This window comes from Perissodus microlepis, chromosome 13 (genome assembly GCF_051167445.1).
Source record: "Perissodus microlepis isolate ML-2025 ecotype Zambia chromosome 13, ASM5116744v1, whole genome shotgun sequence".
Classification (NCBI taxonomy): Eukaryota; Metazoa; Chordata; class Actinopteri; order Cichliformes; family Cichlidae; genus Perissodus; species Perissodus microlepis.
The window spans coordinates 22,303,423-22,406,547 of NC_140473.1; the positions used below are offsets into that span (position 1 = coordinate 22,303,423).

General features: G+C 40.9%; 5 protein-coding genes across 7 annotated transcripts; 2 read left to right on the forward strand and 3 right to left on the reverse strand.

Annotated features, from left to right (window-relative positions):
- Positions 1–251: 251 nt before the first annotated feature.
- abcg5 (ATP-binding cassette, sub-family G (WHITE), member 5) lies at positions 252–13,941 on the reverse strand. Its single transcript, XM_084948050.1, has 14 exons — positions 13,674–13,941; positions 13,339–13,460; positions 13,060–13,196; positions 10,732–10,830; positions 9,707–9,839; positions 8,338–8,477; positions 5,897–6,026; positions 5,550–5,763; positions 5,125–5,330; positions 1,457–1,595; positions 1,255–1,328; positions 1,010–1,121; positions 775–887; positions 252–436 (listed from the first exon to the last, which is right to left on the reverse strand). Exons 1-14 carry the CDS (start codon positions 13,838–13,840, stop codon positions 252–254), a joined length of 1,971 nt encoding a protein of 656 aa, XP_084804176.1. The 5' UTR covers positions 13,841–13,941.
- A 150-nt stretch (positions 13,942–14,091) lies between these two features.
- On the forward strand, positions 14,092–22,234 carry abcg8 (ATP-binding cassette, sub-family G (WHITE), member 8). Its single transcript, XM_084948749.1, has 13 exons — positions 14,092–14,366; positions 16,252–16,353; positions 16,465–16,612; positions 16,857–17,095; positions 17,354–17,486; positions 17,985–18,254; positions 18,534–18,687; positions 18,995–19,099; positions 19,179–19,378; positions 20,273–20,349; positions 20,498–20,765; positions 20,872–20,999; positions 21,235–22,234. The coding sequence occupies exons 1-13, from the start codon at positions 14,322–14,324 to the stop codon at positions 21,370–21,372; spliced, it is 2,007 nt and encodes a 668-aa protein (XP_084804875.1). The 5' UTR covers positions 14,092–14,321; the 3' UTR covers positions 21,373–22,234.
- Positions 22,235–23,872: 1,638 nt separating this feature from the next.
- lrpprc (leucine-rich pentatricopeptide repeat containing) lies at positions 23,873–81,958 on the reverse strand. The gene is made up of 38 exons (XM_084947914.1): positions 81,738–81,958; positions 80,679–80,881; positions 80,420–80,542; positions 80,168–80,289; positions 79,970–80,028; positions 79,094–79,180; positions 78,843–78,969; positions 77,820–77,964; positions 77,519–77,673; positions 77,062–77,167; positions 76,773–76,880; positions 69,194–69,312; positions 68,962–69,052; positions 67,473–67,542; positions 65,469–65,496; positions 65,008–65,065; positions 64,106–64,212; positions 63,094–63,171; positions 62,824–62,895; positions 62,482–62,595; positions 62,228–62,358; positions 61,812–61,897; positions 56,803–57,010; positions 52,011–52,135; positions 48,262–48,368; positions 43,200–43,268; positions 42,984–43,074; positions 42,272–42,414; positions 40,111–40,234; positions 38,596–38,722; positions 35,094–35,182; positions 34,808–35,012; positions 32,796–32,923; positions 32,581–32,696; positions 28,227–28,301; positions 27,466–27,550; positions 26,289–26,431; positions 23,873–24,150 (listed from the first exon to the last, which is right to left on the reverse strand). Exons 1-38 carry the CDS (start codon positions 81,941–81,943, stop codon positions 24,085–24,087), a joined length of 4,296 nt encoding a protein of 1,431 aa, XP_084804040.1. The 5' UTR covers positions 81,944–81,958; the 3' UTR covers positions 23,873–24,084.
- Positions 81,959–81,985: 27 nt separating this feature from the next.
- On the forward strand, positions 81,986–100,647 carry LOC146375148 (uncharacterized). Of its 3 annotated transcripts, XM_084947917.1 has the most exons (6): positions 81,986–82,106; positions 88,229–88,451; positions 92,666–95,441; positions 97,362–98,763; positions 98,888–99,170; positions 99,304–100,647. In XM_084947917.1, exons 4-6 carry the CDS (start codon positions 98,432–98,434, stop codon positions 99,916–99,918), a joined length of 1,230 nt encoding a protein of 409 aa, XP_084804043.1. In that variant the 5' UTR covers positions 81,986–82,106; positions 88,229–88,451; positions 92,666–95,441; positions 97,362–98,431; the 3' UTR covers positions 99,919–100,647. The 3 variants fall into 3 exon arrangements, with proteins under 3 accessions (XP_084804043.1, XP_084804042.1, XP_084804044.1); XM_084947916.1 differs by having other exon boundaries at positions 92,666–98,763; XM_084947918.1 differs by having other exon boundaries at positions 95,240–98,763.
- znhit2 (zinc finger, HIT-type containing 2) lies at positions 83,647–85,817 on the reverse strand. Its single transcript, XM_084949632.1, has 2 exons — positions 85,729–85,817; positions 83,647–85,547 (listed from the first exon to the last, which is right to left on the reverse strand). The coding sequence occupies exon 2, from the start codon at positions 85,478–85,480 to the stop codon at positions 83,759–83,761; it is 1,722 nt and encodes a 573-aa protein (XP_084805758.1). The 5' UTR covers positions 85,481–85,547; positions 85,729–85,817; the 3' UTR covers positions 83,647–83,758.
- Positions 100,648–103,125: the final 2,478 nt, after the last annotated feature.

Sequence of the window (103,125 nt, forward strand, 5' to 3'; positions counted from 1 at the left end):
AATTTGTTGTTGGTGGTGTAATTTATTTTCCTAGCACACTTTGGGCTGCTACCAGGTGGCCATCATTTAAACAGTCTGTTGAGTATTGCTGAAAATGTCCATCCCTTTATTATCAAGAAAGCAAAAAGGGTACGGTGTACCTAATACAGTGGTGGGTGTAGGTCCTCTCTGAATAGTGAATTTCATAACATAAATGCTTTATAAGCTTAACTTAAAAAGGAGATTTTACCCACAAAGCCGTGTTTGTGGGCTTAGTGACGCACAACCTTGTCCCTGATCTTAAAGCTAATTATGCCCAGCAGCAGCAGAGCAGGCAGGAAAGCGTAGAGGAGAACAAAGTCTAGTGTGTATCGGGACAATGCGCCAGGATAACCCTCCTCAATGATCTGATTGCCATGGGTGACCACACAAGCTCCCGGCAAAGATGTGGAATTATCTATAATCACAAAAACACAAAAAAGTGTTAAGATATTTCATCTTCTGAAAGTGCCTTTTAGTCTAAATGACTGTAAGTGCTGCTGAGTGACTTTGACCACTGATCCTGAACCCATCCTTTATAAATCAGTCTTAAAAGGACCAATAGCAGAAAGATCAAATGTAAGACAGATAATTGAAATCATTTATTTCTATTGATCTTTCCTGCTTTATTCTCTACACTACTCGCAGAATCACTGATGATATTGGCCAATGCCAGTGTTCTTAGTAATACAATGTAAATTAACAAAATAGCATTCCCTCTAGAATAGGATGATCCCATGTTAAAAATGAACTTACTGCATGTGAACTGGAGACCATGAAACTCCGTGACTATGAGCAGCTCACAGCTGTACTTCTGGAAAGTCAGGTAACTGAGCCACTGAAAGACCTGTGGCATCTGCTGGGTGCCCCTGTTGCAAAGAAGAGGAGAGGAAAGTGAGCATATGTCCTGAGAGTTAGCATTATACCCTCATTTTCAATAAATTCTAAATCAGTTTTCTAATCATAAAGTTAAGCATATTTGGGATTTTACCTTAGAAAGCCAGATCCCACCACTATCCCTGCAATATTGAGTAGAGCCACTCCAGTGTTGACCATGTTAGGGTCTTGGACCACACCTAGTAGCACCACAGTCAGCAACTCACCTGATGAGAGTGGAAAAAAAACAAACAAACTTATGAATATGTGCAGCTAAAAGATAATGAAAGTGGAAACGTGGCTATTAAATGCATTTAACCCATTTGTGCCCCCCAAAATTGCACTTTACCCTTGGCTCACCTATAACATGCGGCACCAGAACTACAGCAGTGAAACACAGGAAGCGCAAACCTTCCGGATACATCCCCACTGTCCTGAGAGCAAAGCAAGGCAGAGACAAACACACAGGAGAGACATTGATGACTATGAAACCAAAATCCTTGAGTGGATAAATGTGCTTCTTCCACCACCAACACAAAAACACATCAAGTTTATGACCAACCAGTAAAGGAAGGAGGTGAAGATGAAGACACTCAGGATGCTGAGGGGCAGGATGTGGAAGATGTAGGCCAAGAACATTTGCCATTTAGTGTAGAGTCCATCCTGACTCTCCTGATCACCGATGGCTCGCAATGCTGGGACTGTGAGTATAAAAACAGAAAGGGTGCAAAAAAAGATAAAAGTGACTTCTGGTCCACTCCATATAAAATCAACCAAATCTGAAAAAAACAAACCCTGACCCTATTCCTTTATTTTTTAAAGAATAACTTTATTATATTTAATAGATATAAATAAGATAAATGAATACTGTCAAATATTGATGCCTGCCAATTATTCAAGGAATATGATAATGCTGAGCGATTGTGCACATGCACATGTATGTATAAAAGGCTTAATGTTGTTTTGCTTGCAGTTTTTAAATCTGCATTAAACTTGGAAAAATATGATGATTTCAAGAGTGCAAAACCCAGAAAAATTTCTTAAGTGGAGTTTTACCTTTTTCATATTTCATTCACTTCCAGTACTTTAAAATCTGCATATTATAATAAACAGTTCATTCTGTTCTATTGTCTCATAACGGAAAGCATGCATATGAAAACAAAATGTATCAAAAGGGCTTTCCTTTAATTTCCCCCGTAACAGGATGATGGCGATTATGGAGTTTTGCGATCGCTCCATATTTCAGGTGTTCTTGGTTTTATGCCAAGAATTTACCAAGACAACTTGATGGGCCTGTTTCTTTAAAAAAAAAAAAAAGCTTTTCATTGAATCCTATCAGTTGTTATCTCTGAGACTGAAGGTCACAATGATATCCCCAAGCACAATCTCTGATTGTTTGGGTGTTTACAGAGGCTGACTTCAGCTCAGCCCAATCGTTTATCACATCTATTCTCCTCAGTGTCTGTGAGGGCTGGAGACCGGAAGCTAAGATTTTAGACTATGTTGATACAGTCATAGGAAAGAGAAAGTATACTCTCTTTCAGTTCTAAGGTTTTATATATCAAGACATAATAAAAATCATCTGGTCCTAAAATACAAGCGCAGATTAAAAACAACAGATGACATATTGCACCATGTTATTATTAATTAAACCAAAATGCAGAAGCAGTACATGAAAAACTAAGTACATCTTTACTACTGCCAAAGGAATTAAGGAGGTAAGTAGCAGGTAGGTGCTGATAATCAAATGCACAAAGTTAATTAAACATCAGCATGTCCAATCATCCCTATCTATGCCAAACAATAAAGATGTTAGATAGAATCTTTAAGAAGTAATTATTATAGGCTTGTAAAGACATCATTCTACAGTGAGAAAGAGTTCAAAACAGTTGGCAGCCTTCCCAGGAGTGGACGTTGGAGCAAATTTACTTTCTATGCTCATGGAAACTGCAAAAAAACCCACAGCTGCAATTCAGACTCTACTGAGCCCGGTTAACATAAAATAGTTAAAAGTTTACATTCAAGACAGCACACACACACACACAAAGAAAAGTAGACTGATCAAGCATGGCTTGTTTAAAAAGGGTTTCCAGGGGAAAATATCTTCTCTCTACATGGCAGCACAGTGTACTGTAGGTTTTAAAGTTGCAGCTGAAGACACCACGAGACATCTGGAACAATGTCCTTTGTGGAGATGTTTGGCTGTTTGGCACAGTGTCACATTCTGAGAAATCCAAACACAACATATCCACACAAACACCCATTAACTGTCAGCTGTGGGAGTGGAGGGCATTTGATTTGGTTTGAGTCAGACTGACAGTCTTACAGCTACAGCTTGGCTAACAGGATAACAGGACAATGATCCCAAAGCTCAGCAGCAAATCTCCAACAGAATGGCTCTCTAGAGACAAATGCCTGCAAACCTCAATGAACTGAAGCAATGCTGTAAAGAAGAGTGTTCAAAAATCTTTCCATGTGAGAGACTGATGTAGTAAGACTGCTAAAGGTGGTTTTACAAGCTACTGAATCATGGTGTACTCAATTTTTCACAAAGTGCTTCTGCTTTCTGGCCTATATGATGACACTGTGTGATAGGTCAAGTGTTGTTTTTCATCTGAGGTTTATCTCTACCCGTCAGATCTGGCAAGAACTGTAACATTTTTTTATGTTTTGATAAAGCCTTGTAAATGACAAAGGGTGTGACCGACAGTAAGGAAATACAGCCAAGATGATTCATTCATCCATTCCTATCACTGAAACACACATTCCAATAGAGCCTTTTTGGAAATAGTTGTATTTTATTTTGTCTATTGATTGTTGTCCTTTTCTTAACCTTACTTTTTCACTCATTAAATAAGTCTCCCAGATATTGAACAAAGCCACTAACTACCAAATTATTTGTTAAACCACAAATAAAAATCATAAATCTCTCTGACATTAAAAATAAAGTGGGTTAAAGGGCGGTCACAAGTCCTCTATGAAAGACACTGTTGTGGTTGTAGTTTATAAAATGCTGACAGGAGACTTAGTGCAGATTTCTCTCCCCCTGTATTTGATGTTATCTTAAGTCAAAGCACGCATTATAAAAAACCCCATAAAACTGTTAATCATGGAAATCTATGTGCACACAATATTGTACTGTATTGTATGTTCTCTAGGTTTGTAGGTAAAAGGGCACTCGGGTTCATTGAGCTCTGAACAGATTAAAGGTCATGAACACCCAATGATCATTTCAAATATGTAAACTGAAGGATCTCCTCAGCAACTAAAGTATGACTTCATGCACGGTCTTCTAATAGACATTTTTTCTTTCATGTATTCTTATCTCCAATAGTCTACATACCTTTAACATCCAAGATTAAGCGAGACTTTACACAGTTTTGCCAAAGGTGACAAAAGTAAGTAAGAAATTAAAATGATTTTACAACTGAATCAGGGGGAAGTGGCCTCACACACAGCTGTGATAAACATGCTTCATATCCATTTCTCAGAACTAACAAGTATCCACCTCATGTGGATTAAGCGTTGTTAGAAACATGCACAGAGATGTGCTGTAACGTCACATAGTTTAAGTGAATGTATGGACAACAAAGTCGACATTCATATTTTGTCTTTTGTCTTGTCTAATTGTTCTTTTCAGCATTTTATACAGTTAAGTCCATACATTTTCAAACAGTGATGCATTTTTTGTGATTTTGTTTCGGTACACCACCACAGTGGTCAAACAGTGCAATTCAGTCAAGATGTCATTGAAGTGCAGATATTCAGCTTTAATTTAAGGGTTTGAACAAGAGTATTGCATTAGCTGATTAGGAATTAAAGTCAATTTGAGATATTTTCAGAAGTTCAAAATTAATTGATACCTAATCCCTCTATGTGTGTGTGTGTTTTTTCCATAAGCAGATAAAGGAATCTGGAGTTGATTCCAAGTGTTGAAACTGCTTTTATTAGCTCTTCATTGGATCTGTCTGTCCAAGAGAAGGAAGCCATCATTGTCCTGAAACGAGAGTCAGTACTACCACTGAGCAAAGCTGCTTCTGACTTATGTTTTAATTTAGTCTTTGAATAAGAAAAAATCATGTTTTCAAGTTACTGACTCAAAGTTTTTATCCAGCTTCCTCTTTTTTTTTTAAATAAAACTGTCAGGCAGCATCCTGCTGTTTGGGACGTGCAAATGTAAATGTACTAATTCATCCTGGTGAGCAGATGTTTGGTGTTGGCGGAACTCACAGAGAGCGACGGCATTCAGCATGCCCGTGTATGGTGAAGCACCGATGCTCTGATAGATTATGCCGATGCGGTCCTGCACAGCACCCTTAGTGACGTCGATGTCTAAATGTATGACGAAGAAGGCCACAAACAGACCATAAATCAGGTTCTGGGATAGACGCATCAGAACACCCATCCTGTCTCTGGACAGGTTTCTTACTGTGCGCCTGCACACAGAACACAGAAAGGCAAAATGAATGAGCAAATGTTTTACCTACTGATACCCTACAAAAAAATCATCATGATGCATGGAAGTAATCTGTATATGTTACATGTCTTTTATAAAGCAGCACACTAAGTGAGATTTGTAATTTGTACCTGGAATATTGTGATCATATTTCAGTTTTAAATAGTGATTTATGGGTGGTGTGTACAAGCACACTGACCTGAGGAGAACTTCGAGTTTGGCAGCACCGCTGGGTGACTCTTTGCTCTTAAAGGGTATGGCGGGCTTGTCTGATCTCTGCAAGCTCTGCTCCATTTTTTCCAGCATGCTCTGGTAGATGGTAGACCTCTGATAGGCTGAAGTGATTTCATGCATGCGAGTGAATGTGGCTGCCTCCCTCTCGCTGCTGCGTGTGTCCACTGAGGTGAAGTCAACTGTTTGACACCAAATTGAACTTTTAATGTTCAAGCTATGGAAAAATCATCTTTTTTAAAAAAAAAAAGAAAAAAAAAGACTTATAATAAAAACACAACACCGTGCAGTGTGCTGGGTCATATCATACTGTACCATAGATGTCAAAGGGGTTGCAGTACTCTGGACACTCATATCCACGTTGGCTGAAAAAATCCACCATCTCTTCTGTTTGTCCACAAAATACTAGCTCCCCACGACTCATTATAGCTATCCTGTTGAACACCTTGGAGGTAGACACACACAAAGAAACAATATTATTCCATCAGCATGTCTGTGAAGGTTCTCAGTCATCCAGGTCATCGTAGTCAAAGGAGCTCGCAAAGAAAAGCGTCTGGACTTCTTTAAGTTGCTTGAAGACGTTTCACCTCTCATCCGAGAAGCTTCTTCAGTTCTAAGGTCAAATGGTGGAGAGTCCCAGATTTAAACCCAGTGGGAGTATCCCCCCCCCCCCCCAAAAAAAAGAGGGACAAAAGGATCCCCTGATGATCCTCTAATCATCTGAGCCAAGGTGTGAAAATGGGTGTGGGTCCCAATCAGCCAGGGTTTCGGGTGAGCTCATTGTGAAACCTGGCCCCTGACCTCCACAAGGAAGGTGTCCCACTCAGACCCATAGTCAGTAGCATAAACTCAGCCACTTATAACATTGCAAAACACCTTGCTACCATCCTTGCTCCTCTCGTGGGGAACACCCCACACCACATCAAGAACTTCACCGACTTCACCGACAAGGTTCAGAAACTTACCCTGGATCCAGATGAAACCATGGTGTCCTTTGATGTAGTCTCTCTCTTCACTTGCATACCCACCACAGCGGCCGTGTCAGAAAACGACTACAAGAAGACAGCTCCTTAGAAGACAGGACCAACTTCACACCCGATCAGATCTGCACACTGTTAGACCTCTGCCTTACCACAACATACTTCAAATACAATGAACGCTTCTAAAGACAAAAACATGGCTGTGCCATGGGCTACCCCGTGTCACCTATTGTAGCCAACCTTTACATGGAGGAAGTGGAAGGGAAGGCTCTTGGCTCTTTCAAAGGAAGAGTACCCAGCCACTGGTACAGATATGTAGACGACACCTGGGTCAAAATCAAGACACAAGAAGTGGAATCCTTCACTGCGCACATTAACGCCGTGGATAAAAACATCAAGTTCACCAGGGAAGACACAAAGGACAACTGTTTGCCTTTCCTGGACTGCGCTGTGCACATTGAAGAGAATGGCAACCTCAACATCGAAGTTTACCGGAAGCCCACACACACGGACCAGTACCTCCTCTTTGACTCCCATCACCCTCTGGAACACAAACTTGGAGTGATTAGGACCCTACACCACCGGGCAGAACATGTTCCCTCTAAGCCTGAAGGGAAAAAAGAAGGAACACATGTAAAGGAAGCACTCAAAACATGCGGTTATCCTAAATGGGCGTTCATAAAGTCAGCAAAGAGGCACAGAAAAGAAGATCAGACACCAGCGAGGGAGGATAAGAAAGACAGACGCAACAACATTGTCATCCCCTATGTAGCCGGTGTATCAGAAAAACTCAGGAGAGTTTTCTCCAAGCATTTCAGACCCAGCAACACGCTCAGACAAAAACTGGTTCACCCGAAAGACAAAACTCCAAAACACAGATTTAACAATGTGGTATATGCTGTACAGTGTAGCGAGGAATGCCCAGACCTCTACACTGGAGAGACCAAACAGCCACTTCACAAGCGTATGGCACAACATAGAAGAGCCACCTCCACAGGACAAGACTCAGCAGTCCATCTGCATCTTAAGGATAAAGGACACTCTTTCGAGGATGCCAATGTTCACATTTTGGACAGAGAGGACAGATGGTTTGAAAGAGGAGTGAAGGAAGCCATCTATGTCCACTGTGAGCGACCATCTTTGAACAGAGGCGGTGGTTTACGACACCAACTGTCTGCCATCTGTAATCCAGTTTTGAGATCCCTCCCCAGACGCCTTAATGCCCACTCACATCCTGGGCCATCTGACCTCAGGAAATCGTATGATAAGGTGGGGCCAGGGTTCACAATGAGCTCACCTGAAACTCTGGCTGATTGGGATCCACACCCATTTTCACACCTTGGCTCAGATGATTAGAGGATCATCAGGGGGTCCTTTTGTCCCTCTTTGGGGGGACACTCCCACTAGGTTTAAATCTGGGACTCTCCGCCATTTAACCTTAGAACTGAAGAAGCTTCTCGGATGAGAGGTGAAACATCTTCAAGAAACTTAAAGAAGTCCAGACGCTTTTCTTTGCAAGCTCCTTTGATTCCATCAGCATGCAACTTTTCACAAAACATTCACTATCAAAGGATCAAAGACTCATGTGTACAGTGTAACCAAAATGTTTTCTTAATATGTGTCTAATATATGGAGTGGTGTAATTCTGATAAAATACAAACAAACAAATTCTTTAGCTGTGAGTTAGATAAATGTAGCTGATGTTGGCACATAGGTGTGAGTTTGACTCTACAAGCCATTCATTTTCTTTTTCACCAGTTCTTCTCAAAAACCCACCCTGAAGAGCTCAGAGCGTGGTTGGTGGATAGTTACTATGACGATACGGTCTCTCCTGGCCAGCTCTGCCAACAGCACTACAATCTGATTGGCGGTCATGCTGTCCAGACCAGTGGTCGGCTCATCCAATAGGATCACCCCTGCAACGACAGCATCCCAATGACATCACTGCTGTCACTGCAGGTTTGTCACGCAGTGAAACACTGAGAATAAGTGAAAGGCAGGACAATAACTTTTTCCTTCTAAGTAAAAACTCTCAGATGTACTTTTTATTAAGTGGCACATTGCAGGACTCTCTGTGGGGCCGACTTAACTTGCGGAGATAAGTGAGTTCTCTTTTTTTTTAGTTAATTACTCTAATTAGGACAATTAAAAGATTGGCTCTTCGCATTATGAAAGCAGAGTGGAATTAGCAGATACTTTAATTGTGAGATTAATTCATTTCCTGGTTGATTGGAGAGTCACCGAATGGGAACTCCTCATTACTCTGTGTGTGACTCTCTGTGTGTGTGAGTGTGTTCATGGGCATTTTAATCCTGAATGAGGACTGAGACCCTCCATCCTCCCCAGAGGACTGAAGTCCTGATAAACTACACCTGGGATACACACACACACACACACACACACACACACACACACACACACACACACACACACACACACACACAATGAAGTGGGCTTCTGCTCATTCCCCTTGCGGTGTGATAACCCAGTCCTTTATTACTCTTCTCCATCTCTCCCTCTGTCCCTTTTCTCTGTCTCTTCTTACTCCTGTCTCACTTAGATCCTTTTGTTTTTCTCCAGTGTGGACTTCAAAACTCTTCTGGGGAGAGACAGGTTATGTGGTGAACTTTCCACTGTTCTCATGCGTCTGATCCTTCTGCCTCCCTCTGCTGCATTCTCCCACAGTCGTGGGAAAAAAGAAAGTTTTCACGGGACTATATGCAGTCCTGTTTTGGCAGTTTGCTAGTCTGACAAACAAGCAGGAGCAAATCTACAACAGAATGACTGAAAAAGAAAATAATCAAGGTGGTGCAATAGCCCAGTCAAAGTTCAGACACAACCTCATTGAAACTTTCTTTTTCACGACTCCACCAAAGACATATTTTGAAACATTTTATGAAAGCATGTTATATATAATCCTTTTCTTTTATCTGCCAAAGTCTTTGAAAATCACTTCTAATCCCTCTTATTATCTATTTTACATCTATTAAAAGTGAAGATTTGAGTGATTAATGACTTTTACTCTGCATCACCTCATTATTTTGATTTAAACCGACAACAAATGTTTGCTTTGGAGGAAACAGGTTGGTCACAGATGAACTTGTGTAAATCTCCTCAGGTGTATCTGAGGTGCACTGGTACTCACTTGGGTCCTGAAGTAACTGACTGGCAATGGAGACCCTTCGGCGCTCACCTCCGGAAATCCCAGGGAAAACCTGACCTCCAATAACACTGTGGGCCACGTGACTAAGGCTCAGCTCAGCCATCACTGCTGACACCTACATGGGAGCCAGAGGTCAAGGTTCAGGCGAGACAAGAGTTACAACTATTAGCAAATCTACTAAAAAAGGGCCTGCAGGAGATATCATACATTGATCAGCTAAAACGTTGGAATAAAATCCCCTCATTATTATGAAAAGATTTGCTGTGAACTCTTCAGATAATCACCCTGCTCATGGGAACAATACTCAGAAATTTGCTCAGGGGTTTGAGTCTGACCCCAGCAACAATCTACACAGTCTAAAAAAATAATGTTCAAAAGAACAAGAAAGAAAAAACTAGAAGTAACCAGCACCAGAAAAAAACTCATCTTGTTTCCACTTTAAACTTACAGGATCCAAAGGACCCACTGCTGGTGCCAAGCACCACATGAGCTTCATTAGACCCTGATGAGTTTGATAGCTCCACAAGATTAGGAGAAGCAATATTTTCCTGTTTTTACAGTTTGGAAATATTTCAGAGTGAGGGACTCAAACAAAATATTAGGCTGAGAACAACTGACCTGCCGTTCTTAAATGTCAGGTCAGGTACTCTTTTTAAAAAAAATGGGCATTTACAGCATTTATGTGCTGTAAGCAAAGAGATCTGTAACAAATTGTAACACATTCTCAGTCATCTTGATGCTGCACATGACTCTCTGTGAAGCAATAACTCAGCCATACTTAACTAACCTAAAATATAAAACAACACAGCAATGCACCTTCTAAGATTAAGCTGATCATCCAAATAAGCACTGAAACTGTTTGTGTGCTGACATCTTAGTGGATACTGATATCCATCAGCCTGTAATTTATTTATTTTTTTATTTTTTGGGATATGTTCTGTAGCAGGCAGAGATGCCAGGTTTAAGAAAATAATGAAAGAAATGCCCAGACGCAGCTCTAAAGTCACCTTTTTCTTGATAGCTTCAGCCGAGCGTTTCCGCAGGGCCAGCTGAGCTGTGTAGGTCAGAGTCTCCTCCACTGTCAGATAACTCAGCAAGTTATCGCTCTGGAAAAGAATGGCAGAAAGAGAAAACAGGGCATTAACAGAAAAGAAACTAGACACAAAAAAACCCCCACTGTAAATTGTGATTTGGTAGCCTTAAAACTAGAAACTACCACCTCTATTCCTCAAGGAGATGGATTAAGAAAACATTTCAGTATTTCTCTTGAGTGGTCATCAGTAAACAAATGGAAGTATATGTTTGGACTGGATACTTTTATGTCACACTCTCTCCATCTATAGCATCTTTGTAGCACATCCTCGTACAGTGAGCATATATCCTCACAAACGTCTATGTTCATATATGCCAGTGCGACCCATCTGTAATATACCTTTGCCTCAGATGTGTGCACACACACAGGCACAGGCGCATGACTTAAACCAGCTGAACCTGCTGCCTGCTTCAATTAACACATGGCGCCTCCCAATCCCACTTCTCCTTATTCTCTCATCTGAATGACTTTAATATGAGGAGCTCATATCACCTCCTCATCTACAGCTTAGCAGCGGAAGTTAATGACGAGGCTTAGAGAGCAGAAGGGGGAGCTATCAGCTAGAGGGGAGAGATGATTTGAAAAGAAGCAAGGCTGGTTTTAAACCAGTGTTTTTAATTCAGGCTTTGGATACACTTGAGCACCTCTCATTGCGAGATTACATATATGAGGAGGCTATCAGGGGTCTTAAGTTAATTTCATATGGAGGCCAGGGCAGCTTTTCAGGAGTTACTGCAGAATGTTCATTGAGTTTGTGGCGGTTTGTACAACCACAGGCAAAACTAAATACATACAGGCTATGTGCTTGAGGCCAGCTGCATTTGAAACTGTAGTGGAAAGTTTAATGAGTGTTTGTGTGAACTACAGGAAAGTGAAATGTGCATGAACTTATTTGCTAATTACTTTAAACTCTGTTCAGTCTCCTATTAATCATTTGTCTAACAGGTCCACTGCTGGGTTTCAACTTCTGTTAAGTGACAATTGTGACAATTATGAATTGGGAATAATTTTTCCTTTATTAGAAGTCATGTAATTTCAACTGCTTTGACTTTTTGTTAGTTATCCATCTGATTGTTAGCAGGATTGCTCAAAATTTAAAAGATGGGATTGGGCCCATCTTTTAAATTTCATTTGGGTTTCAATCCATGAATTCTTTACCATTGTGAAGGTATGTCTTACTACTATGCACACACTGACACTCTAATGGATGCACTGGAGTCAGTTTGGGGTTCAGTATCTGTAATGTTTGGTGAATGCCTGTGGACCCTCTTTTGACTTGTGTAGATGTAGCTGGAAATTATTGTATTTATTTTTTTGTGAAAAAAAAAAATGTTTAGAGGCTTTTTGGACGTTACTAAGGATTCAGTTTGTCAAACTGATATTTTATTTTAGCCTTACCCTTTGATTAATGCCATCCACTCGTGTGAAGCGGTCACTAGCTAGCATGCACATCTGAGGGTGTGCGAGAGTATGCAACTTAATAAATGTAATAATAATTAATAATAAACTTGAACAGTAATAGAGGAAGTTTTTTGTTGAACCGTTGATCATTCAGGTGTGCAGTGATTTTAAACCAGGGTTCAGTATTTACACAATGACACTTTGGCCAAATATTGAACGTGAGGCTCCGGTGATCGAACCACTCGAACTCCTGACCCCCAAAAAACTGATGTTGTGAAAGGATTAGAATCCGAAATTTGAACAAAGTATGGAGGTCATGCAGTCTTAGACCACTTTTCTTTTGTTTCTGTGTATATTATTACCATTTAAATGTGCTTTTTATGCAGCTGTTTAAAATTACACAGTAAATTGTTTATAAATGTACATGTTTTTTGTAATAAAGCAAAAGAAAAGCGTATGACGAGTTTAAAAATGTCAAAATTGATATGGTAGTTAAGGATATTAAGCAACCCAAGGCTTTTATTAACTTAAACAGAGAAACAATTTTCTTATAAGTGTAAATAAAAGTCTGTTAATTTAACTTAAACACAATTGTTGTGTTATTTTAACATTTATTGTACATATGTAATACCTATATGTAACCTAATAGTTATTAACACATAATATTTTATATGTTTATAATATTAACACATATAACACTATGTAATATTAACATTAATATTACTTTTAATTATTTATGAATGCTTATTATATCAATATTGTATCAATAGAAATGCAATACTGGGATAATAAGTAAAAGCTATGAGTTAAATCTTGATGTGTGGACGTTTCTTTGTCTTACCTGCAGCACATAGGAGAAGCAGTCCTGATACTGCTCTTGCTTCAGTTTTCTACCATTAACGAAGACTTCTCCCAGCAGCGTGCCCTGGTTCCCAATCCGCCCTGAGATGGCATCCAGCAATGTGGTTTTTCCTGAGCCTTTATAATGAAAAGTGCAGATAAAGACACATATGTATAAAACACTCATGATTTAACTGATTTTTAACGCTTCCTGATAAAAAATGTTGTATTTCTTTTTCACTTTAAACATTTGGCTCTTGGATTGAACTGAACCTCGAACCTGAGTTGCCCAGTATGCCCATGATCTGCCCACTGTCAACATGAAAGGAGACATCATTCAGGATCTGACGAGTCCATCGTTTCCTGTAGGAGGGTAAGTCCCACCACGGACCCACACGTTCACTGTGAAACACATGTATATATGCACACATGCTTAAGGACAAGGACAGTATTTTATTTTTTTCAACACGATGTCTATCTCGGCTGTGGGAAAAATCAGCTCTTTATGAACAATCAGATAATCAGACAATCACAGTCAAGTAATAATGAGTAAATTAAGTTAAATTCTCTGAGTCTGTTTTTGAGTTACTTGTGTTGGTTGTCAGCAGCACTTACCTGACTGTGTAGGAGATCTTTCTGACACTTAGAGAACAGGTGGGCTCTGATTGCTCCTCTCTGCTGTCTCTCCACACATCTTTCTTCACCTCCGCCACAAACCTGAAGGACTCTTTTACTTTCCCGTTCTGTGGCTCCTCCATCTGCATTGAATAAAATCTGTTCATGTCTCCTCCAGGTCTGTGTCAAATCTGTTTCACATCAGATTGTTCATATTGTTTCAGTCCCAGACTTTGTCTTCTGCGCCTGTTGCCTGCACACAGCAGAAATGCGAGATCAGTAGTGACTCTCTGGAAGTGTGAGCGCAGCAAATGTCATGTTATCTCAGAGAACTTTGATCAAAGGTTGTATAATGAAGACAAAAAGCACACATGCTAAGTCAGTTCACAGCCCGTCAGTCTGGACTCAGTCCTCGTATTGTCGGCTGCGTCCCAAAAAAGCTGTGACTGACAGGATAAAGCAGAGGGCGAACTGACATGACATGAACTCGGCTGCTTCAAGAAGAAAGAATTGTGAACTAGAAGGGGGAAGATCTTCAGGAGGACGTGAACAACTGGAGACACAAAGCAGCAGACAGAGAGGAAAATAAAGACCCTAACAGAAGAGGAAAAGAGGAGTATTGACCTCTCTAACCTGCAAATTTTAACCATGGACAATGGCAGTGACCTTATACACACAAACGACTACTCACAGGTTTGTCAGGTCAAAATATGCAAATCTTAGCTCTCCTAAAGAAAATGACCAATCCAGGTCTTAACTTTGTGCTGTTTTACTTTATTTATAGCCCTACCAATCATTAAAATCCTCTCTTTGACTGAGTATAACATGGGATTTTATTAACTAATCTGAAGTAACCTAAATCAATTTATGATCACTAGTGTGCTCAACCAGTACTAGAAACTTTACTTTATGTGGGTTTTTTGTTTTTTCTTAAAAAAAACCAACTTATTTATAATCTTGAAGAAAAGAATTCGATTGATTTCCTAATATATCATTTTAACATTTTGCTGAAAAACTGGAATTTTTCCCTGAATGCGCTTAAGTGCAAATTAATTTAGAAAAAAAACTGTAATTTCAAATACGAAATGTTGAATTGGATAATTGGTTGGAAAAATACATGGATGGATAGATGGTTTAGCAAGCTCTGTTTTTCTCCTATGTCAGTTTCTGCATCTGGCATGTTCTGGTTGCAACAGCAGGATCAGCAGTGACAACATTTCCAAACTCTATGATGCATTTTGTCGAGATAAATATCCTTAAAAATGCGACCAGAATGCTCTGAAATCTGGATGTTTATGCAATGAGAACCCAAATGAACCATTTAACGTTATTTGTAAAATTAAACTATTTAACTCATTAAGTCCAGAGTAGACTGCTTCAGTACATGAAGTCTGGTAGGCACTAAGGTCACGATCACACCTGGTACCTTTTGCCTTTCCTGGTGTCATTACACTGGCTTCCTGTTCAGTTATTATTGCTTAGCTATAACATGTCCACTGCTGGGTTTCGTTTACTCAAGCATAAAAAAATGTTTTCTATCAAATGGCCAGAAATGCATAAACTTCTGTTAAGTAACGCAACGCAGACTCACTGCTTAAATATGCTAACCCCAGCAAACCCAAGTTGTTTGCTTGCCAGCAGCTTTTACCAGTTTCAGACCAAGCTTTCCCAGTTACAGCACTGAAATCCAGGTCCTTTTTCCATCCAGTGTTCAAATCAGGATTTGTAACATATTTTTGTCTCATTGTAATTTTCAGATCGTGCCCGGTTAAGTGTCTCATTAATTAATACATTCAGTAAAATATCGAATTATTTTTCACTCATTTGTTTAATGGCTTAATTTGGTTGTAAATGTATTAATTGCGTTCTTTGTTTTATTACGTTCACGACTCACATTTTCACATCTATCTGATGTCCGACTGCGTTTTGCTATACAATGAAAAAAAAATCAGTAAAAAAAAACAAATATGTATTTGTTCTTTTCAGCCAGTACATTATTATTTTATAGAAGCTTCCATGAGTGATAAATGATCAAATTTGATGTGTGGCTAAAAAAGTCGTTAATTTTAAAACAGAACTGTATGTTATAATCTACAGCATGTAAACTAGATTAAGTGGCAGCATGCTGTTAATCTCAATTTGAACATTTGTATTTTTTTTCTTCTGCAACTGAACTATTGGGTTTATTTTAAATTGGACTCTGGTCACACAGGCAGATATTTGCACATACAGTACAAACAGACACGCAGGTAGACAATCAAAAACAAAAGTTAATGTGTGTAACAATTTTTTTCCATAAAAGACTAAATGACAAAAGACAAAATCACATTTTCTAATCACATCCAACTAATGTGTGGCCACAGGTTTATTATCTACTGTACTGTTTGTTGTTACTAACTAAACCCAATTTTGTGGTGTAAAATCAGCAAATCTGTAATTCTGATTTGAAACTTTGAAATAAGAACATCTTGTTTCTCATAGTTTTTAAGGTATATATAGGTCAATATATATAAAAACATTTAGTACATGTATCCTGGTCTGTATGAAACTTATTGACTTGCTTGCTTCGCATTAACAGCATCAAGACAGAGAGTTATTCTCATCTGAGGAGGACAGCAGTCTCTACTTCACCTACAGCGGAGGCTGCAATGTGCTGGAGGTCAAAAACCTTTGCTATGAGGTAACTATAGGTCGCCTGCTCTTATCTTACATGAGTTTTCTCAACCTCCTGACTGGTTCATGTGTATACATGCTGCAGGTGTATATCGTGTACATGTGTTTATGTTCACAGGTGGATACAGCAGCTCAGATCCCGTGGTACGAGAGGCTGTCAGAGTTCAAAATGCCGTGGGAAATTAAAGGAAATAAGCAGACAGCCATCAACAAGCTGAGCCTCACTGTCCACAGCGGACAGATGCTGGCCCTTATTGGCAGCTCAGGTGACGCACAAAGATTTGAAGTATTGCTTTATTAAATAAAGTAATAGATATGCTTTGTTCCACCAGAACAGTAAAGAAAAAACTGCATTTTCTTGAAGAATAAATGTGTGTTAAGTAAAAATAAGTAGAAAATCTGCTAATTTGGAAGACTCATAGATGCATTCCTCCTGTTCTATATTGCTTATGGTTTGTTTTTTTGAACATAAGCAAAGATGAGAATGTCTTGAATTCAATATGTTTTCAGGTTGTGGTAAAACGTCTCTGCTGGACATAATAACTTGTCGGGATGAAGGAGGCATCATGAAGTCCGGTGAGATTCTAATTAATGGGAAGCACAACACGCCCCAGCTCGTCAAGAAAAGCATCGCTCACGTCCGCCAAGACGATCGGCTTCTTCCTCACCTCACCGTCCGAGAGACTCTCTCCTTTGTTGCCAAACTGAGGTTGCCCACTCACTTCACACAGGCTCAAAGGGACCAGAGGGTAAGATTAAGACTGGTCAATAAATGGGACTCAAACTATTTCCATAACAGTATTTGCATAATTGTTTGGATTGGGAGGTTCTTGTTTATCCATTTTATAATAGAGCTGTTGTCAGCATGTTTATCACATTCTCGTTAAGGCATGCCCTTTTAAACTCTTCAGAGTTTTTGTTGAACAAACACGTGTTAAATGATAAGAATGCTTGTATGCGTCCAGATAACAATGACTAACAGTGTCTCTGGTTGCTGTCTGTCACAGGTGGATGATGTTATCGCAGAGCTGCGGTTGCGGCAGTGTGCACACACCAGGGTGGGAAACAACTACATCAGGGGGGTTTCTGGTGGAGAGAGGAGGAGAGTCAGCATAGCTGTCCAGCTTCTCTGGAACCCCGGTGAGAGATATTAACACAGAGATTAATTAATGTGGTCCCCTGAACTGTCATTTATGTTGTTAAGACAGGGCAATGACTCAAACTGAAGCTTTTATATATGGCACACTATTTTAATTGTGTCCTCTACAAGCCACTTTGCAACCCACCTCCAGTGCCTCCTTTCCATTTAGCATCTGACTGTAATCAGTGTCATATATGTTGTTTTTATTGCAACTTCTAAAGTTACTATAGATATAACATTTTTAACCCTTGTGTTTATGCGAGTTTTAAATGTTTCCGCTCTAAACAGGGTATTTCACGCCCTTTCTGAACATCTATAAACTACTGGGAAGTGACACGAGTGTAACACTTCTTCCTGTGAATAACAAACACATTTGACTAATTACTGACTTTAACAATCATGATTCCTCTATTATTTTCGAGCTCATACTGTTAAGATCTGTTATATAAAGAACAGGGTTTATCAGAGGTGATAGATTGGTCTATTTCCCCTCTCAGGTATTTTGATCCTGGATGAACCCACATCAGGTTTAGACAGCTTTACAGCTCATAACTTGGTGATCACACTGTCCCGTCTGGCTCGGGGAAATCGTCTGGTCCTGCTTTCAGTCCACCAGCCTCGATCAGATATCTTTCAGCTCTTCGACCTCGTCGTCCTGATGTCTTCAGGTTCAGCTGTTTACTGCGGTGCAGCTCGTGAGATGGTGCCTTACTTCACTGCTCTGGGACACCCCTGCCCACGATACTGCAACCCCTCTGACTACTATGGTTAGTAAGTGTGTCAAAAGAGAATTAAGATGTGCTTCTTACCAAACCCATGCTCACTGGTAACTTAAGGAAAGCTGGGACCCAAAAATTTACCACTAAGTTTCCAAAAGAAGCATTTGTTTTCATCTTAATGATAAATACTACATCTCTTTGTGTTTTTCATTCTTTTAAACCTATTTAAGCCTCATGTTGTTGGTGTCCTGTGTCTTTTATGTTTGTGTGTGTGTGTGTGTGTGTGTGTGTGTGTGTGTGTGTGTGTGTGTGTGTGTGTGTATCCAGTTGATCTGATCAGTATAGACCGGCGCAGTCCAGAGCGAGAAGCCGAGTGTTTGGAGAGGGCCAGAGTTCTGGCTGAGCAGTTCATGGAAAAGGTCCGTGATACTGACGACCACATGTGGAAAGCCGCTGGGACTGATGTAGCGCAAACCGACAGGTGATCATGTTTTTGTGTTAAAGTTTGGCTTTTTTTAAAATTTTATTTTAATTGTTCATTCAATAATGAAACAGTAAGTAGTGATAATGAACCAGCATTTTTCTAATAAAGCATACGATTTTCTGTATTTTTTGTAAGAAATAACACCACAAGATCTCTGCTTACAGCTTTCCAGATATAGGGATTTACTGTTTTTTGTGATTACCTGTTGTAGATGCTTAAAAATCCTTTATGGTCACGCTTAAGCTGTGGACCAAACCTTTAAAACCCAGACTAACCCATCCATTACTCTTTTTCCCACACACAGCAGCCCTCAGCAGCCAAGCAGGAGAAAAGAAGATGAAGTAATAACTATTTCCAGGCATGAAAACAGACTGCCAGGCAAACTACACCAGTTTAACACCCTCATCAAGTACGAGCATGAATGTTTTGGAGCACTCAAATCTATGTAACTGAATATGAACACTGACCTCTCTCCTCTTGTTCATCAGGCGTCACATGTATAATGACTTCAGAGACCTGGTCACCATATTAGTTCACGGCTTCGAGGCCCTCCTCATGTCGCTGCTGGTCGGCTCTCTCTACTACGGGGCAGGAGAAACCCGCCTGTCCATTCAGGACACCGTGTCTCTTCTCTACATGATCGGAGCTCTCACCCCATTTGCTGTGGTGCTGGACGTCATAGCTAAATGTGAGTAATAAAGCAGTTTGAAAGGATAAAGCCAGTAATTAGTGTCACTGGGGTTGTGTTTTGATTTCTCTATGCATTTACTTTAAATTATTTAAGTGTTTTATGTTATAAATGTTCACATGTAATGAGTATCATAAAAAAAATTATCTGTTTAAAATAAAGCAAAAATCACTGAAGGCATTTCAAGTTGTGACCTCTGCATTTGCAGTCATTTGCAGATGTCCTCATTGTACATGCGCAATGACAAAAGGGCTATTCTATTCTATTCTATTCTATTCTATTCTATTCTTTGAATTAATGATGAACACTTTAACAGAGCAGGTAAAGGTAGGATGGTTCAGAATGGAAAGATTATCAGAGTTATCAGACAGATTTGTGTTCTTTAACCCTGAACTTTATGACATCCAGCCACATATACAGTGTAGAGGTGTCTAGCCATAACCATAAAATCTCAAGTTTAATTCAGGTCAAGGTCAGAAGACACCAAAAGATAGAAAAATGATGCCAGGCTCACTTAGAATTAAATACGGTGACTCTAACTGCAGAGAGAAAATAAAAAAAATCTCTGAAACTGCATTTTATCCAGTATCATAAAACAAATACAACATTTATGTAATTTGGGAGAATCTACAACTTGTGTCATTTGATTAAGGTAGCGTGTTGTCACCATATATGCATACATAATGTATTCTCTTTAAATAAATCTCTTGTCCTGTTTATTCTGAAAGAGACATTGTGCTATATATTCATGTCCTAACCTAATACAACTCTTTGACATCTTAGTTTTTAAGAAAAACAAACAAACTGCCTGGCTGAGGCTAAATACAGCTCATGAAGCTGATCCTACTGCATTTATTGTGAACTGAGTGTCGTTAGACTGAATGCTCTCTGCAGGTCACACAGAGAGAGCCATGCTTTACCACGAGCTGCAGGACGGCATGTACTCTGTGACCTCCTACTTCTTTGCCAAGGTAAAGTCCAGTGATAAAACTGAATCTCCAGCAGGGGCCAGTCTTGTTCCATGCTGGAGTCACTGTATGCTGAATAGTACTGCAAGTGTGTTTTATGCATTCTTGACTGTCGTGTATTTTTGAATATATGCTTTTTCTCCATTTTCAGGTTTTGGGGGAGTTACCAGAACACTGTGTGTTCACATTAGTCTATGGTCTGCCCATCTATTGGCTGGCAGGACTTAACAAGGCGCCAGATCGTTTCCTTCTGAACTTCTTGTTAGTGTGGCTGATGGTTTACTGCAGCCGGGCCATGGCTCTGTTTGTAGCTGCTTTGCTTCCCACCCTGCAGACTTCTGCCTTCATGGGCAATTCTTTGTTCACCGTCTTCTACTTGACTGCAGGCTATGTTATCAACCTGGAGAATTTGTGGCTTGGTGAGGAATTATTTGCGTTATAAACCATAAACAACAGGCGACAGCTTCGGAAAGAAAAATGAGCTGGTCAGCATTTAATGTTTGTTCATGTTTTTTGTCTCCACAGTGGCATCGTGGCTCTCTTATGCCTCATTCATGCGCTGGGGTTTTGAGGGCATGCTGCAGGTGCAGTTCAGAGGCAACGAGTATTCTGTCATCATTGCAAACATGTCTATCAATGTTGATGGCATACACGTGAGTTAAACACTATCATTTCAACTAAAGTTATGATTTGTTTACACATTACTGTTAGGTTTGCTATTATCTGTACAGATATCAAATCTTTAAGATTTATAGGACTAAACAAATCAGGCCATAAGAGAGTTATCAGGACTGTTAATGTTTTTAAGGACCTGCTAATTCTTACTTTAATGGACAAATCCATTTGATGAACATTTTTCTCCTCTAATCCTTTCTGTACGTCATTCAGGTGGTGGAGGCCCTGCACATGAACCAGTACCCGCTGTACTCTTGCTACTTGGTCCTACTTGGAGTCTGTCTGGGCTTCATGGTGCTCTATTTCCTGTCCCTAAAATTCATCAAGCAGAAGTCCAGTCAAGACTGGTGAACAAAACTGAGAAAAACCAAACGCCCTCTGACATCATCTGGGTTTTTATTTTGCATACGTGGAAGGGAGGTTCTAGTTCGGCTGGTTTCGATACCAAACTTTCCATTTTATTCCTCTTTAGACATTTAATTCAAATGCTATAAAAGTAAAATACATGCATGATTAAAATGTTTAGATTTTTGTAATTTCAGCATCACAAACTTTACCCGTGTAATGGGAAAAATATTCATAAAATACTATATTTACTCATCTGAAATATTTCAAAATGCTTCCATCGTTTACGGTTTTAATCTGCCAACATAAAAAGATTTACAGAAGAAAAAGTTGAGCGTGGTGATGAAACAGTTTGGAGTTGCAGTGCCGCTGCCTGCTGCTGGATGGCAGCAGAGGACTGTCGTAACATTGATTTGAAAATAATGAACTTTTCTGTCGTTCGCCCTCTTTTTCCCAGGCATGGCAGATGATTAGAGCGCTACTTTAGCAGATATCAATCTGCAGCTTTCGCTTGTTCCATTTTCGATCTTCCTTCTCAGCGTTATCTTTTTTTTGTATATGTAAAGTTATTAAGCATGTTATTAAGACAGAATACTGAGCACTGAAGAAAGATGACCAAGAGAAATTTAGTAGGCCAACTCACACTCGGAAAAAACTTCTTGTGTAGACTGAATGTAAGCTGTGAGTTTTTGCACTGGTGCAAAAGCCTCTTAAATCTTTTTTCTAACGTGGTTTGAGCCCAAATTAGTAAAGTATCGTCTCAAAACGCCTCACTTCTGCGTGTTTATGTTTGGTTTGTGCACTCATCCTCAGCCTTCACATTCACTTACACGATGGAGTTCACTGGATCTCTGCAGCTGCTTGAAAATTAAACTGGTAGTGTGATTTTTCTTTCTTTTTTTGTGTGTATCATCCTTCGCATCACGGCTATTTTGGCAACACGCAATGCTCCTTTATGCAGAAATATTAGGGGGATACTAGGTTTATATATCACCATAACTTAGAAAACATGCTGGTTTACATCAGAAGTTCCTTCTTCTGTGCCTTAATTTGTTTTCCAAATGAGCTCCGCTGACCTCAACAAACCCGCAATCTTCTTGGGGAAAAACCAGTGAGTGTTATCTAAGACCTGGCTCTGAGAGGGCTGCGGGCATTGCATTACATGAATATCTAGGGAATATCCGAGGCCAGCACAGAGTTCAATGTCGAGTAGAGGAGAGCTGCAGAGAGCTGGGGTTAGACAGCATAAGGTCATCTATCAGTCAAGCAAAATGTCTCCCAGATCAGATCAATGGCTACATGTCTTCCATGAAAATGTATCTACACACGCAGGAGCTTTCTGAGCAGACTGTGTAGGATGGCGTGTTTGAGCCTATTTTATCGTTTCATGGCTTCAAGACTGTCACAGGTACACTAATTGTGGGGTTGCCAATCACTTGAACAAAAAAAGGAAGAAAAAATAACCAGGTCAGGACCTCAGTATGTGCCCTTGACCTTGCACAAGCTGGTTGTTATTGATACCTTTGTAATATTTTTCTAGAAAAGCACTACATAAATACATTTTACTTACAGTATGTACATGAAGTATGCATGAAGCTTTCTTCACACACAACAATGAAAGTCTAAATTTTCTCTATGCTCACTCAAAATTCAGACTTACAGACCTGGACCTGCTAGATTTCTGAATTCACAAACATATGGTAGCTAATTATGTGCGATAGGAAAACCTGGAGCCTTCAGTGCACAAACACTGAAAATATAGTATGTAAGCCACACCTTAAACTTAAGACCAAAACAAGCATTTCAGTGTTTGAAATATAATTTTAATATTGCAAAAACAGTCAAACATACATTAATATATTTGCGAGCTTCAACACTTCTTTGAAAAGGACCTTTAATAACATAAATTTCCAAATTGTGTTTGTTTCTAGCCTGCCACTGGAAATTACCTTACATAAAAAAGGAGGAAAAAGCCCACCATTAGATTAATTATGACCTTTGACTCAAAATTAGTCATATATCCATCCATTCATCTCATTTCTTCACATTTCTTCAGCTTCACATTGTTGTTTGGGTATATAGATTATAATGTAGGGTATACGACAAATACAAAACCTATTCACTCATGTGCTCGATATGCATTTGTATGTTTTTACACATGCTTTAAAACAGGTATTACATTTAATTATGTGTTTAACTTGTGCAGAGGCTCTCAAAAAGCTCAAGTCAGAAACTTGAGCGTTGGTGATGTAATGCACATGCAACACATGACTCCAGTCGTTTTGGAGATCCACCTGAAACATGTTGAAGAATTTATAGGTTTTGTGGCTATAACCTAATTCTGTAAAGTAAAAGATGCACTACCTTGAAAACTGTTGTTCTTGAGTAAATGCATTTTGTCCCCTGAGCTGCACGCGATTAAGACATAAAACATCACCCAAGGTGGGCTGGGTATTTTGAAAATGATTTTTTTTTTTTAAATTGCACAAAAACCTCACACACTCGGTCTGGGTTCCTACCATCGTTTATTAGCATAAATACTTCTGTACATTAGCAACATGTTCAACAGTATTGATACCGCAGTGGACAGAATCTCAGCATCCAAAAGTTACAACACAACACTCAACATTTCAGATTGAACAACTCATATAAAAAAAAGAAAGAAAGGAAGAAAATTGTGGGATTTGCAATGAGGTATGAGGAGAGGATGATTAATTTTTATTCCTCCGCTGTCGCCTGGGCTTTGGCAGCTCTCAGCTTGTCTGCATAAAACTTAAAGGACTCCTGCAAAGAGAAAGCAAAGGCAGACCATTCAGCAACAAACATCCCAACACCTGCTCACCTGATGCAGCCTTACACTGTAAGGCGTGTTTTGTATCTCGCCTCTTTCTTAAAGTAAGCGGCACTGGAGCCCTCCTGGGTCCGTCTAAATAGTCTCCAGTCTCCAACCAGGTTGTCTCGTTTCATCTTTAAATCCCCATTAATACACAAATAAGGGATTTGTAGCACATTCCCCAAACACGCACTTCCGTTCTTTGCCTCTGTTCCTGGCTAATTAATCAGTGTTTTGATCCAGACAAAGTGTTGTGGTGGGTGTTTTTGGGCGGGGGAGAAGGTGAGAGCTTTTCTGCAGATTACGCCAGCTCCTTACAATGTACGTTTGCTTATTAATGTAGTAATTAATGCCGATAAATCGCCGTGCTCACTACAGAGAGGGAGAGGGAGATCCTGGCACGCGTTTCAAACAGTTTCGAGGGGGTCAGAGCACCCTAATTAAAAATATCTTATTTCCTCTAAAGGTTTGTCCACATGTTGGCTTATTTGGCTACATTCTGACAAAGTTCAAAGCATTTAGAAATAAAAAGAAATAAAACTGAAACATTTCTTTTTGGAAACAGGCTGCCAGAAAATGCAAACCTCTATACATTCGGAGAGGATGAAGACCAGCGTCGGGAGCTGCGCTTTTATTTGTAGAAACTTCTCAACACCGTGACTCTTCACCTTTCCCTCTCCTTGCAACTCTCCTCCCTCTACTCTGTTTATAAAATCCAGCAATCACTTAACTACCCTGGTGTTCAGTAAATAATGTAAGAGCTTCTCTACCTTCATCCCCTCTTTCTCCTTCTATCTTCGTACTGCAGGTGAATGATGTGAAGGTAAGGCTCCGGCCTATACCTGCCTCAAGGGGACAGCGCATCAAAAGTGCTGTGGCTGAGAGGCCTGTGTGTGTGTGTGTATGTCCTCTGCTAAAAATAGACCCACATCAGCTTAAAAAAATGTTCATCGTGCTGAAATGCTCAAAAACACTATGAACCCAAAAAGAAGAGTGGCTATTGCAGTGACACCATCTCCCTTACACAATATATGTACTCCGTGACTCTGGGGCGCCATTTCTTACTCACACACACACACACACACACACACACACACACACACACACACACACACACACTCTAATGGCTTCAGGAGGCTTGCTGCAGGCCTGGGCATGCTGAAGTATACTGAGCGGGCATACTGCTCCTTCATATTAGTATGGCACACAGAGACCACAGCACACATTAGGACACCAGCACAACAAGTGCTAGCACTGGTTAGGAGCTGTGAGGTGCAGCAGGCCAAACAGAGCATCTCAAGAGAGGAAACAGAACGCAGTGACGGCATAAACTCTTAATGCAATTCTAACTCATATCCCTGAATTAAAGATGACAGTCTGCACTTCAATGACAGCTTTAGTGTGTGGTTTAAAATCCACTGTGGTGATGTACAGAGGCAAAACATAAGGAAAAAGTCATGTTTAAAGAAAACTTGCCAACTGGAGCTTCATTGTCAATTCTTTCTTAAGAGGTTAATTCACTGCTTAGTTAAAATTTGTGTTCACCCTAAAATGAAAGTCAGAAATGTAAAGAGAAAAAACATGCATTTAAAAATGCATCATAAATTCTGTTTTAGGTTTATTTCTAGTTGTAGTGAACTATGCTTTCCATGTTTATGCTGGTAACACAAACCAAAATGTTGATAATATGAATGCAGTTGCTCATAATTCCTTCCACAGGTCCAGATTGTCATTTGTGGAGGTCTGATGCAAACTCAGTATTTTGTACACATCATTCAAAATTCACCTCTAACCCAAAAATCAATTGTCCAACTAATATTTCTTGCTTTAAAAAAAAAAACAAAAAACTTTTTCCTTTACACCAGAGTTTGAAATGTACAACAGTGTGGAGTACACAAAAGCTTCACAACTGAATTTTCTGAATGAATGAAGAGCAACTTTTCTCCTGCAGTTTTTCTGCCCTTCATATCTATGGTTCATTTTATTTAATCAAACCTCTAAAATGTTAAAACACAAACACATCCGAGTGTTTGCTCAAAGCATCTCCTGTGTGTGTGTGTGTGTGTGTGAGAGAGAGAGGGAGACTTACGGGGGGCTCGGGGAAGGGCACCGTCTCTCCTGCTTCGCGGTAAAGCACAGCCAGACGTTTGAGTGACAGCTCGTCTACAACTATCCCCTCCTTCTGCATCTGCTCATGCAAAGCCTTGGCTGCTGGTAAGTCCTTATCCAGAACTGCCAGATGAAAGTGGGGGGTGGGAGGGAGAAAGTCAACAAATGAGACAAGAAACATGTCTTATTTGAATTTGGATATTTAGAGAAAACTGACAGTGTGGTGGGATAATCATGTTATTTTCCCGGCAATTTATTGGTGCCAAGAAATGTGATTTTTAAATGCAGCTGCACATTTGACTATCTGTGCATTTCCATTTTTTTCTTGGCAGTGTGACACTTTCTTTTTATTACTTGTGTTTGTTGGTTCAATGGAGGAGGTGGAAAAAGAGAACAGAGGGGAAGAAATAGGCGAGGAGTCACTGGCACCGTGGAAAATATATTCTCAATTAAAAACAGCAAAATAAGGCTTTATAGACATTAAAAATGATAACAAGAAAAAAAATATTAAAGGGTCAGTAACTTTCATTTTTAGGGAGACAAACCTGAAACAACTGCACACACATATCTGTGGTTGTGTGCAGCCAAGAGGGAAGGTCACAAAGGTGAAAGAAATGAGAGTGAAAGGAAAAAAGAAAAGCCCTCAAAGAGAAAAAAGAAAAAGTACACAGATGGGACAAAGAACGGAGGCGAGCAGAGCATCACTAATTGCTTCCCCTATGGCTGCCTTGACCGACCAGCGAGCTAATGCTAATTAAATAGTCATGTCTTCTCATCTCTGGTGTGACAAGGTACGGAAGAAGGGGGGACTGGTGGGTGAGAAGGTGAAGTGAAAGCAAAGAGAGGAGGATAAAAAAGAAAAAAAACTGAGGACAAGAAAATGTAGACAGGAGCAAAAAGGTGGAGAGAGGGGGGAAAAAGCTGAGTGGTGGAACGTGTTGAGATTAGCACGCTAGGCTAGCCAGGACAGCTAACTCATTAGAGGACATGTGTTCTAACCCCTGAACGCTTTCCTACACACACACCCTGAGCTTGACCTGATGCATTGTTAATGGGTCTGTTAATGTTGACTTAGCTACAGTCCAGTGAACCGCATGCTGCACTACCAGACCCGTTCAGCTCTTCTGTAAGAACGAGTGCCTGTTTATGCATCTTACCGTGACATTTCATCAGGTATGGGTACAGCAGTTCCTTCTCCGCAAAGTCTGGAATCAAGCTGAACAGGTTCTTGAGCTTACCCACCTAAACACAAACACATTACACATGCAAGGACGCGCATGTAAGGAGTTGAACTGTGATTCATATCCCGATAACAAAATAGAAATTAAAATATGCTCCAACAAAATGGGTAAAAATAATAATGCTGTTCAAAGGTGAGTGTGCTTTTTAAACATGGAACAGACTGCAGATGCTCAGGTTCCTAATTCCACGTGTGGCTATTTGAACTAAGTCATATTAAGGATTATTTTGCCTCTCTGACATTTCAGACTTCATTCAGAAAGACAAAAATCAATGTAGATGCATTTCTGTGTACTCAACTTCACCAAGGTGAGTACACAGGCACAACTCAGGGGATGCTCAGGCAATCTAGTACATCCCAGTGCCTTCAGAAATTGACATTTGGGATTATTAAGTGGTGAGAACTGGACTTCCAGGGGAAAATCCACACATATCAAGATATGTGAAAGGTCCAGAGGTGCACAGAGAGGCCTACTTGAAGGGGATTGTGGCCAAATGAAAACATTAATAGGGTCAAAAATAGGGACTAGATTTAGAGATCTGAGACATCAGGATTACAGCAGTCACTTGAAAGGAGAAGTGTAGTTAAATATCATAGAGGTTGCATTTTGATTAGTCCATAATTAAGGAAACCCACTTGGTCACAAATAATGTGTTCACGAATGATAGAATTTCTTACCTGCCCAGGTGTCTGAGCCTTTTGGGTTACAAAGGACAGCAGCACTTCCTTCTGTTCAGCCAAAGCATTGCAACGCTGCATTAGGACAAAAGAGACAAAAAAAGAGAGAGAGAGAAAGAAATAAGAGCTTAAGTGTGATAGTCGACAGCTGATCCTCTCGACTCTTTCTGAAGTCAAGAAGACACTTCAGTCTTCTTTTTAAATAGGTACAGTATATAAACACACACACGCACACTCCAGCACACCCAAGCATTCGTATAAACATTCGCACACTCAGGGTTACACTCAAGTTAAAGGATAATTATGAATCTAATAACTACTCATTTCTTTATGACCTTAATAGGTACAGAGCTTCACAAAAAGCATAATTATTGCTAAGTCCAACTAAAGGCCATGTCTGTTACTCAGTGGAAACATCAGTACGGTCATAGCGTGACTGCTTCCTGTGCAGCTTGGACTGGAGCGATTTACACTGATGAGCTGATGACAGGAACTCAAAACAGAAGTGAAAAAGTTTCAGGCAGATTCCAGCAAATAATTCGCCACAAACAGGCGTCTTAACTCTTTATCTTTTAGGAGTAACCCTAGCGGTTGAAGAAGTCAGACAATTTGTGTTTGTTACAACATAGAAATAATCAACCAAAGCTTTGTGACGTTAAATCTTATACCATTGGAAAGCCTGCTCATGAAAGAGTACTGAACATAACCACATTGGCTGACTTGTGACAAATACTGGTTGAAGAGTGCGACCAAGGCTGTTGTGGCTGTGTATGGTTCTTCCATTTCTATTTAAAACACATAAATACATTGAGAAACGATTCTAATGTTTGTCAAATCGCATCTTTATTTATCTATAGCGTGTTAAAACTCGTCATTAATGGTACGGGGAGGTCACCTTTATGGGGGACACACTTAAAGTTGCTCTTTTTAAAGAACTGTCAGAGAAATTGGTAAACTGGGTGTCAGATTTTGACTTCCTATTACACTGAAAAACAGCATACACCCCCCCCCCCCCCAGTAACTGACATGTTTCTGTCACTGGCCAGTTAACGACTGCTTATTGTGAAAACACGCAAACATACATATGATATACTCTGTGGGTTTGTGAAGGACATTGCCTTTCTGTGACTGAGTGAGTCTCTTGGCTGAGCTGCGTTGAGGTCCGATTACTAGCCAGTCGTAAACTGACACGTTTCCCTCCTCTGCTCCGCGCAGAATTAAAAGCGGATGGCCTGCAAGGCTATTAACACGCAGCTTCACACACAGACACGGAGCAGCCTGCCTTCTTCTGGAGTCACTAAGTGCAGAATAGCTTTAGTACAATCAGGCAATTAGACTACCACTATGCTACTTCACTTTTTGAAGCAACTTTGCTCCATGCTCTCATTCGCTCTCCTGTATTTTTTGCCCTCCCTTGCCACTCCAAACAGTCCCAGTGGTAAAGCCGCAGCTGAACAGACCTACCTTCTCCTTTGCTGCTCACACACACTGCCTAAAAGCTCTGGATACCTGGGGAATTCTTCCTCTTTTTCCTCAGTGACCTCTCCCAGCGCAGTTATAGACGAGACTGTAACGCACACACCTCACAGCTTCTTTCTCGCTCCTTAATGACTTCATCCCTCTCGCTCCCCATCGACCTCACCTCCATCTCTCCTGATATACTTGTCATCATTATAGTGTGCTTGCCTGCATAAAAGCTTTTCAGAGTTGTGGTCCTGCTTCACTTATGGGATGGAGGAGTTGGGAAGCTACCCTGCAGTGACCCTGGAAGAGCAGCTTGGAGGGGAGAGTCAGGAAAACGAGAGGGACAAACCACAGCATGTAGCTCAACCTCGGTCACATGTGAGACTAAACTCAAACTTTAACAACAGGACGGCACATGTTACCATGAGATATTCTTGTAATTTTGGTAGGTTTATCGTATTTAAAGTAACATCTCACAGATATTTACCACAGCACCTTACGGTTTTTCCGAGTTTACAGCAAAACTATAATCTTGAGATCAAATAAGCTATACAAGCAATCATTCACCCCCACCAGACTTCAAAAAGGGACACTATCATTATCAGTGTTGACTTTAAAGTTTAAAGTGACTTTAAATTTGCAGTTTTCAGTCTTAAAATTTGTTTGAAGTTCATATATGTGCAATATTTGATCCACCCTAGTAAGCGCCTTGCAGTTCTGATGCATCTTTTAATTCTTCTGGATGGTTAAAGTGAAGCTGATGTTTAATCATTTTATTCAGGGGGTACAAATGAGGATTATTTTGATGGTACTTTGATATTTTTCCTAACCACGTTCCCCTTAGTGCCTGACTCTTACTTCAAAAATTAAAGGTGAGATTACTTTCTAAGGCTCTGCAATAGCGTCTTATCCAACCTATTTTCTGAGATTCCCCCCCTATTATCGTCAGGTCCACTGCAACATGAAAAATACAGTAAGGAAAATATGTGGTAAAAGCAAGAATGTTACCATTTAATGCATTGCTTTCTTATATCAGTCTGAGGATGTCACTGTTCAATTGCACTCTTATTTTTTAAGCCATCCTGTGCCATTTATGTGATTTAAACTTTATTACTTTTTCCAACTGACTTTATGTGTTTGTCTTTAATATTGTTTGTTTGTTTACAAATTTCTCCTTTTACTGATCCATTTCTTAGCATATACATGTGTTTATCGTGTTTTCTGGGTTTGTATTAGACTTGTTTTTAACCTGTGATCCCTGTTCTGTGTATTTTTGAATACTTGCATTGTTAATCCATCAGCTGAAAAGCACTTTGGTTCAAATCCTGTTGTTTTTAAAGGCGCTATATAGATAAAGGTGATTTGAGTCATCTGCATTTGTGTGGGGATTCATCAGTGCACACAGACTAGTGACTTCTTTAAAAGCCATATTAATTGTCAACATTTGGTAGCAACTTATGCTGCTGTGCAGACAAAATGTTTCAGAGAAGGCCTATTTTAGACTTTATTTGTCTCTTGATTTGATGTTTTACTTAACAGGGAAGCAGTGTAAAGGTGAAACCAGTGTCCCATTGATTTAATTTTGTGTTAATGCTACAGTTTTTTTTTTAAATTTAGGGTTTTTTTTAAGGATTCGCAAGATCCCTCGATCAAACCAAGGAGGAGACACAGCCTCCCAGGTCCTTCCATGCAGAGCTACCTGGTGTGGTGTCCCATTGCGAATAAGGGACCATTATTGTCCCAAGAGATGCACTGAACTTATTTTGTACATTGCAGGCCTTCGATTCTTCATTTCTGTCTCTCTTATTTTGCACCATGCTCTCCATCCATCTCCTGTCTCTCACCCATCTAGCTGCTACATATTTATATCCCCAGGCTCAATGCAAAGTCATTGAGCTGTAATATACGAACTGTTGAATAAGTGAAAGAGTAGGAGGCAAATTTCAGACCACAAGACTCAGTGGTGGAAAGCGGACAAGCTTTTCCTGACATCAACGCAAGGTTGGATAAATAAGTGAACGAATGTGGCAGGAGAACCTCTCCAACAACACTGGGGTCTGACAACTGGATGAAAGCAACTGGGAGTTGTGATGGACTAAATTCACTACAAGGTCCCTTGTTGATATTTTCTCCCCTCTTTTGGCAGATTTTAATTACTTTGATATCATAATTTAAAATGTAAAAGCACAGAGCAGTCAAATGGAGAAGCGCTCACTGGGACAGAAACACCCCATATGATTTAAAATTTATCTAAAGTGGTCACAAAAATAAAAAAAAAATTGAAGAACATCACTTAGTATGTGCATTTTGCTCCAATTCCAAGCTGAATGAACAAAACTCAGCAGGGCTTAAATAGTACCTTAACTTGGCCATAAGAAACAGTTAAGTTTTCATTTTCACAGCAGATTCTTTCATTTCTATTTTTGCACATTTTTTTGTAATAGTCACACACTTGAATTTACTCAGGACAACCCACTGTGTTCCTCTTGTAAGACATTCAGCATCATTCAAGTCACTCTTATCTTCAAATCGAGGTTATTGAGAGCGGGCACAGTGAGAAGCACAGTGAGAAGCACACAGACTCCTTCACGCCGTGATTAAATTGTGATGAAGTAACGTGAGAAGAGTAATGTATCCATGTATGAAAGGTAGCTAATTTCCCTCTAATATTAATTATGAGTATTCTAGCTCATCTCAGCCACTGAAGGCTACAACCAAGCCAGAGGAGATAAATAATCTGAATCTAACATACCTTTGGACAACACTTGGCTAAAAGTATACTTCTGACACTTCAAACCAAAATGTCTTGGCTTTTAGCCTATGAGCTATTATTCTCATACACACACAGACACACAGACACAGACACACACACACACACACACACACTTACAGCCAGCATGAATTTGGCGTCCTCCACTTTGTCCATATCCAGCAGCTGGAGGAAGAGGTCTGAAGCTGGTCTGTAGCAGGCAAAGTGGTTGGCTAGCCGCTCGGCCATAGCGCTCACTACAGAACGACATGTTGTGTTGGTAAAGGATTATTGAGCAACACTCAGTTTAAATCAGTTACTTTGATTGTGGCCTTATATTTCTGCTTATGTCTTACACTTGTCCATGGCATGGTCATTCCCAGCTTCCAGAACCTTTCTAAAGACGAAGGACATGCTGGGGTTTGTGCTGTCTGGACTGGTGTAGATTCCCTCCAGCAACTCTACTGCAGACGACACATCATCACTGCAGAGGGAGACGGATACAAATTTTCTGTTATATTCACTCACCTGCCATTTTAGAAGGTATATCTTTATAAACGTTCATTAATGCTAATATGTAATCGTCCTATGGCATGGCATTAACACAATGCATTAAGGCATATAGGCATGGATGAGATGACCTGCTAAGTTCATTCTGGTTTATTGAAACTGGACAACGTGAAGACTGGAAAAAAAAAAAAAACTAAACTAAAAAACAAACAAAACAAAAAGTTGATGACAGGGTCAAAGTTTGGCTTAAACAACATGGAAAGGATGGATCCATCCCGCCTTGTATCAGCAGTTCAGGCTTCTGCTGGTGGTGTAATGGTGTGGGACTTTCAGGCTTGCTAGTGCTCTAGTCTTGCATTTATAAGTCGCCAGTGAGAGCGGATATATGGTTTATTATTGTGATGAGCTTAAGACTAAAAATATGGAGTTGGAAATTCGCGTAAAACTCGAACGTAATGCAACACTTTAAACCTCACAATGTGATTTAAGTTGTCCAAGTTCATTAGAGGGAAAGCAGGTTCCTTGTTTAAAAGTTGGACTTGTTACACACCCAACCACCACCAAACCTCCACACCTGATTTTGTCCTCAAAAAAGATCAGGTTTCATTCTGAATTCTGAACTTATTATGCGTAAACTGCAACATGCATAAACCTCCAATACAGCTGTTTTTAAAGAGACCAAGAATGGGATAAAGTGGCCGATAAAACGACAACAAAACCAAAACAAACAAAAACTCCAAAATGCCATTTTTGGACTTTAAATATATCTAAAACGTAATATTAAAATTATATTAGTTTCACTTTTTGTCCCTTACAGCCTCCCTCTGAGTGCACACTCCTTCTCCCGCCTATTCTGTGAAATGTTTTTCTGCTGAGGTTGCCACAACCACACAAAGCCTGCATACCACAGCGTTACAAACCTAAAACAACTCAAACTGGCAACCCAGCTACACTACTAACACTTTATGCTCCCTGCTCACCCCCTGCCATCACCAGTCGTGATGAATATTTAACTTCCAGGGTGTGTGTGTGTGTATATATATATAAGTGTGAGTGTCTGGAGGTGGGGGAACATATCTACGCTGATTGTTGCGACTGGGACCGTCTGAATAATTCAGCAAAGGGCCCCTCTAAATGTGGTGCCCCGCTTTCCGGGACCGCTTGGTTTTCCGCCGCTGCTCTTAACCAGTCAGCTTGACTCAGATACAAAGGGGAAGCATGTGTCAGGGAGGCTCAGAGCGCAGCTCCCAGAGGTCAGAGTTCAAGCTGACAGATCCGCGCTACGATGGCCAATCAGGCGTGAGACTGCCTTGCTGTTCTTCACTTCTCGCTGTCCCTCTGAGATGGCGCGGGGATGCCTCTGTTCGAGCTGGCGCACAGCTCTAATGCACAAGTGGCACAATGAAACTTTGATGCACAATGCATTTTATTATTTTGCTCTGCAGTTTGAGAAGAGACAAAGGAGGAACGGAGGACGGCTCTTTTCATGACATTAAAAGGAACCCATGAATAATCCTATTATGCCCGTGTTTCCCATTTGTACTTAACGCCCTGGCAGCCCTGTAAGCTTTTACTTTAACAGTGTGTCAGCCTGGATCTTGCCACACTCTCCTGTGGGGTAGTGCATTAAACTGTTTATATCCAACAGTGCTTATGAAATGGCATAAAAGACTCACTCGACTGCGTTGAAACATTTTGCTCATGCAACCTATCTTCAGTCATCTTTTTCCTGCTAAATGTCCATACATTTCACTACACGTTGGTGGTGATGGATGAACAGATATTGGGGAATGTCTGAAAAGCTGTACATGCTGTGAACCTAACAGGTCCACTGACAAATCTCCACATATAAACTTACTTTTTGATGTGTGCCAGGGCAGTGTTGTTGACAAACACCATGCTGGACAAGTTGGGGCTTGTACCAAGGCTCTTTATTAGTGATTCCACATCCTGGATCCCCTCCACGTTGCCGTGACTACCCAGAGCCTGAACCAGCCTGGTGATGGCAAGATGCGAGGGCACATGGTCCAACTGAAGCATAGACTTCAGTCTCTCAAGAGCCTCTGTGGAGGAGCGCAACAAGTGACTGTGTGTACAAAAAACAATGTGTATGTTAGTGTTAAGCATGCATGTCCATTTCTTACCTTTGACCTGGCCTTTCTTGCTTTGTGTGATGATGAGTAAACTGCTGGCAATATCAGTCAGCTTGAAACCTGGCACCCGAGTTTCAGCACTAAGGGAGACAAATAATTCCTTGGTTATCTGTGGAATACTACAGTAATACACAAGAAAAAAAACAAACTAGAGAATACGCTAGGAGTGCACCAATACATCAGCCAAAGGGATTGATGATGTTTGTTTGTCTCACATCAATTGTGAGCTACTAAATGCTAAAATAATTTCCAATTTTATATTAGTTACACAAGATGGATAAATACGAGAGTTTTGGAGAGTGAAAGGAAGAGTTTACAGATGATAGCGCGACCTGCTGTTATGTATGGCTTGGTGAGGCCAAGCTGAAAGTGGCAGGGTTGAAGATGCTCGTATTTTCAATGCGAGTGACCAGAAAGGATGGGATTAGAAATTAGTATATCAGAGGGACAGCTCAGGTTGAGCAGTTTGGAGACAAAGTTTGAGAAACAAGACTGAGATGGGAAGAAAAGAAGAGGACCACAGAGAAGATTCGTGGATGTAGTGAAGGAGGAGATGCAGAGGGGTTGGTGTGACAGAAGGGGATGCTTGGACTAGGCAGCAGGCAGGTTATCTGCTGTGGTTACGCTTAACCACCGCTAAAAGACGACGACAATGAAGAAGAGAATTAAGATTTCATGTTGTTCTTGCACAAAGTTGGAAAGTAATAAACAAAACCAGAAACAACTATCCATTTCAGACAAAGCTGCCTCTGAGCCCATTGTAAGAAAAATGTTCTACTAACATTTTATTTATACCTTTTTTGCTAAAATTCAATTTGTCACATATGTAGTTGAGTAAATTATGTAAAAATAAGATAAATGTACAAATCATGGCCACAGTGTTTCTGTTTGGGTTTATTTTTAAAAATATTTGACTCTCATAATGCCTCTATTAATATTTCCATTTCTTGATATCAGAAATACATAATATACATGACAGATTTGTTCCATATCTGAACGATGCTATGGGCAAGTCCATTATTTCCAACTTTAAAGCCGATACTGTATCTCTAAAAACACATCTTTATAATGTGCGATTGCCGTGCGACGGTGTCTTCTCCGCCATTATCAGGCATCGCATTTTGAAAAGCGTTAGACTCCAGAGAGAGAGAGGGGATAAACGCATGAGCTGAAAGATATATGACAGACAAGACAATAGGAACAAATCTGATTGAAAACAAGTCTGAGCTTCTCTGTGACCTGAAAATAATGCAGACATCAAGCGGTTGATTGATGTTGTCGTATACGTGATGTTCCTTCCTCTGGGAGCTGCTCCCTCTCATCAAATCCTCCTCCTTTCACTCCGCATGTCCATCTAACTTGCTGTCCTTTCCAGCCCTCCTCTTTTTCATTTCTTTGCCACTAAAACCTCAATCAAGCTTGCCTCCTGCCTTTTTCCCCCCTTTTTATTATTATACCCCTGCAACCAGATTAATCTGCCCGCTCAATTGAGCATCAGGCTGGCAATCTTTATCACTGTGGCGACACCAGGCCGGGCAGCATCCGGCGGCCGCTGTGACAGGGTCACGCCGGAGATTGGAGGAGTAACAGGGTCGGCGACAGATTGCTGCGGAGACTGAGCAGCGGGGTCAGAATTATTCTTATCAGGTGGAAGAAAATCTCCAGAAGCTGTCTCCCAACACACACTCTCACCTTCTCCTTCTAGGGATATTGTGCGTCACCCACTTCTTCTTCTCTCTCATCATCACTCTCTCCCAATCCCTTAATCTCACCATAAGTACCCCGCTGCTCAATTCTGTACAGATTACCCAAAAACAAACACACCCACACGCACTGAGAATTAATGCCTATAGCGTCTTCATTATCCCCGTACGTGATTAAATCTAGCCCTCCTCCCCTTGTTCACTCCTCTTTTCCCATTTAGCCCCTTTTATCTCCATCCTTTCCTTTCCATTTCCATTTCTCCCCGACTTTCCTCTCAGCTCATTTCACTTCTCATTAAGAGCGCAGATAAACTAAGCTTTTATCCAGGCAGGGATGCCATAAACCAATTCAAACAGAGACTGGAGATGGGTTATCGCTTGTATTGCCTTGTGCTTGTTGAAACACGGCTCTAAAATTGATATGATTATTTCTCATAATATAAGAGAGTGAACCATGTAGGGAGCTGGAAACAGGGAAGAGACTGATAGTGTAATAGATGTTTTTACATGTTTTTTCTTTCAGCACAAATTAGTAACTGCAGCTCTTCAGTCAGTGTGTGTCATTATGTTATTATCGTAACTCTTTGCTTCTGTGTTTCTCCTCTGCAGAAAGAAAGTGATATAAAGAAAGGGACAAAAGGAGACAGAAAAAAGGGAAAGTTGGAGATTACCTATAAAAGACAAAACAGAGAAGAAGATCAGCCCTGTGCTAAGCTCGCATCTTTAATACCTCTGTCTGTCCATCCATTCGTCTCCAGGCCTAAGCCCTGATATGGCCCACGAACGAAACAACAACACATGATACATTACTAATTGGAAGAAGACCGATGTCCCTGCACAAAGTCACCCGCTTTCCAGAGAACCAAAATTAATCTATATATCCAAGCATGTGTGTGTGTGTCTCTCAGGGCTTAGTAAGAACCATTGTCCATATCCAGCAGAACTGAATGTGTTAGCACACAATCAGTTCGTAATCCTCATGTCTACTGAGGAGCTGCAGATTTAGCCTGAGGCGACCTGCTACCACCAGCTGAGGAGTGACAGGAAAAGTAGCAGAGCATTAAACTACATGTTGAATTGTAAGTTTAATACAAACTGCTGTGCTTTCTGTCTGCTTTAGGGGCTGGATATTTCACTTAGGTTAACTCTTCTAAAATATGAACAACTATGGAAAGGAATCCTTTTTGTTTTGCTGCTGTTGATTTTCAAGGAAAAACTAAACACAATTAGTTGGTTATCATACTTAGATATTGGGAAAAAATCTGATTGCCCTTCTAAAACAAAAGCTAAAACCCACTCCTTGTAAATCAAAGCAGATGTATGGAGAGAACTGCATTATGTCACGCCAAAGTGCTAATCCTGACAGCATTAGAAAACCCTCCTACTGCATGTTTTAGGGTGTGATCCATTATAAAACTGATAATCCATCATACAAATTCACTTCAAAGCTGACTGTGAGCTGGATGAAGATGAATTCACCAGTGACATTCTTCCAGATGCGACTTTAAAATCTGCAATCCAGGCATTGTGTGAGATTACCAACACTTGCATTACACCTATAAATGAAAAGGGTTTTTTTGCATTGTGCGCATGACTGTATGATTTTCATACTAGACATTAAGCCCCTAAACACAGCAGCGTTTACAAGTCCACATAGACTTCTGCACAACCTGAAGTCTTTTTAGCAACCAGGGATACGTACAAGACAATAAACTGAGACTATAAGCAGTAATATTTTAATGCTTTTTTCCAGATGATTTTGGCACAAATCAAGATATTAATACACCTACATGTCCTTGACTGCCATGGCTTCATCCATAGATCCCTCGGCCAACAGAGCACGAATCAGGTGGTCGTAGGGGGAGGGGCCTAGTGCCACACCTTTTTTGTCAGCTTCCTTTAGCATCCCAAATGCTTCTGCAGGAAGAAAGCAAGAAAAAAGGGAGAGGGGAAAAGTGAGTCATGAGATTGGCTGAGATAACTGAAAAATAGAATTTAAGATTATCCTTGTATTAATGGATTGGAACAGCCTAATCTGAACACACAATAGTAAAACATGATGTTACCATTTCTCCTCAATATTTATAGGAAAACATGTATTTGCGGTATCTAAAGTAGTTGGAAAAATTATATATTTGTAATTACATACAAACATTGTTTAAAAGGTAATAATAATTTAAGGTGATGTTCTTCAACTGTGGTGAAGGCAGTATGACAAATAAATTCTGACATGTATCTTTCAAAAATCAACCACCTGGCGAGGTGTGTGATGTTTGGATACCTTGAAATTGTCCAAAAGTGTCTGTGACCGCCTTAAAACTTGAACAGTTATTAAACCTGACCCATTCCTATGACAGCAGGCACTTTATTGCGCCTTTAACAGCATCTGTTTCGAACAGTCACCCAAGACTGCTATATGAACTACTTCATTTCAAGTATAATTTGACATTTATTCTTTTCCCCCCTCAATGAATCAGCAGGCTTGGCACTCAGTAGATTTCACCAATAGTACAATTAAAAAAAAAATGCTGGGTCAAGAGGAAAATGCCATGCCTACACAGCATGAATCAGCAGAAAGCAAAATGAAAAGGTGGGCAGGTAAAAACGCCACATGTCAGAAAGTTAGATGCTCAATTTTGGGGAGAAAAAACTTTCTTAGGAAAGAGAATCCCACGTAAGAGTGTAACAGACTGTAATTTATCAAGATGTTAACTGGGGTTGAGTAAAGAAAAACATTTCGATGCTTTTGGAGATAATTTGTTTTGCAGGTGCAATACATACATTGCCATGAAAAAATACTTACCCCTTCCCGATTTCTGATTTTTTTTTGCAGATTTCTTAATCGAAGATCAGTCAAAAATAACCAGAGCAAATACAAACTGTAGTTTTTAAATGATGATTTCATTTATTAAGAGGGAAAAAAGGTATCCAAGCCTACCTAGCCCTTTGAGAAAAACCAATCGCCCATTAACCTAATAACTGGTTCTGCTAACTATGGCAGAAACAACTGCAATCCAGCGTTTGCAATAACTGGCAATGAGTCTTTCACATGGTTTTGCAGAAATATTGCCGAACTCTTTGAATATAAAACATTGAAAAAAGATATTAATGCTATCACCATGAATGTCGGGAAAGTAGGAAATTGCCTGATAAACAATTTCTATTTTCTTATATTCTCAAATTCTAGTTTTAAGAGACTGGAATTGGTCATTTTATACACCTCTGATGTTTTAAGTATGGCAAATGTAGTATGTCTCCCCTCTAAGTCTTACAGGAGAACAATAGCAGGACCTCCTGCTGCTTACCTTTGGCCTTGCCCTTCTTACAGAGGGCCAACAGACGGACCTGGTAATCACTAACACTTTCAGTTGCAGTGGGGGTTGTTGTGAACTTGACCTGCTGTGTGGTGGCAGCTTGCTGGTACCAGGTCTAGAAAAACAACACACATACACACGTGTAAAACAATGCTTAAACTCAGTCTGATGTCCACAAAATGCAGCTACATCCAAGTATTAAGGTCTGAAACATGTTCAGCTGTGTCCTGGGAAAGAGCTGGTGCGTTTATGTGCATATATGACAGTGCAATAATGCCTGACAGGCAGGGCAAGGTCCCATAATGCTCGGTCACCCATGTAGCAGCAAGGGAAGGGGGTTAAGCTGTATCGGCTGGGGGCAAATTAGGTTTGGCACCCCAGGGGCAAAGGAAAAGTGTGCGTGCTAGAGAATGCGTGTGCTGGAGCGGGTGGTGTCAACTCAAGAGCCCCTGGGGTCACGAAGTTCATCGCTTCAGGCAACGGCAATCACTTTCTGTCTCATCATGCTTCAGGCTGCTTCAGGCGCGCACACCAAGCTCAGGAAAAATGCATAGTGAAGGAATGAAGCAAACAAGAGGAATTTAAGGCTTTAAGACTTCATCTCTTTACTAATTATTGTATTTAATTAGTAAAGAAATAAAATTTAATTCTCTCCATTTAATTTCGTTACAGCTGAACACTCATATCGAGCCAAGCATCAAGCGACAACCATATGGTAGCATTTAGTGTCTGGCTAAATTAGTCTGGCATTACAGATTTAGAGACAGATCAAGCTGTAATTCCTTTCACCAGCCAACCGGTCTGATTGACTACACTTCAGATCAGAGCTTCAATCCTGTTTCCTCTGCATGTAATGAACAGGGGCTTAAAGTATAGCAGAGTAGGGGGGCTGCATGGAGAGCGGCTGATAAGAGTTTTCAGAGGTTGTTTGGGGGGCGTGGGGGGGTTGCTCCTACAATCAGAGTCTGGGGTCAACCTGCTCTTTGGTTAATCAATTCAGTCAGCAACAGTTTTATTCAGACAAAAAAAATAAACATGTAGTGTCATCTAAATTTTAAAAAAGCAGTAATTAGACCATTGTGATTTCAATGAGGGAGTGCAACTTTTAAAGCACTTTGCCACATCAGTACAGGACCAGTAATGTACCGAATATTAAATGTAATTATTGTGTTATTACCATGCAATTTTAGGTATAAACCATCAAAGAGGGCTGAGCAAGCCTTAGTATTGATTACTATAAAACAAACAAAACACTAAGAAGGCACAAAATAAGAAATACAGGAAAAATAAAATCAACAGTACCGCCTGTTAAACAGTCACAAAAGTGTTAGAATTAAAAAATATTTTAAAGAGAGAATTATAAGATTAAATGAAATTGTCTGATCTCAATCATCAGACTGTTCCTCCTGTTTGAACATCAAAACAGAGCTCAGTATCCAAAAGTCCCTGCCAGGCTATGAGCTCAATGCTTGACATTTTAGGTGAGCTACACTTAGTGTAGGCTAGAGAAGTGGAATTCTTTCTGACCAATAGGTAATATATAAAAGTTATTATCAAATGAACTTTGGAAGGTTCTGAGATAGCCAGGATTTGATGTCATTTAGAAAGGTCAATAGATTGTCAAGGCTACTGGTGTTGCACAGCAGAGAGAGATTTAATACTGTGTTATGAGCAAAAGTGAATGGGCAATATTAAGGCTATGAATGATCTGGCTGAGAGGAAGCATTATATTCAAACCATAAGTGGTCCTGGGACAAAGCCTTGGGGAACGCCTCAATGATTTGTTAATTATTGATTAAACAATGACTTAATATAATATCTCAAAATAGCAACAATCTCACATCATAAAAAAATAGCTTTTTAGACAATAAAAATTCCAAAAAAAGGAAATATTACCTGACAGGTAATTACTTCAACTGATCAAATTGACTGCCGTGATTAAAGACTTAATGAACAGGCCCACTATGTTGAGTCTTACCATTGGTGCTACAGGGCTGTATGCCATATTTAATATCAGGCACCTTCACAGCTCTTTCTTCTTGCCTTTGCTTTTAGGTTTGCCTTCCCTGCTCATGGCAATCATCTTTCAAATAACAGACCTGCCAACTGAGCATTATTGGGATTTTCATTTTATTGTAAGCTGGGACTTTACCTCAGGTACCTCGAAAGGGACCTCCTGGCCATTACTCTTCAGGATGTCTGCCAGTAAACGCTGAGTCCTCTCCCTGGGAATGACGTTCTCCTCCTGCATCTTCGTCCACATGGCTTCTGCCTTCTGCCAATTGTTGGTCTCCTCTGAAAGCAACCAGAAACAAAGCAGTGAGAATGAGAAAATGTTTATGATTTGTTATTGGAAGCCATGACACACAGACCTGTGAGCCTGTATAGTCAGCTCACTACCCAGCATGCTCAAGAGAGCAATTTCTGACAAAGCGCTCCATGCTGAGAGAAGGCAATCAAAGCACTAATCTGATCAACAGACTGACCCTCAACTATGCTGTAATTTATCAAACACACCAGCTAGTGGTGTGTGCGTGTGTGTGTGTGTGTGTGTGTGTGTGTGTGTGTGGGAAGGGTAATGGGTCGACAATCAGCTTTAACACTCCAATCACAAGCGTTATCTGTTCTGCTCTCCAGTGCAGCAATCACACCATGTCTTCTGCTGACTTCTGACTGATCCCATTCTGCTGCACACTCAAGGTCTGGGAATGAGCTCAGGAGGCACACCCAGAGGTGAAAAGTCACAACTGAAGATGAGGTCAGGGAGGGGGCGGGGGGGCAGTTTGTAGGTCAAACCCACAAACACCCACAAACAGAGAAACCAAATAAAAGAGCACACAGACAAATGAAAGGAAAAGACTTACTGCAGAGCCGGAGGAGATAATTGTACATCTCATCTCTGTCGCACTCAAACAGCTTGGCTGTCATGTCCACCATCTGCTCCAAGGCCTCTATCTGTACACACAGACAGAATATATACTTTAACTTTGTTTTTTTTTTTCTGCATTTATATTCTTTTCTTCTTCTTCTTTGTGTGGCTTTGGTAATTTTAGGCCTGTGTGTGTGTTTGTGTTACCTACCTGGTTATTTAAAATGCATTTCTCTGCATACCACTGCATGCGTCCAGGCTTTGCCCTCAGCCCAGGGGTCTAGATAAAAGAAAACAGACAAAAGAAATCAGTTGATTCATTGATAAATAGCAGCTTCAGTAAATTGTTCCTCACATGTCTCAGATGTCAAATAACTGGTCAGATGCTGCATAGCAACAAGATATACTTCAATTTTTTTTTTTTTTTTATTTTTATTTTTTTACTTGATCCCGGTTAATAACATCTTCCAACATCAGGCTTATATTTTATCAGTGTCACTATTATTATTACTACAATGTCTGTACTTCATGCCAATTGTGTTTGTTTCTTTACTTCTATTTATATTTGCTGCAATTTCTGTTGCCCTTGACCAGGTCTCCCTTAAAGGAATTTTTATCTCTCGAAACTAAAGGACAAATAAAAAAAACATTACTTCACTGTGCACAACATAGGGTGGAAATTAATATAATACAAAACCATTAAAGCATTATCCTTAACATAACACTGATCCACCCGTACCCCAGTATAAAGAGTCCTTAAATATTAGCATTTATTGGTGTAGACTAATCACAAGCTGATATACAACAGATTTTAAAAATTAAATGTGTCTGCTGGCCGGAGGCTTTGCGAAAGTGTAAGTGCAGTGGTTTTACAAGATCATCAATGATGTATCTTCAGTCACTCTATTTCTAAAGATAATGTGTTTGATAATTAGTTTGGCAGATTATCAATACATAAAAGCTAAAGGGCAATTTACTGATACAAAGAAAACAGAGCTGATATATAATATGTGTTCAGGAGTCGGACACATACATTTAGCAAAGCTACATCTGAGGAAATCATTGAGTTTCACAGTGTAGTGAATATGTCCATTAGAAGTTTGCAAAGTACTTTTTCAATAATCAGTTATCCAAAACTCAGATTTGACAAATTTGCAGTGCTGTGCAAAGATTTATGGATTTCAGATTTTTGTTCTTAATCCAGTAACAAGATAGAAGCATCTAACTGATCTGAAATGTCTTCTACACTCCAAACATACAGCCAGATTCATAAAAAACATATGTTCCGCTCCACAAAGAAGAGGAAGTCATACAAAATATGCTACTGTATCTCAGAATAACAGAGTCTGGGAATAAATGAAGGCAGAAAACTCAGAGGCAACCCAAACAAAGAGGATTGTTGAGTGCATTTTAGAGCAATATTGATACAAAAAACTCTCATAGCTAATGTATATTGTGGAGAGCAGGTATAGCAAATGTTTGCCACGAATAAGTTTAAAAACCCAGTGAAGCCACTTACAGTACACTCTACCTTGTAGTAGAGACCATTATCTAGGACTCCACAATGCAACACTGGAACTGCCCTATATGAACTGTGGAAATACTACAGAAAGATCTCCCACTACACTCTTGAAAATGGCATTTAAAAAAAAGGAACTTCAACAATAAAATTATGATTTCAAATGCAGAGAATCTGACGCCCCGGCAGTTACAGCCAGGAGATTTGCTCAGATTTTTAGGACACCAGTGAGATGCAGACAGACAGAGTGTGTGGGCTGTCAATAAAGGCTGACATAGATTGATCTGCAGGCTCATGTAGCTATGATTTAGTCTGATATGAGGAGTGACTAGATGATTATCATGGAATAACAGTGATCAGGATTTCATCTGTCTCCTGGGGGCTTTGATACAATCTGAATAAGACTAGGATTGAGAAACCTCACTCTGCCTGTCTTCCTGGTAATCTGGCTAAGGAAAAAAAAGAAAGAAAAAAAAGGACACAGACCGATCTGGCAGGAAGTTAATCTGAATGAGGATCAACAGCGCTCAATCCCTGCTGGCCTCTTTGATGGGAGCCCATCATACTGTGAGAGAGGGAAGAGTAAAAGGAAAGACCGGCTTCATCCCTTCCCCTGACTGCCATGCTTTCCTCTTTCAATCCCCACTTCTCTCAATCCCTCCCTCTTCCTCCAAATCTCTCCTGCTCCTCCTCTCCATCCCTCTAGCTGTCCCAGGCAAAGGCATTATGTTCTTACCCAACCAGCCAAAGGGACAAATTAAAATGTGTTGCACTCACTCTCTCTCAGTCTGTCTAATCTTCTTAGAGACTAAGGCCTGGTGCAAGTGCTCCATCTCTTTGCCTCTGATTCCTTTTACTTGGTAAAGTCTTGAGGGCTCAAAGCACCACAACTGCTCACACACACACACACACACACACGAATATGTTTGGGATTTTGAATCCATCAGGACAAATCTCCCTAATCTGGCCCAAAAACAAAATCCTCAGAAATAAGAAGGCACATAGTTTACACACACGCATGGTTACATGAAAAGAATTCAAGTTCGAAACAACCCCCACGCCCCCAAAAAACAAAAGGTCACTCAGAGATCATGGAAACATGTCAAACAGCTCAAATAAAACTATACTGGAGTCCCTGTTGCCACCTTGTTCGGTGTCTTGCGTAGCCTTTAGTTGCCAAAGCATCTTCACAGGTTTCTCCCACCTACTTCTGTGCATAGACAAAAAGAAAGTGCTGGAGTCGACCTTCCCTCACCTCCACTTAACAAACCCTCTCCATCTCAATTCCTAATGTCCTAATTCCACTAATCACCTGGCCACTTAGCCCCCCACACACACAAATACACATACGCAGAGGCAAACCCCTCTCCCTAACACAAAAACACATAATGGCTTACCACTCTTTAGCAATACTACCTAACCTTGACCATAACACACACAATAATAGGCCTGGCCACCTGACAATCCCCTATCTAACCATGACCATTTAGCACAAAATTGGCCACCTTTCTCTATCATTACATTTAATTAGCTGTGATTAATCAGCTGCCAATTATACCAAACACAGCCTAAAGAGAGACACCACTCTGGACTGCCACTTGACGCTCTCACAGGGGAAAAAGTATTTGTGCATCTGTGTGTATGCATATTTGAGTCAAAGATATGATTCAATTGTAGTTTATCACCTCAGTGGTGGATCTATCGCCATCCAAGTATAATACGGGGGAGTTCAAAAGTGAACTTTGTGTTTAGACTGTTCTAAAAGTCTGTGAAGGTTAAGTGAATCCTGGCTTTTGAAATATATCAACTGCCTTTTTTTTTGTTTTCTCCTGATTAAACTCTGAAACACAGCAAAGAAAAGCCGTTAACTGTAAAACTGGGGAACTTTTTTTTTTTTTATCCCAAGTTGTGAATGCAGTTTTGAAGCACCTATATAACTTGAAACACTGTTGCTGGTAGTGTCTAACCCAGAGAGGATTAGCCAGTCCCTGCAGCCGTCTTCTGCTATAGGAAGCATTTTAACCGCTAGTTTCGGTTCTGTTCTTCCCGATTTAACATTTACATTTAACTTTTATGTCCTCCCAGTTTGGTGCATGAACCCAAATGGTGTTTTGTTATTGGCCACTGAGCAATTCACAGCAAACTCCATCCATGAATACCATATTTAAACATAAATCCCAAATTATACTCCGTTGCAGACCAGGATGCCGACAACTGGAGACCCAGTTTCCGAGCAGTCATTCCTGACATATTCTTTTAAGTCCACCATAGACCCTCACGCTAACCATCTGGCAATGGAATTTACATTACTGGGACCCGAGCGAACTCTGACAGACTCGTGAAAAGTATAATCCCTGCTTTAAGGCGTTCACAGATACATATCTACCAGCACACCCTAGGCCGCAGGTTGATTTTTGTAATTGTATTATCAAATCTATGGAGGCATATGTTAGATAATGGGATGAAGAGAGAAGCTGAGCTGTGAACTGGTCACCACCTGGTGGTGCGCTAGATCGGGTGGCCGGATAGGCCTGGCGTGCCCAAACATACAGAAAGGGTGCAATGGAAGTGTCTGGCAGAGGCCCTGTTCTGTGGATCTTCAATTCCCACCTCTGATAGAAATAATCAATAGCTTCCTGAGGCCAGGGACGTCGAGTCCTGTCATGGCAATAATTCCCGAAATAAATGGAGGAGTTCAGGGAGTTTCGATGTAATCAACAGCAACTATAGTAATATGAGAAAAATTCTACATCTGAAGAAAAGTGATAACTTTGTCCAGAAAAGCAGATAAGGAAAGATTACAATTATTTATTTAATAAAAATGCCAGTAGATGTTATACTTTGTGGGAAGTAGTAAATATACACTCTGGTTAAAAAGCAGCCATTGTCCACTTACATCTTGTATGCTTTAATTTTCAGTAGGCATGTAAATAGGCTTGCTGGACTTCTTTTAAATCAATATTCCTGCATTTTTTTTCAGTTGCAGTCTGGGGATTTTTGTATGTACTGTGCTACAACATTTCAGTAGGATTCAAATCTGAGCTATATTTTCCATGACGAGGTCAGCTGTACATCTATTTACAAGGCATCAGCAATCTCACACATGTAGCACGTAGCTGACTCGCTATTATAAGTAGGATAACAGTCATACAATCTAGCGTGAGCCACAATAACACGCTGATAATATTTAAGAGGGTTTGAAAATCCTCAAGAGGGACAAATCCCCATTTCAGTGCGCGCCAGGACACGCGAGAGAGGGAGCGAGAGAGCAAGGTCAGGGCGAGGGAGTTAAGATATTTTTCACTGTTTTGTTCTCATTCTGATCGGCCTTGTTTCTGTTCCTCTGTTGTCAGGCTCATCCCTCTATTCATCTGCTCATCACTCTCTCTATCTTGTTGTCCATTCCCAACCCCTTCTCCATTTATGTGAAAATCGCTTCTTATCTGCCCGCCTTGCCTCTCTCTTTTTCGCACTAATCTACACAGATTTTAAAGCAGGACTTTAGATGACAAAGATATAAATATTCATTGAATATTCAGGTCAGATGATTTACAATAACAAAAAGAGGGTTGGCAATTCCATCCTACATGTCCTGTGCGGCTTATGACGGCCACGCACACCAGAGAACAATTTTTCATCAGCTAGATTCTCCAAGACTAAGAAACTAATTTTCTTTGGAGATCTGATCTGATCAGAGTGCAGAGTGCAGTCTAACGAAAACAAATAAAACCTTCCAATAAAGACACAATGTTACCTCGATGATCTTCCGGGCCTCGCGGTAGCGGCCTGTCTGCAGGAATGCGAAGAACAGGTCATAGAGCATGGTCATCTCTCCTCGCTCCTGGCTCACAAAGTCCATGGCTGAAGAGAAAGACAGACAGGCGAGGAAACGGAGCAGAGAAAGGTCATGAATAAAAACGCCCGTAAGGTAAACAAACCCACCACACACTTCATTTCCTTCTGATTCCATTATTTGGCACAATGTCCCACTCACAAAGCAGCCCTATCAAGACAGCTCTCAAACAAACACAGGTCCCGAATGAAAGCCTAAGCTGCCCCGGTGAACTTGCTAAAACGCTCTGCTCAGCGTTACGTACTATCTCCATCCAGCAGCTTCAGAACAGGTACCAGACACACAAACAAACACACACCCTGCAAACTTTCAGTAACCCAAATGAATCTGCATATTCAGCAAACAGAAAAAAAAAAAGAATAATCCTACTCCCTTCATTTGCACTCATTTCAAGCCGGAAATATTTCACTGATTGGCTCCAATGTGAACAAGTTTTCAGAGTTTCTGACTGGATTAAATGATGTAGCATTTTCTATGTGCAAATCCTATCTTCCCAAGACTGAACCACACCAGCAGGAAACTTCCAGGTTAAAAGCATGTATTCTGTCCTCTTCTTATCTGAAAATAGCTCAGTAGTTGCTATAATTGCCAGACCCTCTGAAAACCCTATACTTTATTTTTCTGTTGGTGCTTGAAACCAAACCAAGGTCACACATGTGAATGAAGATTTTGACAAGCTGTGTCATGCTTTTAGTGTGTTTTGGGCAGCTGAAGGCCAGTCTGCTGGAAGCTTTTCTTCTCTTTTATTTTAAAAGGTGTATTTTAAGGTGAATTTTTAGACTATTCATGCACTGCATCAGCATGGGTCCACAGGGGTACTCACGATGCTGCGAGTGTGACTCAAGGTTTATGTCACAAGTCATCCTCTCTGATGCTTTATATGATGGAGTGAGAGGCGGTGTAATTTGTTATTCGTAAGTTGACACTGCTTTACATGCTGGCCTCTTTCAGCACTTTAATCAGAGTTACTTTGGATTTAAGGGTGCAGCGACTAACTGTGAGGGTTTGTCACCTTTTGGCATGTTGGGGGAATGAAAGGAGACAGAGGGGAGGTAAGGAAGTGGAGAGGTGCTCCACTGTACAGTTTCAACCTTTACGTACTCCAGAGCCACTTGCCCCGGCGGCACACCGAACTTGACCTTTTCACGGCATCGCTGTCAACATACAGGGAGACTGTTCTAAATGTGACTGGCTGACATGCTTCACCGTGACCCTGGTCTGAACCTTTCTCACTCTCTGGTCCTCTTATGCTCTCTTGGGATTGTTGGCACTTGTTACATGTGCGTTTAACGCAAACACTGAATGAGCACTTTGGAATAGCTCCTCCCCACACACAAAGACCCAAATGAATAACAAAAGGTTGGAGTCAATCGGAGGAAACAAAAATGGATCACGCTAAGCTGGAGTGGGGAAAAAAATTTGGATTATAGCTGTGAGACGCAGTGACAGAGTACACAGCTATTCTGAACTTCTGAACTCTGGGGAATCCAGGTCCACAGTTCAGATTAACCCGTCTTTTGTCACTCCTAATCTGTAGGTTAATGAAAAATGTTTAAAATCCCACCAGGACTATTCTTGTTTGCATGACAAAACAAACATGCTATGAAAGCATATTATAATTTATAAATGAAAAAATTTAAATTTAAGAAAATGTAAAATCTTCTCGTCCTTAGAGGATGTGGAACCACTAAATATTTGATTTGAGCTCTATCAAACAACCTGAATGATCCCGTGGTTATGTTTTTTTCCTCTTGCCTGAACCCCAGCTATAGCATATGGCTGCCCCTCCATAAATCAAATCAAACCAAAATTTATTTATATAGCACATTTAAAAACAACAATGTCATCAAAGTGCTTCACAAATTAGGAAATAAATAAAATAAGACAAATTTACCAAACAGCAACACAAGACAAACTTAGAAGCCAACAAAATGATAGTCAAAATAACTTAAGGCTGTGACGATATAAAAACGTCTATCGTTTCATTTTACGCTATCGTTTGTTTCGTGGTGTCGCAAAATAAACTGTTTACGGCAATATTTTTTCATCGTTCTGATGGTCACTGTAGTGGCTATATTAATTTCTTAAAGTTCTCTCTTTCTCTTATATTTAATATAACCACACTATGGACGGACAAGCACCTGTTTTTATGCGTTGTTGTTAGCAACAATGACGGTAACACCATCGCGTGTCCGCTTGTTTATGTTCCACATAAACCTTTCACAATAAAGCTCAAGATCCTGTTGAGACTTTTCAAAATAAACATGAAAGAGAATGCAGAGTGTTTACGGATGAGAAGCAAAAAAAGAGCCGTCAGGTGCTAAAAAATAAACCTTAGACTCAAACATTAGAACAGGCTTTTCCCTGCAGCACGCCGTGTAATAAACACTCACAAAGAAAACGGCGGCCGTTACAACTTATGTCTAAAAATGTATAGTTTCATGCAACATTCGACTCCAGGTACACGATACCCAGCTGGAAACACTTCACGCAAGTCGAGCTGCCCGAGATTCACAGAAGTTTCAGAAAATGCAAATGTTTTTGTGTTGATAGATGTCTTATATCGGGATATGAGATTTTGGTCATGTCGCACAGCCCTAGTCATAGTCAAGGTAAAAAAAGCGAGATTTGAAAGACTGAATAGACTCGGAAGTGCGATTGGCAATAGGGAGACTGTTCCACAGTCCAGGTGCTGCGAAAGCAAAGGTACAATCACCTCTGGTTTTCAGCCTAGACTTAGGTTGTATTAAGAGCATCTGGTTTGAAGATCTTAGTGCTTTTTAGGATTATACAAATGGAGAAGTTCTGTTAAATAGCAGGCGCGATATTGTCTAAGATTTTATAAGTGAGTAAAATAATTTTAAAATCAATGCGAAATTTCTCAGGAAGCCAGTGTAAGTTAGCTAAAACTGGAGTAATATGATCATGCATTCTGGCACCTGATAAAAGGCTGCAGCAGCGTTCTGTACTAATTGCAAACGGTAGAGAGAGGAGTGAGGGAGGCCTAAATAAAGGGAGTTACAATAGTCAAAGTTACTCCCTAAGCCCCTGTTCAGACCACAGGCAGTATAAAGGTTGGATGAAGCTTCCTGGCCGGAAATGTAAGGACAATACAGGAAGTGCCCAAAACTTTAATCAAAGCAGCTGTTTGCCCAGACATCTATAAACACTTTCCGATTAGTTTATGAGCTCAGCCGCTAATTTTGGGTCAAACAAAATAAAGCAAAGTCTATTTTCTATATTCTAGTTAGTATGCTTCAGAAAGAAGGATTATTTCAGATATGCTCACTGGCTAACAATGTCTGATTGATGAATTGTTGGTCAAACTACAAGTCACACCCATCGGTACCTTGAAAAGGATCTATGAGTGATATGACAATAGCAACATCCATGTTTTATAGTGGGTTATAAATATATGGTTCTGTTGGAGGTTTCTTCCTGTTAAAAATGAGTCCTTGACAAATGCTTCCTTCTAGGGGATTGTCAGATTCTCTAATAGTCTTTACAATATTAAGGAAAAGTAAATATAAATAAAAATAAATAAATAAATTGCCCATTAGTATTTTTTTTAATATAAACTGATGGGTTACAGGATGTGGAAAAAGGTAGCTGAAGGACAGGATGTGATGACTATGTACAAAGTGTGTAACCTTTCTGCAGTAACTCAGTCTCTCCTTTCTCCACCAGAGCAACAATAATGTCGTGGATGCGAGGCAGGTGGTTGTAGCGCTTCTGACACTCGAGTGCCGCTTCGAGAGCTCCGGACACGTCCTTACTGCAGATACAGACAAAGAGAGAGAGAGCAGAGAGCGAGTTAGATGCCAGGTCTGTGCAATCAGTCATGTACAGGATTGTGTCAGTAGAGAATAGAAGAGCGTATCATGGGGTGTTAACCCTGTGACCTCCCATTCAAGCACTATGACCCACCCCAACAATACAGGCCTTTGAATTCATGACAGCACAACTGTGGGCGATGAAGCCTTTTGGCCCCAATACATCATTCTCACACAATCAGGCACACTCTCACACACCTATCTGTGAGGGGCTAATGTCTCTCTGGACAGGCTTTTAGAGGGGAAGCAATGCAACAGATAAAAGGACTCCACTGATCTTTACCCTCTCTGCTCTGCTCCTCTTGCGCCTTCAAACTTCTCTTGCTCTTCCTTTTGTCTCTTCAACGCCCTTTAACCTTCCCCTCATTTTCTCTTCTCTCATTTCCCTTTTCTTCTAACCTTCCCGTCTTCTTTTTATCCTTCCGTCTCTCTTCCTCCACACCATCTTTTTTTTCCCCCATGCTGTCAGCTCTCACACTCCTCCGATGACCTCACCCCCCAGCTGAGCAATTTAACAGAAATACGGCAACAAAATTAGTCCCCACCCCACCAGCAGCATCACCACAGCTTCATCTCATGTAAACCCCCCCGCCTAACCTTCTACTTTCACGCCTTCCAACAAACAAAAGAGCATGCAGAAGGAGGATGAGTGCACCTGAAGGAGTGATAACGAGAGAAGTAGAGAGGCAGAGATGGGTAAAGGAAGTAAGAGAGCAAGAAGGGAGTGGGAGAGACCACATCAATCCCCTCTATTGTGACAGCGCTGCCATCAATCTGTTGATTGGGTAATTACCATGTCAATCACACAGAGGTCAAAGCATATAAGGCACCCACAAAGGAGGTAAGGGGCAGAGTGAATGAGTGAGAAAAAGACAGTGTTAGACAGAATGAACAGGTATAGTTTTTGCAGTGTTTTTTTCCCTCTCATCTAATCAATTAAATAAGCAGATTTGTGAAATATGTCCAAAAAGACCAACAACTTTAGAGGGAAAAAAAGGACCGAAAATGATGTGACCTTGACTTCAGCTTCTGTGAGCCAGCAGCAGCAGAAGAGAGGGATGGAGGGAGGAGGGATGGAGTGATTAGGGTTGGAAGGCAAAGAGGTCTGCTAATTGAAATGAAGAGGGACAACATTATTCAGCAGCGGCAGTCAAGAGGCTGTTCAAATGCATAACAGTCTGATTGAACAACGCAGAAGAGAGACTAAGAGATTTTTGAAAATGAGAGAAAGAGTGTGGAGATGGGAAGAGACCAGAAAGGGAGGCGTTGGTGTGCAGTTTATCCCCCAAAATGAGAGAGGGATGGGGAAAAAAGTACAGTATGCTCTTTGTAGTTGACGTATCATATACATACAATTTAACTATTATGGTGTGGTGCACAAGGCCATTTCATTCCTCATTTGTTTCATCATCTCAACTATCTGTCCACCTTATTCATCCCTCCATCAAGCAACTCCATAACTACTTATAATCCCTCTTTTCTAATGAGAGAGAAAGAGAGAGAGAAAAGGGGCCTGGCGTTGCAATTATACCCCTTCTGCCTTCCTCCCCTCTCGCCGCCCGCCAACCCCCCCCCCAAAAAAGAGCTAAAGATGTCGAAAGATGGATAATTTCCCCTAGGTACAATTTAACTGTCACTTTGCATTGCCATTTACTGCAGCGCACAGCCCTGTTAATGTCCCCAACTTTGCATGTCAGCCACTTTCCAGCCAATTAAGCCCTGAAAAAATAACGAGCGCTTTGCTCCATAGAAACCTGAAGGATTAGACAAGGAAGCTCATTTTACCTCATCTTACTCCCCCATTCTTTACCCCCCTCTCCATTTCCGTCACCCCTCCTCCCCCTTTTGTTCGGAGGAGATGAGCAGGCCTGTTATCAAGCCACTGTCCTCGCGTGAGGGAAAACGAGGTGTCTGTGTCTTGAAACACAAATGAAACTGATCATCACACCACTACATGTATTCAAGAAAGGCACTTATGCTAGTACGGTTCACCCCCCACATGAGTGAAACTGTGCGTGTAACGTTGTGTTAATCTGAATCATTCCCATCACCATTTTGGCTGAATAATAATTTCTAACTTTATCCATTTGCCAGTGGGTTTATTATATTCCCTTGTCACAGGGAAGGAGCCGGTGGGTAGCTCACACCAATGCAACCCCAAGGGAGATTCGTGCCTCCGGCCACTGGCAACATTTTGGTTACCAGACAGCTATGTAAATCATTATGTTATGGAGCCACTAAATAATTAAGTAAATGTATGCGCACTTAAACCTTATGAGCCAAAGCCCATATTCAGACTGTTCTGCTCAGATTCAGACTGTTTTCCTGACTCTGCACATCAATCAGAGGCAGCATCCTTACATGGCCATCTCATGCACACTGCCCTGGCTGTGAGCACCCACCTGCTGTTATGTTTATGAGGGGCAGCCAATCAGAAAACAGTTGGCTTAAAAGGATAAATATGTCAAAAATATTCATTAGACCAAGTTTAACATAAGCTTAATTTAGTATCGACCATGTTAAGAGTTAAACATGCATCTTTTAGCATGTCTTTTCACGTTCTTCCATTATTCAACTCCGGCTGCTTCGCTTTCTCTACATGGGATTTCCATTTCTTCCTTTTATTCCTAGGGAGTGGGAGTGAATGAGGCGTTTTTCTCTGAGCCACTTGTCTCTTTTCAGCTCTACCCTCCTCCTCATATTCCATCAACGTGGCTGCCGTCTTATCATCCACGTCCTGCCAGCTCTTCATTTTGCTGGACTCATTAGCATTTACTGTTGCTAATCACTTCCACGAGGATGTGGCAATGTGAGCTAGCTGCCAGCTAGCGTAGTAGCAGGTTAGCAGACACAATACAAAGCGGACAGGCATGACGGCTAACGGGGCGGCGCATATGATGGGCTGTCAAGGGCTAATCTGGCGGAGAAGTGTTCATTAAGTCATTAGCGCTGACGCTGCGATGAGATGGGTGCAGGCGGGAGTGATGCCTGCTTTGTCCTCTTTTATCGCTTCCCTTCATCCCTCCTCCTCCTCCTCCTTCCGACTGTTTGTCCGCTGACTGACGGAATGAAGAGGTGGAGACGAATGGGTGAAGATAAAAGATAAAAAAGAGAAGAGGGCAAAGAGACAGATTCAACCGGCGTGCAAAAGTCAAGTGTTCCAGTACTGAGGCTTGAACCACTGTTGGAACTACAAGAACTACTTTCACAAAAGACTAATTTAAGACATTTGCTGTTTTAAAATAGCATTTAAAAATGTAACTAAGATAACTCTGTAGCCAAAGTAAAATTAAGTTAATAAAATAGTGATTATTCACAAGAGTGTCCTGAATAAGCTTTATTATTAGGTTGTTACTCATCTATCAATTTTAAGTAGAGTTAAGCCATCTGTTACAATTACACCAATCCACTTTATGCGCAGCAAACTGGACAACTTTGTCAAAATTTTATCTGCACACCAGATGAGTTGACCAACACTCAACAACCAGCCAACTAAACGCACCCAAATGTCCTACTAACAAATCATAAACACATGACAGATGTTAGAATACCAGCAGCCATCTTTTTCCTTCGTGTTTATTAGTGTGTGTTCACTGCAGTATCATTTGGAGGAAGTACAACTGGCACTTGATTTGTGAACGAGGCTGTGCTAAGCTGCTGTGTGCGTTTGTGTTTTGGCGGCTGTTGATGACCCAGTAGTAAATTAGCCTGCTAATCTCACAGAGGCAGTGATTAACGAGTGAACCTGGAAACTGTTTGTGCCAGAGACCAGACTTACAGCAACACAAACAGCAACAAGGGAGCACCCGGTGAGAGAGAGTGTGTATATGTGTGTGCGCGCAAGAGAGCTTTCTTTGCAGAGGTCTACCTCTGCTGCAGTAAGCACGCTAGAGGTAAACTGCACATGAAAGCATGCACAGTATGTGTGTGTGCCCCCTAACCGCGCATTACGTGTCTATGGTAAATCCAGCAATTAGTGGTCTGTACATAATTAACATGCTAATGAGTTGATCTACTTAAAAGCTGCTTCGACAAATAGAACACGCACATGCGCTGAAAAACACACACAAACCGAATAGAGTTGAGGGTGGGGCAATAGCAGTGACCCCGCAGCCAATATTTGCTAATGCTCATTTGCATACTTGCATTATGAGAAGCAGCATCGATGGCCATCTCTCCCCGCACACCCACACTTAAACCTAAGAGGAGAGCAGTGGGTGTTTCAGGGGATCAGGGGTGGGGGAGCTCATGGGAGAGGTTGCAGCTGGCGCATCCTCAAACAAACAAAACCTGGCTTTGACGCGCATAAACACACACGGCTAACATAAATGAGCAATTTCCACATCCTCTCTCTATCTGAATCGCTGACCCAGAATATAACCTCAGCTATGATCATAGGGAGGAATGAGTGACTCATTGAGACACACATGCATACACACACCTGGCAACAGGCTTTGGCAGATGAAGGCTCAAATCTGAAAACAAAAGTGAGCTTGTTGGCTGGTTAAGTGGAGACCATCAGCCATAAAACTGGAACATACAACTCAAATAGATGTTTTAACTTTAAGGGAGTTTGGGACACTTTTGTAACACTTAGGATTTCTTTTACCTGACCAGGTAGGCAGTAACCACGGGGGAGCAGAGATTAGCAGTGGGCTTGACCAGACCGAGGGTAAAGACCGTGTCCTGCAGTCGGCGGATGGAAGGGATATCGCCTGCGGCCGCTACAGTGTTGAGCGTGTGAAACAGGGTGGTCACGTGTGTGTCGTTCATCGGCACATCCTTCTCTTTCATCTCCTTCAGGATGTCCACTGCCTCTGAGATGGAAAGGAAGAAACGTCAGCAACGCTTGCTCCCACATCTGTGTGCGACGCTTCAGTGAGGTGTCAGCATGCACCTCTCCATCAAAACAAGCGATGTGAAAGTGGATTAGATGGACAGAGAACGGACACGTGAAAAGAACAAAAGAGAAGGAGAAAGAGAGATAATGCAGAGAGGAGAAAGAAAGCGAGAGGAGGGCAGATATTGGCTGGGAGAAGAGTAGGGTGTGTGAATGTGATAAAAGGCCCCTTTAGCTAATTCCATGTGGGGGAAACAAACCCATATTAAAACAGAATTTTGCACCCAGCGGGGGATGCAAATCCAACCCCGTATAATGCCAACTCTGTGCTAATTGCTACTTGCAGTTTTCTAAACGAGACTACAATTACCAGACCTCTACAATGGAGGCCAGCTTTTTGCCGTGGCCATGTGGAAAGCACTTGGGGGGCTAAATTATAGGTATGTGGCGACAAGGGCCCGCCGTGGACCCAGTGAGACCTCGCTAAGCGGGCTGAGGGGTGGATCAGTTTGGTCAAGTCCAGCCGGTAATGGAGGGCTTTTTACTGGGCCACGCGTCCATCTGGCCAACACTAGGGGCTAAATGGTGAAAAGAGAGTGTGGTTTGTGTGTGTATATGTGGTGTATCAGGGTAAAGCAATTAAGATGCGTTTACCATCTATTTAGACAGCTGCTAATGGGCTGACAGCGATACAGCCGCTCTCCACCACGGATACTAATCTATACAGCATGACCAAGAAGGAGGAGGGAGATGGAGAGATGCACAGACACAGAATATATTTGAATAATCACCATTAAGCCTCCAAATGCAGGATAATGTTGGATCCTGTCTTACAATTCACACAACAAAGATCCTCGCTCTTTTCACTGGGGAAGATTTTAGTACACAGACGCATGAAAGCAAATAAAGTGAACACATGGGAGTAATGATATCCACACCTACACAGCTGTTAATACAACAAAACCCCTCAAACGAGTGTCACTCTACTGGGAACACACACCCTTGTGGGCTGAGATACGGGGCCGCTGGTGAGTGCTTTGGCATCCTAATTTCAGTCTGTCTCTCCAGCCCTCCACCTCCCTATGCCAGTTGTTATGGCGATGGGAACCCATGGCTGTCACAGATTTAATGGGACGGGGGGAAAAAATAGAGGGGCGAAGAGGGGGACGGGGTGACTAGCAGTGGAGGACACACCGCTAAACAGGGGGAGAGAATAAAAGGAGGGTTAAGCTTTTCAAAAGGGATAAGTTTGGTTAATTGAATGTGGGCCTGATGAAGATAAGGGCACTCTTTCAACTTATCGGGTTTCTGTTGCTGCTCTGTTTCTGTTTTTAATTATCAAGACATCAGCAATTGATACCATCAACATAGTTTCCAACTACAAATATATTCCCACGTTTTACCAATTCTGCGATACTCAACACACTGCAATTCCCCGTATCATATCTGTGCAACTGAAGACAAAGCAAGAGGATTTAGACGATCTGCCTTCCAATTGCTCCCCCACCCCAACATTTTAGCCGCTTTCTTCATTGCAACTTTTAAATTACCCTCAAGTCTTTTCATTTCAGGCTAATTTATTTCATAAGCATTACCTTAAGCAGCAACTAAATCATGACCCTGATAAGTAAAATTAGTGGTGGAATTGGTTTAAAGCAGGGGTGGGCATTTAATTTCCCCAAGGGGCCACATGAGAAATCGGGACTGTTGTGGTGGACTGCACTAATAAGCTTATGAAGAGATAAAATTCATGAGCAGAATTGAGATCAGCTTATTGGAGCGGTTCTCTACGACGGTCCCAGCCTCTCATGAGGGCCCTTGGTGAAAATTCATTGTTCACCACTCGGGTAAAAACGAGTGTATAAATGTATGTAATGTAAGCAGAAGCAAAAAGATATAATGCAATATTCATATTCTGTCCCACTCATACGTGTGCTTTTGACTTCTTTCAACAAAGAACACAGGCACCACAAATCAGGGAGGTGAGCTTGATGGAAGAATGTGTGGATGTGTGACAGAAACGTTTGATAATTAAATGTGTTCAGTTTAATAATGTTGCTGTAAGTGACCTTCGTAGGAAAACTTACAATTATGCTAATTTTGTCATAGTAAAAATATTTCTTCATTCAACTCAACCAGCATACATGATAATAAAGCTACACTGGTGGCTCTTAACATGCTTATAATAACAGTTTAGGTCTCTGCACTACTAGTGTCAATGCACTCAAATGTCAATAAACAGAATGACAAAAATGAAGTGGACATCACTTCATGAACAGACGAACTGAGCAAGGTTATCCACAAGAAAAACAAAGAAAACCTTCAAAAAACAGAACAGTTTCCCCCACAGAGTTGATTACAAATGGTGGTATCAACATTAAACAATATCTCTAATGACTTGAGTTGTTGTCAAGTCTGTACTATTTATCACTTCCAGTGAAACTTGTGCTTCACTCCGACTATCCATCTCCATGCCTTCCACTCTCCCTTTCTCCGTACCTCTCTCCATCACTAACTGACAGACCCACTAATCACTGAGACCAATGGCTTGGAGTTGATCTGCCCAAATGGATCAACACTAGCTAACATCCCTCCGTCCACCGTCCAAACTTCCCCCACAGCGTCCTCTCTCCATCTCCCCCTTTATCTGTTCGTTTAGCCAGTATGCATATCCATCAGCTCAGCCGAGCATCATGGCCAGCACAGCGAGCCAGACCACACACACACACACACGTGTGCGCACACACACTTGAAGAGATGGGGAGGCAGACAGGCCAGGTAAACAAACATCACACAGCCCAGTGGTTCACCTAATGTTCCATGACATGACTGCTAGTGATGTCTCTTTCCCAAACACACATAGCTCCAAAGACATATCCAGGACCACCAAAAGCCAGAACAAGTTCTGTTTACCAAAGTGGGAGGATGGACAGGTGGAGGAAGCGGAGCAAGGGCAGGTCAAACAGATGGTTGTGATAGGAGAGGTATATTTAAAAAAGGACAGAGCTATGCAAAGATGGAGAGAGAGGATACTCAGAGGACAGAGGCTATGCTGGGTGCACTCTTTGTGATCGTCCTGTGTGATCGGCTGGATCTGTTACTTAAAAGGTTATGGGTGCATTGGGTGAAGATTGGCTCAACTTTGATTAATCCAGAACTGCCTCTAGATCCAGTGAGTTAAAGCACATCATTTTGATATTCTCAAGAAAATACCATAAACATGTATTTTGGTGGAAGTAAGATATCTGGAGTAGATCTTGTTAACAAAAGCGTTTATAACAGCATATATCTGTATTAGCCAACAAACACTGGATTTTATATAATTTGTTTGAAATAGACACTAAATGTGGACTTTTACAGTACTGAATAAAACATAATAACAATAATAAACATTTTAATGTTCAGCAGTTTTCCACCTGCCCATGTTGACTGGAGAATCTTTTCCTAAATCTCAACAGATGAACCTACAATGTTGTTTTTGGACCTCAACATGCTAGAAAAAAAAGCCAAAGAGTTGCAAGATCAGGAAGATTTATGGACACGTGAAAGTTAATATGAGGAGTGAGCAGCACAGGAAGATCAATCAGCTGTTAGAAGAGGAATCAATTATGAAGAATTACCTAAGAGCACCAGGGGAAGGAAAGTAAAAAGAATAAAGTGAAAAGGATGACGTATTGTAAAAACAAAGTTCGCCTGTGAGGTGAAATGAGAGAGCCATGAGCAAAAAACAAAAAAAGCCATTAGAGACAGTGAGAAGTAAAGAAGGATGCCAGGAGACATGATCTTCATCTGGTCCTGGCGTGTGCTGGGAGCCAGGCGGACCAGCGTCTGGGTGGGGACAGGCTAAAATCAAGGTTAGCCATGTGTGCTAATGTGGCTGACAAGCGTCCCCCTCCATATGCACACTCCGACTAATGGCAAATGCGTTAGCGCTGCCTATACACACCCCAACACACATACACAGATGGATACACCAACCGCCGTGCCACCAAATGCCTTTTGCTTGAATTCACATGCAAATTTGCGTGTCGCTGTGTGTATGTGTGTGTGAGAAATGTTCAAGCACTTTGGTGGACATGATCTGCCATTAGCATCAAGGCAGATTTCAATAATTCTGGAAAAATACACACAGTCCTGTAATTTTCCCCTCTCTCGTTTCTCACTGACACAGATGTGCGTGTGTGTGTGTATGTGTGTGTGTTGGAGGGGATAAGAGAATGACACGCTTTGCGACGGAGCAGAGGAGAGAGGGTCAGATAGAGAGATGCCGAGTAAGACAGAGAGATAGCAAAAGGGGAGGAGAGGAACGGCGAGGAGAGACAAGGGAAACATTTTTCCTGTCATTGGGTGCAAAAAGCAGAGCGGCAAAACTGATGGTAATTGGGTCTTCGATGGGCTGAAGGAAACCCACCGTAGCATTCTGGAAATAGCCAGCTAATGTGGTTTGAGGGAGGGGAAACGACAGATTGTGACAGAGCTGGTGACACGTACAAACAAGCGCATCGGTTTTTAAGTTCAAGCCAGATATACTGACAAAGAAAAAGCAGCAGTCAATTGTATGTATTACTTTTATTTAAAGAGGGAAGGCTACTGGAGCAAGCTCAACTTTATAAGAATATCCTCATCACGCAAAATTAAAATAAACAAAACAAAAAAGGATTAATCACTCAAAAAAAAAGGACTTAACAACTTAAGAAATTTACTAATCAAAGAATTTGTCAAACTAATAGTACAAAGAAGGGAAAAAACACATTATTTGTAGTTCTAGGTTAACTTACCCTCCATTCTGCCATTTACAGAAAGGACCTTGACCAGCGCAAGGTATTTGCTGGCATCCAATGCTACTGATGAGTCCTTACGACTCCTAAAAGCAGAGACAGAGATAGCAACAGACAGACTTGATTAATGTATTCCACTTACAGTAATGCAACTCATCTATTGTACGTTCTCAGCGTTCAGGCTGATGCTGGAAGCAGGTGGTGAGTGAAGAGAAGGAAACGGGGGAGGCAGAGGGGAGAGTTTCCTGTGTTTTAGCCAGTCAACTAAGCGGCTGGACCCTGCATTAATGTCTCCCCTAATACCACTCAAATTAAACTTTAATGGCCTGCTACTGGCCACAGTGCAGCCGTGTGCGTCTGTGTGTGTGCGCGCGTGTAGAAAATTTGTTTGTGTGCGCACATTATGCTCCACTCACAATTCTCTCTTCAGGTTCAGCGCTTCCTCCACATTGTTTTGGCGACAGCACAAGTTGATGAGGATGGCGTAGCCGCCGACGGTCATCTCCTCTTCGTGCTGCTGCTTCAGCTCGAGGGCACGCTGCAGGTTCTGATCGGACAACAACGCTCTCAGGAAAAAAAATAACACAAAACCAAACACAAAACCAAAGCAGCTAACTTCAAAAAAGAAAACAAAAGAAAAAGAGCCTTATGAGACCAAAAGAAATTTTACCTCCTCAGCACTCAGAGCCTGGATGGCCTGTTTGAGAACAAGTCCTAATGGTTTGTTCTCCGCTTTTAGTTCAGCCAATTTATTCTCAAGTGCCAACACCTTGCCCTCAATTCCCTAAAGGAGACAGAAAGGTGTTAAACACATGTACATGACCACTGTCCAACCTCACGGGTACAGGAGCTTGTACAAATAGACACATGGACATTCATCTCCACAGGAGAGCTGCGCTCTTACTTGGGGTGTGGGGAAGATGTCTTTACAAAATGGCACATCAAAGAAAGTTATGAGGATAATTGTGAAACTTGAACATTTTGTATGCGTCCTTCACAATGTCCTACTTACAGTGGCACGAGGAGTAGCTGACACAGGGCCATTGGAGACTTTCTCTTTGGGGTCTACCAAAGCCATCACATCCTGACACACACACATGCACACACAGCGTCAACACTTGGCATCCAATTTCTACTGCAGTATAATGAGCACTTAGAGTAACAGTGCAGAAAACATAGTGGAAAAACTGACTCTAATTTACCTGAAAACGATATAATAAAATGTGTCCAAAGTAACAGTAGGTATATTTAAAAATAAAAGACTGAAGGTCGGGCTCAATACCTTGACAAGCTCAGGAACGTGGCAGGAATCCAGAAGGTTCCTTATCCCTCGATAGAGGTTTACTGAAATCATTATATTCTGTGTAGAAATCAGCAGGAAAACAAACATCAGCAAGAAACTCGAGCTTAACCTGTCGATTTCTGTTACAAAGTCAGCTGAAAATCTCTCAGCCACAACTAAATTAAAAATAATCCATCAAGAGCTTATGCTCAAAATCGTTTGCGGAGCATAACGCTGTAATCAGGTGCTACTGGAAATGATGCAATTACAATAAAGGGACATTAACGACTAATTAACAACAAAAAAAATCCTAAAATATATAATATACAATAGTCAAAAACCCCGAAGGGGAATAAAATAATGTAATTCTGGATAAAAATTAAAGACCTCAAAACCCAAAATAATAAAATAGAATCAAACAAAAATATATACACACTCTCACAAAACACTAGTCTGGACTTTGAGAAATTGATTAGGATACTTTCATCTTGTGAGTGTTTATGCTGATTAGAATTTAAAGGAAAATGACAAATTAATAAATATTGTGATATATATTCATATTTACTCCAAAGCATATGAAGTATCGCTTTATATGAAAAGGATTTCTGCAGATGAAGGTGAGAAACAGCACTGCCAACACTGGTATCAAAAAAAAGTCCACTTAAGGATTAACATTTTTTTTTTTTAAACTTTAAATTCCAAACAAAGCCAGTGAAGAGAGTTTTTGTTTCTTCCTTTTTTCCCCTAAATCCTTGATGTAAAACATGATTTAATCTTCTTCGACATGTCTGGACCTCGTAACTCAAACCTTCACTCTTCAAAAACAGAGCACAGGATGAGTGTGTATACTGTAAATAATCCGAGTCCGATTACACACCGCATCATCTCAGATCAGACAGTACAAGCTCCTTTAAAGTAGGAAGGTTATGAATGTACTGGATATAGAGATGTTAGTACATGAATGTGTGGTGTGTGCATTTCTCCCCCCAATCAACTTAATCGGTGTGTGTACCTTAGACTGCAGCTGACTGAAGAATTTCCGCAGTTTGTCTTCTTGCGCCCGCACCTGCCCTTCTGACATGCTGTCGATCAGATTATACAGGAAGTAGGCTGTAGCTTCTGCACAAACACACACGCATATACACATGCACAGTGAGCCGTTGTCTTGGGAATAAATTTCATTTGCCACCGTGTCAGTCACTCTGGCCATTTGTGCATTTATACGATTTTTCTGTAACCTCTGCAGAGTGTGTGATTGTGTTTCTTTTCTGCTGACAGAAGCTGCTTTTGGGCTGGAGTTTGAGTGAATGTACGACGGCTGGCAGTGACAGATTCCTCTTACTGCAGCGTGTACACACACACACTTGCAGATGTCGTGTAACTGGATGTGACATGGATAACGGTCTCCATCGCCCCCACCAGCACACACACCAGTTTCAGCACTTTGGACATTCTGTGACACACACACACACACACATTAACGCTCTGCACACACACTGACAGCGCAAAAACGCTGCCTAACAGTCACACATACCCACTTTAACTACTCTGCGCTGTGTCAGCAGCTAGGCTCCCTTTCCTCCGATGGAGAAGGCAGGTCTTTCATCCACACAGCAACACACTCACACACACACAAAATGATGAGAAGTGGGCCGGGCAGCAGTCCACTGCTACTGAGACTGAACGTAAACACATGCAAAGCATTTTTTTGTCATCTGAATTATAGTTAGAAAGTGACAGCGCATACAGTCCCGACTCTGAATACCAATATGAGTTACACATACAGCCATACTCACTACTCTCTCCTTCTCACCTGCACAAACGCACACAAACACATTCCAGCCGTGTCCTTGTATACAAGATATCAGCATCATGAATTGTTGGTAGGAATGGGACATATAAATGTTTCCTTACCAGCAGGGGAAGAGTTTCCTTTAGAGAAGCGTTCATCTTTGTATAAGACCTCAGTAATCTAGAAACACAAATTGATCACACATAGAAATTACAGTACATCATATGCAGCAAGTGGAAGAATGTACATAGCATAACCAGATAAGGACAGGCATGAGCCATGTTTTAACAATGTAGATTTTACTGAATGTGACTGACTTTCTGTCAGAAAATCTAATTAAATATCAAACCCTTATTTTACAACCCTCCTAAATGCAACTCATCTTAACTTACAAGGAAAAAGCCAATCAGAGGCAGACAGAAATTCATCTCATGTCTCATTAAACTTGTGTCAAGTTTAAAAAATGCTTCTTTTTATTTGCACTTGTTTGTTCTAACATAGCCGCTGATAAACTCCTTCTAAACCTCTCTGTTGTACTTCTATATCACTCTTTGCAGCCCGCGTGGGCATGTTGACCTCTTACCTTCACCATGCTCTCCACATCAGGAGACCTGCAGGGGGCAGTAGAGGACAAGACATGAGTACCCAGTCAGCACGAAACACCGGCAGGTCAACAAGACTCCAACTTCACAGAGTTGCTGTGCAGTTTGGTCATAAGCAAGCATAGGCTATACTTTAAATATAAAAGGACATCTTTACTACCTGAAATGCGTCACCAGCTTACTTCCCCTTAATATCTTTGTGTTAATATATAACTGTTTTAAGCTAGTAGTTAACAGCCTCCCTTTAACGCCACACTAAAAAAAAGTATTAGGTAAAAACACTATATAATATTTAAAGCAGCAAAAATACATTTTCATACCTTTAAAGAAAAACACAAATTCTGTACATTTTGCTACATTTTCCCCCCAAAGTGAGGAAAATCCAGTTCTTCAGGAACTACAATGATACATCTTCGCTCAAAGACGTTTTGCATTAAGGACTTACTCAATAAATGACGTAACTTTTATTCTAACAACACACATGATATGACATTTGAAATCAAGTAATCGTAACACAGACAGTGTCATGTTCCCGTAGCTTCTGAATTGACAGTGTGGCACAATACACCGAGAAAGAGCGACAGATTTTGTAATTTGACATTCTCAACCTCGCTGTACACGAGAGGAGAGACGGCAGTATAAAAGCCTGGAAAAACCACAAAAGACACAGTGAGACAAAGTCACACACATGCACACAGGCTAAATGATGACAATGTGTGACATTTCTGGTGTTGTCAGCTAGTTGGCGGAAAGGAGGAGAAAGTGGGTGATGAGAGGAGGGAAGAAGAGGTCTTTAATGATTAAATTATCCCCTGACCTTGTCTTTGACAGGAGCAGGTCTTACACAGCGATGACACGGCGTTCGCAAACACACACATGCACACACAGACACACACGGTCCCCAAGTGACAAGCCCAATTATGACCCTGTCAGCCAACCTAACTATCAGAACGGTGAGAGAGTGTGTGTGTGTGTGTGTACGTGTGTGTGCAATGAGAGAAAAGCAAATAAAAAAAGCTCTGGAGATAAAATAAAAACAAACGTGGATACTGCGAGTTAAAATGGAAACGACACATATGTAGAGAAACATATCGATTTAAAGTTTGTCTTATTATTTTTACTACATTTTTATTATAAAGCTTCTGAATAAATTTTTAGCTTTAAAAAAAATAATAAAAAAAAATGGCATTTTGCTCTAATTCTAGTTTAACTATTCTAGTTAAAGTAAAAACTATGCTGCCAAGCTCAAACTATGGCATTGTTTTGTTTTGTTTTTTAAATGATGGATTCCTGAGAATAATCAGCATAACTTTTTCCCTTTTGTTAGTTAGCATGCACTACAACAAAGAAACTACCAGCTGAATTATAAAGCTCAAATTTAAGCTCAACTGAGCGTATCCTGGCTTAGTGGAAGAAATAACTTTGGTCCCAGCAGACAAGTCAGCATTTTTCTCTTGACACACCTCCAGCCTCACTCAGGGGCTGGAGTGTTTTTGTGTGGGTGTGTAGTGCTAAACTGTAAATATTCATAAACATCCCTTCAAGAAAGCCTGTGGGTCAGTCTGCGTTTGTGTGTCTGTGTAGGGTGAGACAACCAGAGACCAGTATGGGGGTCTGGGTATGAGCGACAGTGTTGGGCATCTGCTAATTTACATATCTCCCACGGTGCTTTGAGGCAAGAGCTAAGGGATGGCAAGCTCCATATGCATGAGGCATCCATGTATATCTTTTGTGTGTGTGCATGTGTCTGCATGCATGTGTGTGTGGTAGTGTTTTTCCCCGCAGCTGCTGAAGCACAGACACTGTAGATGGTGTGATCAGCTGCACATGTCATATTCATAGCATATGCTGCAGTGACCTCCACATAGCTACAGGCCTCCCTCAAACACCAGTGAGGAGTTTGGGGGCAAAATATGGAGAAATATGGAATATAAAGTGATGGGGAACATGTGAACACATGAAGGGACGGCAGGCTAATGACTCACTTTTTGAAGCCCAGAATGAGGCTGCTGCGGAAAACACCGAGGTCCAGGGAGGGGAAGGAAGGATCCGACACTGGAAAGAGAAGACAAATCATGATTACAGGGAAAAAAAGCGACAAACCGATTCACATTCTGGAATCCTGCAATGAAGTTTAAGAATGGGATTGGTGGCCTTGCAATTCAACTAACCAATAATCTAACATGCAAGGCTTTCAGCACATTTTCAGCAAAGTTCCGGAGAAAGCTTAAATTCAAAGCTTTGTTTAAAGTTGTAATGTGATAGTTATTCCACCCTCACCAGTCTGCATAAAACCCTGCAAACAGGGAATGTGATTAGAAGTAATGCTATTCCAGTAATAAGCCAGAAGCTACAGTCCCAAACGCTGCGTAAAAGGCAGTGTCGAAGTGTAACACTGATGACACATTGCCTGTGTGAAGACTTCTACGTTCACCTGCCATTATTAACTGGAAGAAACACCACTATGCCAATCACATGGCAGTAACTCAATTAGGACTGTGCAATATGACCAAAATCTCATATCCCGATATAAGAATTCTATCGTCCCGATAACGATATAAATCACAAAAATGTAGCATTTTCTGTAAATTTTGTGAATCTCGGGCAGCTCGTCTTGCGGGAAGTGTTTCCAGATGCGCATCATGTAGCTGGAGTCGAGTGTTTTAACCGATGCATGAAACTATACATTTTTAGACATAAGTTGTAAAGGCCGCCGTTTTGTTTGTGAGTATTTATTACACGGCGTGCTGCGGGGAAAAGCCTGTTCTAACGTTTGAGTCTAAGGTTTATTTTTTAGCACCTGGCGGCTCTTTTTTAATTCTCATCCGTAAATAATCTGCTCTTTCACGTGATTCAGTTTATTTTGAAAAGTCTCAACAGGATCTTGAGCTTTATTGTGAAAGGTTTATGTGGAACATAAACAAGCGGACACGCGACGCTGTTACCGTCGTGGGTCAAAAAATTTTTTTGACCCCATCAAAGTTTCTAACTATTCTGCCAAGACAATTTTTTTGCACACAAAAAGGCAATACATAACGCATGCAGCAGATAAGACCCAGCACCATTTCTAGGAAGATATGTGAGGGTTAAAGAATCCGTAAAACTTTCTTCACGTGAGGTCAAAAAAAGGAAAAAAGGAAATAAATTCACTAGGGAGTACAAATGAAGGAAACCAAAAGCTGCCTGTGAAAATGAGTGGTGGATGCTAGAGACTAAAAACAGAAGAAAGAGAAAACAGGAAGAGTCATCCATTATTTAGCGGCCATCTCTATCCCATTCCTCTGCCAGTTGAGGCGCCTCTCGTTCTCGCTTCTTACATATTCACACAAACTAATCTCTTAAAAGGCCTGATGAGCACCGAGAAGCAAGTGGGCAAATGTGTGTGTGTGTTAATGCTGGGCCAATTAGCCTGCAGGCAAAGTGCAAAAAATGCTGCAGAGATTCTTTAGACTGAATAAGAGAGTGTGTACTTACGCAGAGTGTAGAGTTTGGCCAGGTCGGTCACAGCCACCACGCGCATCTCTGAGCATAAAAAGCCCTCCGACTCCACAGAGATGCCTGCATCCTGAAGACCAAAAAAACAAAAATCCCAGACAACTTTAAATCAGAATAAACATTTTAAATGAAAACTGCTCACATGAAAAAAACAAAACAAACAAACAAACAAACCAACAAACAAGAACTCTCACACAGATTTATGGATTACCTTGAGGGCTTGTCGAGCTGCATCAATGCTGGGGAACACAGGGAGGATGTAGTTGGATAAAGTCTCGACATCAGGGGAAACATCGAGATCCTGCATGCCTTTCATCACCTCTACAACACCTACAACACACAAGTAATAAGTAAGAAAAATCTGCCTTTATTCCCCCAGATGGATGCATTTATGTTGTGTAGTGAAAGAAGCAACTAAGAGTTGTTTTTTTTTATGAAACAGAATAAAAAGAGAAAAAAGACAAAAATAGATCAATGCTCCCATCAGAGGTTCCTTTGAATTCTGAAGGTACTCAGTTAAATATTGTTTGAAAATCACTCATTCCTAGAATCTAGGATGCTACTGTCAAACAGGTACCCCTAAACCAGAATATATTCAGTTTAAAAATCAGAAGAAAAGTCTCAAACACACAAATTTAAAAGCAAGGTTGTTATTTGCACCGTTATAAATGATAATCTTAATTTTTTTAAACCAGCTTTTCTATCATTCAGATTCTAATGACAAATGCATTATAGAATATGAAAGGCCTTGAAGTTAATGTGACTGAAAGGGTGAAATTAAGAACTTTTATACATGCTTTCCTTTTCTCATATTTGTGCACAGGTCTGACAAAAAACTATTAAATCCACTCTTCTTTTCAGCAACAAAGTGCAAATGGCTCTTTCGCGATCTACCTCAGACGAGTGAGTGCGTGTGCATAAACATGCAGTTGCCCTGCAGTGGACTCTTGCACCCTCACCCTGTTCTCCAGCAGAAACTGGAGGTCCTGCTCCAGGGAAAGAGGCCAAAAAAAGTCACATGCATATGGAACAGCCATTCGCATGTTTAACATGCCTTCAAGCATCTTCATGTTTGTGTGTGCACATATGCAAACAGCTTTGGAGCACTTTGCATATTTCTGGGAGCATGGCCACAAAGGAAATGGGCCTAAATGAGCACATATACACGTCTGTGTGTGCGTGTTTGCTCTTATTAAGTGTTACAATTTGGTGCAAGGACAGAAATAATCCATCTATGGTACTATACATGCTATGCATAAGCACATCAAGGGCTTATACACCTGGCTCCCAAGCGGACTTCTGAAAACTATCCTAAAGTGCTTCCTTGAGTTGACATACCTTAAGATGCTGTGTGTATTTAAACTGCACTCAGGTACTAAAACAAACACACACACATATCTGTGTTTCTGCATCCTAATGGGACGTATGTGTTCACCTGGCAGCCTCTTTTCAGCTGAATAAAAGATGAGTCCTGGGCTTTTATATGCCATTAAAACCTGCCGCTGGAGTGCATTATCCCAGGTAGGGCTACCTGAACCACTCCATCCATCCACCCTTCTCCGCCCTCCATTTCACTCATTCATCGTCCCCTCTCACTATCCATCTACCTGCTTTCAAGTTAAAGTAAACAGACGATCTTCTCAATGGAGGATCCATCCACTCTGCTGCCCATCCCTCCATTCTTACCCCCTAATCGCTTTCATCCAACTCTTTTTTTATGAAAGAAAACAGGGAGCACCTTCTGTCCTCCTGAATAATCCATAATCAATTTCACAGAGAGCAAAAGGAGCTGAAAACAAGTGAATGGATAGCTGGAAGTATATAAATGGACAGGTTCTCTCACGTTTTTCAGCTTCCACACATGAGCTTTCATGACCGTCAGCACTTTTCTTTGGTCAGTCAAGCAGGTTTGTGTGCTTTCATCCCCACAATCAACTCTAACCAAAAGCTTTAATTCCTCTGAACTTCAGGTTGTTTCTTCTTCGGTTTGATTTAAAGGCTTGAATTGAGTTAACTAAGAAGCAAGCCTATGAATAATACTAGTTATTAAAAATTTCTTTCTTTCTTTATTTTTTTAAAAAAAAGGGGGTTACGCATGCAATACTGTGCAAAAGTCTTAATTTCTTTACATTTTACTTCCAGGGAGCCAGAATTTCTTAGAATTTTTAAAGTGGTCTTAAGAAATAGTTCTCCAAGCTCTCTGAAGATCTTTTAAAAGTTTTTGTTTGAACATTGGCTGCTTTCTCACTCCTTTTCACTGTAAAGCCACTTTAAACTAAACTAAGAATCACTCATCCTTAAAATGACACCTCTTTCAAGGGATGAACTAGTGTTGTGCCTACACATCACCAATAACTTGGTAAAGAACTGATTTTAAAACCATATCTTTAGGATTTTTTTTTTTTTGCACCAATAAAGTGATTCCCAAAGAGCTATTAGCCAAGAACTAGACAAGGTGTGCAGTGCGTACTTTAAAAACAATTGAGGAAACTGGGAGTGGAAGTGGAAGACAAATGCAACGGGAGGTTCAAATCATCATCAGTAGGTATATCTATAAACCAAGATGAAGGCTCTGTGATGGTTTGGGGCTGAATTTTGGCGTTGGTGTTGGAGATCTTGTCGGAATCTGATGGATATCATCAGATTTTGATCCACAATCCAATACTATCTATTAAAATATTGACTTTCAAGCTTCTTAGAATTGTACAGACTGTTTTTGCCTTCCGTGCACGTTTTACTATATCCCTACTAGGGCTGGGCTATATCATACCGTTCACGGTAATGCCGGTGTAATTTTGGGCAACGATAGGAAAATGAAATATCGCGATAGAATATGGGTAAAACGCGCATGCGCAGTGCCTATGTTTACATACGCACATGGCGGCGACGCAGAATGAGAAGAGCGAAAGTGGATCGTTGAATGAAACGGATGAACCAGAATTGGTTTGTAAAAATGCTGCAACTTCAGTGTTGTGGAACTAGTTTGTTGTGTATCTGACGGACGAAAGTCAAAGCACTAGTTTTGGTAGCGCATGCTAGCGGGCCGTCGCTATTACCGTGTTGTTTGGAAAATACGGCACACTTAAAATCAATCCTTTGATTTTTCTGAAAATCGACAGTGCCCCCTATAATCCCGTGTGCCTTATGTATGAATTCTGGTTGTGTTTACTGACCTCGAAACGATTTTATGTGGTACACGGCGCTCGAAAATCTGTCAAACGTTTTAGTACGACTTTGCTAAGCTACGAAGCCGCACCACTTGATGGATTGTCGGAGCATTACGGCTATCATAGGCAGGAGCCTCGCGGAGTGATACGTACTGTGCTTCAACATAATATTACCGTATTGTGTGTGTATAACCTCTTTTTAAGTTTTGTGGATATTATACATGGTTATGCTGATGATATGTCGGCCAATTCCCACTGGAAATGCCTTTTGGTTAAACTGTCAGCAAGGAATTTGCATTTGCACTGTTAAATTTTTATATAACTTTAATGCACATAAAAAACAGCTGCTTGTTTAAATGAAAATACATTGATGGGGTTTTTTGCACTAATAAAGTTGTGGAGTTGTAAAGTATTTTGTCTAGTGTCAATTATATCGTCAGTTATATCGTTATGTAAATTTTCAAATGTATGTCGTGATAAATATTTTTGGTTATATTGCCCTGCTCTAATCCCTAGCAAAATGTAAAGAAAAGAGGGGTGACTTTTGCACAGTACTATATCTAAGTAACGTCAATATAGTAAATACAGAACCAGTGCCTTTGTCTCATCTGTCAAAACTGTTAACTACGAATAAATTAGTAAAACAGTTAAGCTACAACGCTAAACAATGCCTGATAATATGTAGTGTCATTTATACCACTCTCTCTTTTGTCTTTTCACTCCAGAATACATAATAATGTGAAAGCCTCTTTCTTCTTCCCTCCCTGTCTGAACAATTTAAAGACAGATTTGGCACAGAGGACAACTGAGAAGAGGAGAGACTTCTCTAGGTTGGTCAGCATTAAGACTGACATACCATCCAGGCAAGAAGTATCAAAGTAGTGAGTTAAGCATGGCAGTGGTCACAAGATATCATCATCAGATTCATGTCTTCAGGTTAACTGTCACAGACGAGAAGTGAGGATGGAGAAGAGAGAGGAGGAGAGGAGTGGAGTGAACTGGTCGCTGTCATCTCCTCTTGTCCTTGGACATGAGTACCTGTCACTTCCCCCTTTGCTCTCTCCCCCCCTAACACCATCTGTCTCTCCGTGTCCATGACTCTCTAAAGGTAGACATTGTTGCTGCAAGGCAAGGGCAGGTTATGTTTAAAAACATAAGAAAATGTCTATTTCGTGAGACATCAAGAGCTGCAATTTCACCCTTCCTTTTCTTTCTTTTAATCAAGATGATACTTGGCTCTCCCGCCACATTTTAAATCAGAATTAAGTTCAGGGTCAGGCTGTGAATGTGCTAACTATCTGACAGAAAAGTCTGCTTCCCACAGAGGATGTAAACAAAATCAGGTAAGGGGCAAAAGCAGAGAAGGGAGCCTTTACCTCATCACCCCGACTCTCAAACAAACAAGGCCAGAAACACCACCATCCTCTACAGTTTCCCCCCCGCTCCCTTTTCTTGCTCCTCCATGTCAGATGTGATAAGAGTGCTTTGCGTTGCGAAGACTGACAAGCATCGACTAGCTGCAGGCAGGTGGCATATATGGCCAAACATATGCTTTTTCCAAACCCACCAAATCCACACCTAATCAGAATGTTCTCCCCCATCCCCCGCCACTGCCCGCCTTCAATTCCACAGCTCCGGCCTCTCTGCCTGCTAGTGACACCTGTGGACAAAAAGTGACACGGCGCTTAATATTTCATAGGCCGTGCACAGTGGGGCGCGTAATCCAAAGTGAATTCCCTCAGAGCCCTTACATTTACATGAAATCAAGTCACTCTGCATCAGTCACATCACCTGCACTGGTCTTCGAAAGCCCGCCCTCTCCACTTCCAACTTTCAATACACACACACACACACACACACACACACACACACACACCAACAACAGCAGGAGAGAGAAAGGGGGGAAAGAAAAGAGAAGTTGCATCATTCATGAGCGTTGAGGCCAACACCATCATAAACAAGCGAGTGTGTGAGTGAGAGTGAAGTTTCTCCGTTTTCCTTCCTTCCTTCCGTTCTTCCTCCTTTCTCCTTCTGTGATACCTAAATGGATGCTGTCCGATGTGTCTGTGTGGCTTCGAGACTGTGCGGTCAGAGAATTTAAGCTGGAGTAAGTGTCTGTGTGTGTGGTTGTGCATGTTTAAACTCCTGTCTAGTCCACTTGTTCATGCTGTCAAGCTAGCCGCCGAGACATCTCACCATTCAAACTGCGAATCTGTCTCGACCACACGGAGAAGCCAATCTGCAGCATCGCCACACCGGCGTAACCGGTTTCTACTCCCTGCCAGTTCAAATGCTGTCAATTGGCTGACAGTTGAAAAATACATCATTTATTAATCGCTCTAAAAAACCCCAAAGAGAGACCCAGGGTTCAGCATAAATAAAGCACTTAAAAACCGAGCGGCTGCTGAACACATTTGACAGAGCACATTCACTAATGAGTTATGAATTTTGACAAGTCGCCAGATGCCAGCTATCTGTCAGTGAGACGATTTCCCCCACAAGCCCATAGCCGACAAAGACGAGAAAGAAACTAATTATTTTCCTTCAAACGAGACAGAAATTGGGGACAGAAATATTCCCATAAAATGCATCTGCTGAGCCATTAAACTATATTAAGAGGCAAAAACCCAAAAAAGTTTTCAACCAAGTGTCAGACAAGAGTCCAGCAAAAGTAACGTGCCCAGTGAAAGAAGAAAGGAAAAAAAGGGGGGGCTGTGCCACATTTCAGATTTAACACAAATAGTACCTGTCAAAAGCTCCAGGTGAGTAAAGTTTAAAAGTTAAAAATGAAATTATTTGTCAAGCTTGTTCTGACATGAAAGAAACAGCTTTTTTTTTTTAAAAAAAAGCTTCTCTTGTAAATATTCTGGCAGCCGTCACATTTTCTGTGTAATATCACACATTAGCTCATTGTTGTCCAAGAGTACAAAACAATATGCTATGAAATGTACTTTTTTACCTACCCTGCTCATTATTGTCCAGAATACTTTGCAGAAATAAATTACATTAATTGATGTAATGGCTCCATTTATGTGTTAATTTCATACAACCAGCTACTGCTACTGCTTTTTTTGCTCAGGAAAAAAAAGTCCCCATTTGATTATTATCCTGGAAAGAAATAAAGCAAAGATTGCTCTCATAATCTAAATTTAGCCCCATGCCCCCACAGGGCATCGGCATAACACTTCAGTGGAAAATGAGTACTGCAGGGAATCGGAAAAACATCTGGACTGAAAAACAAGTTGACTTAGACAAATGATTGGAGGAAACGACTGAAGCAAAATAACCTCTGACCCCTCGATGCATCCGAGAGGTCTGTGCATCCATCTACGTGGGTCTGTATGGGCAGGAGGGAGATGCAGAAGTCCATTCATTCAGACTGCTTCTGCGCAGTTGATGTAGTGTTCGCTTTTATATGTACGGTGTCTTTTTGCAACACTGCTAGAAGCACATACCAAAGATTATTTCAAAGACTTACACAACAGGTCTAACAGTGTTTAGAGTTCCGGAAACCCGATAAAAACCAAAACGTTAATGACGTAGTCGCTTTTCTGGCTCATTTCACCAGTTATTTCCTGTAAAAAAGGCCAAAAGACCCATTAGGTGACCAATGTGTGCAAGTTTGATTAAATTATGAGCAATGCTGAAGGAAAAGTAGCAATTCTTGTGATGTGCGGACAGAAGCTTCGCCATGGCATAAGCTCATCGGTCCTTCAGCCAGATGAGCTAAAAATACAATGTTCATTTGTCTCTGCACTTCCTGAAAGTCAACATTTCTTTAGGATCCGGAACAAATGCAAAGTGTGTACATCTTCTAAAATTTGCTATCTATTCCAAGAACTCTCTAGAGAGACCCGCGTGGATTTGTGAGTAGGTGTTTCTGTGTGCGTTTGTCTCGTCTTCGCCTGCTCCGACTCTGTCATGCAAGGATCAGACCTCTTCGCCCTTGACTGCCCCAGCCAAGTGAAACCTGTCCCAGTTGGACCACTCTGTGAGTCATTAATATTTAAGGGAAACTCTTTTAAAAGCTCTTTCTGGTACAGAGGAAGTCATAATCCCCTCTGCACCACAGAAAAAAAGAAAAAGAAAAACATGTTCAAAAACTGCTAATATGACATTCACCAAAAACCTATTTCATATTACGTGTATTAAAAACAGCTCATAGGTCAGTTTTTCCTTCTGTCACAAGGCTTTATAGCACCTGTTAGGTTCTCATACACACACACAATTGCTCGCATCAGGTAAAGCGGCTTGTTTAGCTACAAGATCTAATGGTTTCTGTCAAGTTCTTGGCTTCCAAGTGATGGCACAGATTACAAGCACATGAGCAATAATTCATAAAAAAAACATAACATTAACACATGAAGACATGTTTAGCTTCTACAGCAATTAATCAGGATGTAAAATAAAGTCAAATGGACCTCATCAATATGACAATGTTGCAAAATCAAAGTTGTATGAGTATCTTAGGGAGGGGCAAAATTTTAGCTGGTCTTGACTTTCCAAAAAGTCTTTAAAGGGCTGTTTTAGTGGGTACGACTTGATCCTGAGGTTATGGTTTGAATCAGGCTTAATCATCACAAAGGTAGTAGTAAAAGTAAGTGTGTGTGTGTGTGTGTGTACCAGCTATGTTCTTGTCTTTGACGTGCTGAGTGAGAAGGGGCCAGAAGAAGTGAGGTCTTACGGGCAACTTCTCCTCCTTAAATAATTTCATCAGCTCTAAAGAAGTACCTGCAAAAACACGTAAAAAAGTTAATTAATAACTGATATATTACTGGATATAACTGGCAAACTTTTATGTTTTGCTTACAATTGACCACATGCAAATAAATTGGCGAGTGTGCATGCATCAGTAGCAAATAAATATATCTGTGAGTAAGCAGATGCATGTAAGTGAAAGCATGTGCCGTACCAGTTTTCTTGGCCTCCAGGGCGCAGGACAGAGTGAAGCTGAGTGGTGATGTGTGCATATTTGACTCTTGGAGCTCTTTGCAGAAGCAGATGATCTTCTCCAGAGACTGGAGTCCAAATATAGGAAACAAAAATGTAATTTATATTGTTATTAATGTTACAAACACTGCATCCAGTTTGAAAATCAATGCCAGCTAACAGTCAACTGCTAAAGAGAACTGACCAGGGATATCAAACCAACTTTACATTAGCAGCCATAAACAGCCGAGTTTGATGTCAAGTGAATTTTAGGAATTTTTCTGTCATTTAATTTAATATCTATTATTTAAGTACTAAGGTGTAGTATGAATGGGCAGGGAGAAAGTCTTTATTATATCAGCCATATGTTTGACACCCCTCCTCTAAAATATGGTCTGATCCTGTGTCTTTGTCTCTTAAAGAGATCAGGGCCTGAGTACCTTATCCATGTTGATGCAATGTCGGAGGAAGAAGTTGCCCAGGTTGGCAGAGTCACTTGAGTTATCAGACTGCAGTGTGGGAAACGTCTTCAAGATGTGAAAAGCTGTGTCCTCCTGTCCCTGAGTTATCAGGCTCAGACACAAGTTCATGGCATCTGCAAGAACAACAACACACACACAATTTGTATAACAGCTCCCAATTTCTTTAAGTCGAGACTTTGACTAAATTGTATTTCTTTTTATGATTTTACTTTCATAAAACTAAAGTGAGTGCTGTAAAACACGTCACATTAATGTGTACCTGGAACGTAACCCCTCTCATGCCTCAAGCACTCGACCATCTCTGGGATGTGCTGCTGGTGTTTGGACTTGGCCAGCGTGAAGATGACCTGCATGATGTCCCGGTCCATCAGACTGCAGTCTGCACTCTCTGCCGCCTCCAGAGTCTGAAAGAAAGCAAATTAATAAGGAAGAGAGAGGAGGGGTATAAAACTGAGTAAGCAACCTTGAAAATCTAAAATTCTTCTGATAACTTTTATAAAATTTTGTCTGAAAATCAAAATTTATATATATCAATTATTTGGCAACCTGACATGTCTGACTTTAAACAGCATTATTACTAGACAGATGAATTATTTATTTAAGACAAAGTTAAATTTATTATACAGTTAGCAATATAATTATTAGCCAAACCCATTTTTCATATGTTTGTGCCCCCTAGGGGGGCATGTTTGTTTTTAACAGATTAATTCATTGTGGTAGCCGCTCAGATGTAATGGACAATTTAAATCAATAATCCATTTAACAAACTTTATCAGGCTCGGTCTACGATGACCCATGCTAATACCTGAAAAGACTCAAAACAAAACTTTTTGTTGGTAAAATCCCTGCCTCAACTTACTCACGATATACAACATGGCCAAAAATGCAGTGAGACAGAAAAAAATCATCACATGTGGTTTGCAAATACAATTATATGTTATATTTTTAACCACAATGTCAGTGACACAGTAGCTCATCCAGCTCACAATGCAAAGGTTACTGTAACATGTGAAGTACATAAATAAAGCAAGAGTAGCAACTGACCATGATCACCCATTAAGTAATCCTTATCTGTAAATTCAATTAATGTTGGACCAGTACTGTAGTTGGAGTACTGACTCTTTTGAGTTTTAGATGGACTGTTGGAGACCTCTCATCACACAAGCTCAGCATACCTTCACCAGATAAGCTAAAAAAGTGGCAAGCAGCTCAAAAGCTGCACGCTTAAATGCACCTACACCTTCAACCCTTAGGTAGCACTACACACAATTAATGCACACACCTTTTTCATATTTTCCAGATCGCCCTTCTCAGCATATGCGTTCAACAGTGACACATAAGTGTCGGGACCCGGTTCAATTCCTGCTCCATGCATCACAGACAAGATGTTCTTAGCACTCTCGATGTCACTGAGGAGTAATAAAGATAACAGCTTATTTAAATCCAAATTCCTTCAATTATAGCATTTGTTATGTGATATTAAATTCAGTATGTTAAAAAAAAATAGATAAATAAAAAAGTACTGACACTTACCCTGCACGAGCATGACCTGTCACCAACGAGCTGAACACAGCTTCAGTGATGGGCAAGTCTTTATTCTTCATGAAACCCAATATGGTGCTGAGAAAGCCGAAAAGCATTACATCAACATTAAAATGAGAAGAAAAAAAAGCAAGCAACACAACAAGTAATCTAACAGTAAACCCATGAGAAGCACAGTAAACCAAAATACCCAGACACAGAAAAGGCTGCTGAGCTGAATGACAAGTATTTAAAAGAATAAATAAACAAAAACCACCACACAGAAAAATTTATAATGATTAGCCCTCCTGATCATGATATAATATAACAAGAGGGCTGACCATGGAAAGCCTTGGCTGCCCCTCTCTCAGCCTGGCTCTGCCAAAATTTCTTCCTGTTAAAAGGTACTTTTTAACTTCCTACTGTCGCTAAGTGCTTGCTCATAGTGGGCAATCTGATTGTTGGGGAGGATGGCTTTTATTATTGTAGGGTCATACCAGGGACTACAAATGACTAAAGTCAAATTTACATGATGAATATAAATGCTCATGTTAATTAATATGCACTGTTCCTTTAAAAAAAACAAAACAATAGTGAATGAGTCATTCACTCAGGAAATACACTGAAATTTGTGAGGAGGAGAGTTCGCCTGGCAAGATCAGTGCTCAAAAGTCACACTGCAGTCAGTAGAAATAGAGACAATCTCATCAGTAGTACTGGGTTCAATGAAAACATTTCACATGGTGTTATATGCATGTGGACTTTTAGGAGTAACCAAAATAGTTTCTTTAAAGACACCTACTCCATTCACCTGAATTGTGAAACTGTTAGTTCAGCAAAAGTACCCGCAGTGGACAGGTTACTATTAAGAAAAGAACGTTTACCCACCTGGCTCCTTCAATATCTCCATTTTGGCAGTAGGCTGCGATGAGCCTCTGGTAGGTAACCTATGCATAAAAATAAAACAAATTAAAACAGCTAGAATTAACAAAATGAAATACTCTCTTCATGTAGTTGATGGGACCAAGCACACAAATCTAACTATGCATTTCTTGCCATTACAGCACTCTGCACTGCACTACTTACTCTGTTGGGCTGGATATTAGCCGCTTCCATCTTGGCCAGGAAGTCAGTGGGGGAGAATTTGAACTCATTCTGCAGGTAAACCTTCAGCAAAGCATTGTAGTGGCTCACATCATACTGTGCACCTAGCGAAGACAATGTGCAGCCAGGGTAATTAAACATATACAAAATACTCACTACACAACTAGGATTTTGTAGTGCACATCTCTTGTGTGTGCAAGATAAACAAACACTCTACTTAGCGCAGCCCCTTACCCAACTCCTTCAGTTTCTCCCACACACGGTGTGCCAGCTCAGTGCGTTCTTCCAGAGGCACCTCAGGCAGCAGGGACCCACAGCTATGGAGCAGCAACAGGGCCTGGTTACCACTGGGATAGCCTGCAGATGGCAGAGGTGGATGAGGAAGGAGAGAGAAAGCAAAACATTTCATTACTGTCTCTCAAAGAGTTCAAATGACCGTTAGCAGGCATCCGTTATTAAAGGTCCCCCTGTGGTTGCTCATGCTCTTGCCTACCTGTCCTGCAGATATCATGGAAGATGCGCAGCAGCAGGGTCTTGGTAATACGACCGGTCCTCCTCACAGAACTGTCCAGCCTGGTCAGGGCCCAGTCAAACTGCTGCGCTTGCTTGGAGCGCACTGCAATGCTGGCTTCATCCTTTAGCTCGGTGGCCACAGAAAAACTACGCACACACCCCGCTGCATATGACCACACGCGACTGTGAAGATACAGGCCACAGGTATAAATGCAACAGCAGAAAAATAACTAACCCAGTTCTGCTGTGGATGCATATCAGAGAAAAGAAATATTTAATTTCAGAAAGTCTGCCCCACCATCACAGTATGTAAGTAAGTAAAATTTATTTATTAAGCGCTTTTCACAGACAAACAGTCACAAAGCGCTGTACAAAAATATTATAATAAACAATACAATCAATAGACATTATACACAATGTAAAAGATCAAATGTATGTACAGTATGTGTTTACTGCACAACAACAGGCATGTTTTTAAAGACAGTTACACAGCTGTACACAGTGAAAGCCAGACCTGTGACCTTGAAGTGAAGAAAAAGTCCCTCCAAATAGGTCCACGGCTGCTAGTAGCCATCACTTCTATATCAGCTGAGGCCAGTTTTTCTTTCGTGCTCAGTAATAATACTATAAATGTTCATTTAAGCTGTTTAACAGTGCACACTGGTCTCCAGTGATAGGCCCAAAAGTCAGCGAGTGTACAGCTGGGAGCAAATTGATGGCAGGAACTGGTTGCTAACAGTTACAGCTTCATTACGAACTAGATTATAGTAACCGGCTTGATTACAGATTAAACAGACAGTGAGTTTACCCTGGTTACACAACAACTCGTCATCACCTTGCATAAACTGGTAGCCATGTTTAACCAACGAGAACTGAGCTGTTACCTACGTGATCTATAACGTATCCTAACATGATAACAAACCACATTTAATGCAGCAGGTCATATCTGTCAACACTTGCGTGTGCCTTTGGGTGTCATTGAGCCTCAATGACATCTCTGCTGCTGCATGCTCACGCGTGAATCACAGCTGCCTGGTACCTGGACGCGTTTTCAGTAACAGGTCCGATCTGTCGGGCACAAACTCCGGTCCTTCTGCCGCCGAGAGCCCCGCTGTACAGCCGACCAAGCGTCGGTCCGTTTCTTTTAGTGCATGTGATCTGAATCAAACCCGAAGGCGAAAACTTGAGTAACCGGGATGATCTCAAGAGCGCAGCCATGTTTTCTGTCGCAGCGTGGAAGAACATCCGCACCACGTGACTTGCCAAAAGTCCTCGCGAGAGCGACGCTAGGCGTACGGTGAAAAGAAACGTTCTTTGGGACATGGCTAAAGGCTGGAAAATACATGTATAATAGCATCTCTAACCTTTACATATTGTTTATATTCTTTGTCTTGACAGTATGGTTCAGGTCAGTGTTTTATTTTATGGTTTTTATCATACTTGTTTATGGAGAAATTCTTTTTTATTTTCGCACTGTACGAGGGATGTCAAACTCTACAAACTACATCTTAAGTGGGTGAAATTTCTCGTAATGTCGGTGTAAAGTTTAACTACACATTTAATACCTGAGCTTTCTTAATATTAAAAAAAAATGTATGTCTCAGACATTAAGTGTGATTAAGAAAATGCAGTTGTTGTAGATTAAAGGGCTTAAGCTTTAAGAAATTAAAATTAAGAGAAAAATGTCTGGTTGCTCATTGCCCTGACTATCCTGTAATTATACAACAGAAAATTTCTGTTAGTTTGAAGAAAGTTTCCGATTTTTCTTCACTTTGGATGCACTTTATAAAACTAAAATAACAGGAAGTTCTCTGTCAATTAACTATTACTTAATTACTTTGTTATAGTATGAATGGCCCTGGGGGAGAGCTTTATCAGTAGAAAAAGCTGATAAAGGAAAGATGTCGAAAATCTATGCCCTCTAACATTTTCCAAAGCCCTTTTGGGCCGGATTGGAGTCTTAGCCCGGCCAATTCTGCCCCCCTGGCCTTATGTTTGAGACTCCTGCACTATATAATTTCCTATTTGACGTAAGATATGAAAACATAACAGCCATAACGAAAACTCTAGAACTGTTTGGATTCATTTTATAACCATGAAAACCTAAATAATAAATTAACACTTAGATAACAAAACGTATTGCGAACTAATCTGTGCATTCAGAACAATACTAAGAAAACTTGCATGTGTGGGATTTGGATGTGTTTCCCACACTCAATGCATAACAGCTCAGGCTCCCTTGCAGTCTTATGTCAGTTCTTTTGAACTCTATCACCACTGTCCTTTGGAAAAACAAATACACACATATACAGTTTCACCTCATCACTTATTAATTCAATAGTAAGGTTTTCAAGTACTATAACAGTTCTCCCATAGCTAGTATGAAATTGTCTGTAATTCTATCCATCTATTCTCTTTCGCTTCTAAAAGTGTATCCCAGCTGCCATAGGGCGAGAGGTATGATCTATAATTAACTGACAAAAAATGTCCAGATGAGGATATTCTTACTGCTCTGAAATCTAAATTACTATTATAACAGAGGATTATACATACAAAAATCTGATATTTTGTCAGTTACGGATAAATCATTCTAAATGTATTAAATGACCTCTGTCTCCAAAGGTCCCTTTAAAGTAATTCATAAGTTTCAGAAATTGTAGTTTCAAATTTAAGGTGGAAACTTGATCCTTTTGTTACATATCAAATTATATCTTATTTGTATAACACCTAATAACTGTTACAAAATAGTAACACTTAATGTGTTACTGCTGGAATTTCTGACTTTGCCCCTGGAGATGAATAAAGTATCCATCTATGTATGTATTGAAAACTCTATTTCCAATTTGACTAATATAAATTCTTATGGCTAACACAGGAAATTTAAACAGATTTTAAATTATTTTTCTCCTCATTAAAATAAATTAATACAAGAAAGATAACCAAAGAAATTAGTGGAAAATATCAGCTTTTATTGCCAGTAGGAATTTGACTATATGAGAGAATATGATGCATTTTATTACAACATGAACTTTTGCATCAACACATTAAACCAAATCTTCTTTAACTTAGTTCTTCAATCAGCTTATCGCTATCTTTTCTCTTCCCTTTCTGTAAATTCTCAACTTCAGTCTTGGCTTTCTGCATGCTGTTCCTTGCACTCTCTCTTTTACTGTGTTCGCTCCACAGCTCAACTGCCAGTCTATGAACCTGATGTACATTGTCCAGCACCCAGGCTTGTAAGAATTCACACTTCTTGCTTGCCAGGAAGTACTTCCGTCTCTTTTCCACTTCCTCTCCATCTTTAGACAGGGCCATTTTGGCCTGGGAGAACACAGAACGAAGTTGACTCAAGGCTGCCAGGGAGTATCCAGCAGCATCCTTTCTGTCTCTGCCAGTCATGATGTGAGCCACGGCCTCCACGGCCCTGGCTGGGGCAAGAAGGTCCTCCTTGTCAAGGTAACCTCCATCTAAAATGAGAGCTTCTCCACAGCCTAAGGCCTCTTGGAGAGAGGTGAACACCTTGCTTGAGTTCAGTGCCTCAGACAGAGCAAGAATCATGTCACAGAACTCAAACATCAGTGAATCGGTGTCACCGTTAAACAGGCACAGGGTAAAAGCATAGCCAAAAAGTGCATTCACTAAACCATAGCAAACCAGAGGAGATGGATTTGGACATAAGGAACTCAGCTTTGGAATTTTTGAAGAAATTGGGGGTACTGCTGAACTTCCTTTGCCTTTGCTCGTTTCCTTCCCGGTTCCTCCTTTCAAGCTTTTTGGCTTTGATTTGATTCGTTTCTGAACACCTTGTGAGGTTTTCACTCCATTATCAATGTCCTGCTTTTCCATAGTTGTCACAGTTTCTCTTTCCTGTCTGCTTACTTCTTCCTCAAGCACTTCCACCAGTGCTCTGCCTCCCTCCTCATGTTCCTCCCACCATGGCTTCCAAAGGGGAACCAGGCCACCAAGAGCTCCATCCTTCATGAGACTCACAAAACTCTCTTTCTCTTTGTTGTTGAGAAGTTCCCACAGCTCCTCTTCTGAAAGTTTGTCAATCTCGAGCCCTGAGAGCCGATCAGCCAAGTCCAGCTCTCCTTGTGCACTTTCAGCATCTTCATCAGTGTCTCCAGGAATCAGCGCACCTCCTCCAACCTCTTCAAGTTTTCCCAAAATATCCTCAATCTCTGTTGCATTCTCTTCTCCAGACTGCTGAAGCTCTGCTAACCTGGCCAGGAGCTCCACAGCCTGGACTTTCTCAGCTGCCTCTCCTTCCCTGTCATCTGTGTCATCTAACACAACACCCGCCTCTTTTAACAAACTCTCCATCCCCCCTTGTGTCATTTCTGCCTTTTGTTTGAGTCCCACAAGAATCTCCTGCATTTTCTTTCTCCCTTCAGTCTCAGTTGTCCCCATTTCCTTCAGCTCCTGTAGAACAGACTCCTTGTAAAACTCTTCAGAGCATGCAGAGTGATCAGGGCTCTTGTAGCACTCCAAGCCACAGTACTGCAGGTTACACCTGGGACAGGTGTAGCAAGGAGGTTTACTTTTACACAACATGCAAAGTCCACTTCTTCCAGAGACACCACCATCCTCTGGAGCATTATCATGGCTCCTGGCAGGTGTGAGAAGCTCTTCATTTCCAGACGTAGCTCCTCTGTGCGGAAGCAGAATGCCATCTCTGGTCACTGTTTCGGACTCCTCATCCGTCCACTCCTCCTTTGGACCGATGTCTGTGAGAAGACTCCTCACGGACGGAGGCAGTCCCCGTTTAATTACTGGATTCATTAGAACTGAACCGACACGCGGTTTTGGAACAAATCAGGAGAGAGCGTTATGGTGCAGGAGCAGTAACCTACAGATATGGAAAAGGCACGTTAGTTTCGATTAACGACACTTGTTAAAGTGCTACGAACGGAAAGTGCATATTTTGCGCAGCGTCCATCATTTATCAGCTTTAAAAATACTTTAAGCATCGCCAGAATGCTTTCCTAACCTTATAGCCGTTTCTTTTTAATGATAAATGCTCTACTTACTTCACAGCAATTTGCACTGGCATTTGTTTTCCCTCTCACGCCGCCACGACGCCTTTTGATGACGTAGAGCTACGCAGTTTTCAGCGCTGCGCTGACGTAAGACTGCAGTTTTTGTGATATTGCATAATAAGAATTTGCATAATTACTGGATTGTTTTTATCAGTAAATCTACATTAATAGGATTACAGGGAGGAAAAACTGGGTAATCATTCCAGTTTTAGAAGAAAATCATGTATTAAAGTAATTTGCATTAAGAAATTTTTTAAAAAGCAAAAATGTTCACATTTACTGAAAAAAAAGATGTAAATTGTAATGTAAATTCTTATCCATACAACATCTTGAAAAAATAGTATTCATCATACTTTAAAGACATCATAGTATCATATAATCCTACTACAACATTTCGCTCTGGGGCTGATGGCTTCTGGTTCCTAGAGCTTCTGAGCGCAGAATGGGAGGCAGAGTCTTATTTTCCCATGGAACCAGCTCTGATTTTGGATTCTGGTGACAGACACCCACTCTGCTTATAAGATTAGGCTTAACACTTTACTTTTTGAAAATGCTTATAGTTAGGGCTCGGTCAGGTGACCCTGAACCATCTCTTACTTATGCTGGAATAGGTTTTCCTGCAATGGGACTTTGTGTGATGCACTGAGAATTTCTTCTCGACTCTGATCTTCCTGCTCCACATGTGTTCATACACCACCATGTATCGTTAGATTTTATCTTCTCTTTCCACCACGCCAATACGTTCCTGGCACATGGCTGCCTGAGCCTGGACTGTGCAAGGTTTCCTTCTGTTTCTTCTTGTTAAAAGTACATTTGTCAGTCCCACTGTTGCCATGTGCTGGCTCACAGCAAGTCTGATTGTTGGGGTTTTACTCTTATAGTGTCTTTACTTTACAATTTAAACTGACTTAAGGAGACTGATGTCATATCTGAGACTAAGTGAATTTTCTTAACTAGGTGCAGGACACCCTGGGTAGCCTCAGGGGCATTTCAAGTCAGAGAGGCTAAAGGTGAATCAGACGATTTTATCCCAAAATTAAAACCAAGCAAAAGCACTTGAAAATTGGTTGTAAATTCAGTGATATCAATTTTCACAGACCTCCATAAAAGAAGACAGCAAATAAACTAAATGCTTGATGAGGGCCAGCATAACCCTAGGGCCTTCTTTTAGCGCTTCGCTTGGACAGGTTTCCAGTCTATCTAGGGCTAATGCAGAGAGAACCACATACATTCATATACAGCCAATTTAGAATCACCAGTTAACCTAACATGCATGTCTTTGGACTGTGGATGCATTCACACAGAAACCCCCATCTGACCAAATTATGGTAGGATATTTGGTTTACTTATATGGTTTAAAAATGTGATGACAAAATGAAAGTAAGATTTGATTTCTGTAAAAACAATATACTTTTATAACCAAAATGTATTTTTATGTAATGAAGGTAGGCTAACAGGTTTTAATATCATATATCATATAAAACATAATGAGAATATTTATTTAACATTAATGCTGTAAATAATTACTTGCCTACACTACACTATGATTTTTCAGTTAATCTTCATATTTTTAATCTCAGGTTAAGCAGATAAAGCAGGATTATCTTAAACTATGCCTTCTATCGGCTCCTCATTTGATCCACTGTCTTAAATAAGTTGTTTTAGACGTTTAGATGTTCTTACTGGCTGCCTGTCCAAAACAGAAGTTTTAAACAGCGGGTGGGCGGAGCTTCAGCCATAAAGCTAGAGATGTGCGATTGAGATTACCATCATTTGCCACTCTTACTGACATCACAACGAGCCAAGTCAGTAAAAACTGACTAAAACATACTGTTGAAAAAATCTGAAGCCTGAGCCTGCTTGTACATATGGACTACTGAGCTATTAGAACATTTTCCCAAAAACTCTTGTAGAAAATGGATTTATGGAAAATAGAAAAAATAGAGAAAAGCATAATCGATCCCTGGACAGCGTGGTGGTGCGGTACATGGTCGCCTCACAGCAGTAAGGCTCCTGGTTCAAACCTGCCAGCCAGCTAAGGCCTTTCTGTGTGGAGTTTTTGTGCTCTTCTTGTGCCTGCCTGGGTTTTCCACAGGTACTCTGGCATCTTTCCAATACATGCTGGTTAACTGGTGATTCTAAATTGTCCACAGGTTGTCTGGGGCCCTATTTGTAAGCACTAGGTGGCTTTTTCAGAGCCCCATTTCAAAAAAGGCTATTTTTTGTGTAATCATGATTGTAACTGCATTTTAATTGATTTGTAAATTGATTTGCATAGATGCGGGTGTGAGCTAATGAATGAGTCAGTTAAAAATGACAAGTGAATTAAAAATGTAAATAATTGCCTCCCTTTAAACGTCGGAAATTAAATGTCCTAATATTTTAATAGGATGTCTCCTTTTTAAGCCTGACTTTTTGTGTGTGTGGCATGCATGTCTGAGTTTGTTGTGTGTGTCTTCCTGACTGCACTGTGTGTCTACATCTCCCGTAGGGCTGTTTGCTATGAGGTGATTGTCTCCTGTAGGGGGGTCAAGCATGGTAAAGGTCATGCAGGTGGGGAGTTGTCAGATGGCTGTCCACCCCTCACTGGGCCAAGGGGCTCTCGTGCCGCCTGTCAAAGCCTGTGGCGAAGCAGGGAGAAGAAAGGGTGTCTGGAGACGACGTGTGCCATGCTGTCTTGGCCCCGCCCCTGGCTGCCGTGCCAGCAGTTCTAGGTAGGCAGCTGCCTCCTCTTATCTCGCTTTTGCTTCTGTCTTATTCCCTGTGACATGTGTAGTACCCCAACACAAAAGCTCCATGACTTACTCACTGACTACTACACTGATGACAAGAAGTAATGCAGATTCTTATCCATGTTAGGGAGGCTTTCAGACCAGGCCCATTTTCTTTCTGAGACTCCTTTAAAAAAAACAACAACTTTATTTTCCATTTATTAGTACAGATATAGAAAAGACATAAATAGTGTTTATGATGGTTCTATGGTTAGGGTCATAACCACAGGACTTCCCAGCGAAATGTTGTGTATTGCCTAGACTTATGCTCCTGGCTTAGATACAATCTTATAATTCTCAAGTGATAATAATACTACCTAAAATACCCCCATTATTCATTACACATGTGCCATCTAAGTGCCAACAAGGTGGAAGATTTTCTATACCGATTTAAATTGAACGCGGGAGAAAGTATATTATAACAGAAGCATTATAAGAGGAGAAAGGACTTTGAATTAAGTAGATCAGCATCCCATGGCACTAGCTAATATTATGTGGGTCAAATATGGACTAAATACCACAACATGCCTGACATTGGGGCAATATAATGTTAACTTATTGCTGAAATGAGGTAGCCAGAGTCATCTTGAGTCAAAGACAACCGTGGTATCTATCCTCTCATACCATGGTCTACAGACGGCAGGAAACTCTGAATTGTCCTCATAAAGATAGATGTACACAGACACACACACACACACACACACACACACAAATCCTGTTGTCTGCCACCAGCTGATAGGTGACAGGGAGCAGGCTCTGCCTTTTGGGCATGTCCAGCCCTGGAATGTCTGAAGCTGTCTACTGTACAGCAGCAGGGTGTGTGTGTGTGTTTGGAGCAAAAGAGTAGACGTATGTTGATGTGGACTGTTCTGTCACCTGTCAGCTCAACAGGATCTGGCGTTATAGAACACCCAAAAGCAAGGCTGTGTAATGGTGAGTGTATTAAGGGTGGAGGGTCCTGCCTCTGTTAAATATCCGGCTTCCATTTGAGGAGCCAGAAGCCAGTGTTTCATTCTGACTGACAGAGATTCTCACACTTTTACTTCCTCTTTAAATCCCATTAAGTGTAATGCGTGGAACAATATTCTCAGGAACATGATGAAATTATTTTAGACCTAATATAAAATAGCAAAAATATCACTGGGGGTATTAAATAGTAAGAGAGAAGAATGAGAATGACTCCTTGTAAAACATTAAATAATATAAAAAATATCTTTTGCAGAAGTGTCTAAACTGGGATTACAGCAGCACATTAAGTTTTTGGAGAACACAATGAAACAAAATTAATAAAGAGAATCAACATAGATACAATAACAGTATATCTGTCAATACTCAGTTACAAAGATATTAAAAACATGCTAAACCGATATAAATTTTATGGATAGTTTAAGAAGTGCTAACATGTTTTTAAAGTTGTATGTTGGACTGTAATAACAGTGGGCACCATTCCTTCTGTTTTTGAGTCGTTCCCATCGTCATTGAGAAACTTGTACAACTATGATTGTATGAATGTGGTTTGAAAGTCTGTGTGTGTGTGTGTGTGTGTGTGTGTGTGTGTGTGTGTGTGTGTGTGTGTGTGCGTGTGCGTGCATCAGTGTATGTCGCTGTGTTGGAACTGAAAGCTGACATAGCAACACCCTGTTCCCCCCTCACCCTTTCATCTTTCCTCCACAAACCTTTTTTCATGAATGAGCTCCTGCTTCCACACCATGAGAGCATCAATGTACTCCTTCAATAATTCATCTCTGGGATCTATTATTTACATATCACTTTTACTTCATCACAAAAAGGCATCAATGTGCACCCACACACCTTTCCTCTCCCTTTCTCCCTTCCTTTGCCAGGTCACTCAATCCACATAAACAAATCCCTGTTTCCTGGGCAGCTCCTCAGTCTGCCTCAGCTAGTGGACTCTACCTATGAGCATGTGCTTGTCTCTGTGTGTGTGTGTGTGTGTTTGTGCAGTGCAGCGTGTGATGTGCTAAAACACAGGTAGATGGGGCGGTAGCCTCTCAGTGACCTAAAGCGGCTGCTGACAGCAGTGACAGCAGAAACAAGCATGGAGAAGCAAAAAGAAACCTCACACCACTCTAGAAGTCAACTTTCCATGTGTCGCTGCACCTCTCAAAGCACGCAGGAAATAAAGGGTACAGTGTATCACGGTAGCCTACACCAGTAATTTCATGTACTATCCCCTTTGTTTACACCAGCGATTTTATGTACTGTAATTTTGCAGGCTTCAGAGTTTATACTTTTTCTGGTGGTTACTCAGTCATTCACTGGTTGTCTCTCTTCTCTCTTTTTTCAGCATCATTTTTTTTACGATCTTCCACTCTAGATCTGTTTCTGTGTGTTTAAAAATGTATTTTTGTTACTGTCTAAAAGGTATAGATCTGAAATTGCTGAAATTTCTATGAATTCATTTCATTGCTGCAGAAACAGCAACCCCCCTCAACCCACTATTGATGTTTGTAAGTTTTAAAAGTTTCATTTTGTTAGTCCTGTTAAGCTGCAGGGCAGCATGGTGGTGTAGTAATTAGTATTGAGCCCTCATAGCAAGGTTCTGGCTTTGAATCCAGTTTGTGGCCTTTCTGTGCCCCTCTGTGGGTTCTCTGTCTGAGTGGCTCCAGCAATACAACGACATGCACATGAGGTTAATTGGTGATTCTAAAATGGCCATAGGTGTCTGTCCATCTGTGGAAAGACAACAGGTCCAAGGTGTCCCTCTCATTCAATGTCAGCTGGCATAAGCTCCATCCCCCTGTGTGATCCTGAACTGGATAAGTAGAACAAAATTGAGGGCTGGCTGGATGGATGATGAGCTAGAAGCTCTTCAATAATCCAAACTCTGTCCTTCACATTATTATGCTGTTCGCCTTTATATGCATTTATAGATGTTTCTGGAAGCCTTTATCATCACAACAAGGTTTAAAGGCAAAAATCAAAATGCATTTAATTAATTTAATTTCAAAGTTTTTAAGGTAACTAAATAACTAGAAATTAATAGAAATGCGAGAAATAAATTTAATGTTTATTTATTTTCTTTAAGCATATCTTTATTTTGCACACAAACAGATGTATACAAAACACACCCAAACCATGTGAAGGCAGAAAGCTACATTTATCAAAATGCACCCCAGTCAAACCGACACTCAAATCTTTATTTGTGGTTTATTGTGTCATGAATGGCTATGTCTCAGTCTCCAATCCCTCCAGTCCACTGCCAATGTGCCTCTGGGCAAGATATTGAACCCCAGATTGCTCCTGATGCATACATCGGTGTGTTTTAGTTAAAAAGAGTGCTATTAGGATAGCCACTGTATTTTTAGTTGACAGACCAACAAGATGACAGATTTGATTTATTGGTAAGAATCTGATACAAAAGCTGAAAGAAAAACTTATAATTATTATAATTAAATAACGTATGGTAGTATTGCATGTGGGGAATGTCATGAAAAAAATTCCAAACTTGAACTGAGGAAACATTTTTTATCTTCAAACTCACAGTAAATAAAAAAGGAAAGAAAAAATGCAATATAACGTACTGTATTTACTCATCTCTACACTGCACTTTACTCTGGGTTAAATTTGAGGGATGTTTTTATAGATATGGCACACAAAAAAGAAGAAGTGCTGGGGGGGTTTCAGACTTGCCTGTAGATTTTTCACAATAGCAGGTTGTGTAACAAGTAAAAAGCCTTAGGGAAAAGCGCTTGAGACATGCCTGTCCTCTTTAGAGGAGAGATAGACATGACAAAAACAAGTGGACATTCAAAGCCCTTAACAAGCAGTGGTTAGTCATTACAAGCTCAAGTTGCACAGGGACAGAACTTTATTTCGGATGTTAAAGGAGATCCCAGAAATTTTAAAAAGTCAGGCTGAATTACTGGGAATATTTTCCTTTTAATTGGTTAGTACAGATCATAATAACTCATCCAGTTTAAGCAGTATATCTGTATCTGTATATATATTTAATATATATCTGGAACACAGTATAAATAACACATGAAACTAAAACAAGATATCACTTTCCTGTGTTTCTGTTTCCTCTCTGTCCTCTCTGTCTTCTTAAGCCATGAGAAATAAGCTTCCTACTTTTTTTCCCCTCTACTTGCCCTTGTCCCTCTCTCTTCTTCTCTATCACACCATTCCCGCAGGAGACTGACTGTGTATCGGTGTATCACCCGCATCCATCTCTCTAACCTCCAGCCCTGCCTTCCCTCATCCCCACGAGAGGGAGCAGCAGATCAAGAAAAGGGGAAAGATTCGTGGAAGGAGGGAGGGAGCGAAAGAGAAGTGTTTCTGTGTCCCAAAGGATTGGTCTCTGTCTGTCTAAATCAGGAAGTGAGAATGTGACGGCAGGAGAGACAGAGCAGAGACATCCTTTCAGTGTGTGTGTGTGTGTGTGTGTGCACCTTGTTGAGCTGAGGTGTCATATATGTGAAGATCACAGCTTCACGCTGGTGGCAACCAGGGATGATGCTCTAAATCACTGAAATGCCAGAGACAACCGTTGTGATATGGGCCGTGTCTGTGTGTGTTTGTGCGCGTGAATGTCTTTTGGGACATTTGATGGAGATTAATACTACTTTTAGAGTCCGAAAGTGAAAATGTTATCTAGTATGTCACCTTGGAAAAAAAAAGCGTGGGACATTGTCTGATATAGACACACACACTCACTTGCACAAGCGGTCTAGACCACCAGTTTTCAGCCTTTTGTGTCTAGTGTATTTGAAAAGCCTGAAAAGTGAACTGAAGCACCCCTTCACTGACCATCCATGAAACTCTCATGTTGAAAATGTGATCATTTTAATTGATTTTTTTTGTTATTTAACAACAATAATCATTTAAAGCACAAATAGTAGCCTCGATTTTTCAAGCATGCATCTACTCATTTTAATTCCCATGATATTTATTTTCATTACAACCATTTGTCCATCTTTTTTTATGTAAATGTAAACAAGTAAACAAAACACTACTATGTTTTGTTTTTGTTTTGGTTTAGTTATCCATAAATATTCTCCCCATCTTACTAAGTTTGGTTGGGAATCACATTATTCATAATACTCACTATCCCCAGCATATGCACCCACACACAAACACACCTAGCAACATAACATTCGCTGCCTTCCTTGGATGAATAATTAGATGGACACGGAGCTGTCTCTCTGTTTTCCCCTCACACATTAAGCTACATGAATGTAGGCCAACTCACTGTCGACTTCACTTGCCTCTCATCACAATCAAAACAACACATAGATGTTGTCTTCTCTTGTTCATCAACCTCTGTCTATCCCTTGTTACCTCTATCTATCTTTAACTTTCTTTTTCATGAGGTGTGAGTCACAAAGAATTGTCTTGCAGATCAGCAGCACAACTGTCCCCGAGAAGAGGCAACATACACAGACTCTCACACGCTGACGTTGATATAGTCATAGTCACATCATTATATCTGCATTAGCAGGGAAAGCCCTTCACGCTCCAGCACCTACATGCCTTCAGTGCAGCGTCTCATGTGTGTTTTAACTGATTTACAGTGTCCCTGTTCTATCTTGACAGATCATGCTCAGGAAATGTAGTACATGGCATATTATGTTTGTGTCATATACTTTATATATAGCATAGCTCTGACTTTTGAATACATTTCTTTAATTGAGACCAAGAAATAACCAGAAAAGTTGGTGTATTGAGATAAAAGGAATATATATAAGCGGCACAGAAAGCTGCTTTTATAGTTGCTATTTAAGCATGGTTATAAAGTTTGCTGAGTAATGGAAAAAAACGCAACTAAAGACAAAAATGTCTTATTCAAATTCAAATGGGAATTTATACCCAGCACATCATTTTTGACAAATTCCTCCACCTTTATTTTTATCCTTTTTAGCATTTTATCTAAAAGACGATGAGAATTGTGGCGATTTGGACACAAAATGTAAATTATAACCATGGATAATAATGATATTCCACTATTTATGCCACATCTTACATACTGAGCTCCTTTTGATTGACTTAAAACCCCCATTTGATGGCAAATCTAGTTCTTTGTAACTAACAAAGTTATCATTAATGTAAAACTGGAATGAGTTCAACTGAGACACTGTCGTGTGCAAAAGCCACATTTTTGCATGCTCATGTTATAAATCTATCACTTTGAATAGCAAATAAGAGTAAAGTACAGACCAGACAAAAATCTTCTATCACTAAAAGGTATAATACACAAATACAGGCAAACATATGAAAATCGGGTTATGTGACTGGGCCATTACCTAAAGCAAGGTAAAGCAAGACAACAGATGAAATATTGAGAAGGGACAGGGGAGCACTTGGCATTTTGGGCACGCACATTATCACGCACTCGTACTGGGTTAGTGTTAGCTGGAAAAGGTTGTGCGTTAGGGTGTTTGACAGTGCTCTGACCCTGGCTGCGATGTTGACATTAGTGGACACATCACCTCTGCTTTGGGAAAAGGCCGACGGTGAGACCGCCCTCAAGCACAACACAAGGTTCTCTGTGTGAAGCACATGTTTATAGGCTTTGTGAAGGTAGAAGTATTAAATCAGTAACCTCTGCATTTCAAGTTAAAAAATAACTGTATAAAAGCAACTTTTTATATTCATCATAGCTTTACAACACAATGACAAAGTCTGGATATTTTACTTTGCTTGAGCCTTTGTGTGACTTTACTTTCTCATCGCTGTCATGTGACATATCAAGTTTTTGTCTTTCACAGATTGCTGTGCCTATGCTGGAGGACTGCGTGAACAGCAGAAGAACAGCAAAATGCAAAGAAAGAAGCATGTAAATGAATAACGCAACGCTGATTCCAACAACACGTCTGTCATCGACAGTGGAGACGCGGGTTCTCTCAGCCGTGACATGGAATTGGTGAGCAGGAAAAGATGGAAAGATCAACAAGAAAAGCAAACTAATAGGTAATGTTTGCTTTCAGCTTTAACCCTAACAATCTGTCACTTTTGTCTGTGTTGTTGTTTCCTTAACCTCTGCGTCTTCTGCATATGTTTGTCTGAGCACATATGTATGAAAGCCAGAGACGTCTCTGCTGTATGGTGTGGAATGTCAGGCTTGTCTCATCAGATTAGGGTGCAGTGAGGAGGATGGTGCCTACAATTGTACTCAAATGGAGGCACCTCAGCGATGCATACTACAATGCCACCACCCTTGATCTCCCCCACACCGCATGTCCTTGGCACTTTTTAGTTTAAGGGTCTTTGTTCCCCTAGGGTTAGGGGTTGGAACTGCCTCTAAGAAAACTGGCCTGGGGCAACCTTGTACAAATGAGTTTGCTTTGAAGTTGATGATGATGTGGCATTTTACTATATAGTAAAATCTATCCCTATGTAGCTTTTTGCTTTGTTGCAGTTTGTGCTTCAGCTCAGTTTACAGTCCGCTCCCTCCAGCCTCAGCATAAATAGCCATTTTGGCAAAAAGTTTATATAATTCATCTGTAAAACTGTTTTTCTCTCATTCCCTCATTACTCGTGTTTCCCTTCCACTTTTCTAATTTCCTGCATCTTCTAGCTTCACTTAGATTTTCTCTTGACCCCTGGCATCCATCCATCTATCCACCAGCCCTTTGGTGTCTTGTCCATCCCTGTATTTGTCTCCTGTCTAGCCTCGAGTCACACTAAACACAACCTCCATATTATCCTCAACCCAATCACCTCTCTATCCTTGGGCCTGACGGTTGCAGGTGGATGTAGCAGGTCTGTCACAAGGTGGCAAATCTGTCATTTGCTGTGTTGTGCACGTGTGTGTTTCTATGTGTTTCAGTGCGGGTGGGTGGGCAGATGAGCGTGTGTATGTTAAGAGGGGCATGAAGACAGCTGTCATGCTGTCTCAGGATCATATGCTGGCTGTCAGAGATGCTGTAAAGAAACTGACATCCAAACCATGCAACACACATACACCGCACATGAACACACAGAGAGAATTTGGACATTTAAAGCTATTTGGGGATTTTTAGAAATACAAATAAATATTTTAAAATGTACATTTTTCAGTGAAAACAGTGACAGTGAAGTATCCTTGCGCTTTAGGGAGGCTGACCTCTGCTCTGAAACATCTGTTGACAGAGGTCAAGTAAAGAGAAACATTCCCTATTACTAAAATATTTTGATTCATTATTTATGTTCATCAAACAAAGCAGTAAAAAGTGTTCATAAACATGACATGACTTGCGCTGGTCCTCACATCTGATGTCCCCCTTTTTCAGGTCTTCTCCAGTCTGCTTTGTGTTTGTTTTTTAGTTTTCTCTAAAGTCTGTGCATGTATAAGAATGTACGCATGTGCCTCTGCGTGTGTTTGTGTGTGCATTAATAAATGTGCTCATGCATGTCTACATGTAAGGCTGTGTTGGGGGATTTCTCAGGAGAAGGTGAATGTCTCATTTTTTGGTCCCCAGCCTGTCCAGGTAAATAACACATTCACACACCAGTGGGCAAACCATCGACCTCCCCTTTCACGCACATCACCCTTTTCTCGTGTACACTATTGATCCCTCACACTTCTCTTCTCTTCTCTTCTCTTCTCTTCTCTTCTCTTCTCTTCTCTTCTCTTCTCTTCTCTTCTCTTCTCTTCTCTTCTCTTCTCTTCCAAGCTACCTGGTGGTATTTCTTTCTGATGTCCAGTGAGACAGGGGAGCCAGGCAGGTCTCCACTGGCCACAGTGCAGCTGTCGTTTCAGGTTAAAGCAGGCGAGAAGTGGCTGAGGAGGAGGTGGAGAGGAATGAATAAGTGAAGAGGCTGCAGACTGGACTCATGTTAAATGTAGAAAGGCTAACAGACCAGACTGCTGTTGATTTCTCTCTCTCTCTCTCTCTCTCTGTGTGTTAGTGTGTGAGACAGAGAGAGTGAGAGAGAGAAAGAGACTGAGTATGATTCTACAAGTGCACATGGGCGATACGGAGGACCTGCTGCCTGTCCCGCTGAGCTTCCAATTAGCACACACCACTAGAGCAGGACACATACACACAGAGACACACAAACACACACGGAGGACCCTAGAGAGAGGCCTCAAACCTGCCTGTCAGCTGCTGTTAGATCACACTGCACTTAGCTGACACAACAAAACACACAAACACCTACACACTTATATGCAAAGTTTTACAGTGATTAACATTCAAGGATAAAACCTGCGTTCATATTCAGTTAAAGTTGAGGGCGCACTGAACTGCTGCTGATCTGGTTGCTCGTGAGAATATTAAAAGTTACGAATGTGTTCATAAAGAATAGGAAAAGTATTTAAGTTAAATTTAAATTTAAATTTGCTTCAAGTTCTCTCGAATCCTTGTATCTAATGTATGCGAACACACACACACACTAACACAATATTATCGCACAAAAACCTTTGCTGCACCACCTATTTTGTCCTTGTACATATTTTAATGATGCCATCAATAATGGACACGTTCTGAGGACAGGCAAAATAAGATCTTGCAGCGCTGCCACACACGTATTCAGACGTGCATACGCTCAAAAAATGTGGGTCAGGCTGTGAGATTTCTTAATCTTTACAGTTTTTCTCAAATGCTAAAACACAAAAGCCAATCCTGTAACCCAAATGACCAGTAGTCTAAACACATTTACTAAATGTAGCCACCATATTCCAGTACCATAAACACATGTCACATGAAGACACAATTCACAAAACACAACCCTCTGTACTCATAAATCTAAACACATTTTTCCTTGCTAAAACACATGTTGCAAAACAACTCTGCTCATATTCTCAAATGAAAGCCCATGTGATGCAAAATGCTTGCCACAGTCACCAATCTTTGAACACAGGGAACACACCTGGCGTCAGTCACTACACACAACGACTCAAAATTGAAGACACCTGTTGCTAATGATGTGACCCCACCTATAAAAGCATAGTTTGGTGAAGATGCCAAACAATCACAATGGATGAAGGCATTCGAGCGTGCGGAAGGAGAAGAGCTGCAGGCCAAAGAGGAAGAGGGGTTGAGATCAGAGGAGGAAGAGGTGAAGGCCTAAGAAGAAGAGGAGTTCGGAGTAGAGGAGGAGGAGAAGGAGGCCAACAAGAGAGAGGAGAAGGTCCAGGTGGGAGAAGAAGACAACCTCGCACCATCATAACAGATGATATGCGAGCAACAGTAATTGATCATGTCATTGGCCATGGCATGACAATGGCTGAAGCGGGACGAAGAGTACATCCAAACCTGAGTAGGTTCACCGTGGCCACCATTATCAAGGCATTTAGACAACACAACAGGTATAGTACGCTATTGCTTTCTTTGTCACACTACAGTTTTACAGGCCTGTGAAAGTGGTCTGTTACTTTACATGTAGTTTTACATATAAATCAGTCAATTGACAACACATGTTTCTTTCTTTAGAGCTGAAAGGATGCCACATAGAGGTGGGAGGGTTGCCATATTCACAGCGGCACAAGAAACCCTCATTGCAGATATGGTCCGTGAGAACAACTGCATTAAACTCCGAGAGATCAGAGACAAAGTCATTGCAGATAATGTAAACTTTGAGAACATTGATGCTGTCAGCGTGTCCACAATAGACCGAGTTCTCCGGCGCCAACAGATGAGGATGAAACAGGTCTACAGGGTTCCCTTTGAGCGCAACTCTGCGCGACACATAGAACAACGTTACGAGTATGTGCAAGTACGTATACATCCATGTCCACAGTACAGTTAGTGGACATACTGTGTTGCTTAGTGGCCTACATTACTTCTGGACAATACTGTGCTACCTGATTGACCGTTCTGAACACCTGTACGCTTTTCCATGTTCACAGAGGATAATGCAGTTGGACGCGATGGCCAGACCCCATGAGTACCTCTTCCTGGATGAGGCTGGCTTCAACCTCCAGAAACGAAGGCGAAGAGGCCGTAACATCATTGGCCAAAGAGCCATCACTGAGGTTCCTGGCCAACGGGGGGGTAATATTACTCTTTGTGCAGCTATGGGTACGGAGGGGCTTGTCCACCGGCATGCTGTCCTTGGGTCTTACAACACCCAACGTCTCCTCACCTTCCTAGAGGAGCTAAAAGACATCCTCCTGGACCGTCAACAACACCATCCTAGGCTAGCACATCACATGTATGTGATCATTTGGGACAACGTCCGCTTCCACAAAACACGCCAAATCAGAGAGTGGTTCACCACCAACAGTGACCACTTTTTCAACGTCTGTCTGCCACCCTACTCCCCTTTCCTGAACCCTATAGAGGAGTTCTTCTCATCATGGAGATGGAAGGTGTATGACAGACAGCCATACACAAGAGAGAACCTCGTACGGGCAATGGAGCTGGCCTGTGCTGACATCCCAGTGGAGGCCTTCCAGGGATGGATTCGCCATTCCAGGGCGTTTTTTCCCACGGTGCCTAGCAAGGGACAATATAGCCTGTGATGTGGATGAGGTGATGTGGCCCAATGCAGCTCGGCGACATGATGCCGCACAGTGACTGTGTGTAATACTGTAAAAAGACCGTGTAGACAATAAAAAAGACTTCACACCCTGATCATGTTTCCGAGAGTACTGTTGTGTGCGATAGATTCTGTTTTTGCATTGAGTTGTGTTACAGTAGTGTACGTACATGCAGGATGTTTTTATAGATTTATAGTCTTCATGTGAAACTCACAAATCTAAATGCCTAATCCTCTGCAGGGTTCTATGACGATCCGTTACTGTACAGTTTATAAAAATATGCATTGGCAGTTATGAACCAAAAAACCTTCTCACAAATTGAGCATTGTGTTTTCAATTGTTTTGCTGTAGTGTGTAATGCTGTGTATAGTGTTTACAGTTTTGACAGCTTCGAGCTGCTCTCTTGGTGTGGGAGTTTGAGTTTTGCAGTGGGAAGGTGTGGTTGTGTTTATGTAGCTTTAGAGAAGGGTGTTGTGTTTGGACATTGGGGGACCTGGTGGTAACGTTTGTGACATGTGTTTTAGCATTTGAGAAAAACTGTAATTAAGAATATCTGCTGGTTTGTCAGTGAGCCCACTAGTGTGCCCTTTGCTGGTGAGCCTCCCTCTCTACGATTGGCTCAGCCTTCTGCACTGTGTCTACTATCTACTACCGAACTGTTTTCAGAATAACAAGCCTGCGCTAGATCAAATAAAAGAGAGCTTCCTTTTATTGGTTTGTATATAATTTTTTTTTTTTTTTTTTTTTTACTAGATTGGATTAGTAGCCTGCCTGGTATTTGTTTAGAATAATTTTAGCACAGGTCTCAGATGCTTAAGTGTGCGTAAAACCTAATTCTAATGGTCTTTGCCATTTTGATGATATGATATTGACATACGGGAAACTACATATAATAAAATCACATCATGTGTGATAAATTCAGTGACTCTGAACTGATTGCTGTTGAAAAGTCTTCTGATTCTGCTCCAGCAGAGTCATTAGAAAGCATCAGCCAAAGAGGCCTCTGGTAAGGACTGGGAGATGAGATAAATTTAATCTCACTGCACAAGAACACTTCAGCAACTTGACATGAAGCATAGAGATGACAAAGGTCATTATGAATGGCAAAAAATAACAGATTGTGTCCCACTCCTAGGTCCTTCCCAAGTCTGACATCACCATCTTAGTACAACCACTCATCAAGGTCATGAGTCTTTTTATGCAGCCCCCACCACCTCCAGTTCTCGCCTTGAACTTTGCATCTTAAGAGCATCTTTCATTAAAGCCAAAACAAATCTACCTTGGTGCGTTCCCTCGGGTGTGATTGACGTGACACCACTAGCTCAGGGCCAAGCAGAAATGAAGACTGAGAAAGAGCTCGGGCAGATGATGAGGACGAGGATGAACTGAACGCAGACACAGAGGTGGTGGCCTTCTTCCTGCCTGCTCAGGGAGAAGATTGTCCTTGCTTTGTTAAATGATTTCTTCCAGCTGAACTCTTCCCCCAATATCAGTCAAAAATAGATCACACAGAGAAAACGAAGATTGCATGTATACCCAGAGTTCCCCGGGTCACCTTGGCATACAGCTCACGCAGTAAATCAATCCATTTATTGCCATTTCAATAACCATTCAGGTTATTTTTGTCACTAGATGCCGTTCACTGTCCAAGTTACAGTCAGAAACTCACAAAGTATTCTTTATATTTTCCAAGATGTGCACATTTTATAACTGTATTTAAATGTAAAAATGAGCTGGTTTGGAAGCCAGTTCAGTTTGATTGAGCTAATCAACACAAATACAGATGCAATTTAAAAATGACTCACTTGTGTAAGGAGAAAATACATTTTAATGCTGCCCATAAATATTTTGGTGGGCAGGATGATGTGCAGACATACCCTAGAGTAAGTTTCTTTAATTCATGCCCACCTGCCTCTCCTGGCATTTAGGACAAGAAACTGATTGAGCATTCAACCTTTTAAAAGATTTTGAGAACATCAATTTTATATCACAACCCAAACGTGCCTTTTCGACCCCTTCGTGCATGTATTCGCTAGCCTTACCTCTTTTTCCCACTAGATGGAGGTGTGATACTTCCACAACACTCCTTCATCCATGACGCAGCACAGAAAGTAAACTCACCCAGAGGTCTAATTTACAAACTCAGGTCAACTTCTGTAGAGGTAAATACTGAAGATTCTGTATTGTGAGGATCTTTAGGTCAGTCTAGCTTGATGTTTGCAGGTTTCCGCTTCAGTTCCAGACTGGCAGGTTAAACCTGTGCAGGGTAGTAAATCTGTGGCTTAATGTTCCTGTAGAACAAGCTTTTGATTTGCCACTGAGCATGGTGTTAATGCCATTTCACTGTGCTATAGCTGCTCAGTCTTTAACACATGAAATCTCCCAGGTCATAAATTAAAATATTCAAAATCAACTGGAGAAAGACACAACGACCATGTTTTCCACAACAGAGTAAATTGAACACTTAAATAAGAACCATTTACATATTGCTGACATTTAACTAATTTGTTCCCTTTCTTTCTTTCTATCTTTCTTTCTTAAATAAGGCTGATTCAAAATGTCACTTGCTGATTAATGGCAACATATGGCTGCAGCACATGCCCTCTAACACTACTATACAAGCTATGAATGGACATGTTCCTGTGATACACTAAAACCTGTGGGTGTGTCCAAGCATGTGTCTGCTACTGGACGTTATCGGCATGTGATCAAAATAGTTTCTGTGTGTATCTTTCCCGTGCATGTGTGAGATACTTTCACAGTATGACATATGCTTGAAAAACACATATGTCAGCAAGTGCTGGGCATGCTTGCGAATGACATATGAACACTGTTTTCACTACATGGGCATGCGTGTGTGAATTTATACATTGAGGGTAAGCCTGTGTGTGGTAGTAGTAATCCGCACCAGGCAGCTGCGCTCGTTCGTATTCAGCCCCAAGGCACTTCTAGGCCTACTTGCTGATTAGGGATCAGAGAGAGAGAAAGAGGACAGAGTGAAATGGTATAGAGCGGGGATGAGAGACAAAGAGAAAGAAAAAGGTCCTCTCTCATTTAGTAAAGAGTTTGTTAATGTCTATAATCCCATTAAGCAGGGGGAACAGCTTGACCCCTCACATAACATGCATTAATATGTATGGGCGAGTGTGTGGTTGCAGTGTATATTCTTTTTCTCTCATACAAACAACC

Coding starts and splice junctions, on each gene's coding strand:
- abcg5 (XM_084948050.1), bottom strand. CDS start 13,840: ATGAACAGATTTTATTCAATGCAGATGGAGGAGCCACAGAACGGGAAA. Junction 13,461..13,673: donor AAGATCTCCTACACAGTCAG/GTAAGTGCTGCT, acceptor TGTGTTTCACAG/TGAACGTGTGGGTCCGTGGT. Junction 6,027..8,337: donor CACGCTCTGAGCTCTTCAGG/GTGGGTTTTTGA, acceptor TCTACCTCCAAG/GTGTTCAACAGGATAGCTAT.
- abcg8 (XM_084948749.1), top strand. CDS start 14,322: ATGGACAATGGCAGTGACCTTATACACACAAACGACTACTCACAG. Junction 18,688..18,994: donor GATGTAGCGCAAACCGACAG/GTGATCATGTTT, acceptor TCCCACACACAG/CAGCCCTCAGCAGCCAAGCA. Junction 21,000..21,234: donor TCAATGTTGATGGCATACAC/GTGAGTTAAACA, acceptor TACGTCATTCAG/GTGGTGGAGGCCCTGCACAT.
- lrpprc (XM_084947914.1), bottom strand. CDS start 81,943: ATGTTCTTCCACGCTGCGACAGAAAACATGGCTGCGCTCTTGAGATCA. Junction 77,965..78,842: donor ATCTGGAAAATATGAAAAAG/GTGTGTGCATTA, acceptor GCTTTCTTTCAG/ACTCTGGAGGCGGCAGAGAG. Junction 65,497..67,472: donor CTCATTCTGGGCTTCAAAAA/GTGAGTCATTAG, acceptor TGCCCCCTGCAG/GTCTCCTGATGTGGAGAGCA.
- znhit2 (XM_084949632.1), bottom strand. CDS start 85,480: ATGAATCCAGTAATTAAACGGGGACTGCCTCCGTCCGTGAGGAGTCTT.
- LOC146375148 (XM_084947916.1), top strand. CDS start 98,432: ATGGATGAAGGCATTCGAGCGTGCGGAAGGAGAAGAGCTGCAGGCCAA. Junction 98,764..98,887: donor GCATTTAGACAACACAACAG/GTATAGTACGCT, acceptor TTCTTTCTTTAG/AGCTGAAAGGATGCCACATA. Junction 99,171..99,303: donor AACGTTACGAGTATGTGCAA/GTACGTATACAT, acceptor CCATGTTCACAG/AGGATAATGCAGTTGGACGC.